This window comes from Gossypium raimondii, chromosome 11, assembly GCF_025698545.1.
Source record: "Gossypium raimondii isolate GPD5lz chromosome 11, ASM2569854v1, whole genome shotgun sequence".
NCBI classification, from domain to species: Eukaryota; Viridiplantae; Streptophyta; class Magnoliopsida; order Malvales; family Malvaceae; genus Gossypium; species Gossypium raimondii.
In genome coordinates, this window is record NC_068575.1 from 45,711,135 (window position 1) to 45,853,791 (window position 142,657).

A 142,657-nucleotide genomic window follows, 5' to 3' on the forward strand; every position below is an offset into this window, starting at 1 on the left:
ACAGCACTAATACGTTCACACATATTTGAAACTCTAACCTTCTTAGCCCCTCTAAATTATTTCTGCTATGACTTATGCATTCTGAGAACATTTTTTGCCTCATTTATAGGCTCAGCCCAAATATGCCATTGTAGCAAAAGCGCGTCCACGTGGGCGCGATTTCACAAATTCTTCTCATAAAGCATCCTGGTAGAAGCGATTTTATACTATTTGCTCAGAAACGTCAACTCGAAATTATTTCTTCCAGGACCAACCGTAGCAAAAGCGCATCACGAGGGCGCGATTTCAGAAATTCTTCTCAAATAGCATCCTGCTTGAAGCATTTTTTTATACTATTTGCTCAAAAACGTCAACTCGAAATAATTTTTTCAAGACCTACTATAGCAAAAGAGCGTCCACGTGGGCGCGATTTCACAAATTCTTCTCATTAAGCATCCTGGTAGAAGCGATTTTATACTATTTGCTCAGAAACGTCAACTCGAAATTATTTCTTCCAAGACCAACAGTAGCAAAAGCGCGTCCAGGAGGGCGCGATTTCACAAATTCTTCGCATATAGCATCCTGCTTGAAGCGTTTTTTATACTATTTGCTCAAAAACGTCAACTCGAAATTATTTTTCCAGGACCTACTGTAGCAAAAGCGCGTACACGTGGGCGTGACTGCAAAAATCCTTCTGATAAATCATCCTGCTTTGATTTTATCTTAAAAACCCATAAACACGAAACGTAATCCAATTTTGAATAAATTTTAATTAATTTAATTATGAAACCCTAAACTCTAAAATTTAATAAATTTTAATTACAAAACGTAATTTAATTTTAATTAATTAATTAATTTCTCTCCAAAACCCTAAAAATCTAAAAAACCCTAAAAATCCTAACGAGGGAAACACGGCGAAATCGTGTCCCCAAGGGCGCGCGACGTGGCAGCAAATCGCGTCCACGTCAGCGCGCTTTGATGACGTGGACACAAATCGCGCTTTCAAGGACGCGATTTGTTGCCACGTCAAGATAGCGCATCGGCGTGGACACGATTTCTTGACATATTCCCGATTTCACTCTTACGTGACGCGATTTAGGGAAAAGGGCCCATTCGGTAAATAATAAAATATCGGGCCTATTTCGATAAATTTTAAAAAATTAGCTTTTTTAGTATTTTGCCCAAAATTGTGCCCTTTAATAAAATATTCTATCAACTTAACGAATAAATTTAAAAGTTGAGAGTGTGCCACTTGGCATAAATATAAGGTATGTATATTGTTATATTATATATACTAGTTTTCCATTCCGTGCGATGTATAGGTTGTTCATGTATTTTATAAACATTGTTATTAATTAAATAAAGACATATTAATTAAAATTATAGATGAAATAATATTTATTTATTAATAAAAATATATTAAATTGTTTTGTATCTTATAGAGTTATGTAAATAATATGATAAATATATTAATAATAAAAAGTAAATATTATTATGGTATATATATTATTACTAATTTTGTCATCTTAAATCTTTTTTAACTAATAAGATTTATGAAAATTATAAATAAAAATATAGATTTATTGAAAAAATTTCTTAAATATCTTTTTCATTTATAATAATATTCATAAATAAAAGTTCCAATTCTATTGAAACTCATTAACTAATAAGATTTAAATGAATTTATTTTTGTTTTACACAGTTATAAGTAGATTCTACTCATTAAGTAATTTATCTTTAAAGTTGTTATATTTATAATCATCAACCCGAAACTCAGATAAAATTCGGGTCGTCTACCCACGAACCGGTTGAGCCCTACTAGTTGGGTGCATGCAGGTTTTGTAGTGAGGGTTCACCAGGAGGTCTCGCAAGGGAAGTCCGCTATCCCAGTTTGCATATACCAAGGAGTTCACATGTGAGGGCTATGAAGTCCAACAGGTAGACCAGAGTAGTACATGTGTTTAGCATGCATGGAGCCTACCAAGAACATCATTTCCATAAACAATAATCATGTGTATAAATATTCGATTGTCTCCTTCAACAAGACATGACGAAAAAACACTCAACAAAAGTTATAATTCTTTACTAATTTAAGTTAAATATTATTGGACAATTTTAAATATAAGTATTTCTATATTCTAAGAAGTACTAGGTTTTATTCACTTTTATTTATGATTTAATATTAGAGATATTGATATTTATCATTGAAAATTTTAATACCACAATCAATTTTCTTAAAAATATTAAAATATTTTACATAATAATTTTACAATGAATTAAAATAAAGATTTTAAATGTTAATTAAATATTATTGGATAACAACGTGAAATTATGATTTAATAATAAATCTCATGTCAATATCTTTTATAAATATTATAACAACTTTTGATTTTAATAAATTAAATTGAGAAGAAAAATTGAAAATCCTTCACTTACGCAATCATAGTCTTTCTTAAATTAATAAAAATAGTTTTGTGATTTTTTATTATATAATCTTTTAAATGATATATAAAAAAAATTAAAGATATCTTTTTATATACTACATATAAGTTTTATAGTTTATATTCGGGGTTCGTGACTGTCCTTCCAACGATATCGTATTGAAAGTTCAAATTTAAGTCCTCCTCTTAGGAATACAATATGCTTTACCGTTACACCCAACCATTTGTTGGTATATGGATTAAGATATTGAAACATATATGTAATACACGTGAGGTAATAAGTATATAGTAATTGAAAGTATCCAAATGTTAAAATAAGTGTAGAAGAATTTGTAGAGATAGCACACTATAAAACCGCAACTAAGTTCGAATAGAGCAGTGAATTAGTGGTGTAAGGCCTGCAGAAAGTAACAATATTTTCACACTTGTCTACCAATGGAACCCTTACATTTTCCTATAAATACCCATCTCTGTATTCAGGTTTTCATTACCAAAGCTAATCAAGCATCTATCATCTAACATTTACCTCTCTACTTGTGTGTGTTTTTTCTCCCATCCATAACCAAAATGAACCAATCCCAGGATTTGAGCCACCAAGCTGGCCAGAAAATGGGCCAAGCTCAGGAGAAGACCAGTCAGATGGCTGACAAGGCTAGGGAAACTGCACAATCTGCTATGGATTCAATGCAACAGGTTCTACATTTCTCTCTCTTTTTGTCCTTTTAGATGCAGGCAACATAGACAAGTTTAATGGGAGGTTTGTTTTGCAGGCTGGGCAGCAGATGCAGGCCAAAGCACAAGGCGCAACAGATGCCATAAAGGATACAATGGGGATGAACAAATGAAACTTCTGCTGCTTGATCCCAGACCGCACCTCTCCGGCACCTACAATATTCATCTTTTGAGCTTTAGTTTTATTTTTTGGCAACATTTTCTTAAATTTGCTCATATGTTCTTGAGCTACAATTTTCAGTTTCAATAATTTCTACAAGTTTTATTTTTAGCCATTTGTACAATAAAATTTGGGATGTAATAATGGTGCCAATTACTTAAGGTGTGTACTGTGAAGAGATAATGGGAAAGTTTCATTTATCTTATTCATGTTTCAAGAAGAATTAATAATACAAATGTTCATTTGTTTCTCTTAATTTCTTATTAGACAAATTCAAAGATATGGAAGGCACAAATTATTTGTATAATTATCCACAAATATGACCGAATCTAAAAGAATAGCTCATCTCTGTTGAATCATTGCTGGATGAGATTAGAGTTGAACCCAGATTATGATACTTAAAGGGACAATCTAAATCAATCGAACATTTAGAGTGTTTGAGTTTGGTTATGATATTAAGTGGGCATTTGATAGCCGGAGGTCATAAACAAACCGGGCTGGTATCATTGAAGGAATAGTGGGCCTTTCATAATGGTCCGCTTTTCTTTAAAAGAGGTGACAGTGTTGGTTAATGGTTGTTTCATGAGTTGTAGTTTATCTGATTTATTCGATGAGCTAGTTTAAATTAAATGTTAAGCTTGATAATAAGAGGAGGGCGAGTTGGCGTTTTAAGAAAAATGGTAATTAAAGGAAACTCAAGAATCTATCTTGGTTTAACTTCAATTACTTATCTCTGTTACCTTAGTTTGCCACAATTAAAGATTTCTCAAATTCACTATATTTGAACCTTTCAAGCACAAGGTTTAACCTTTACAAAACACTGTTTTTTTCACTAGACAAGATAGAGCCACTTCCCTTAAAAGTTTTCTACCCAAAAACCTTAAGCAAACCCTTACAAAGATGAAAAATAAGAATAGAGATAAAAGACTCCTCTTAAAAGAAGATATTGCAATGATAGATCCCACTCAATAACAAGACAACACTTGAAGAGAATAAAAAAAATGTTACTCAAAGTGTGTGTATGAATAACAATGAGAATATTAATGAAAAGATTGAAATTTTGTGCTATTGACTTCACAAACTTGTTTCTTATCTTCAATGTAGAGCTATTGACTTGTATTTATATATCCTAGCAATCTTAAAGTCGTTTGGAATCATTGGGAGCAGATTAGAGCCGTTGTTGTAATTAATTCAAGCATTAAATGCAGATTGCTTCATGTCGAAACCACCTTTTTTAAATTTTAAAAAATGGGGATCGACTTTGAAAATAAAATGGGAGTCGCCACCGATCTTTTATTAAGATGTGATCGGTTCACCATTAAAAATAAATTTTAGGTTTGCGAGATTTGAGAAAATAGGTCCGGGAGTCGGTTACGCACGATGAAGGGTTAGCACCCTCGTGACGCCCAAAATTGGTACTGAATTGATTGCTTAATGTCTTAATGCCAAAATTTTGAAAAGATTTTAAAATACGATCCTTTTATCTTGAATAAAATGAATTGGATGATAAGGCTCACTTATTTCAAAGAAATTAATTGTCACACTCAATAAGTTAGAGTACAACAATTTAAATCCTCAAAATTAAGTTTATCTCTTGACTTTTAAAACCTATGCATTTTAAGAAGGGTATATGGTTATTTGGGTCAAATGAAAAATCAAAACCCAGTAAGTTAGGGTTCAATTTCTCAAAATTCCTAAATACCACATATTGCCTTTATTTTTAGAAGAATCCTCGTCTCGAGAAAATAACATGTCATATCCAATGCATTAAGACATAACGTATCGAATTCTCGAGAATGAGCTTTTATTTATGTGTTTTGATTAAAGAAAATTTGATTATTTAGATTCAACGAGAAAATTTAAAACCCAATACATTAGGGCTCAATTCTCTCGAGGATTCCAAATTTCGAGTATCGCGTTATTTTGAAGGCTTTTTGAATAAAAATGCTCTCGATATTTAAACCATATTGAACGTAACTTTTTAAGCAAATAAAGCACGATGGAATTTCAATGTACAATGCGAAGTAATAACTCGTAAGCCCAAAATATATACCAATGAACACGAATAATCAATCAATACAAATAATTAATACAATGCATATAAGAGTAATAATCTCACATCATATTTTATGCTAACATTCAAAGGCTAATGAATCAAAGGTCAATCAAAGCACCAAACAAATTAACACATATGAAATTGTACAAGCTTTTTAAAATAACTTAGGAAATATGAAAGAAGGAAATCATAATTAATGAATTATTTGTACATAAAAAAATCTAAAATGAATAATACATATATAAAGTTTAAAATAAACCAAGCATATAGTAAAATAGGGTTTAAAAATATGTATAGAAAACAATTTAAATAAGTGATAAAAACAAATAAATAGTACGTGAAAACGAGTTTTAAATAGCTAATATAAATCAATTTAAAGCAAATAGTATAGGATAATTTTAAAATTAATATATAAAGCAACTAAAACAAAATAATATATAAAAAATAAATCATTTACGGAACAAGTTGAAATAACATATAATGAATTATATATAATATATAAAAGAGGAATTTTAAAATAAATCAACTTAAAGATAGTCGGATTTTGAAATAATATATATAAAAATCATGTAAACTAAATAACACATATGTATATATATATATATATATATATATATATATATTTATATTTTAGAATAAGTGCTATATACAATAGTTTAAAATATGTAAGTAAAGTTATGTAAAAATAGAAAATAAAACGATTTAAAAATATATATATATATATTAAAATAATCAAAATAAAGGCTAAGAATTAAATTGAAACTACAGCTAAACATGGGGTGCAAATAATAAATAATGGAAGGATTAATTTTTTATTCGATTAAAGAAACGAGGGACCGACACAGCAAATAAACACACAGATTCAGGTATTCAAAACCAAATAGTGAAAACGACACCGTTTTACTGCGGACTCAAATGAAACCAAAGTCAAATACACAGTACAAATTAAAAAAGAAACAGAACCGAATCGTAACAACACCCAAATACAGAGGGACTTATAGCACAAATAGACCATTGAGCCAAAAAGGCGCGGATCCTTCCCTCGGGTCGGGTCACCGCGTGGATCAGGTGTTAATACAGTACCGTTTTAAACCATTGAAACAAGGTCTAAACGACACCATTTCAATTATCAGCAATAAAAAAAACTAAACCTAAGAAACCCTAAACCATCCTTCCTGCGCCGCATCAGAAATCAAAAGCCCCCATCCATTTGCACCGTTTCAAACATGAAACCCTCCATCCAAACTCTGATTTGGACGGAGTAGATGAGGGCTCTGTCGGCGCGCTTGTAAAGGTAAGATCCCCCTCTTTTCTTTTTTTGTTTCGTGTGTATATGAAAATGAAGAACAAATCGGAGGAAAAAAGAAAATAATCAAGGGAAAAACTAAAACAAACTTTCAGATTTACCTAAAAATTTTGATTTCTTTTTTTTTTTTTTGTATTTCAATCTCTGTCTTTTTTGTATTTGAATATGCGTGTTAAAAAAAGGGAAAAAAAACCCCATTTTACAGATTCAAAACGGCTTTATATATCCGGATCCAGAAAAAAATAAATCCAAATACATCCATTTTTTCTCTCTGCCCTTTCTGCTATTTTTACTCCTTTTTGCCTACTATTTTTTGTCTGCCTTTCCTTGTTTGCTTGCGCTCTTTGTGTGTTGTTGGTTTTCTGTAGGTGTACGGAGGTCGTATGGTGACGTGGAGGGCAGTGCACGTGCCAGGGAAGGTCCTAGTGGCTGCGGTCCTGGTGGCTCGCGTGCGGGGAAATGGCGCTGGGAGCTTCTAGGGTTCTTTTCTGAAAATGTTTTAGGTTTGGCTAATTGGGCTTTTAATTTTTTTGGGTTGTTTTGATTTGGGTTTGTTGTAAATGACTAGTAATTTTGGACTGTTTTATTTATTTGTTAGTTTAATTTTGTCTGGGCCCGGGCAAATATTGGGCCTTACAGCTGCCCCTCTTTGCTCGTTGTCGTGTAGCGGGAAAAGAGCGAAGATTCCAGAAATGGCCAATTTTGCCCGGTCGAGCTTGGACCTTGGTGCTCTTTTTCTTTAAGTAGCTTCACTCCATCCTACTGCATCTTTAGAGGTATAGGAATTGGTGCCTCGATCCACTCCACCGCAACACCGGGGAGATAGGATTTGTAACTCGTAACTTTAAAAGAACAAAATTTGCTATCTCTAGTCGGCAAGACTTGATGCGATCTGCTCTACTGCAACTTCAGAGAGATAGGATCTATTACTTTAATCCGCTCCACTACAACCTCAGGGAGATAGGATTATCGACTTCAATCTGCTCCACTGCAACCTCGGGGAGATAAGATTTGCTTCCTCAGTCTGCCCCACTATGACTTCAGAAGGATAAGACTTGTTTTCTCAGTCTGCTCCACTGCAACCTCAAGGAGATAAGACCTGATGCGATCCACTCTACTGCAACTTCAGAGAGATAAGATCTATTACTTTAATCCGCTCCACTACAACTTCAGGGAGATAGGATTATCGGCTTCAATCTGCTCCACTGTAACTTCAGAGAGATACGATTTGTCATCTTCGATCTGCCCCACTACAACTTCAGGGGGATAAGACCTGCTTACTCAGTCTACTTCGTTGCAACTTCAGGGAGATAAAACCTGATGCGATCCACTCTACTGCAACTTCAAAGAGATAAGATCTATTACTTTAATCCGCTCCACTACAACTTCAGGGAGATAGGATTATCGGCTTCAATCTGCTTCCTTACACTTGAAGATAAGATTCGCCATCTTCGATCTGCTCCGCTACTGCTTAGAGAGACAAGATCTGTAATTTCCAACCTACTCCACTACTGACCAGGGACATTGGACTTGTGGCTTGAATCTGTTTCCTTACACTTGAAGATAAGATTCGCCGTCTTTGATCTGCTCCGCTACTGCTTAAGGAGACAAGATTTGTAATTTCCAACCTATTCTACTGCTAGCTAGGGACATAGGACTTGTAGCTTAAATTTACTTCCTTACACATAAAGATAAGATTCGCCGTCTTCGATCTGCTCCGCTACTGCTTAGGGAGACAAGATCTGTAATTTCCAACATATTCCACTGCTGACCAGAGACATATAACTTGTGGCTTGAATTTGCTTCCTTACACTTGAAGATAAGATTCGCCGTCTTTGATCTGCTCCGCTACTGCTTAGGGAGACAAGATTTGTAATTTCCAACCTATTCCACTACTGGCCAGGGATATAGGACTTGTGGCTTAAATCTGCTTCCTTACACTTGAAGATAAGACTCGTCGTCTTCGATCTGCTCCGCTACTGCTTAGGGAGACAAGATCTGTAATTTCCAACCTACTCCACTGCTGACCAGGGAGATAGGATTTGCAATTTTCAACCTATTCCACTGCTGGTCAGGGAGCTAGGTTTGTGATTTCACCGATCTGTTTTCTAGGGAACATGACCTGTATAATTCATTTATGAACTTAATTATGCCTAATGATTAGGATGAAATGATCAAAATGAATCAAATGCTCCGAACTAGGCATGTGTGAATGGTGTTTGCATAAATGTAAAATTTTATTTTTCCGAGAATTATCCCGCTTAGGTTGTTATTACTCGAAGCTTATTAAGGCTTTAACACTAACGTGCTACAACGCCTTCTCGCTTGACCGGCTTTCCTGAAGAAACATTTAGCTAGGTTGCCCCTCACTGTAAACCTTAAAGTTTAATCCATTGGGGCCCAAAATTTGTACCATCATTCTCTCATTGTAATCCAAGTGTAGAAATATGTGGCTTTTCCTCAATCCTTCTATCACAATTCAAGGATACATTGTCTAAATCGTTCTAGATCCTTACACCATTCCCAAGGTGTCGTACCAAAGACTTATGCGCAGATGAAGGCTCTCTTCTCCGAGGTAACCTCCTCCTCTTGCCTGGATGATCATTGCTTGCTCGTTTATGGCATCTTGTCAATCAATGCATTTGACAACAAAATCTAAAGAGAGAATCTAAATTTAGACTCTTCCTTCTCAAATTTCCAACCTTTAAATTTGGTGTGTTCTAAACAATAGTTCTGTTTCAGGCTCATATACTATTTAGAAACTTTTCAGAGTAATGTGCAAAACTTCCTTTGTGAAATTTTTATTAGTCCATTGATCATTACTCCAATGCAACATGCTTGCAAAAGGATCATGACAATGAATAAGAATAAAGTTGGTTCTAAGCATAGCTCAAAATGAATAAATAAAGAAATTGATTGGGAATGTATATCTTGGAAAGGAAAAAAAGTATTCCAAGAACAACAAATTTAATATAAATAATATGAGAATTGGGTGCCCCAGATATCGCAGCTTGAACTTCTCTCTACAAACTTTCTGAAGACCATTTTGAGTTTGACATGTGTTTAGGAGATCTACAGTGCTTTGTTGATGCCCCAAGATGTCGCCTATCCTTTCCTATTGATTCAGGCATAACAAGATTACCACATGCCTGAAGATTTGAGTTGCTCTGATCGCTTCATGCCCCATTCTGATTCATATATAAGCCGCCCTTTTCGGGTTTTCAACTCAAATCCCCTTTGGCCTAAGGTGCCCTTTGCGGGTTTTCCCCTTAGCCTCTCCATTTTTACATTTTCATTATTTTTTATTTTTCATTTTCATTTTTTATTTTTTTTACTTAAAGTCCCCCTTTACAGGTTTTCACATTGGTCCTTTCTTCTTCTTTAAACGAAGTATTTCTTGACTAGATCTGAGTTTATAGGACTAGCAATCTCACTTAGGAAAAGGTCTTCTTTACAACATAGGGACATTCTTGGTTTGGCATTCATTTCCCTCTAGAATCTTTTTGTTGAGGAAGGATCCTTTCCAACATCCAGCCCACTCGTGGAATTTTCTGAGACGACCTTGTTCATTATGGACTCGTATCATTTGTTTCTGGTACATCCGACCGTGATGAATAGCTTTTAACCCTTTTTCTAGGTCCAACTGATCACATCGCGATTGAATCCCTCCAACTAATACCCGGAGCGAAGGGATTTCAATAGGTAAAACTACATCAATCCTGTAAACTAAAGAGAGAGGTGTTGTCCCAGTACAGATGTTCGACAAGCAATGAGGGCAAATGGAAATTCCCATGCCAGTCCTTGCAAATCTCAGTCATTTTTCTTCAATTTTCTTGATGTTCATCTCTAGGAAATTCAGTGACGAATCGTGGTGTCTGCTTCTGAATTGATTTCATACCTCAACTATCGTGTTATTGTTCAAGTTCAATGCATTTTCCAATACCATCTTCTCTGGAATTCTATATAAGCATATGATGACATTGGCGTATGAAGCGGCCTCTAATGATCCCAAAAATAAGCAATGCCCATTAGAAGTCTTCGATAATGGTGATGTCCATGCCCCATTTTGCTCAAAATTTGAGTCGCCCTTTTCGGGTTTTCAACTCAAAACCACCTTTGGTCACAAAGCGCCTTTTGCGAGTTTTCGCATTGGCCTCTCCTTCTTTTTCCTTTTTTCCTTCTCTCTTTTTTTCATTTTTATTTTGACTTTGATTTTGATTTTTCTTTTTCTTCTTTTTGTTTTTTTATCTTGATTTTGCTCTTTTTTTTTGCTTGAATCTGAACCCATAGGATTAGGCAAGTCCTTGTTATCCCTCTTTCGACCAGAATCAATGTTTTTAGATAAAGTCCCCCACTTAAGATCTTTAACTTTCATCTTGTATGCGAAAAATCTTCTTTGTTATCAGATTTCTTTCACAGAGCCTTTCGGGGCGCAACTACGACAAAAAACTTTGGATCTTCCTCTTTAATTAAAGTAAAATCTAACAACATCTTGAAGGGATGGAAACTCGACTTCAAATGGGCAAAGCTATGCTGAGTCAACAAGAGAGGCATTTCCCCGGCAAAGAATTGTATAGTTCATACTGCAAATTTCTGACATCGCACTGTTGTGCAGATTTTTTTATCAGCATTTAACCCGGGCATATCCTGGTAGAACCATACAAAGACATCTTTGAACTCTAGAATAACTTAATGAGGTCTCACTTTATCTTTGCGGTCATGTCAATTCCAATCTTCACCCAGCTTACAATTTCTAATGGTTCCTCGTGAGGTAGGATCTGTCTATCATCTTGTTCTACCATCGTCAACAAGTACGGAGATAAGCTACGATCTATTTTATTTCCAAAGTCATGAGATCCCTCTAAACACATGCCTGCTCAAAAAGTGAATCTGGGTCCGTAGCAGAGTCATTCACGTAATTGATATCTGGGGACCCATAATAAGTACCGAAGAATATACAAAAGAATGCATAAATTCATGAATAATTATTTGTACCATATGGTTATGAATGAATAACAATTTAGAAGAAAATCCAAAAGAATGAAAGAATCTAAAATTGTTTGTAAAGAATGAAAATATTGGCTCAGTAATAATTGCAAAGATGTATTTCATTAAAATAACAACATTCAGACATGAGCCTATTTCACAAAGGAATTTCTATCATTTCTAGGCTAAAAATAATAAAAATATTCTGAACATTACTCTAGATAATCTTTAAAAACTACAGGGATTTCTTTCGCAGTCTAATTGCTTAGAACACTCTCAGGGTTATAAGGGCAGATATCTAACAATGTCCCTTTCATTTGTGTCTTCATATATGTCATTCATGTGAATATTTCCCAACACATTTTCATACATTGTATTCACTCAATTATCAATCATGGTTGGGTAGCGGGCTTTCTGCACTAGATGAGCGATCAAGCTTGACAATACCCATGTTGATGAGTCTTTCAACTTACTTTTTAAAGGTAGTGCAATTCTCTATTGAGTGCCCCGTAATACCCGCATGGTAGTCACATTGTACGTTCGCATCATACCATTTGAGATATGGAGGTTGTAGAGGTTTCACATGAAAAAGGGAGACAACGTGTGCATCAAACAAATTTTGATACAGCTCTTTAAATGACATCGGAATTGGTGTGAACTGGAGCTTCTCAGTACTTGGTTTCACTCCAGATTCTTGTCTCAATGAACCTTGTTGACTAGCGACCCCTTTACCTGGATGACTTACTAACCTTGAGTAACCTATGTTGTTCATTTCATTTTCTCTTTTTCTTGGGATTGACCTTTTATTACTCTTTTCACCTCAATTTTTCCGGTCCTTATAGCATTCTCAATCATTTCACCATTCATCACTATGTCAGAAAAGCTTTTTGTTGCACTTCCTAACATATACGTGATGAACGGGGCCTTCAGTGTATTGATGAAGAGCATTGTCGTCTCTTTCTTCAAGAGGGGTGGCTGAACCTAGACTGCAACCTCCCTCCACCTCTGTGCATACTGCCTAAAACTTTCATTCGATTTCTTTTCCAAATTTTGTAAAGTGATTCTATCGGGAACCATATTTGTCACATGACTGTATTATTTCATGAATGCCTGTGCTAAGTTCCTCCATGAACCAATCTCGGTACGGCTCAACTGATTGTACCATTTCGACACTGCTCCAATGAGGCTATCCTGAAAACAATGTATTAATAGTTGATCATTGTTAATATACACAGTCATTCTCCTACAGAACATGGTGATATGGGCTTCTGGGCAACTGGTCTCACTATATTTCTCAAATTCAGGCATCTTAAACTTATCAGGGAGTACTAAGTCTGGAACCAAGCTCAGATCTTTTGCATCGATTCCATGGTGACTATCGACGCTTTCCAAGGCTTTGAATTTTTCCTCCAACCATTTACACCTATCTTCCCACTGTTTTGGCAATTCCGCATTTGCCTTTCCTTCCTCAGCTGCTTCATCAAAATCCGGGACGGCAAGATTAACCGTATTATCACCAGGGTTAGGACCTGATTCGGACAGAAAGTTCATCGGTATTGAAACATCAGTTTGAAACCGCTGAGGCCCAATTGAAACAGAGGATCTGCGCGGAGGTACCTCGGTCTGAATCTGCACATACAGAGGCGTAAAGCCTAAAGGATAGATAGGTCTATCCTTGTCTTCTCTTTCATCATTTACCATAGGGCCTTTCCCCTTATTTAGATCTTTAGTTAGTAGATGGGTTAATTCAGCCATCGCATCTTTTTGAGCCTTGATCAATTTTTCCATCATGTCTTCTTGAATTTTATCTAGCCCTCTTGCATTTGTACTTGTAACTGTTCTTGCATATCCTTTTACATTTGCTCCAATTTCTCTAATCTTTGATCCATTTCCTTAGTTTTGCGACGAGTACCGTAAGGATGTTTCGTTAGTTGGTTTTCCAAATTAGCTGAAACAAATTTACTCAATTAGACTCTTTCAATGGACTTTAATGCATGTAATGCAAATGCATGAAATGAATGCCTAAAGAGACGTTGATTCTGATTCAATTACATTTAGAAAACTTTACTAGAAGGCAAATTCCTTTACATAAAGCAGATGCATGTACAGCTTTGCCCTTATATTCCAAGAGACAACATCGATCTTTTTCTTCATCCGCATGTTTGAGATAATCTCGCCAATTTCCAATAGATGCCACTGCTAGCTCTTTTTCTTGATCTTGGTCGCGATCCATCATTTGTTCATCTTCATAAGGCTCGTCAGGGAGTTGGAACGTCGAAGGCTCTTAAACAATCGCATTGAATCTTCAGGCCACGAAGCAAGGTCATGAACTCTTCCATCGCTCTTCTTGTGTTTCTCAGAATATATTCAGGCAACCGTATTGTTTTCCACTTTAGCAAGGAACCCGTATTCCATGACAAGCTTTCTAAGTTAGTAATCAAACTTGAATCAATATCTCCTTCCTAATATGCAAATGCAATGCGATTACAATCAAAACACAACAAGAGGGGTTAGTACAAAACAGAAGTAAACAAGGAAAACAAAAGTACCTAGTCAGGTAACCGCTAGGGATTTGGAGGGGCTTTACCTAGGATACGTTCCTAAGGTCTTCTACATGCGGTTTGGCTCTAAAGTTAAGGTACCCGAACCAGCAGATTCCTCGATCTTCACCCATTATAGGCTCATACAGGTCGAGTTCGGTTTAGGGGAATACATTTCCCTATGGCTGCACGGAGATGAAAATCTCACGAAGACATAGGTACGGATGTATCCTGAAAGTGATTCAATATCCTGCGGAGGTGAAAACCTCACGAAGGAGTAGCTTCTCACTCCCACTTAAAAGGACAAGAATAAGCAGGTCTTATGCAATATGATGCCAAGGTATAAAGACACAATTTACAATAATCATACAAACAAATGCAAATAGAAGATCGCAATTTTGTTTTAAAACCCAATTTTAATTTTCGACAATAAGACAAAAAAACAATTAATTTTACTGACTTGACTCTTTAAGTGTCCCTAGTGGAGTCGCCAAGTCATCGAAACCACCTTTTGAATTTTGAAAAATAGGATCGACTTTGAAAATAAAATGGGAGTAAATCACCGATCTTTTATTAAGGTGTGATCGGTTCACATTTAAAAATAAATTTTAGCTCTGCGAGATTTGAGAAAATAGGTCTGGGAGTCGGTTATGCACGATGAAGGGTTAGCACCCTCGTGACGCCCAAAATTGGTACCGAATTGATTGCTTAATGTCTTAATGTCGAAATTTTGAAAAGATTTTAAAATACGATCCTTTTATCTTGAATAAAACGAATTGGATGATAAGGCTCACTTATTTCAAAGAAATAAATTGTCACACTCAATAAGTTAGAGTACAACAGTTTAAATCCTCAAAATTAAGTTTATCTCTTGACTTTTAAAACATGTGCATTTTAAGAAGGGTATTTGGTTATTTGGGTCAAATGAAAAATCAAAACCCAGTAAGTTAGGGTTCAATTTCCCAAAATTCTATCAAATCTATGTTTTGGTTAAAACCAATGACCGTATTCTCCCACAAAAAACAACACCATTCTCGTGTGGCAAACCTCACCATCATAGTAAATAACAGCACTAATACGTTCACACATATTTGAAACTCTAACCTTCTTAGCCCCTCTAAATTATTTCTGCTATGACTTATGCATTCGAGAACATTTTTGCCTCATTTATAGGCTCATTAAATATGCCATTGTAGCAAAAGCGGCGTCCACGTGGTGCGATTTCACAAATTCTTCTCATAAAGCATCCCGGTAGAAGCGATTTTATACTATTTGCTCAGAAACGTCAACTCGAAATTATTTCTTCCGGGACCAACAGTAGCAAAAGCGCATCACGGTAGCGATTTCAGAAATTCTTCTCAAATAGCATCCTGCTTGAAGCATTTTTTTATACTATTTGCTCAAAACGTCAACTCGAAATAATTTTTCAAGACCTACTATAGCAAAAAGCGTCCACGTGGTAGCGATTTCACAAATTCTTCTCATTAAGCATCCCGGTAGAAGCGATTTTATACTATTTGCTCGAAACGTCAACTCAAATTATTTCTTCCAAGACCAACAAGATAGCAAAAGCGCGTCCGGGAGGGCGCGATTTCACAAATTCTTCGCATATAGCATCACGCTTGAGCGTTTTTATACTATTTGCTCAAAACGTCAACTCGAAATTATTTTTCCAGGACCTACTGTAGCAAAAGCGCGTACACGTGGGCGTGACTGCAAAAATCCTTCTGATAAATCATCCTGCTTTGATTTTATCTTAAAAACCCATAAACACGAAACGTAATCCAATTTTGAATAAATTTTAATTAATTTAATTATGAAACCCTAAACTCTAAAATTTAATAAATTTTAATTACAAAACGTAATTTAATTTTAATTAATTAATTAATTTCTCTCCAAAACCCTAAAAATCTAAAAAACCCTAAAAATCCTAACGAGGAAACACGGTAAATCGTGTCCCCAAGTATGTGACGTGGCGACAAATCGCGTCACGTCGGTAGCGCTTTGATGACGTGGACACAAATCGCGCTTTCAAGGACGCGATTTGTTGCCACGTCAGCATAGCGCACTGACGTGGACACGATTTGCTGACATATTCCCTGATTTCACTCTTACGTAGACGCGATTTAGGGGAAAAGGGCCCATTCTGGTAAATAATAAAATATCGGGCCTATTTCGATAAATTTTAAAAAAATTAGCTTTTTTTAGTATTTTGCCCAAAATTGTGCCCTTTAATAAAATATTCTATCAACTTAACGAATAAATTTAAAAAGTTGAGAGTGTGCCACTTGGCATAAATATAAGGTATGTATATTGTTATATTATATATACTAGTTTTCCATTCCGTGCGATGTATAGGTTGTTCATGTATTTTATAAACATTGTTATTAATTAAATAAAGACATATTAATTAAAATTATAGATGAAATAATATTTATTTATTAATAAAAATATATTAAATTGTTTTGTATCTTATAGAGTTATGTAAATAATATGATAAATATATTAATAATAAAAAGTAAATATTATTATGGTATATATATTATTACTAATTTTGTCATCTTAAATCTTTTTAACTAATAAGATTTATGAAAATTATAAATAAAAATATAGATTTATTGAAAAATTTCTTAAATATCTTTTTCATTTATAATAATATTCATAAATAAAAGTTCCAATTCTATTGAAACTCATTAACTAATAAGATTTAAATGAATTTATTTTTGTTTTACACAGTTATAAGTAGATTCTACTCATTAAGTAATTTATCTTTAAAGTTGTTATATTTATAATCATCAACCCGAAACTCAGATAAAATTCGGGTCGTCTACCCACGAACCGGTTGAGCCCTACTAGTTGGGTGCATGCGAGTTTTGTAGTGAGGGTTCACCAGGAGGTCTCGCAAGGGAAGTCCGCTATCCCAGTTTGCATATACCAAGGAGTTCACATGTGAGGGCTATGAAGTCCAACAGGTAGACCAGAGTAGTACATGTGTTTAGCATGCATGGAGCCTACCAAGAACATCATTTCCATAAACAATAATCATGTGTATAAATATTCGATTGTCTCCTTCAACAAGACATGACGAAAAAACACTCAACAAAAGTTATAATTCTTTACTAATTTAAGTTAAATATTATTGGACAATTTTAAATATAAGTATTTCTATATTCTAAGAAGTACTAGGTTTTATTCACTTTTATTTATGATTTAATATTAGAGATATTGATATTTATCATTGAAAATTTTAATACCACAATCAATTTTCTTAAAAATCATTAAAATATTTTACATAATAATTTTACAATGAATTAAAATAAAGATTTTAAATGTTAATTAAATATTATTGGATAACAACGTGAAATTATGATTTAATAATAAATCTCATGTCAATATCTTTTTATAAATATTATAACAACTTTTGATTTTAATAAATTAAATTGAGAAGAAAATTGAAAATCCTTCACTTACGCAATCATAGTCTTTCTTAAATTAATAAAATAGTTTTGTGATTTTTATTATATAATCTTTTAAATGATATATAAAAAAAATTAAAGATATCTTTTTATATACTACATATAAGTTTTATAGTTTATATTCGGGGTTCGTGACTGTCCTTCCAACGATATCGTATTGAAAGTTCAAATTTAAGTCCTCCTCTTAGGAATACAATATGCTTTACCGTTACACCCAACCATTTGTTGGTATATGGATTAAGATATTGAAACATATATGTAATACACGTGAGGTAATAAGTATATAGTAATTGAAAGTATCCAAATGTTAAAATAAGTGTAGAAGAATTTGTAGAGATAGCACACTATAAAACCGCAACTAAGTTCGAATAGAGCAGTGAATTAGTGGTGTAAGGCCTGCAGAAAGTAACAATATTTTCACACTTGTCTACCAATGGAACCCTTACATTTTCCTATAAATACCCATCTCTGTATTCAGGTTTTCATTACCAAAGCTAATCAAGCATCTATCATCTAACATTTACCTCTCTACTTGTGTGTGTTTTTTCTCCCATCCATAACCAAAATGAACCAATCCCAGGATTTGAGCCACCAAGCTGGCCAGAAAATGGGCCAAGCTCAGGAGAAGACCAGTCAGATGGCTGACAAGGCTAGGGAAACTGCACAATCTGCTATGGATTCAATGCAACAGGTTCTACATTTCTCTCTTTTGTCCTTTTAGATGCAGGCAACATAGACAAGTTTAATGGGAGGTTTGTTTTGCAGGCTGGGCAGCAGATGCAGGCCAAAGCACAAGGCGCAACAGATGCCATAAAGGATACAATGGGGATGAACAAATGAAACTTCTGCTGCTTGATCCCAGACCGCACCTCTCCGGCACCTACAATATTCATCTTTTGAGCTTTAGTTTTATTTTTTGGCAACACTTTCTTAAATTTGCTCATATGTTCTTGAGCTACAATTTTCAGTTTCAATAATTTCTACAAGTTTTATTTTTAGCCATTTGTACAATAAAATTTGGGATGTAATAATGGTGCCAATTACTTAAAGTGTGTACTGTGAAGAGATAATGGGAAAGTTTCATTTATCTTATTCATGTTTCAAGAAGAATTAATAATACAAATGTTCATTTGTTTCTCTTAATTTCTTATTAGACAAATTCAAAGATATGGAAGGCACAAATTATTTGTATAATTATCCACAAATATGACCGAATCTAAAAGAATAGCTCATCTCTGTTGAATCATTGCTGGATGAGATTAGAGTTGAACCCAGATTATGATACTTAAAGGGAAAATCTAAATCAATCGAACATTTAGAGTGTTTGAGTTTGGTTATGATATTAAGTGGGCATTTGATAGCCGGAGGTCATAAACAAACCGGGCTGGTATCATTGAAGGAATAGTGGGCCTTTCATAATGGTCTGCTTTCTTTTCTTTAAAAGAGGTGACAGTGTTGGTTAATGGTTGTTTCAGTAGTTGTAGTTTATACAGATTTATTCTGATGAGCTAGTTTAAATTAAATGTTAAGCTTGATAATAAGAGGAGGGCGAGTTGGCGTTTTAAGAAAAAATGGTAATTAAAGGAAACTCAAGAATCTATACTGGTTTAACTTCAATTACTTATCTCTGTTACCTTAGTTTGCCACAATTAAAGATTTCTCAAATTCACTATATTTGAACCTTTCAAGCACAAGGTTTAACCTTTACAAAACACTGTTTTTTTCACTAGACAAGATAGAGCCACTTCCCTTAAAAGTTTTCTACCCAAAAACCTTAAGCAAACCCTTACAAAGATGAAAAATAAGAATAGAGATAAAAAGACTCCTCTTAAAAGAAGATATTGCAATGATAGATCCCACTCAATAACAAGACAACACTTGAAGAGAATAAAAAAAATGTTACTTAAAGTGTGTGTATGAATAACAATGAGAATATTAATGAAAAGATTGAAATTTTGTGCTATTGACTTTACAAACTTGTTTCTTATCTTCAATGTAGAGCTATTGACTTGTGTTTATATATCCTAACAATCTTAAAGTCGTATGGAATCATTGGAAGCAGATTAGAGCCGTTGTTGTAATTAATTCAAGCATTAAATGCAGATTGCTACAAGTGGACTTGTGCTGGTAGAAGTCCTGAAAATGATGACTATTGGAGCCATGAGTATCGGTAGAAGTTTGAGGATTTCAAAGGTTCAGACTTGTATCAATAGTTGCACCAATAGAAGGTGTAGGGGAGGCTCACTGACTTGGTTGTATTGGTAGAAGCCTCCCTAAGTATCGGTAGGACTCAATCCAAATATTGATACAACTAGACTTGTATGGGTAGAAGAGACCGAAGTAGCGGTAAAAGTCTGGAAGAAAATCTTGGGTGCTCTCTGACTTGGTTCTACCGATACTTCTATGCACTTGTATTGCTATCGGTAAAAATCTTCCAAAGTTGTAAAATTTATTTTGAATCAAGGTTTTTCAAAGGCATGTTGTGATTTTAAATTTCTAAGCACTTTGAAAATAATGTTAAGTGCTTTAAATCAATTTATTACAAATTTGACAAAGCAAAATTTATAATTTAATTTTGTTATATAATAACATATGAAAAATTAGGGATAACACAAAGTTAAATATTGAGATTACCCCACATACTCGAATCTTGACACTTTCAGTATAAATACTGATTCGAAATATGAAAATATGAATCTACAATGTCATTCAACTTGATTTTCTTAATAATTCCAACAAATCAACCATCACAAGCAGCTAACAATCAACTCAACTAAAATAAATTTAGAAGTGAATCCACACATTTGCATAATAAATGACCTCAAATTTATTTACGTAATTAACTAGGTAATGAATATCGTATTGGTCTTCAAACTATTTTTATTTTAGTCTTATAGCAATTCGTTGTATTTTGACATACCATTTCGAATTTATTAATGTTGTTCAACTTTTTTTTCTTATTTAAATGCAACATCATAAAATTATATAAGAATTCTAATTTCACTGCTAAATATAACATCCAACAAAACAATAATTTTGGGAATATATATATATATATATATATATATATATATATTTAGAGTGTTTTATGGCACAAGTTACTACACTACACTACGTTTTAAATCAAATCCATCTCAAAATGCAATCTTAAAATATTCAAAATATAAAAGTGAGTTTTAAATTACAAATAGATAAATACACCAAACATATCATGATATATGTTGTATATGCGGAAAACCATTGTTGAGCATATTTACCAAAGGATTGAACTTACTACAGCAATTGAAAATTTATAATCACCATAATAATCGCACCATATTTTTAATTATTTAATTTGACCATAAAAAATTATTCAAGTTTAACTTTTGGAGACAATCACGAACTCTAAACATAGACATGGAAAGTAAAACAAACATTTATAATATAAAAATTTGCAGTAAAAAATGGAAGAACTGAAAAACCGCAACTAACATTGAATTGAATGGCGAATGAATTATAGGATCTCATGTACTCCCCGGTCTAACATTCCCAGTTGAACAAATTTGTTCCACAATCGACCCTCACTCAAATACTATAAATACCCATCCCAGTATTGAGGTTTTCATCATCAAAAGCTAAGCATCATCATCTACCAAAGATTTTACTTCTCTATTTCTGTATTTCTTTTGGTGTTATAAAGGAAAAATGAACCAATCCCATAGCAATAGCTTCCAAGCTGGCCAGGCTCAGGGCCAAGCTCAGGTGTGTCAACCAACCTGCATTAATTTTCATTGCATTGCAACTTGCATGCATGGATTATATATAAAAAAAGCATATTTTAGTTTGTTCTAATTGTTTTCCATTTCCTTTAATTTTGTCAGGAGAAGACCAGTCAGATGGTAGACAAGGCTAGGGAAACTGCACAATCTGCTATGGATTCAATGCAACAGGTTATACATTTCTCTTCTTTTTTCTTTCTTTTTTTTTTCTTTTAGATGTTTGGAACATCATAGATGAGCTAAACGGTGATTTATTTGCATTGCAGGCTGGGCAGCAGATGCAGGCTAAAGCACAAGGCGCAGCAGATGCCATGAAGGATACAATGGGGATGAACAAATGAAACTACTCCTGCTTGATCCCAAATTACCACACCTCTCGGGCACCTATCTATCTATATATGTATGTATGCATTTTTAGCTTTTGATTTTTGTTTTGGCAAAATTTTCTTCATTTTGCTCATATAATCTGTGAGCCAAGAAGAAAGATTTACCCTAGAATTTTCAGTTTTAATGAATTTTGGGTTGTAATAAGGGTGCCTGTTGCTTAGAAGTGTGGAAAAGTTTCCGTTTCCTCAGCTATTTTCCTCTAGAAATATAATAAAATACAAATTAACTGCTAGGAAAACTCTTTTGTTCATTTGTTTCCCTAACAAAATTTACCTCATCAATAACTTTTTTTTAATGATTTTGTTAATAAAATAAATTTAATTTTAATTGTAAATTTATTTAATTTTGTGTTCAATTTATCAAATATAGTCTGATAAAAATGATTCTATTTCGATTTTAGGGTTAATTTAATAAAAATAATTGTTAATATTATTAACTAATTATAGATTTTCGTCAAATCAATTAAAACACTAAAAAGTTGAAAGTTGACACCGTTATCTTCAAATTTCAAAATATATAACAAACCAAAAACAACACATGCACCATATTAGAAAAAAAATCTCAAACTTGGATACCAATTAATGAATTAAGTCATTATTTAAACCCTAATTAAATTGTATGATCGATCACTTCTCACTTCAATTCTGTAATAAGAATTGTTTGAATGAATTGGTGAAAACAACAAATAAGAAATGGTAAATGCATTTCCTCAAGAAGACAATAAATGACTTGAAATTTAATTTAATTTCTTTGGGGTATTATTTTATTGCATGGAATTACTTAAAATGAGAATTAAATTAATTATTTATCATATTTATATTTTAATTGAGCAATTAAATTAATTTATGCATAGATTTTATATGATAATGTCATAATGGTTTTGACAAAATTAAAATGGGGTTGTGTAAATTATTTTATTCCCCAAACTAACCAACATCAAATATGGATAGCTCTTCCCAGAGCATGAGCCAGCAGGTTGGTCAGGCCCAGGCCCAGGCTCAGATATTTCATTTCTCTTTTCTTCCATAGTTCAGTGCTTTACTCCATTGATATAAATGAAATATGAATGAAAAGTCTTTGTGACTATTAAAAAAGATTGCCGACATAGAAATTGAAGATTATCCATCTCATATTTTGGAACAAATCAGAATAACATAAGAGACTTGGAACTCATCAAGACTTTTATTAGATTCATTACATTTGGATGAAATTGAAGAAAAGAATCTCCACAACATCCAAGAAAGCTAAAAGTCAAAAAAGTCAGTCAAAAGTGAAAAGCATCATAAAACTTATGATGTGATAATACTTATAAACAAATAAACAAACAAGTTTAGTAACGTAAAAATCATCATTAAATTCATGATGTGACAAGACCAAAGAAGAAGTCCAGATGCAACCAACAAAGATTGCAACGTGGATCTATCATCAAAACAATGATGATGTAAACAGTAATGGAAGCAACCATGACTGAAACAGCCATTAACTCAAGCATGCAACGTGGAAGCAACCATTATCATGCAATTAAATAGTACAATTCCTTTATGTTATATTTCAAGAAAAGGCTAGCGGAATGATGGACAGGTCTGTCCAATCTGCCAGGGAATCAATGCAACAGGTAATCAACTCCAAATCATGGATTCAACTACCCATAACTGTACTAATTCATTGGTCAAGCGATAATAAATATGAAGTCTGTGGGCAGCAGATGATGGACAAGGCACAGGAAGCTAAAGTGGCATCAACAGATGAAGACTTCCTATATTTTCCTTTAGATCCTTATTTCTTATTTTAGTTATTAATTGTTTTGGACTATTTACTAAAATGCCGACAAAAGAAGAGATCATAAACAGCTCTCTTACAATGCAATTTGTCAAGAGTTAGCTCTTCCACTTTAATCTAATTCCTATAATTTTGTACCCTTGTATACACATGCATACTCAAAATTCTAAAATGTAATGTCACATTTCGCCCTTTATTGGTTCATATGTTTTTATGAACATATGTAAATGTCATTACTGTAGCAATCTCTTGTAGCACCGACAAGAGAAAGTGAAGGGGAAAGGGGATGGGACAACAACACTGTTGTTGATTTGATTTCTTCAGATTCTGTTCGGCATGATGCTTTCGTGTTTCAGGCTCCAGCGCAACTTTTCATCTTGTTTCGTCTTTCAACTTGGAAACAGGGTAATGCTATTACCTATTTATAGTGTGTTTTTCTTCACTTTTGCAACAAAATTAGGTCTTTTTAATTTGCAAGATTTCTCTCAACATTAACAGTGGCAGAATTTTGTAGTTATGTTAGTGGTTGGATTTTCATTTTGGCTAATGGAACCAACAAAATTCCACAATGAAATTGTGTGATGTTTTGGCTTTTTAAAAATGAACCAAATTTATTATAGGTAATTTATGGTACCAACTAAATTTTACAGATTTACATCAATTCAGTTCATTGATTTTTTTTACTAATTTAAAGTTTTTCATTAAAATAACTCTTTTATACTATATAATTTAAAACAAATTAAAATTGAATAAAAAATAAATTTCAGGAATTCAGTAGTAACCAAACTAAAACTCAACCCAACACTATTTTTCAACCTAGAGAGATGATCTTCCGAAGTACCTGTTTTTTTTTTTTTCTGAATAGAAGGTTTGGGGACCAGACAGCAAGAAATTTTTGTTTCTACCTATGCATATGCTTTGAACTTGACTTGGGTTTCACATTATTGTTGTTAAATGGCTGAAAAAAAATGCAGTCTTTTTGAAAGAAAAAAATACATTTCATATTTTGTAAAATTGCATGCCCAACAAAAGCCCTCATTCCATTACTTTTTTTTTTTCCAACCAAAGTGAACATATATAATTTCCTTTGTCCTAAAAACAAAAAGAGAGAGTTTATTTTGGATCTCTGAGTATAAAATCGGTTATAAATACTTGGAAAAATAGAAAAAAGAAAAACCGAAAGGACATGTTGCAAAGAGCTTAGTTCTGGGGGTGACCAATCAGATAAAACTGAAGAGGACTTGTGAAGCGAGCAAAACGCAGTGAGTGTGACCCAACATCACACATATATACATACATATATATAAATAAGAATGTCATTTTTCTGGGGAAGGAAATGGTGAGGACCAAAAGACAAGTAAGGTTCTTACAGACATTACGACAAAGGTTGCCATCATGTTGAGATGATTAGTACCTATTTTCTTTATTCTACAATCACTGCCACCATCAACTAGCTATTAGCTAATAGGGGACCATCCCCTCACCCATTTTCATTAGGTCTCAGTGTTCCCATTTCAGATTACCCAAAACTACTTGTTTAGATAACCTAATCTGTTATTTACTAAAGACAATTTTATTATAATATGGTCATAATGATTCAATCTTCGGATTTGAAGATGATTGTTGGAAATAGGTGAATTACATTAAATGTCAATTTCTTTTAGGATAATACAAGGGATATCGAATCAACCCCAAATGAATTTTCATGTTTAAATTTTATAAAAACTTAAGCCACTATTAGTTCAATATCACATGGAAGTATTGTATTAAACAGCAATGTTACATCCTCTTGTATCTCCTATCAACTATTTAATGTCATTTTAGTATTTTTTTATGTTATTAACACATCGTTTTGATAATTTTTTTCACCTAAACCCTGGACCCAAGCCCTTAAACCTTGACCCTGAACCTTGAACCTTAAACCCTAGACCTTGGACCCTTGATATCCACAAAACCAACTAAAATTTTGGCTGAGGCAAGTGCAACTATCGACTAATAGTATAGCTACGGTGAGCAAGGATATCATTCCCACGAAGACTAAAAGTACTAGTAATTACTGTCTTTCTATTATTTAACCGATAAATTCAAGTGATTGATTAAAAACTAAAATCAACTAAATTAATTACTAACGAACGCGACAAAGAACTAATCAAGAAAATAAACGATTAACAACCAAAAAGCGAAACAATACCTAGGAAAGAATCCACCTAGATTTCATCTGTCATTATCAATCTAAATTACGCAATTTCTTCATTTAATATCTTAATCCGTAGGAATCCCTAAATTATGCTAATATCTTTTTGGGAAGTAAGAGCAACTGACTCTAGGTTGGTAACTGAAATTTCTTTCTAATTAAAACCCCTATTATCACATTAACTCGATCTATGGATTCTCTATTAGATTTGACTCTAATCTCTTAGATTTATGTCGTCCTATTTCTAGGATTGCATGCAACTCCACTCAATTATGAAAAATCTACTCTTAAATAGGGTCTATTCCTCCTCTAATTTAAACACATCAAACATGGATCAATAATCTAGAAATATCAAACCAAGAATTAAGCACACATAATTGAGAATAAGATCTAAGTATTTATTGCGTAAAATAAAAATCAAAGGACAGAAACAGTCATAGGGTTCATCTCCCTAGGTATTTAGAAAGTTAGTTCATGCTTGAAAATAAAAACATCCCAGACACAATATAACCGAAAGAAATAAAAAAACCTCATGATAATCTCCTGAGAAATCAACCAGGTGTCTTCAATCTTGACAGAAATCTGCTTCAGAATCAGCTTCAATGGCATTTTTCGGGTTGTTTTCTTGAATATTCTATGGCGGCTCCCTCATATCTTCTTATTTTTATCATATATACCTCTTAGAATGCCCGAAAAACCTAAAAATCGCATTTTCCCGCTATTCAGAGTGCAAATTCGTGAAATCGACACGATCTGCCACATGATTGTGTGGCAGCCCGTGTGGAAGGGTCAACCCATGTAGCTCCTATAGCTTGCTCTGATTTTTCGGTTTTCTCTTATTTTGCTCCCAAATGCTCTCCTAAGTATAAAAACATGAATTTAAAAGATTAATAGGAGTATAAAATTCACCATTAACATCAAATAATCACCCAAAAACACATTAAGAATGGGGCTAAAACATGTTACTTTTAGCACCTATCAACCCTAGACCTTGGACCTTGAACCCAAGACACTGAACTAGGTCCAAGGTCTAGGATCTAAGGTTCAAGGTTTAAGGGTTAGGGTTCAAGTTCCAGGGTTTAAGCTAAGAAAATTACCAAAATGATGTGCCAAATGACATAAATAAAAATTCTGAAATGACATTAAATAATTGGTAAGAGATACATGATAATGTGATGTCTCTGTTTCATACAATCATTTCCTCCATATCACATTACCAGAATTAGAGATCTCATTACTTTAGTAAAGGATAAACTACAAAAATGTTATTAAATTATTGCTTTCGTTCTATTTTAGTCAATGAACTATTAATTTTTTTTTAATTTCATCACCAAACTTTTCAAAATTAAATATTTTAGTCACTCTCTCGTTAGTTGCTATTACATGAGTGACGAAAAGTTGATGGTGGACTTTCTTTTATTGGTCTAATAATAAATTTAGCAATCCAATGTTTACGCATTCTATCGGTTTGATCTTAAATATAAAATAATTAATAAATTTAGTCCTTAATGTTTACAAAATTTATCGTTTAGTTCTAATTCGATAAATTTTTAAATGACAACTTTTTAATTATTATAAATTTTTAAATAACATTTATTATTATTAGGATTTATATTTGATAATTTGATGATTTATAAGTATATATCATTGATTAATTGGATGATGGCAAACTATAAATTTAAAAGAAAAATTAGATGCTTTAAATTTTTATGATGGGTCATTATTTGATTAAATAAATAAAAAATAAAAAGGAAAAGATGTCATCATTATTGGTTTGTTTAGCCAACTTAGGCGTGAAAACAAAATCCTCCACTGGAAAGATAAGAATTTAATGAAATGGCTAATCTTTATCGATTAATATAATAAATTTTATAAATTAAGGGTTAAATTTATTGAATATTTAATATTTAAGATCAAATTAGTAGAATGTGTAAGTATTAGAAAATTAATTTGTTATTAGAGTAATAAAAAAATTCATATTAACTTTTCGTCACTCCTCTAATAGCAGTGAGAGTGATCAAAATAAAATGAAAGCAATAGTTTAATGACCAATTTGTACTTTACGGGTATGTTAAGTACTATAGAGAATAGAAATGAACCAAATCTAACTTCTCATAAATTCAGACTGATTCCGACATTTTTAAATAATTAATTTTTAATGAAAATTTTGCTACGCTTTTACTAGAAACAATTTGAGATGAAGATTTGAAAAAAATGTACTCAATTTAAAGTTATGCCAAAATCATCCTTTATTTTGAAAAGAAATCCTCCATTCACATCTCATGTTTGATTTTAATTTATTTTTTTGCTTTTTTGGAATTTCTTTTGAATTAATCAATATAGTCTTTAATATTTATTATAATATTGAATTTGACATTTTATTTTATTTTTACTTTTTAAAAGATATCATATTTATAAATAAAATTTTTAATTTTATTAAAATATTTGATTAAAAATTTACTTGATAAAAAATTCATCATACTTATAAACAAAAAAATTGTTTCTATTAAAAAACTTTAATTAAATGAATTTATATAATAATAAATAAATTTAGATTTTATATTGTATTTAAATTATTATGTCTCCATTAATAAAATAGGAAAACTTTTATATTACTTTATTTTTAAATAGCAAATTCTAATTATTTATTTAATCTAGTATATTATTTATAGTAATTAATGAATTTATATAATAATAAATAAACAGATGCTTTAATGATGAATAGAAATTTTTATTAGCATTATATTTTAATTATCAATATAGTTTATATACTTAAATTATATTTATTACGTATTATTTTAAATAAGATTTCTTTGCATTAGTTACATTAAGAAAAAAAACTACATTGTAAATGGTAAAATTGTTTGAATTATGATTTTTTACACTAATTACAATAATTTAAAATTTTAAATGCGTAAAATCGCATGTAACGTGTATAATATTAGGAACAAATCTATAATATATGTAAAAGTAAGAATTTAGAAAAACTTTTAAACCGACAAGAATATTCTTTATTGTTAATTATATTACTAAATTGAAATTAGAATAATAAAAATAAAATTAATACTAAGTAAATATTAATTAATATAATAGTATATTGTTATGAAATTAATTAACTTGATCATATTTTCTAAAATTTCTACTTAAAAATTACATACTATATTATTAATTAATAAAATTATAAATCTATAAAATCATTTAATATAATTGGATAAATTAAAATAATAAAAATCAAACTATAATTTTATAATAAAAAAGTTAAATTGGAAAAAAAGTCAAGAGCTCTCAGAAACAATGACTGTTGTGGCCGGGGTGAAGAAGGGTGGTGACTTTTTCGGAATGGGGAGGGACGAGATCTCTCTTTTGGAGGAGGACTTGGTGAAATTGTCAATTAAAAGTTTGTTGGTTGTTCCAACTGATAGTCTAAGGTTATTATGTTCTGCTTGGACGAGTCGCTCTTACAATTCAGATAGTTTTAAAGCACAAATGAAAAGTATTTGGAAGACGACAAAAAAGTTTGATATTCAAGTGGTAGGGAAAAAATTGTTCTTCACTACTTTCGATGATGAGAACAATTTGGAACTTATTATGAAGGGAAGGCCGTAGCTTTTTAGTAAACAAATTGTTATTTTCGTTCGATTGACTGCTCCCATTGAGCAATCCCAGATTTGGGTTATTATGTCCCCTATATGGCTTAAAAATTGGTCCATGTCCACCGGATTGTGATAAAAAAGATCTTCTGCATGCAATTGTTATGTCCCCTATTCAAAGGTGATTTCTATCGGGTTAGGGTTCAAAATGATGTGTAGAAACCCTTGAGAAGATGAGTTTTGTGGCGGTGGATTCTGAGAAGAAGGTATGGGTACCTTTCAAATATGAAAATCTCCATATCTTTTGTTTTGGGTGTGGACGCATGGGACACGGGGTTAAGGAGTGCGAGGTTTTGTCCAGCGTTGAGAAAGAGACCGGATAGGGATTTCTCATATTTTGTGGCACTAAAGGCAGAATCGAATTGGGTAGGGAAGGAAAGTCTACTCTTTGGCTTTTCACAAAAAAAATCTATGAAGCAATATCAGTACACAGGTGGGGTGGAAATGGGTATCGACGGTGAGGTGAATGATGGCAGCAGAGACGTGGTGCTGCAACATTCAAGAGATGGTAGAGTGTCGAATGGAAGGGTGGGGTCCAACAAATCCTTGTTGGAGTTGGATCCTTTTAGTTTGCAACAAAATTCTAGGGATTTTGGATCATCTTTTTCTCCACCTATTCAGGGGTTAGTTGGGGAAAGGGTAATTCTGGTAATTATAGATTGAATGAAGATTTGGGCTTTGATAGTGGGGTTTCTAATTGTGGGCCTGAGAGTTTAATGAGGGTATTAATTGAAAAGCCAAAAATACCCAATTGGAAAATATTGGCAAGGAATGTAATGCTTGATAAGAAGGATACTGGTAGTATAGGGGGTAAACATGAATGTGGAGTAGGGAGCAAAGAGAATTATGATTTTTGCATTCTTGATAAGACTAATTATAAGAGAGCAAGGAATGTGGATAGCACATTCGATTATGTTCAAATCAATGCTGGGATATTAGGAAATTTGGAATGTTACTCCACTCATTTAATTCCAAGACCAAATTATAGAGTTGGTATAAGGGTTGATGGCAAGGAGAAGTTGCGAGAAAAGGGGGATAAATGGATGAAGGATGGGAGGTGGATTTTTTTGTGATTAGAAATGGGAGGGATTCATATAATATTCAAATTTTATCGGCGACTGCCAATGGGCAAGCCTGTCTGGGGCAAGAAAACTCGTAAGTTAGAGCGTCTATTATTTGGGGAGTCTACGGGCCGTTATAAGACTTTGGTATGTGCTAAAGGTTTATAATCATCAGCTAGTCTTTTTCATTGAGACTAAAATTAGTGTTATTCAAATGGAAAATGTTAGGAGAAGTTTTGGGTTCTTGGAGGGTATCGATGTGTTAACTATGGGTTCTAAAGGTGGACTACGCATGTCATGGAGGGGAAAAGTTTTGATTAGTCTTATCACCTACTCGGGTAATCACATTGACGTTAAGGTGGAGAAGATTGATGAGGGATTAAGGTGGAGACTGATAGGGTTTTATGGTTCACCATATAGTAGAAATAGAGGAGAATTGTGAAATTTTTTACGTCAATTAGGGTAGGATCGGACTTTCTTTGGCTTTTTTTGACGATTTCAACGAGATCATGCATACTTTTAAGAAGGTTGGAGGTGCTCCGAGGGATGAACAGAGGATGGAAACTTTTAGGGTAGTTTTAGAGGATCGTCAATTAATGGATGTTGGTTATTATGGGGTTTGGTATATTTGGGTCAGGAGGAATTTATCGAAGACTAATATAAGAGAACGTTTGGATAGAGACGTGACTAATAGTAAATGGATGAAGAGGTTCCCCAATGCGACCATACATCATCTTACTCACTCTTTCTCTGATCATTGTCCCATTCTTGTTGGTTTAAAGTAGGATGTAATTAGACAGTTTGAAAAAAGGTTTCGATTTGAGGCTTAGTGGGTTTTGGATGAGTATTTTGATGATGAGGTGAATTGGTTATGGTCGTTTATGGATGGAGAATTTTTGTGTAGATTTGACCGCCTGAAGATCGGTTTGATGAAATGGGTAGATGGGACTCGTCATAAAAGGAACGGGCTCAAAAAGAATTTGACAGAAAAATTAAAAGAATTGATGCAAGCTAAAGTTGATGATGAATGTCTTGCACAAATGATTGACACTAAGATTTAGCTTAATTTAGAGGTTGACAAGGATGAATTGTGTTGGGAACAATGGGTTTGGGCTAACTGGCTTCAAGTGATGACAAGAATACTAAGTTTTTCCATAATGTTGCTACTAGACGGCATCGGAGAAATTTTATTATATACTTAGAATGTGTCTAGCAGGGAGATTTCTGAAGAGGGGGAAATGGAAGCAATTGCTCGAAGGTATATTCAAAATCTTTTAGCGTCGAGAGGTGTTAGGGATTCATCTCACATCCTTTCGGGGATAAAGATGTGTATTACAAATGAGATGAATGAAAGATTATTGGCAAGGTACACGGAAGAAGAGGTTGTTTCGGCCTTAAAGGGTATGGGGCCAACGAACGCCTTTGGTGAGGATGGATTCTCGATTTTGTTCTATCAAAAGTGTTGGCTCATCATGGGTGGTGACATTTCTGCTTTTTTCTTGGAATTCTTAATTGAAGGTATGGATATTATGCCTCTAAATGTTACTAATATTGTGTTGGTCCCTAAATGTACTCATCCAAAAAGCTTGGCCAACTTTAGACCTATTAGTTTGTGTAATGTGCTTTATAAACTAATCACTAGGATGATTGTGAATCGATTTAAAGATGTGTTAGAGTTATGTATTGATAGTGTTCAAAGCACTTTTGTCCTAGGAAGGATGATTTCAGATAATGTACTCCTTGCCAATAAGTTTTTGCACACTTTTTGTTATAAAAAGATTAGGGAAAAGAGGGGTTCATGGCCCTAAAGCTGGATATAAGTAAGGCTTATGATAGAGTCAAGTGGCAATTTCTTAGGGAGATGATGACTCGAATGGGATTCAATGGTAGATAGATTGAGACCATTATGCGGTGCATTTCTTCAGTGTCATATTTGGTTATAATCAACGGTAAATTAAGGGAAAGGTTTAGTCTTAGTAGGGGGCGAGTCGAAGGGGTTCGCAAATATCGTATTTACTTTTTGCGGACGATTGTATTCTTTTTGGCGAGGCTTTTGGTAAGGGTGCGTACACTTTAAAAGGTATCCTTAAGAAATATGAAAGAGTTTCTGGTCAATATATGAATTTTGATAAGTCGACAACTTTTTATAGCACCAATACTCTCGATGGTAATAAAAAGACGGTGGCTGAGATTTTTGGGATGAGGTCCTCAACTGATCCCGAAAGGTACCTTGGATTGTCCAGTATAGTTGGGAGGTGTAAAAAAAGTACTTTCCAAATTCTTAAAGACTGCTTTAAGCAGTGGATTGATGGATGGAGTGTTAGATTTCTATCTCATGGTGGAAAAGAAGTGTTTATTAAATCTATTTTACAAGTTATACCTACTTACTCTATGGCGTGCTTTCTTCTTCCTAAATCTTTTTGTGATGAGTTGGAAAGTGTTATGGGGAGATTTTGGTGGCAAAAAGGGGGATGGGAAAAAAGGGATCCATTGGTGTGGCTGGAAAGAACTTGTGTGATCCAAAAGAATTTGAGGGGATGGGATTTCAAAGTCTAGCAAGTTTTAATACTATTTATTGGCAAAGCAGGGTTAGCAATTCTTAATTATTCTGATTCTTTGTTAGCTCGTGTCTTGAAAGCAAAATATTTCTCAAATTCAGACTTTCTTAATGTAGGGTTAGGTAATTTACCTTTTTATACCTGAAAGAGTGTTTGAGCTGCTAAAGGGCTTTTGCAATCTGGTTTATGTTGGAGAGTGGGCTCAGGAGAGTGGATATCTATTCGGGAAGATGCTTGGTTGTCGGGTTCGGTCTATCACGGAATAAATGAGCCTGTTAGTAATGACAGTCTGATTTGGGTTGCGGACTTAATTGATAGTCAGAATAGAGAATGGAAAGTTGAGTTGATTAAAGTTACCTTTTCTGAGGCAGTTTCGGCAAAGATTCTCCAAATCCCTTTAGCCCAAGAAGTTCACGATAACGTGTTGCTTTGGCGAGATGAATCACCCGGGGAATTTACTTTCAGGAGTGCTTACAGACTTTTACATGAAGAGAGGGTTCTACCTAGTATAAACACTTTGCAAAATAGTATTACAAGTTTCTACAAAAAATTATGGAGACTACATCTCCCCTCAAAAATAAAGATACTGATGTGGGGAACAACATGGTATCATTTTCCTACTTTAGCTAACTTATTTCAGAGAAGGTTGGTGTCGGATGCTTTATGTCCTAGATGCGGAGGAGCAGTGGAAAATCTAACCCATGTCTTTAGAAAGTGTCCTACAATAATAGAGGCCTGGAAAGAATTAAATTTTGACTGGGTTTTATCTCACTCAGAATCGGAGTATTAGGATTGGATTACCTGGATTTTTCAGAGTAGTACGAATAAGCAAGCACGATTGGTTTGTTATTTTATCTGGGCTATATGGTTCTGCAGGAATTAATGGCTACATGATAGGAAACAAAACACTGGTAAAGGTATCGCTGAATAGATATGTCAGTACCTTAAAGAATTAGAGTGGGTAAGTGCACGGAAACCTACTGTTGTTATGGGCATCGATGAATGGTGTCCTCCGGTTGTCCCATTATGTTAAATTCAACTTTGATGCAGCCTTTAATCAATCTTTAAACATTTTGAGTTCGGGGATAGTAGTGAGAAATCATCGAGGTGAGATTCTATAATCCAATTTAAAATAATAGTTTTGTAAATCAAAATATACTTAATCGCATACACTTTTTACTAGAAACAATTTGTGCTGAAAATTTGGAAAAAAAAATGTGCTCAATTTAAAGTTATGCCAAAATCATCCTTTATTTTTAAAAGAAATCCTCCTTTCACATCTCATGTTTAATTTTAAAATTTTGCTCGTTTTTGGAATATTTTTTGAATTGATAAATATTGTCTTGAATATTTATTATGATACTGAATTTGACATTTTATTTTATTATTTTTATAAGGTTTATCATATTTATAATAAAAAATTTAATTTTATTAAAATATTTGATTAAAAATTTACTTTATAAGAAAATTCATCATACTTATAAACAAAAATTTGTTTCTATTAAAACTTTAATTAAATGAATTTATATAATAATAAATAAATTTAGATTTTATATTGTATTTAAATTATTATGTCTCCATTGATAAAATAGGAAAACTTTTATATTACTTTATTTTTAAATAAAAAATTATTTATTTATTTAATTTAATATATTATCTACAAGCTATTACGGTGAATTTATCAACTATTAAACTTTTTATATAGTTAAACAAATGCTTTAATGATGAATATAATTCTTTTATTAGCATTATATTTTAATTATCAATATAGTTTATATACGTTAATTAAATTTATTAGTTATTATTTTAAATAAAATCTCTTTGCATTAGTTACATCAAGAAAAAACTATATGGTAAATGGTAAAATGTTTTAATTGTGATTTTTTACACTAATTACATTAATTTTAAATTTTAAATGCGTAAAATTACAAGTAACGCGTGTAATATTAGGAACAAATCTATAATATATGTAAAAGTAAAAGTTTGGAAAAACTTTTAAACCGATAAGAATATTCTTTATTGTTAATTATATTACTAAATTAACATTAGAATAATAGTTTGTCGGTATTATTATGTGATAATAAAAAGTAATACTAATTAAATATTAATTAATATGATAGTATGTTGACATGAAATTAATTAACTTGATCATATCTTTTAAAATTTCTACTTAAAAATTACATTATATATTATGAATTAATAAAATTATAAATTTAGAAAATCATTTAATATAATTGGATAAATTAAAATGATAAAAATCAAAATATAATTTTATAATTAAGTAAAATTAAAAATGTAAGATTAACATTATATATATAAAAAAGATAATATCAATACATTGGTAATCTAATTTATAATGTATAAATTTATTATCACTTAGAATTTGAATCCATATTAAATTACACTTATTATTTTAGATTTGTTACCCGTATAAATATATATATTAGTAAGGCATTTTCATTCAAAATAACATCTAACTAATTATTGGAAAAAATCATATTTTAACATTATTTAGTAGACTTTCTTTTCATTATCAAAAAATGTATGATTTTCATTATTATTTTATTTGTTAAAAGGAAAAGAAAAGAAGAAAGGTTGAATTGCTGGATGAAATCCAAGTTTGTGGATAAATGTGGACAAAAAATTAAGGGATCAAGTTAAGAAAGATTAATCAAATTTAAGGACTAAATATTAATTTATCCTAGAATCAAATTTCAATATATTTTATAATTTTCAACTTTTAGATTTTTTTATATTTTGAAAAAAATAAGTGATGTCGTGAAGGAAATAATTGAAGTAAATCTAAAGTTGAAGTCAAATCCTATTAGGTATAATGATTTGTATGCTACCATGAATATTAAAAAGGGAAAATAATTATAAATATTAAAATTTGAGGTATATTATGAGTTTAATTAGGAAATTTTAAAAACTGAGTCGATTAATTAAACAAATCTGAATGAGTTTAAAGTAATTTTATTAGCTTAATTTGGAGTCTCAAAGCTGGAATCAATGGAACATTAAGTTGAAGAAACATGGGACCCTCAATGTTCCCGGAAACAAAGCCCATGTTGCTTGCTCTATCACTGTCTTTAATCTTACCAAACACTTCTACTTTCTTGTCTATCTCAAATCTTTGTCATTTTTTTAGGTCCCATCTCACCCTCCATTGCCACCCACCTTCATTATTTCCCTTCTTTTCTTTTTCCTTTCCTTTTATTTTATTCTATATAATTTAGAGAAACAATTTGTTCTTTAAAAAAAAAAAAGTGATCAGCTTTGATTTCTTTCATCTAATGTAGATAACATTCAATATACAATTTATCAACTAATTTTATGCATATTATTTCAAAAACTTTTTTCACTATTTTGTAAATTATAAATTAAAATATTTTCTTTTATATAATGTCTACTTCTACTCACCATTCCCTTTCAACTCTTAAAAATAGAAGAAAAATGCATTTAACCACGCTTAAATCTATGTCCTCTCAATTGATAACGATACTAACTAAGCTAAGGCTCGATCGATATTTCAAAACTTTCTAATTGAATTGAGTTTGTAATCTATGCATATATGTAATAATATTCTATACACTACCAGTAGAGTTTTAGACTCCACAAACATAGTCAATGAGTTGGCAAGTGCTCTATATAGTATATTAAAAATATATATATGAAAAATAAGAAACACGTGTCAAATTTTTAAGGTTGTTTGTGGAATTGAAAAAAAAGTATACTGCCAATATACTAAATATTAACCCTACTTATGTTTAAGCCTTTTAACACTAACTTAACGTGCATTTTATAAAATATTTTTTTATTATTTTATTTTTAAAATATGATAAATAGGGTTTGACATAATTTAATATTATTTTATAAATTTAATTAAATTTATAATATATATTAAATGTGGAGGAGTTGATAATTAAGTTATGATTCAAAACGCTTGTCTCTTTTGTAGCTTGGAGTAATTAAGGTAGTTTTAAAATCAATCACTTCTCATTGTAATTAACTAACAACAATCACAACACTGTTTTACTTTTACCGGTAAATTGTTTGGAAACAGTTGGGAAAGCACATTCAATATTGTTGTTTCCTCACTGTTCTAGTTACGATTAAGTCTTAATTTGATTAACATAGATTTTATTATTAACATAGAAGGGTGTGAATTTAAACACGTTAAAATGAATTAATCTTTTTATTTAAGGATTGGGAGGAGTTATGATTACGTAATAGGTTCCTATACTCTTTATAAATTTAAAATTTAGTCATTGTACTTTTATTTTTAGAATTTAGTCTTTCTACTTTTTAGATTTCAAAATCTAATTTTTTTTGTTAAATTTATTGGTGTGACATTTTGAAATTAAAAAAAACTCATTTAGTATGTAAGGGACTTGATTTTAAAAATAATTTTAACAATTAAACTTAAATTTTGAAATCTGAAAAGTAAAAGGACTAAATTGAAAATTTATGAAGATAGACATTATTCTTGTTTTTGAACTTTAATGGAGGGCTAGTAGCTCTCCACTTATAAAGCCCCTTCAAATGATTTTCATTGTCACTCTGGAAGAGAATTTATTTACCCATTAGTGTATATATTAATTTTAGGGTAAATTAATATTTAGTCCTAAATTTAATAATTTTATTAATTTAGTCCTTAAAGTTTTTATAATCCACTAATTTTCGAACCTGGATTTTATTAAAAAATTTAATTTATATTAACTACCAAATTCAAAGGTTATTATTAAAATTAAAACTGTAAATTAATTAAAAAATGAAGACAATTGATGATCCCTTTGTTAATGTAATAATCAACCATAGGATTCCTTGCTTCAACATGATTGCATTGCTCACTAGTGCATCAGCATGGAGTAGTAGTACTGGCTCATTTCTCAAAAAAAGAATAAAAATTAGTGTGGGCCTTTTACGTTTACTTTTACTTTTACTTTTGCTTTTTTTTATTTATCCTGCTACATTTTTACTTTTGCTTTTCAGTATCCAACCTTTCGGATTCCATTTTCTTTTTAACATTCCAATTTTGGCATTTTGTTTCATAATTTTTTTTTTTGCATTTAAAAAAATTATTGTTTTAATCCTTTATATTTGTGTTCAGATACAAACTGATTAATTATTTACCCGATTTGTGCACGAAGAATGTTTTTGAATTTTAAAACAACTTATATTTAATAGACTACACTCTCTCATTACATAAACAAATAAATAATTTTTTTAAAAGTTAAAATCAGATTTTTATTTAAAATTTAATTTTATTTTTTATTTTTAAAAAATTAGTCTTTTACTTTTCAGATTTCAAAATTCAACTCTAATCGTTACAACTGTTAAAATTATTTTGTTAAATTCAAGTTCATTGCAACATTATTTTTTAGTTAAATTGGTATAAGTAAGTATTTTTTTATTTCAAAACGTCACACCAAATTTAACCAAAAAATCAATATTAACAATCGGACTTGAATTTTAAAATCTAAGAAACAAAGGTACTAAATTTTCGAAAATAAAAGTATATAAACTAGATTTCAAATTTGTGAATAATACAAGAACATGTAGCATATTTTAACCTTTTAACAATTCTCAAAAAATATACAAATAGCTATAGCTGGTTTTATGTGGCATTAAAATAAATTAAAAAACAAAAAATTGTAAAGACATAATGATAAATTTAGTTCTTAATATTTACAACTTTTATCAATTTGGTCTTTATTTATTTTCTTAATTAAATTTGACCTTCAATCTTTTAAAAAGTCGAATTGACCATCAATCTTTCAAAAGAGTTAAATTGTTTTCTTAACGAAAATACGATAAAAACATTAAATTTTTAAACATGACAGTTCATGTGAACTTCATACTATTTGTTTTTGAATTTTATGAACTTTATACATATTTTATAATTTTTAAATGTTTTTATAATTTTTAAATTATTTGTTGACATTACATAAAAAAAAACAAATAGTATCATGTCAGCATGAAGTAAAAGCGGATTGCCATGCAGGTTGCCACACCAATCTCGTAAAAAATTAATGTTCTACTTAATATTTTCGTTAAGAAAAACGTGATTGAACTCTTTTTTGAAAGTTAATATAATTAAATTTAATTAAATATATATATATATATATATATATAAAACAATTAACAAAACGATATAAACGTCATCGTAACTTTTACCTTAAAATTAATATGTACCGATGAATACCAAAAGAGTGGTGTGTGATAAATGTTAAAAGATGGAATCAAGGTGGAAAAATGGGAGTGAAAGTATGGAAAGGAGGAAGAAGAGCAATAAATGAGATTGGGGTTGAATTATGGGGACAAATGGGGACTATGTCTTGGGGCCTTGTCTGAACAAACACACTGTCTAACTCAAGCATCATGTGGTTTTGTACTTGGAATTTTGGTTCCAAGTTAAAAAAAAAAAAAAAAAACACAATACAAGTTAAAAAATGTTTTATTCAAAACTACTATAGTTGAATTTTGAAAGTTGAAACTTGAATCACTAATTATTTGCTACTCATTTTGCCTATACTTTCTTACTGATTTTGTTCATAAATCTCCATGGTCCACCTCTCTTGTTTATATATTGTTTTCCTCTTTTTCTTTCATTTCGATTTTGTACCTTAATCATATTTTAAAATATTGGGTCGTATTCGTTAAATATAATAAATTTCTAAATTAAAATTTCAATTATAAAAATTGTACAATCTCTATACTAAAACAACTCTAGACAATATCCGCATATAGCGAGATTTAAGCTAAAAATAAATTTAGATAGAGACCACACATGCTTTATGTATTACAGAACTTGAGTTTAGACGCTAAAGTTCTTAAAATCTCAACGTTATTAACAAATCAAAATTTCATGGACTAAAATATTGAGTTCCTAGTCGGTGAAATTTTTTTAACTATAATAATAAAATTAAGGGACTGACAAATGTCTCGTATATATGTATTGAAATACCAATTAAGAACATTTGTTAATATCTTGAACCCATTGCTTGTATTATATTATATATTATATATGTAATTATTTACTATACCAATAGATGGGGTTTAGATTTTACTATATCTTCTGGCATACCAAATAATTATAAAATATAATTGCATTTAAATATGAATTATTTCATACACTCATAATAAATACTAATTTTGATTGGGGAAATACTGTGAATGAATATCAACCGTTTAAACATTTAATTAAATTTATAAGTGCACGTGTTCTGGTGAGAATCGAATTTGCATCTCGCTTTTTGAAAATTTTATTTGAAGGTTTTATTGGTGTGAATGCACAGTTGGATAATTAATTAAACTTAAAAACCAACTACTTATTAATCAATTTTTTGGTGGAAAACTTAGGTACAACTTTTGTTAATGTACATATGGGTTTCTTCCATTGTACCCTAAATCCAATATTTTCACCAACTTTTATAACGATTTTAGAAGCTATAGTCATGTCCATATCAACGCCTAACCATTACAAATACCAATATTTGATAAGAATACGATTCAATATAAAACAAAATTTTTATATAGTAAAAATATAATAAAAAATATTATTGTTAATACAGTGTATAATAAGGGAGGAAAATAAAGAGGGGTAAGTAATAATTCTGTAGAGGTCAGTTCACCTATAGAAACAGAGAGTCGAAAAGGAACAAGAGGATAAACTAATTGAGAGAGATGAGGGATTTGCTCAGAGTAACTTTTGGGTTGAAAAACTAATTCTTTCTTCATCGTTGGGAGAGTATTTATAGGAGAAGTCTTCTTGTTCACTAGTGTGACATGATAGGTTGTTATAAGAAAAGTTGTCATCATGCAAAACATGAAGGACATATACCGTGGAATTCATTCTGTTATGTATTCAATTAGTATGAGATTGTTATGCTCAAGTAGACTCCTTATTAGATTGAGGGCGTGTTCACACCTAAAAACAAGTAACTAGGAGCAATTAATCACAACTTACTAATATAGTAAATGAGATGGGTTTAATAACGAATGACAAATATAATTACTATAAAGATAACTTTCATACATAATTAATCTATAGTTTTTATTTTTATTTACGTTAACAGTAAATTTTGACCACTATAATATGTATAACTTACCCATAATAGCAATTCAAAAGCGCAATCTTCTTTTTAAAATCCTAGCCAACCAAAAAAATGCCACGTACCATGAGAAGCATAAAATCCCTTTATATGCAATAAATTTTAATATTAAAAAAAGAAAATAAAATTCCCCAATAGGGACAGGCTTGTTAGTTTATAAATCTTGGGATAGAAGAAGATGGGGGAAGAGACAAAGCAAAGAAGACACATGACGAGGCATAGCCTTCAACCCTACTACTATAATACCCCATTTGCCATCGCCACTTTCTTTTTCCTTTGTGGGGATATTGAGAGGTGAAGGAAAAGGGGCAATTTATGTAATTTGCCCCTTAATCTCTGCCCCCCACCCCCACCTATTTTTGTCATTTATTTCTTATAATGAATGATTTCTTTTAATACTGGTACTGTAGTATAGGTCAAAACGACCCGGATTACAAGTGATTTTGTCAAGATAAATCTAAATGAATGAAACGAATTATTATATCTATTTTTTTATACCATATTTAGAATTATATATAAATATATGTTTTATCGTACTTAAACTTATGTTCTCTTACATTAACAATAATATCTATATCGATCAAACTAATAATAAATCCACAAACTGATGTTAAAATTATTTGTTTGCCTCATCACGTCTTAAAAGAAGAAGTGATTTTGTCTAGTGGTTTTAGACGAAATTTAAATTAAAAACGCACCGTATTGCATGATACAAGTGAATGATTAAATATAAATGCACGCGCGATGAGTGCGTTTGAAATAGAGATGAAGAGAGTGGCATTGGCAGCTTTTGCTTTTAAAAGTTTACTTCTTTTTCGAACAGTGTCGTGAAGGAATGACTGTCTGCTGCCTGCCCGAATGTTAAATTAAATAAAAGCAAAAGGATAGAAAAGATAAAGATAAAAGTGGTGGAATCTTCAATAAAAGCAAATAATAATATATTCTTTTTTATTTTTATAAAAATGCAATATTTTACAATTTACACATCATTTACAGCTCAAAAGTGAAAAATAAAAATGGTTGGGTGACCAAATTCTCTATACTCATCAATCTCGAGCCACCCAACCTTGAGATCCTCACATTCTTAATTCCTTGTAAGAGATTTTAAAGAATAATTAAAAAAAGATTATTTTTGGGACTCTTGCTCAATGGCCAAACTCAGGGAATGTTTGATTCTCCATTCTCCCGAGCTTACCCAACTCATTTTCTTTTCTTTTTTAGGTATTTTTAAAACTTTTATTATTCAATATATATTGTAAATGATAAATAAAAGCAAACTATAATGTTGATATTTAGAGGTGTATATTAATTATTTATGGAAAATAATATGAAATAATTCAAATCAAAGTGCAATCGATTTTTGTAAATAAACCTTTTAACACAAATGGGCCTTCATTTAAAATAAAATAAAAGAATTTTATCTGAAAACTGGAATAATTCAGGTTTTATTCTCAGTAGTAGAACCTACTTCTTACGTATACACTTTTAATGCTGCTTTTAGCTTGAGAGTTTGCTATCAGCTAAACCGTGAAAAATTAATATATAAAACCTGGGAAATTACCTAATGTGTCCTTGTCTTTGGAATATAAACAATGGATTTGGTTTAGTTTTGTTGTTTTTAGATTGTGGGTATTATATATTCCTTTTTTCTTACAGCTCTCATGTCTGTCCCAGTGACAGGCAAGGCATGCCACTTCACTTTCTCGTACAACCAATAAATCTATGTCTTTTTCTTTTTCTTTTTAACTTCATTTTTTTTTCTTTTGCTTTGGGGTCTGACACAAGATTTTAGTGAATGGATTTCTGGCATGGAAAGCAGGAAATAATGGGGTTTTTCTGTGATCTAACACTTCCAATTCGAACTTAGTTTTTTTTTTCTTCTTCTGATAACACTAGCAGTTGAAACTTGAAACTCAACCTTAAAAAACTGTCTTGTTCCCTTGGTTTCTTGTTTTCTCTCTGGTGAAGTTCAAAATAATAATGGGAATGAGAAGAAGAGAAATGGGTTTTTATTTCTTGGCTTTCTTATGGTTTTGGGTTCCTATAAACGGATTGCTTTCTCCTAAAGGGGTAAACTATGAAGGTAATTAAACTAGGAAAAAATCATTGCAGTTCTCTGTGTTAATCATTTCTGGAGATATTATTCTGATTATCAATGTTTTTGTTTGTTTTTACAGTGCAAGCTTTAATGGCTATAAAGGATGCTTTGCATGATCCTCATGGTGTTCTTGATAATTGGGATGCCGATGCTGTTGATCCATGTAGTTGGGCAATGGTTACTTGTTCACCTGAAAGCCTAGTCATTGGCCTGTAATAAGATTTTCTTTCTCTTACAACCTTAAGATTTACGAGAAAATTTAAGTTGCCATTGTTTGAATGAACGAAACTGGTCTTGTTTCAGGGGAAGTCCAAGCCAGAATCTATCTGGTACTTTATCTCCAAGCATTGGGAACTTGACAAATCTCCGGATTGTGTGAGTAATAAAATCGAACAAATTGAAATGTACGGATTTTGTTCTTGGTTGTATCTAATATGAATGGTGTTATGAACCTTTTTTTCTTGGCAGGCTGTTGCAGAATAATAACATAACTGGACCAATTCCTTCAGAACTGGGGAAGCTCTCAAAGATTCAAACACTTGATCTCTCTGATAATTCCTTTACTGGGGAAATTCCTACATCTTTAGGCAACCTAAGGAGCCTTCAATACATGTATGTTATGATTCTACAAGTACGATTCTTCGTTTTTCTTGAAGTTCGATGTATATTCGGATACGAATATACAGATATGGCTCTCTGAAAGAACTTGAAAGAAAAATTGAACATACTTTGGGTTCAGATTTAACCAAGAGGGTTGCAAATTTTGATTACAGGAGGCTAAACAACAACAGTCTCTCTGGTGCATGCCCATTGGCTTTGGCTAACATGACTCAGCTTGCCTTCCTGTAAGCCTTTTTAAATCCTATTTTTTCCCTCCTTTTAGACACAAATATTCTATGTATCCATTTATATATTAAATCTTGTGTGTTTCAGGGACTTGTCATACAACAATCTGAGTGGACCAGTGCCCAGATTTGCTGCCAAAACCTTCAGGTATGTTCATCCATCTAATCTTCTCTTCACTCTCAAGTCCTATATTACTTGCAATTGGATGTGAATTGAATTTCAGATATGAATACGTGCTCGACACGGGTATAATAGGATTTTCTAAGTTTTTTCATGTATTTGATCATAATTCCATACCCATATGTCGGAGATGCGTATCTGACACCAGTACTTTCAAGAAAGATGAAGAGTTGACACAACATTAACCCGAGTCCCGAACATTATGTTGATAAACATTTCTCCTTTGTTATGTTATTGCAGCATAGTGGGGAATCCTATAATCTGTGCTACTGGAGCTGAACCAGAATGCCATGGGATGACATTGATGCCAATGTCCATGAACTTGAACAACTCACAAGGTTTTGAATTTTATTTTTTTGTAACTTAGGAAGCTGAAATTTCTATTTTTACTACTTAAGTACTCTTATTATTTATCTGACTTCAACATTCTTTTGGTTCTCAAGATGCTCAGCCTTCCAGCCAAACCCGAAGTCATAAAATAGCCATTGCTTTCGGTTCAAGCATCGGATGCGTGTCTCTGATGTTTCTTATACTTGGGATACTATTATGGTGGAGAAGAAGGCGGAACGAACAGATGTTTTTTGATGTTAAAGGTTTGAAATAGTTGAACTTACTGTGTAAGTCTTCATTGATGGCTAACTTAGTACTTATGATCATAGTCTTTCGGTTACGGATTTCAGATCGGCATCACGAAGAAGTGTCCCTCGGAAACTTAAGGAGGTTCCAATTCAGGGAACTTCAGGTTGCAACACATAACTTCAGCAGCAAGAATATACTAGGCAAAGGCGGTTTCGGGAATGTGTACAAGGGAGTTCTGCAAGACGGAACAATAGTAGCCGTTAAGAGGCTTAAAGACGGTAGTGCCGCTGGTGGAGAGATTCAATTCCAGACTGAAGTTGAGATGATCAGCCTTGCAGTGCACCGCAATCTGCTTCGGCTTTACGGATTTTGCATAACTCCTACAGAGAAACTTCTTGTTTATCCGTACATGTCCAACGGTAGTGTCGCATCTCGTCTCAAAGGTAATATAAGAAGGGTTTCCCGGATTTTGTATAAGCCATAACTTGACAATGCTGTATTTCAGTAGTTAAACTGAACATGTGTTGTTTGTGACAGGAAAACCAGTGTTGGATTGGAGCACAAGGAAGAGAATTGCTCTAGGAGCTGGCAGGGGATTGCTATACCTTCATGAGCAATGTGATCCGAAGATAATCCATCGGGATGTCAAAGCAGCGAATATATTGCTGGATGATTATTGCGAGGCAGTGGTTGGAGATTTCGGGCTAGCGAAGCTTTTGGATCACCACGATTCACATGTTACAACTGCAGTGAGAGGCACTGTGGGACATATTGCTCCAGAGTACCTCTCCACAGGCCAGTCTTCGGATAAAACGGATGTGTTCGGATTTGGAATTCTCCTCCTTGAGTTAATCACAGGTCAAAGAGCACTAGAATTTGGCAAGGCTGCTAACCAGAAAGGAGCAATGCTTGATTGGGTTAGTATAATTTCTCTCAACCTTCAATGGACATAATTCGTTATTTTCTATGCTTTTCCATACAATATATGAAAAAAAGTCGAAAAATCTAACCATACTTGTGTCAACCATCATATCCGACATTCACAAATCCGAGTAACATTGTATGACTCGAGCACTAGAATTTGACATGAATACCATTTGCAGGTAAGGAAAATTCATCATGAAAAGAAACTTGAAGTGCTAGTTGACAAGGATCTTAAGAACAACTACGACCGGATCGAGCTCGAAGAGATGGTTCAAGTAGCATTGTTATGCACACAATACCTTCCAGGCCATAGGCCGAAAATGTCGGAAGTGGTCCGAATGCTTGAAGGTGACGGCTTAGCGGAACGATGGGAAGCTTCACAAAGAGCCGAATCAACCAAATGCAAGCCTCCTCATGAATTCTCATCGTCGGACCGATATTCCGATCTCACCGACGACTCATCATTACTCGTTCAAGCCATGGAACTGTCTGGACCAAGGTGAAGCAGAACCAACCCCTTAGAAAACGTAACTATAAATCTTTTCTTCTTTTCTTTCCGGAGATCTCAGTGAGACTTAGAAAATTATAGCTAAAACTCCTATAGTTGCATAATAGTGGGATAGCATAGGATCAAAGGGCTTTGATTTTTTTGGTTTTGTTTTTTTACTGCAAGTGTACAGATTTTATGTCTAAGAAGACATTATTGAAGATCTGAGAGACTGTATTGTGGATTTTTTGTGTAAGATCAAACATTCTTCAATGGGGTCTTTGGCTGTAATTTTAAAAATTATATTGTAGAGGTTCTTATGCTTATGTAACTTTATTCCTCCCTTTAATCTAATTACCTTATTTAGTTATTTTTAGGAAGTAATTTTGAAGTTTGGTATTTTAGCATTTACACCGCTTTATATGTGTGCTACGACCCTTCAAATTTTAGCACTACTACTAAGGGGAATAATAATTTCAGAGTATTTGCAGTTTGTGTTAAAAAATTGCCCTCGGAAATTGAAATGCAAAAAGATATGTGTTTAAAATATTTATCCAAATGTCAGATTCTAACACTTTTACCTTTGATTTTGGATTTTACTGATATACAAATTACTTTAGTCGTAATTATACATTTTTGAGTGGTTAAAATAATTTTTTTATCATTTTTAAATTTATGATTTCATCAATTCATTTTTAAGGAATTAATGTTCAATTTTACCATATATTAATTTATAAATTTATCATTAAATTATAAATTTTCTATTTTTTGGAGGTAGAAAGTTGTTGTCTACACTTAGATTCCTTTATGCTTAAGGTTAGGGGTGAATGTTCGATCAAATCGAATAGAATGAAAAAATTTTGAGTCAATCGAGTTGACGGCTCCTATTTTATTATCTTAACTCGATTTGAAATTTTCTCGAATTGAGTCGAATGAGATGAAATTCAAATCGAATCGTATATAATTTTTGAGTTAAATTACAAAAAATACTTTGGATCCTTGTAACTATTGTCACCCATCGTAATCAAATTTGTTATTAACTTTCATCTCCTCATAATTTATTTATTAATATTTTATATACGGGTTAGCTTCTTTGCTTGCTTAGTTGATTAAATTATCTTGATTTTTGCCACTATATATTTTGAAATTAAAAAATATATTAAGCATAAAAATGTGATTTTTTAATAAAATTATCTTAAAGATAAAATGAGAAATTGATACCAACATAAAATTTTAACACAAATATTTTATGACATCATCAATAATTCAATTTTAACATAAATTTATAAAGATTTAATATGATTAAACAATTCAATAATATAAATAGAACAAAATGTGACATTTAATTTAATAATATAAATAGTAGATATAAATAAAATTATTATTTAAGTTTAGAGATTTTTTTGAATAGTTTTTTATTTTGGGGTAAAGGGTGAAAAGTAAAAGTTTAGGGGAGAAAATAAAAAGTTTTGAGAGTTGGGGAGTAAAATTTTAGGGAGAAATAAATGGGAGAAAATATTCAAAAAAAACAAAAGGGGGGAAATGAGTTTGGGGTAGATGGGGGGTGGGATGGGATGGGAGTAAAAGTTTTGGGAGGAGTAGGAGGGAGTAAAAGTTTTGGATGGAAAGTAAAAAGGTTTAGAGGTTTGGGGTAAAAATGTAAAATATTGTAGTTTGATATTCGATTTATTCAAATTATTCGAGTTGTTTGAATTCAAAAATTGAACTCGATTCGAACTTGAAATTCGAAAAAAAATTTTGAACTGACTCGAATAACTTGAAATTCAATTTTTTTCAATTTTTTCTAGTCGAATCGAGTTTTGCTCACCCTACTTAAGATATTGTTTTACTAGACAGTAAATTGGATTAATAAAATAAAATATAAAGCACTTAAAATTACACTAGAAATTATAGTTGAGTGATAAATTTAAGGTTTTATTATAGATTTAAAATACATATGTGTGCTTAGAAATAATAATAAAATAAAATTTTAGTTGAGTGATAACTTTAAGGTTTTATTAATTTAATTGGCGTGAGTTCAAGTCCCATCAAAAAGATATTTTTATAATTTTCTAACCGAGTTGGTACCCGGTTAACCTGTGACACCAACTCAATTAGAGGTTATAAATTATTGAGAGAAAAGATTTTCTTCCCCATTAACATCACTAAACTATTCAAGTGTTATAAGAGTTAATTGCATTAGACATTCCCAGATTATGATTCTTATTCTCAATTAGTCTCTAGATTTTAAAATATTCTAATTACATTTGTAAACTATTGATGTTATATTAGTCAAGTCATTTCATTATTGAAATCATTAATTAAACCATTAAATGATATTTAAATCTTATATGACAATTTAAAAGAAAATTTTAAAGAAAATAAATTGTTGTTGCGTAACTTTTAAATTAAAGACTAATAAAAAGTAAACCAAAAATAGAGTGCGTAATTGATAGTTTATGTAAAAGCTTCAAAAGCTCGAAATTAATATTTTATAACATTCATTTTATAATATTCATTTTTCTTTAAAAAATTTCATTTTAAATTATGTCACATAAAATCCGACGTTTCATTTAGCGGCTAAATTAAGAACTTTAATAATGGAATGATCTTGTTGATATAACATTGATAGTTTGAGGATGTAATTAGAATATTTTAAAGTTTGATGACCAATTTAAAATAAGTCATAATTTGGAAATGTTTGGTGGGGCTAAAATTGAAGAAAAGGCCGAATTAAAAAAAAAAAGAAAAGGAAATAAGTCGATTTCTGATATATTTAGGAAAATAAGTTAATTTTGGAGAAAGAAGAAAGCTGATGTGGCTGAAAGTGCACCTTGTAAGATATGCTTTCAAGCAACAGTCAAATTTCCACAGTGGTCAAAAAGTCAAACAAGCAATTTATTTCCAATGGCAAGTTATTTGCTATATAGACCCAAGTCATTTTCCCCATTTGCATTCAAATCTCATTCTCTCAATTCATTTTTAATTCTCAATTTTTCATTAAATTTCTTTCAAGTTCTTGTTGTTAATTTTCTATTTCTTAATTTATTTGTTTTAATTGATTTTATAATGACAATTCCTCTTATTCATTTCGATGACAACCACATTTTCGGCGTCCAATTGAAAATGGTAAGAAAATAATTTATTTTTAAAAATTTTAATTAAATTCATTATTAAGTTGTTAACATTATTAAATTTATAATTTTTTTATAATTATATAATTAGGTCGAAGATCAGATTTTGGAGACGAATATACACAATCTATCTGCAAGGGCACTAGGTGTAATTGAACGAGACTTGCAAGAGGCGATATTCTTGCACATGTATCGTAGGCTTGGGGGTGTAAATTGATCCCACACTTATCAGTGCATTGGTGGAAGATGGAGATCCGAGACACACAAATTTCATTCATGTTGTGATTGTACAATCACATTCGAGGACATATCTTTAGAACTCGATTTACCAATGGATAAGCCAATCGTTACAGAATCAGTGGTCATTAGCGGTTGGAGCAACATTTGCGAGTAACAATTAGGCAAGATGTCAAACAAGTTTTTTCATAGCCGGATAAAGATAAAATGGTTGGAACAAAATTTCAATTATCTCGACAACTTTGAGAGTGCCCTTGAAAGACAACAATACGCTCGAGCATTCAACCTGAGGTTAATTGGGAGTGTTCTAATGCCCGATAAGTCTCAAACTCTGGTACATTCAAGATGACTACTACAACTCGTCAAATTGAAAGAAGCGAGCCGACTTAGTTGGGGATTAGCCATGTTGGTCACATTGTACCGAGAGATGTGCCGGGCGACGCAACCACAAAAAATTAAAATTGGTGGTTGCATACTCCTGTACTCATGGTACCAACTACTATTTTTACATCCCTGAGTCGACGTCCCTTATACTTTTCCACTCGTAAAAGGTAAAATTTATTTGATAATATAATTATCATAATACTTTGTCATTATTATATTTTTGTAATAACATGTTATTTGAATAGGTGGAACAATCGCACGAGTCATGTGGAACGAGTAAAAGAGCTCAAAGATATTCGACTATTGTTATATTAACGATCAGAAGCCGGTGTTAGTTTTTGAAAATTTCAATTATATAATATTTATGTAAGGATTTGAAATTTAATATTATATAGATAATAATATTTATAATTTCATACTATAGTTTGAATAGACACTATACGTCGATCTGAAAATTGAAGAATGCATCCTAATCGAATTTTTGACCAATCTCAATATCTGGCACGTCAAGGTACCATTGATAGTTTACGCGACGATGGAGATGCATGAAACTAATCGAGTGATGCGACAATTCAGGTTTAGGCAAACTATTTTTCCGTCACGCCAATATATCGAAGAACTGCATAATGTCAATTTGCAGGGGATAACCGACAAAGATTAGCATAAATTCCACGAGCAATATATCAACATTTGAGAGTATAGGTATGATTTCATACCTATGCATAAATCAATTCTCAAACCGGAATTGGCGACCTATTCGAACTACATGCCATGGTTTAGACATCACGACAAGCCATATCTACTGCTAGAAGAGACAAGGACTAGGCAACGCCATACTAGGAGGCCAAGACGATCCCGCATCAATCCTAAGTCAGGAGTGCATGCCTCAACAGAGTTATCATCAACTCTAACCCAATACGAGGCACTAGTGGCTACACCACCTCCCCTTCAATGTGGTTCATATTATTCTGGTGCTTTTACTAACCCCATTACCTTTACACAAGCATCACACTATGCACCACTGTACCCTACATCAACACTTTTTGTAGGTATTTTTTGCACTACCTCCGTCTCCAGCACCTATAGGGCGCACTTTTAGTGAACATTTCTACCACCTCAGCTGAAAACGCATTCTGTAGGGCATGTTTCCCCCTCTCATTTTCAACCCTGACCCCGAACCGTGAAAATTTTCTATAACCGGGGAATTCCGGGATAATTTTCTGATTCAGCTGGTACATTGTTTGTTTGTTTTTTCAATTCTTTCCTACCAAGTTGCCTATATAAACAGGGATTTTGCTCCCTTACTCCATCATCTCTCTCGACCACCATCCCTCAATCCTAAAAAACTCTCTCCTAATTTTTTTGTTGAGTGTTGAAATTTTTGGACGAAAAGATTTATTTGTGTTTGAGGGAGATAATGTGATAGTTTTAAATTATGTTTGAGTTGACGATGATGCGGTGGCATTTAGAGACCTACACATTTCATCTGTCGTGTCAGGATGGAACCATTACCTTTAAAGCCTGAAGTATAACTCGAGAGCTAGTTGACGGTGGTTATGCAATCACGAGTTCAAGTTTCATGATACCGGAAGAAGATGCTTTATAAACTCGATACATAAGTTCCAGACCATAATCATAGGGAAAAACTAGGGGCTTTCTAGTATAATCAACTTATTCTTTTTCCATCTTCACCAAAGTAGCATTCTTAACCTACATCTTGCCCGAAACCTATGACGAAGTTGGATTGAAGAAGACTCTCAAAGGAGGAGTGGTTGTGACAGTTGAGAAAAGGTGAAGGTCCTTTCAGAGTGACAACAATTGTTGTGCTTAAAAAACTCACTAAAAACTACAACTGATGTCGCCCCGACTTGAGTTTTACCTTCTCTCTATTGCCACAGTCACTCCCCCCTGAGGGTTCTCTTGCATCCAACTCTGTCACTAGTTTCAGACAAGACTGAGGTTAATGATACTTCTTTTGGTCGAGATGGAAAAAAAATTGATTATATTGGAAAGCCCCTTAGTTTTTCCCTGTGATCATGGTCTGAAAATTATGTATCTAGTTTATAAAGCATCCTCTTTTGATATCATAAAACTTGAACCCATGACCACATAACCACTGTCAACTGGGTTATTATGTAATAATAAGTATTATTAGAGAACAATATACTGGACTGACTCGCCATAAGAATGCATATTGGATTATTATGTAATAATAACGACATTCTCATAGTGATAATCATATGTATGATCTTTAGACTTGAGATCATCATTATTCTAACATCGTGAGTCGTATGTTTTGACATAGTCAAAAGTCTTCTATAAATGGTTATACTATAAATATTGATGTTAGGTAAGCCACAATATGTGTAGCGGAATGTGAGTAATCAAGATATGATTTGTCTCTCTTACATTATGAGCAATATCTCAAGCCTCTTGATTGAGCGAGACTATAAATACGTGACCATACTCAAATAAGCTGATATGAGATAACGCACTTATTTATTTATTTATTTTAGTCTACTCAAGAATCAAGAAACAACAAATTGAACTATACAAGTGTGAATGTTTCATGACTTGTGTTCAATCTAGTATTAAGAATAAAATGGATATGCTACATAATAATATTATTACAAAAGGTTATGTCAAACCACAACTTCCTGCAACTTGTGTAACAGTGATGCATTGCTAGATGTCACTTACTGTTTGTAACATTGGAATTGTTTTAATGTTATTGCCAACGTTGGAGGATCCTATAGGCACACTCTTTGGTTGGGACGATTAGAATGTAATTAAAGTTGGGATTCTCTTTAACATGTCATAAAAATTAAATTGATTATAAAAATGTTCTAGTAATTAATTTAATTTGACAATGTTAAATTCAAACATGATATGTGTGCGTACTTGATGTGCATAGATAGATGGTTCAATTAAAATAATATGAAAATATGTTTATTTAATTTTGAAATAAATTGATATCTCCTCATGGAGAGAAGCATATCACCTTTTAGCAAAAATCCTAATATTCCTCTTAATATTTAATTACCACTCAAAAGATTTTTGAATAAAAGCAAGATTGAATCTCAATTTTAGGTTATTTGAAATCTTACTTTGACTGGCAGTAAAGTTTTATTTTCTCTCTGAAAAGGTTTGGAGATTTTTTGGTCGTTCTTTTCCGGGTGGATTACATAGAGGTCAAGACTTGTTTGTTGCAGCTAACGTTTGCGACATTGGTAGTGGGATCAAACCCCATAATAGTGTTGTTTCTCAGATCCCATAAGGTATATGTTCGACCTTTCAAAACCCGATTTCGTATCTTGTACATGCATCTATGAGTTGTGATCAGCGAAATAATTTTCCTATTAAGCCATAGGGCGTACCAGTGTTCCAACACGAAGAACATGTTTTCTTACTTTTTAGGAGTCAAAAGTATTTGATGTTTGTATTTAATTTTTCTTTGTTGCTTATTTACTTATTCATCTTTCTCATTGCTTAAGTTAGATGTATATTCTTTCTTTCTATTTTGGCTCAAGAAAACTATTGAGATTTGTTATTATTATATATTTTTTTACATATTAATTAAATATATATTATGTTTGCTTCATGTTTTTTTTTCTGTTATTTTCATTTTTGCTTAATTTGATTGCTAAATTTTTATTCATGGATTGGTTTTCTCTTACCTTGTGATGATTATTTTGTTGAAATGGGTAATTCTTTAAACTGTTCAAGCTTTGAATCCACTTGGTTGGATATAATAACCCATTCATTCCAACCTTATTCAATGGACTCACCACAAACCATTATTTGGTTTGTTGTAATGATAGATTATAGGAAAGCTAGAATGTGACTTTATTTTAGTACGGACTATAATATTCATTGAAAAACATCCCCACTAAGGCTATTCAACCTTAGTTGTAATATAATTTTAACTTGATATCCCTATTTTTCCCCTCACATTTCTCCCATCATTACTACCCTCACTCTCTTTCTTTTCTCATGTCTGTAGCTACTAAATAGCCAATTTGTCAACTACTCAATCTTCTCTTTTTCTCGCCATTCATCTTTTTAGGTTTCCTCTGGTATTTCATTTATCCTTCTTAATTTATTTGCTCTTAGCTAAAAATTGTCTTTTGCTTTTAAACCCTAACTTTTCCTCTTATCAGTTTTGTCACTTTTAATGATTGATCTCTCAAGTTCAATATCAAAGACTTCATTTACTACATCACAATAAGTTCAATTCTTTTTTTTTTCCTCCTGAATCCTTGTTTGTGTAACTCATTTTGAGATGTTGAATCTATGTTTTAGTTGGAGTGAGAATTGTTTGTTGTTCCTTTGATATTTTTGTTAGTTTGATTCAAAATTTGAGATTTTTATGTAATTTCTAATTTTTAGGATTTATATTTGGTTGATTTATCTGTTTGGATCTTTCTAATTTGACCATATTTCAGTTATTGGTATATCATTTGGTGCAATAACAATGAACTTAGAACAACCATGCATTTGTTATCCTTTTGCTTTCCACTACAAATATACATTAACTATTTTAGTATAAATAGAATATTATATTTAATGTCAATAGACATCTTGAAAATTAAGAAAAATTATCATTACGTGAAATATTTAAATATGAAAGTGGAGAGAATGGCTTTGGTGAAACACACTCAAATTAACCAATACCATTTCAAATAGATTCAACAATTACATAAAAAATTGCATCCGGTGCTAATCGCTTAAAATGATTCTTGAAATGTAAAATTTATACTTAAAACAATAATGTTTCTTATTTATATGCATATTTAATGGGAAAAAGGTCTTTAGCATTGTTCATTTAGAGGTTAGATTTCTAGTGTGAAATAAATATATCTCTTGGTAATGCATTGGCTCTAAGAGTTAGATATTGGAATGACCTTTTAAATGCCATAAATTTATTAATCATGATGTACCAAGTTTTACAAACTCAAAATATCAAGGAATAACATGGAATCAATACCTACTAATTTCAAAACTAAAATATCACATTAAAGCATATAAGTAGAGTTTAGTTTATATTTTAGCATCTATAACTTATTTTTGAAAGCTAGAATCTATAATTAAATAACTCATTCAAGGAAAATTTGATTCCTGTCAAATTACAAACTATTTGAGTTGGGGTTTTAATATGTTTATCTTATATAGTTGATTATTTAAGTTTATTATGAGCAGAGGTTTATGCTTTTAGCAAAAGTCAGATTTTTATTTGTTGTCAAAGTTATGATGAGAAATGGGTGTATCTATTTAGGCATACACAAAATATTATATTAATTAAATAGTTTAATTTTTGTCACACCCTGGTTTGACAAGCTGGATCGATTCAGGAGACTACGCTGGCGAAGGTCGCCTAAGTTACGAGACTTAGATTGGTTAAGATGGGCAACTTCGTGACGGAGTACTTCATAGAACTTCACTAATACTGCAGAGTACCATTTCAAGCGATGGCAAGATTGTGGTTAGGGTGAGGACCTTATTAGGCGAACTTTCCTGCTAATAAACCCGCCACCCGTGTTTTTATGTCACTACTAAAGTGAGTATAATAGCATGTAAGACACCTAACATCCTAGTGGAGGCAACGTGTCAGTAGTTAGAACACTTGGAGAGCCTCGGAGGATGTGATTAATTAGTGAAAGCGTGCGAGAATAAGTATTGATTAGAGATAATCCTAATTGGGATTTGGACGTGAGGTATCTATAAATAAGATAGTGTGATAGTGGAGAGAAGATTTCTGATTCATCTTCTCTCTTAGACTTTGTTATCATCGAAGAAACCTAAAGAGTTCTTCTTTGCTAACAAATGTGTTGACTGTCAAACTTAGAAGAGCTTATATACTAGTTGTATGTTGGTAAATTGTTAACCTTCCTTTAAGCTTTACTAATTAGATAGAAGCTAGTATGAAAGAGGTTTAGTAGGATTTCTTTGAATACTAGGTTAGAAGGAAACTTCTACCCAGAAACCATTTGCATGTCTACTAATTCTTGCTATAGTGTAAAATTTTGGTCATTTTTTATGTTTAAAGAAGTTTTATTGTTTTATCTAAAGAAACGAAAGAATGTCCCAGTATTAAAGGGAAGGAACCAGTAAAGTAGGCAAAGCTTTGAGTAAAGTATTATGGTGAGTTCCTCTATACCTTGTGTCTAGTATTTGCGATAATTCATTTACTTTTAATCATTCTACAACCAGGTAAGTGACTCTGTCATTTGTTTCTGGTATTCATGTCTATGGAAACATATTCAAAGAGTCAATGTATGCAGGGTTATATACGCTTAAACAAATCCAGAAAACTTGGTATATACATGGTATGAGTACTTTTTCCTTAGTGCACAAGCTCCGTATCCATATTGGGGTTAGGATATAACAAAGGGATGTTATGTATAATGATAAAGAAGACACATGATAAATGTTTTGCCTCTAGTATGACACTTTGTTACAAACCGTGATTTGTGAAAACTCGACCTTGCGAAGGAACACATATGTGTTCAAACAAGAAGGGAAGTTAGAAGGATACGAATGTGATGTTTGTTAATTAGTTTTGATGAACGGATATGAAGATACAGGAAAATTAGTTTTTGGGAACCAGGATCAAAAGCTAGCATAAGGAAGGGAGTATGTGGAAAAAGGGGTGTATGAGTGCACGTTGCATGATCATAAACAATAAGCAAGAATAGTCCATGTGAGTGACGCATACATGAATCAGCCAAGTCGTGTCCGTCATGTTAAAAACGATTATTGTTTGCCAGTAGGCTGAGGTTGATCATGGTAGTATCCGTTAGCTGATACTTCAGATCAAAAATAGGGGTATCCGCCATATGTGGTGTACTAGTCTATCAGATGAGTTAAATCTCTTACTATTGATAATATTCGTTGTGGGTTATATCCCCATGAACTCACTACCCCATTATTTCTTCTTATTTCTGGTTCTTAGGTTGAATGTAGGGATCGAAGGGAATCAGTTAGATCAACGACTATTTGTGAGTCTTCTTATTTTCGTGGGTAACATGTATTTTGTTGGGGTGTTAGGATGATCGTTAGATGCCACCACTTTGAAACCATTAACTTGTACTTGATATGTTATTTTGAAATCTACGAATGTTGATCGGTAGCTTCAACGACTTTAATTATTTGTGTTTTATGATTGTTACTTTAGCTGCCGTCAAAGGCATTTTTATTGTATCCTTAAATTTTTAAATGTGGCGAGGTACCATTTTATAATTTTGCTTCCAAATAAATGTGGTCTTAAAATCACGGAATGTCGTGCTAGAAAAAATATCTGCCAAATTAGATCGTTATTTTATAAAGAAGAAATGGTGCGTTTCCAATAGGTTGACCTGTAGCGCTCCATACCCAGATCCGACGATCGAGTCAGGCATGGGGTGTCACAATTTCCTTTGAGAAATATAACATATGTTCAGTTCGTTCGTATTTTGCTTGAAAGCTTTTGGACGACTTGGTCATATATTTTCCCATTGTTAGGGGTGAATATTAAAGAAGTTGGCCTTCAATTAAGTAAGCATTGACTTTGAAATCCTCGTTAAAGAAAAGGTCTAAAAGTTATATGTGGCTTTAGGTGAAACCAAAAGCATAATAGAAGATGCGCGTGACTTTACATTAAGCAAAATTCTCGATCATCCAACGCAAATGCTCATTTCCGTTAGTCTTCTACCTTCTATGCGATCATTGGTGAGATAATGGCATGCATGTATGCTATAAAAGGAGGTAACTTTTTGTATGTAATTATGACATAGAAGCATGTCATACCATGTTGTAATTTTTTGAATTTGCACCTATAAGTTTAGATGATGGCTGGTTTTAATTCAATAATTGTAAATCATTGTATGAAATTAAAATGTTATATTGATTATTAATATCAAGTATCAGGTTTTATTCTATTTTTGATTTCGAATGTGTGTTAAATTGTGAATTGTTGATGCAATAATTTTATGAGGTTGGTAGCGTGGAATCAATTGCAAGTGTTGCTTTGTGATTACTAGTATAATCTCATTTTAAAAATTACGTTAGTCCCATGACTCAAACGTGAATATTTGAATAGTTTAGTGATTTAAGTTGTAATTTTTTTAAATTCAGCAGCAAAGTGTAAATTAATTAACGAGAACTTTTTCTTTTTTATGAAATAAGGGTATTGGGTAATTTGAGGCAGCTAAGCTATAGCCCAAACCCTAGGACGAAGATACAGAGCAAAAAGGTCAGTGATGGCGTGCAATTCGTCAACCTGCAATTCTTCCGGTTGCTATAAAGGGTACGTGGAGGAAGAACAACCTAAACCAAATACAAAAGCAGCGGTAAATGGGGGCAACAGTTGCCAAAACCTCTGCGTGAAGTGCAAGGTCAACGAACCCGTTTGCTGCGGTATCGGTGGGGAAAATTCCAGATTTTGTAAGGATTGCTTTAAAAACAATCTCTATGGAAAGTTCAAGCAAGCTGTTACTTATAACGCCATGATTACTCCTCCTGATAAAGTTCTCGTTGCTTTCTCCGGTGGACCTTCCTCCAGGTTTCTCTCTCACTCTCTCTCTCTCTCTCTCTCTCTTTTTTGAGGAAACTCTCTCTCTCTCTTAATTTGAAGGATTTGGGTAATTTTGCTCAGAATGTTTATTTATGTTTGTGGTTTTAGGGTAGTTTTACAATTTGTGCATGAGATGCAATATAAAGCGCAGAAGAATTATGATGCTAATAAAGACAAGTCTTTACCGGTTTTTGGTGTTGGAGTCGCATTTATTGATGAAAGTTCCACTCATTCATTTACTTCTCAACACATTGAGAAGGCAATTGAGGATATAAGATTAATTGTGTCAAATCTAGCCCCACCGTCGAAAGAGTTGTTTGTTGTTCCAATTGAGAGTATTTTCTCTTCAGATGGCATTGATGGTAAGGAGAGATTGAAGGAGTTATTAGATGCTGTTAGTGATGTTACTGGGAAAGAAGATCTTCTCAGTCATTTACGGATCTTGTTGTTGCAAAAGGTTTAATACTAAATTTTACCTTTAGCTGTGAATGTGTGGAAAAAGACATGGAAAATTGACTATTGTTTTGTTGTAGATTGCTTCTGAAAATGGGTACACTAGAATCGTGCTGGGATCCTGTACCTCAAGGATTGCTTGCCACGTCATTTCTGCCACAGTAAAGGTGTGTGTGTCTTTGTTTGGAAAAAGCTATTTCTATTTTCTATGATGAATGCATCAAACTTATTTTATCAGTATAGTAAAGCTTAAATGGTCTTTAGCTCAAGTTGTGAAGGGGTTATCTGAAGGAGCTTTGAGGTTGATTTGAGGTCCTATGTTACTCGGGCTTAGTTGTGAGCGTTGGATACGGGTATATGATCAAATTCGTCTAAGTTCATGTCCCCATATCCATGTGTTAGACACAAGGATTGAATATGAGGCGGAGCAGTATAGTTGTGGTCAATATCTTAGAAGGGTAACATGCTATCTAGAATTTGGAGTGGCAAATTGCTAGGCAGACTGGTAGATTAGAGGAGTTGCTGTAAATTGGTTCAAAGACTAACATGATAAGTGCGGTTGTAAAAAATTTTGACCACATTCTGGGAATTGAGGCTTTTGTGATTTTCTACCTTAGTCATTGGTTCTCATTGCTATTTTTTTGAAGTTAATGCAAAAAACATACATGAAATAAAGGTGGTTGTGCTCAGTACTGCAAACAAAAATATAAGTTGGAGAGGTGTAAATGATTATTTTTGACTTCTTATTAAACTAATTTTATATTATCTGGTTAGTAACAAAAATATATCACAAGTTCAGCTCTAGTTGGGTGAAATAGGCATGCCAGGGATCACTAGTCCCATGATCCCCCACCCTCCTGCACTGCTCTTTGAGTTCTCATTATGATTCACCACCTATCTAATTTGATCACTTCGCTCTTTTCAGGGTCAGGGTTATTCTTTATCAGCTGACATACAGTATGTTGATTCGAGATGGGAGATTCCTGTTGTGCTTCCACTTCGTGATTGTCCTGCACAAGAGCTCAACACCCTTTGCAGCCTTGATGGGTTTGAACCTTACCTTGTTCTTCATATTTGAATTTATTTTATGCATTAAGAAAACTTTTATATACTTTTAGTTGAATGTTCTGTTTTAATCAGGTTTACCTCCATTTTTCTCCATTATGTGACAATCATATAATTTCATGGAAGTATATCTGTGGTATATCTGACTAATCATCTGATTTATAACTAAATGATTGGTCTAAACTCATTTTGGCAGCAGTTTGAAGATAGTGGAGTTGCTTAATGGTCCATGCTCTGGCATCAATGGCCTGGTATCATCATTTGTTAAAGTGCTGCAGGTAGAACTTGTTGGAGTTTTCACATTTTATTATTCTGTATTGCTATAGTGCCTTTTTGGGGCATATTCTTTGCATAGTCTTTCAGTTATGGTTTATCTGCTCATGGATAGGCAGAGTGCTGTGTCTAATTGAGCAGCTAAATTTCACCTTTGCCCTCCGAACCCCAAAGGAGAGTTTCTTTAACCTCATTAATATACATGCCATCCAGGAGCTTATTTTACATAGAAAAGGAAATTCCATTAGTAGCTGTTGGACGTTTAAAAGTGTGACCATTATCAGTTTGTCTTTCTGTAAGTTCCTTTTAAGTGAACTAGACTCGTAGGTTCCTAATTGAAATGCTGTTTCTTTCAGGAAGAAAATCCTTCTCGAGAGTGCACAATAGTAAGAACAGCTGGGAAGCTCACTCCATTTCACTTCAACAGGGTTCCAGAAATCCATGACTCTAATGTTCCTTCGGCAACTCGTAGACATCAAAAGAGATATACTCTCAAGCCGAATGGATCTCTCTCATCCGACTCATTTTGTCCTATTTGCAACAGTCCACTCAAAAAATCAAACTTTCCATCAAGTTTGAGAAGTCATGGAAGTCAACAAAATCCAGATCTTTTTGCTTCTGCTTGTTCAAGTTGCCAGTTTCAGATACTTCCTAAAGACCCCTCATTGATGGAGGAATTTCTCTCTCTCCTACCGCAACAAATGATTACCAAAGCAAAGCATGGTGATCAAGGGAATTTCAGTTTGCTAAGGTGAGAAATTAAATTTTCATTAATACAAACTTTTTAAAAAAGTTAAGAGTTTATGATTCACGTCAGCTTCAAATTCATGACTTTGCTGCTCTAGGTGCATCTAAAAATAGTTTACATGCTGCATAAATTGTGATCTTACAAAGAAAAAGTATCATATTGCCTCTTCAAATGATTGTAGGGAGCAAATACAAGAATTTTTGTTTTCAGATGGCGAAAATGAAATTTAAATGAAGCCTGCTGTTCGCTGAGTTGTAACCATATTTTTTTCAATGGTTCTGCATAACTGGTTTTTGGGTTACTCCTGCAATATGCATGGGGTCCCAAGGGGATTTAGCGATTGTTGGCAAAAACCATCCTTTTTTCAGTGGTTCTTCAGTACCGGGTTTTGGGTTACTGCTGCAATGTGTATGGATAAGTAGTCCCAAGGGGATTTAGCGATTGTTGGCAAAAACCACCGAGGAAGATTACTAGCTAGTTGCTGCCATAAGGTTATTGGCTAACATGTTTCAAGGACTGCTGGGTCTGCATAATTGTTTGATGAGGTAAGAAGCATAATTGGCATTGTTATTCGTTGTTTCTTGTTGGTAGATGGGGAAGTTATTCGGGCTTTTTCATGTTGCTGATCTAACCATAACCTACATCAAAGTTTGTTTGAATTAATTACAACTAGTTCTTGCAACATGTTACACTTGAGTTTTTAAAATTAGAAGCGTCGGTCTTGGTTTTGCTTTAAGTCTGTAATTTTTTTAATAAAAAAAAATGAGGTGTTTTGAGCATAAGAGAACGTATTACATGGACAACCTTTTTCTTCCAGAAGACAGCAACAAACACGGCTCTGGAATCCCAAAAACAACAGGAAATCGAGTGGTAGACAATTGGCGCTGAATAGCGCATTCCATGACCATCAGTCCAAATAAAGTTAAATTCTGCTATCGGTCCCGATATTTTGTAAAAATTGTGGATTTAATCAATTTACTTTAATTTGATCATTTTAAGTCCTTGTGTTTTCTAAATTTAAAGTTTAGTCTTTCCTAAACAATAATTGTTACTCATTAATTTAAGTTTTGCTATTTTTGAAATATAATGTGTCAAATATATTATTATGTGTATTGTTTTGTCAATTTATTAGTTTATATATTACTCACTAAAAATTTAATTCATTAATGAATTAATGATCATTAGTTGCGTCAAGATTGAAGTATAAAAATTAAGAATGATTGAGCAGGAGAAAATGGACTAAAATTATTCTTGTACAAAAATTAAAATCGATCTGGTAAAAGTAACGCGACTAAATCCATAACTGTTTAAGCCTAATAAAGAACTTAACCTTCTAACAATATAGAGGATTGGACACGTGAAGCCAATCTTCCTCGTGAGCAAATGAAGCGGCGCGAAATGAAAAAAAATATGTGGCGCTTGTGGTTGTGTAAGACGTCGAGCATCAAACAACTCCATTACGGTCAAAAAGGTGTCGGTGGCGGCGATTCAGGTCTGGTCCCCTTTTTTGTTGATGCTTTGTTCCAAGGTGTGGAGCCATCAATACTAAAACCAAATGGAAGTCGAATGAACTGGGAACTAACTCCCAAATCAAATCTTAAACCCTAGAGCAAAATGAAGATGAAGATGAAGGGAGCAAAAACGCTCTCAAGCAAAGGAAAATGGAAAGAAGAAAAATAGCAAAAGACGAAAACAAGGGAATAAACAAACTAATCTCAGTTGAAATGGATAAGGAAAAACAGTTAAGCTGAGCGAAATGAAGGTCAAGGAGAAAAGAGAGTCATTCATGACAATGGGAGAAGGAGAGTAAAAAAGCAAGCCTATTCAATTTTTAAACTTGTTGAATATGGTTGTATGAATCTGTAAAATTAATCAACTAATTACAGTGGGGAAGTTGTTGTTTATATTATGTTTCCTGATCTATGCCCCATTTGCACATTAAAATCGCAGAATTGCTGTAAATAAAAAGGGAAAAAAAGAAGAAGCTAAATCCATTCATTGATATTGCTATCATTCCCCATTAGCCACCAAGAATTGAAGATCAAACCCAACTCCCGAGTAAACCAAAAGGCTTAAGCTTAAGAGTCAAGCACCCCTTAACTTGTTGAATCCTATCCAACCATGAACCATTGAAGCAATAAAAACTAGTAAAGCAGATGGCGAAGGTTCTGCTGAACATCTTTAAGGACTACTTGCAGCATATTATTGAGCTGAAAGCGTGGAACAACACAAATCAAATAATGAGATATTAAATACTTTCAATGTGATCTATTTTCCTTATTAAAGATATTTTTTCTCTAGAAGACTACAAGATAATCTCGACAATTTCAATCCTTATCGAAGGCTATTTTTGAGGAGATAAGAGATTCATATTAATTCTAACAAAGCAAATCACTTTATGCTTATTTAAACAAAGGCTTGTTTTTGTTCTACTGCAATTTCATTTTTGTTAATCAGCTTACAACTAAGCTTTTAAGAGAAAGACTCTGTCTTCGCAACGTGTTTCCTTGGCAAAATCATCGCCCAGATCATACTTCATTCTGGTCCTACCAAATGACTACTTATTCTTCTGCTCTGCCTAGGCATTAGATTTGGAGGTGAACTGTTTATCGTTTCACCCCTCACTGCAATTATATAGCATATGCAGCAAAAAACCAATAACAAAGCAATAATTGTAAACTAATTTGTCCTGTTAATATTAAAAAAAAAGTGTTGAGCTAAACTATTCCATAAATTGAATGAGAAATAGCACCCAAACTATTCAATTTTGTTGCTTTGACATCCCTGCATTGATGTAATGAATTCATCAAAAAGAAAAGGAAATATTCACTGTTGATTGCTAACCTTTTCCTCAGCATGTGATGCCCTTCAAAAGCATTATCTGGCATCTCACCATTTTCATAATCCAAAAAATCTCCAGAAGTACCATCTATTTTGTGTGGCCAGTATTTCCAAGAAATGTCATCTTCCCTTTCATGGGGAAAGCCATCATCCAGGTAGCTAACTTTAGCTTGTCAAGCATAGCTGTCAAATATCTTGTAGATATATACTTTCCTCAGAACAGGTTGCTGTACCAGTGCTATATAATTGAAAGTTTAACTCAATGAAAAGGGATAGAATTCTCTTGTTTTGTTACTACCTTTATCAAATGGCTGGATATTAAGATAAAGAACGGGCTGTTCTATGTTCCTTGAACTCTTCTTCAAGTTAATAGGAGTGCTAATGCTTATAGTTTCCCTGATAGTCCCATAATCTGCAAGGTTTACAACAGCAGATCCTAAAAGTTGACCCTTTGCCACCTTGTCCTTTCGAGGCTCATACAAGTAGAACTCTAAACAATTCTTCTGGCTACCATCACGGTTGGTGCTCTTAGAGATAAAGTTACTTGAAGCCTGAAAGACTAGAAACAAAGGACCCAGAACTCTTATCACTATTTTCCCATTGAAGCAATAAAGATTGAGCCGCTGTCAAAGACTGCAATGGTGTCCAAGGATTAATTTCCTTTACACATACAATGTAATAAACCTGATATGAGTCGCCTTTTCTGTTCTTAGTTCTTAGGCCAAGAACCATTGTTTGGTCTCTGAAGAAATAATGGCCTTCACTCTTAATCAATATGATCAATCAAAATGGCTTCATGTTTTTGAAAACCAGACATTAAATATCTGTATTTAGGGGAAAAGCATAATCAGAAACAGTATACATTGAAAGAGATTGAACAGGAATTACAGTGTTTAAAGCAAATGAAAAATGGAAGAAAAGAAAAAGACTTTGGCAGGAAAACCGACTCGCTAACAACCAAAGCAGAGAAGAGAAGGAACCAAATTGAACACAAAACGTGGGTCCAAATCATTCTTACCAATATACTCTCCATTCATCAAGTTCATGTATTCCAAATGTTTAATTTATTAAAGCAAAAATACAAAAAAAAGAAAATCAAATGTTTAATAATAACATTCTTTAGGCCACCCCGTATGGTCCAAACAAAGCAAACTTTGATCAGTAGAATATTGGTATGTGTTACCAAGTTTTTCCATGTATTTAGAGGGTCATATCCTCATATTGATATACGGATATTGGGTTAAGAATTGCCCTTCATTTCCGGATGCTTTGTGAACAGCGCAGTTCGAGCGAATTCTGTTTCTTTGGAATACTGCTTTTTTTTTTAAATCTTTTTCATTTGCTAACTGTTTATTTCAAAAGTTAATGAAATATGAACTTTATTATCTGTTACCTGATTCAAAATTTGGCTAAAACATCCATGCTACAAGTAGAAAATTATCCTTAAACATTTAAGGGCTGCCTTTCGATGATGAGCTGGAGCTACCTTTATCAAATGGCTGGATATTAAGATAAAGAACGGGCTGTAATAAATAATAACCACCAAACATGCTTGGCCGTAATAAAAGAATACTATAGAAGTTAAAACCCTAATGCTGTATGATTGAAAGTTATAGTTTGAGGAGTGCAAAGCACAGCAAACAGAGATTTTATGTTAGTCATATGCATCTCCTTCATCAAGTCTGTTTGACTTAATCATAATAATGGGAATATATCTTGCAGCAGACTATAATAATGGGAATATATCTTGCAGCAGACTATCATTCTTGTTCTCTGTGTCAGTAAGTACTATTTTGAACTAGTTCTTTTTTACACACCTTTTCTCATATTTAGACAGCATTATAGTGTGGAAGGCTTCTCTGGTGCAACATGTCAATTTTTTTTTTTTTTTGCTTATATGTTTCATCGAAGGGCAGCTTGCCAAAAGAAGTATCACTTGACAAGGATGGGAGTGAATCTGTTTCTGGATCGATAAATGAAGGGAATGATGAGGAAACTGAGATTGCCTCTTTTACTGATGAAGATGATCTTTCCTCACATTCATCTCCGACTGTTTCTTCATCTGTTTTTTATTCTTCTAGGGAGTCACATAGCCAACATGAGAAGGTATTTAAATTCATTATTCTCCTTTCGTTGTTTATTTCCAGTTACGTTGAATTGTCTCTATAATGTCTTTGAACAGAGGTTTGAAATTGGGTTGGATTTAAGATTTCTGAAATTGATTTGGCAGACTTTGGTTCTTGAAGCATTACCATAATTTACATTTTCATGCAACTAAGAAATGCTTTAACAATTCTAGATTCTGCTCTTGGTGGTGTTATTATTTGATGCACATGCATCTTTCTGAAAAGCTAAAAAATTATCAGGATTTTTATGCTTTAGTTTAGTTTTTATTGTATAATTAATATAGGGAAGGGGAAGCAAACTTGGGACCATTTTTGGGGTAAGATATGGCTGGCAATTAGGCCATACCTCAGCTTGAAAATTGCTAGGAGCAATAAGTTGAGCAACATTGCAGTGATAAATTTGTAGGGGAGCAATATGATCCCTTTTTAACCACTACATAAGCCAATGTCTGTTTTGGGCAGTCACTCAGATTGCATTTCCTTAGGTACGATCATGCTTCTATTCTAGGAGGACTGTAATAGTTCTGGTTAATTTGGTGGCTCATAGCTGTCATCCTAGCAAAGCTAGTATTTCTGAATGTTTAATAGCAAGTCACTGTTGACTACAGATTGGATTGGAATCAGCAAATGGTGGTATAAGAAGGCTTGGGCTCAGTCTTCCTTCTGATGGAACATCTGTTGGTGTAAATTTTGTTGCAGAGAGGAAGAGAAGAACAGAGAAGAAAATAAAAAAATTTTGTGAATAATGGAGAAGGCTTTTTTTTTTTTTTACCTTCACACACACATCCTTTTTAATTAAAAAAAAAAAACTTTACAGTTGCCAAACACAAGAGTAGCATAAAACATAAAGTAAAAAAAAAATTATAGCAGAGAAAACTAACAGCAGCCGATTACTAAAGGCCTAAAGCAACTGACAAAATATATATTTGATTTCCAATATCAAACTCAAAATACATCAACATCTGCAAACTCAAGGGTAAGTCCAGTTGTTGAAGCATTCAAGCAAGTAAATGGGAATACATCTCATTTATCTTCAATGTACTTGTCCTCCAATCCTAAGAATCCTGTAAGTCATCCCATGGGTAATGTTTCTTCCTCCTCGGAGGCATGTGTCGCTGTTCCAGTAGATGTGAACTTGAACTCCCATAGCAAAAGAGAGGGAGCTATTAGCTATTAATACTACATTTTACTCGTGCTTTTTCAATACAGTTTAAATAATGCATTTAAGCGCATTCGGATCGACAGCTTTTAAGTTGTAATAGTCGCAACGATGCCAACTAAGTTAAGGACCAATCATCATGATGATTTATACTTTTTTTTTAGTGAATAATGATTTATATGTTTTAATGTTTAAAGAAGTAGACTTTACATTTTTTTGATAAATGTGTTTAGATTTAAAACGTATTATTTTATTTTATTTTTAATATCAATAGAAGATAGTTTTTCAAAAAATCGTACTAATAACCTATTATAAAAGGAAAAATATCAAAAGATAAAATAGAAAATTTTAAGGAAAATATTATATTTTATAGATGCTTAATTAATGCCCATATTACAAGTATTTCATGCACAAAATAAAGACATTCATTTATCAAAGTAATGAACAATGAATTGTTACTTATACTTTATTATGAGAGTTATGAACATCATAACACCTGAAATATAACATCTCTTAATTTTATCTTTCAACATTGAATTTATCATTTTAAATATTTTTATTTATAATATTTGTCATATTTATAAATAAAAATTTTAATTTTACTAAAATATTTAGTTAAATAATTTACTTGATAATAAAATTTATTATAAGTATAATAAGAATTTTGATTCTATTAAGAAAAACTTTAAGTAAATAATTTACATAATAAATAAATAAAATTTAATTTTATATTAAATTACTTTATATTTAAATTATTATGACTGATGGAGTCTTAGCTCGATTGACATCAACATCGTTCTCCATAAATTTGAATTTAACTTCTTCTTTTTTGTTTAACTTCAAAATTAATTATTTATACTTGAATTTCAATTCCAGTTAGAATTAAGGTTTTTTTAGTTGTAATTAGATTTATTTAAAAAAAAAAAAACTTGATTTTACTTTGAGTTGCTCAAGAACTCGAGTAAACTTCATAATAATAGAATAAATTTTTTTTTTTTAAAAGTCAAATCTGATTGAAATGAGAAATAGTTGATTTACGGTCCCTGATCTAGATCTTTTAAACCAAACTCAACAAATCGAAGTTTGAAGCAAAAGCAAAAGCAAAAGCAAAAGAACGTAAAGCAACTTAAATTACAACTCAGTTTGAACAAATCAAAGTTGCATCACAAGCAAAAGCAGTCCATTGGCAACCCACATTTCTATTTCACCCATGATCTTACTTACTGATATCTAAGTGCTACTGATTAAAGACAATAACATTGCTTCAAAAACCAGACACTATGGTTAGAATTGATTTTATCAATTTATTTGCTCAGTACTACCACTTTCTCTAAGGCATGCGGTAATGTATTGGGACTTGGGAGAAGGAAAAGGCAAAAAAAGAAAAATCTAATTAAAAAGAAATATTATAGAATCTATGCTATTCCCCTTTTTATCTGTTTTAGGAGCCAACCAACTTGGCAAACATGGATGCAAAGAACCCAAAAATAAAAGGCAAGGAAAGGCATTGAGATTGGATTATGTAAACCCCCCTTTTGTTCTTTATTGGGGTTAGCTACAAATAAAAGCATGCAAGGATTTGAAGAGAAAATTCTTTTGAAAGATGAAATACCAACAACTTAATATGATGCATTCAAACAAAAGTAAACAATCTTAGCTCTATCCTTTATGATCAAACATTTTTCATGTTCAACAACGAATCTTCATTTCAATGAAGCAAATCTTGCGCTGAATCATCCATTCAAGCCAAATGGTATAGACAGTTATTCACATTCACACAATCAAGTCAAAATTACAGGGAAACGCCAAGAATGTTGCTATGAATATGGGCAATGTAAGAGGAATATATCAAAGGAAAAATGAAAAATGCAACTGTTTCTTATAGATGATGAACCTAAGAATAAACACGCAACGACAACTCTATCTATGCGAGCAATGAAAATAGACAAAAGAAATAAAAGATTGCTGATTGTTTTTCCCAGTCCTTTTACTGAAAGACGGTGGAGCACCTGTAAGAACTGAGGAAGCCTGCTGGGAAGAGATCCATAATATGCATTGCAGGTTTAATGAGTCTCTTTCTCTGAGTTGGAGCGACAGAGATCCTCGATTTGGTTCATCACCTCGGCCATTGAAGGACGCTTGTCAGGGTATTGAGCGGTGCAATTAATGGCAAGCTGTAAGAGCTGGACCATATCATCCTCAACATTCTGGTATCTCAGAAGTTCGACGTCGAACACCTCAGAGGTCCAGTCCTCTCGAACTATGGATTGGACCCATCTTGGGAGGTCTATGCCTTCCTCGTTCAATAAGGCATGTGTTGGTGCCTTTCCAGTAAGCAGTTCCAGAAGCAATATACCAAAGCTGTAGACGTCAGCCTTTTGGGAAACCTTATTTGTATCTGTCACTTCTGGAGCACGATAGCCATCAACACGGTTGGGAGTCGATGTGGGGCCAGCAAGCTGAGCAAGACCAAAATCAGATACTCGAGCTTCGTAGGATGTAGTAAGTAGGACATTTGATGATTTGATGTTTCCATGGGAGATTCCAGGGCCCTTGGAATGGAGGTATTCAATGCCTCTGGCAGCTCCGAGGGCAATGCCGGACCTTGTGTCCCAATTCAATGGAGTCCTTCCAGATCCTCTGTTACCTGAATAGCAATAATGATGATGCAGAATAACAGTTTCAAATAAATTATAAAAGAAAAACTTAAAGAGGTAGAAATTTTGGGGTTTTTTTCCTAGCAGCTAAATGCGTGGCAAATGATGATAAACAGAACGGTACATTTGGGATTCAGAAACTTTTATCAGATTCTCGTTAAAGCCAAATGCCAATTCATTTATATAAGATACAACAAGTAAATTGAGCAACTATGAACTTTATTTTCACAAGCTACTTTGTTTATCAAAAAGATGTAGCTCAAGGAAATTTGAAAAGGGAATGTTGGCCGCCTACATGAATTGATTTTTACAATAAGCATGATTGCTACATAGATGCATAGTAAGATTCTATTTCTGGCAATCAAAACAAAGAACAGCAATGATAACACCATCAACAAAGCAAGAAAGATAGTGCAAAAGAAATACTCACCATGTAAAAGTGAAGACAAGCTGCCCATAGGCATGTAATCATAAACTAGAAGTTTCTCATCTGCACTAAAGTAGTAGGCCCTTAATGGGACCAAGTTCTGGTGATCCATGGAGCCGACTACCTCAATCTTCTCCTTGAATTCCTTTTCCGACACCGTCACATCCTTCAACCTCTTCACTGCAACAACCACTCCCATTTCTAAAGTGGCCTTATACGCGGTCCCGAATGTTCCCTTCCCCAATACCTCAGCAGATGCCCTTAACAAATCCTCCAGATCAAATACCCTCGACGCCTTCCCGAAAAACACCAGATTCTTAATCCCACTACTCTTAGCTTCTTTATTGACTACCCCAGATAACCCACTGCTTCTATTACCACTCTCCCCTGCAGGCTTATCTCTTGGAATTTCAACCACAGCCTGTTTTGGAGGGGCAACATCCCTTTCCTCCATTTTTTTACCACTCTTTCTTCTACATAAGCAGATCAATAGAATCAGAATCAATAAAATACCAAGAACACAACCAATGACAATACCAGCAATTGCTCCACCAGACAATTTACTGCCACTACTTTCAGTCCTATTACAAGGAACCAAAGGCTTCCCACATAAAGAATTCCCTAGAAAAGCACTTTGAGGCTTATTTGATAACCCTTTTGGGATTGAACCATTTAACTGATTAAAAGAAACATTGAATTGCACAAGTGAAGGCACTTTAATATCAGGGATCGACCCAGATAGATGATTGTTCTCCAGATATAACGTACCCAACCTAGTCAAATTGTTAACACTCTCAGGGATCGAACCAGTGAAATTATTGCTTGCGAGATTAAGCCTTATAAGGTTTTGCAAAGAGAACAAGAACAGAGGAATCTCACCAGAATATCGATTCCCTTGTAAGTAAAGGTTTCGAAGAGAAGTAAGCTTGGCAAAATCAGCAGGGATAGACCCAGAAAGAGCATTGAAACGAAGAGAAAGAGTTTGAAGCTGCGTTAAGTTGCCAATACCACTAGGAAGCTGACCTGAAAGTCCCATTCCAGGGAGTCTTAACTCGACGACTCTGTTCTGAGAACAGTTTACACCAGTCCAAGTACATGGACTGCTCGAAAGATTCCATAAAAGCGTGCGTCCACCAACAGCTCTTCGAAGTGCCACCATGGCTGCCCTATCAGCAGCTAGATCTGAACCCACAGTCACCAACCAAGTTGCCCATAACAACAAGGAGAAACTGATTATACAACGAATTGGCTTCATTCTCTTCCTTTTCTTCCTCTAGAACAAAAAAGGGTCAACAAAAACAACAGAATTTTGCTTTGATTCCCAATGCTGCAAAGGGTTTTTCAAAGGTTAAAAGATTGAAATGAAGATGGGATTTTCATGGCTGATAGTTATTTGAAGCTCTGGAGATTGCTGTACATGAATTGTTAAAGCTTTTCAAAAAAAAAAAAAACCCTTCAATTCTTTTCTCTTTTTTTACTGAGAATTGAAACTTTTAAGAAAGTTTATGAAATTCAGATTCAAAAAAAGAGAATTAAAGTTGTTGAAGAGCATTCACAGATAAAAACCCTGTGGAAGAAAAAGAAGGCGCTTGGCTGGCTACCTTCCCTTTTTTTTTTTTTTACTTATTAATTAAAAATATTTGACCTTTTTTTGTAAGGTAATAAATCCAGTGATTTACGTATGATGTAATTTCAGAAAGCGTTATGTCCGCTTCGATAATTTCAATTTTATCAGCTTCGGGTCGGATCCCTTTTCTTGCATTAATGGGTCATATGATTTTATTAGTTATGTTATGGTTGGTTTATTTAGTAGAGCTGCTGCTATTTTTAATAATCTCGCAAAGGGACTTTAAAAAGTTGGATGGAGAATTAAAGGGAAAATAAAAACAATAAATTTTTGTGTTTTGTCGGTTGGAACATCGAATAAAACTTTAGGTAGGGTGAGCTTTCAACTGTTTTATTAGTCATTAATTATTATTTTATTAGAATATTTATATTAATGAATAAAAATTAAATAAAGAAAAAGGAAATAAATCTTGACTGGATCTCTGACTCTAAATCATTACTTTCTAATCCTGACCCAAACCCTTTATCACGTTATGCATTAAACTTTAATAAACAATATAATAATTATTTTTAATATGTACATTTAATTTTGAAATTATACTCTCAAATCTTAGTCAGCCCTTAAAAATTCCAGCAAAGATATTACCAACTGTATTGTTCCAGCTCATACCTTATATCCTTTTTTTATTCGAGTATTTATGTTAAGACATTTGTATAGAATACATATGAGTTTAAGACTATGATTTTAAATATAAAAAAGAAAAACTTATCAAAATGTTTGGTATAGTAGTTATTCACCGCATTTTTTTATTATGAGGTCACAGTTCAATCTCTACCCATGAGAATAGAGCACGTTTCATAATCAAGTGTTTATCTCTTACAAAAACACTTATATATAAAAAAGGCTCTTAAAAAATTAAAATACTAGCCTCAAATATCTACCTGTATTTGATATTGCCTACCCTAATCAAAGTATGATATAAATGCATCACCTCCTTGCATATAAATTGCTACTTTTGACCAACCAAAACCCTTTACTAAAACTTATAACAATACAATATTGAACACATAAATTATTATATTTTTTAGATTTTTTCATGTTCATTTACGGTTCATGTTCAAAATTTATGGTTGTTTCTTCCAATAATGTTGTTTTTAATGTTCGAATTTATTATCCCCACAATAGTGTAATGTGTTTTACTATTAAAATCTTTTTAATACGAATTATTAATATTAAAATTTATAAAAATATGCCGATTGAGTCTTAACTCAATTGGCATGAGCATGGTTATCAATGCAAGATAACATGAGTTCGAATACGCTAAAACGTATTATTCTCCTATTTATGTGATGGGAGGGCAGAACCTATAACAAGGTTATTTAAAAAATATTATAAAAAAATAAAATGGTAGTATATAATTAAAATATAACAAAATGTATAAACATGAGTGTGAAATTACCACAAATGGATAGCAAGACTAGCTTAAAAGAGAGCTAAAACGTGATGGAGTGTATGTAGCAAAAAAAACGTGAAGGTGTGTGCGCCTCTAGAGCCGAATCCCGAAAACGACGTGGTTTGGTTATGTTCAAAATTCAAAAACAGAACACTCTGAAAATTCCCCCTCTCCTTGTTCATGTTGTCTTACACTCCAACCAATTTCCACTAAGCTCTTAAGAAAAATCGCTGACAGTGATCTTTTCAACCATCGTACTAATTAGATTTAAAAACGTTTGGTTACCTCACGTAATAATATAACTGAAATTAAGTGTTGGTTGAATTGAAAATTGGTAGTGTTATTAATTTGGTGAGAGATAAAAAAATTTAGTTAATTTATAAATTAGTACCAATAAGTTTAACTAATTTTTATGATTTTTTTGTTTTTACATTTTAAAATTTTAATAATTTATTTGCTTTAAATCGAATGGACGGATCAAATTGAAAACCTTATTTATTACATAGTATTAAAATAGTTTATTATACTATTAAAAATAGACTTAGCTCACAATTTGATCTAAACATTTTTGTCTCACTTTGACACTTAAATTTTAATTTTCGTCTCAGTTTACTTTAAAAAATAAAAGTTGCCAATTAGAATGTAATACATGCCACATTCTTATTGGATGCCAGCAATTTTTTAGTACTAAAGTCGGACCAAAATGATAATTTAAGTACCAAAGCGAAACAAAAAAAAAATTAAGTAACAAAGTGGGAAAAAAAGTATAACTTAAAGGTCAAATTGTGAATTAAACCTAAAAAATAATTAGTACAAGTTCAAGTGGCAGCTTAAAAGTGGGTGGTTGTGTGCATATGTATGAAGGTGTTCCCACTTTGTTGAGCTCGTTCCCCTCCAGTGGTATGTAGTTGTTCATAAGGTGCAAATGTTGAGAATTCTTTGATAGGTGATTAGGGATTGCAAAAACTAAACCATCCAATGGATTATGAATTGATCTACTTCGAAATAAATGTTTCTTTTTTAAAAGTGGATTTGAGGCAAGGCGGTAGTGAATTTTTTTTTTTTTTGGATAGTGAGTATGGAGCAGTTATAGCAATTGCTTGCCCACCTCGACTTGCACCCCTATATGAAATTACTATTATATCATTGTATATATAATCTATTAAAAAGGTAAAAATGTAATAACGTAATATAGAAAAAAAATTTATATATTTTATGTTTACTCTTTTTTACATAATTATGTTTAAACATTTACTTGAATTTAAAAATATTAAAGATAAGTAGCAAAAGTTAAATTGAAGCAAAGTGGGGTGAGATGAGGATGGATGCATCCAACATCGAGAGAGGTGGTTATAACAGCCCATTTTTTAGTGATGTCGAAAATGGTAGTTTCGAAGCCCCATTTTTTATGTTTGAGTTCATAAATAGTATTATTTAATATTTACAAGAGTGGTATTAAAGTTTGGTCTCTTAATTTTGTCAATTTGGTAGTTAATTAAAGTATAAGAACTAAATTGTAAAAGTTGTAAAAGTTTATCACTATAAATTTTTAAATTGACAAAGGACCAATTGAGCAATTAGACAATTATTATATAGTAAATCGACTGTGGATGGCAATATAATCCACCAACTTTGCTAAATAAGTTTAAGTTTAATTAATTAATGTTCAATTAACTAATTAGGATTAATTAGAAATTAATTAAGTATAAAAGACAAAAATCAAAAGAAAAGAAAGACAATTTTTTTTCATCTTCACGAAGCAAGCAAAAGTATAAAATAGGGTTTGGAAGCTTCAAACTTTCGGAAATAATTAGGTGAGTTTAATTTAGTTTTTTGTTGTAATTTTTATATTTTTAAGATCGTGAGAACTTGATTTAGTTAGTCAATGCACCAATTTGTAAAACTATTAAAGTTTCAAAAATTCTATTGATGATTTTTAAAAGAAATTGGTGTTAAATTGATAGATTTTAAGCTTAGATGTGAAAATGACTAGATTGTAAAGTTTAATTGTTAGTTTTTTAACATAAAGACTAAAGTGAATAGATTTTGAATTTCATGTGAATTTTTTGTAATTATTGATAGTAGAGGGTCCTAAAAGATGTAATTGAGATCTGTTTTGAAATCGAAACTCAAATTTGAAAGTTATTGCAATTTCGGTTTTAGGGACTAAATCGAATAAAATGCAAAACTTTAAGGGCATTCAAAAATTAAATTGAACTGATTCATGCATATAATAGGATATTATAAATTGTTTGGAATTGATAAATTAATCTGAATTATTGTTTAGATTGAGAATTAAACCAAACCGAAAATAATTGAGGAAATGGCAAAATTTTCAATTAGTCCTTACAAATTCAGCTTTTTTTTTACTTGACCAGTTAAGATTATACGGTATGATTGTATTTAAATTGTTATGTATTTGAATTATGAATAAGTGTTTGTTTGGCTGAAATTTGGATTGTTGCGATTTGGTATAATAGGAGAGAACTGGACTAAATTGTGAAGATATGTTTTTATATGTGTTGAAAATGTCGGATGCACTTAGTAAATATATTTTGCACACTGATATAGATTGGTTACTGATAATTATAGAGATCCAACATTTGTTGCAAACTTAAAGATACATGTGACACAAGTTTGCTCGGACGAGTAACTTGATGTCGTTTTAAATGTTTAGTCCGAACAAGTAACCTTACATGTATGTTTTCAGCTTGGCCAAGCAATCGAATTTGCCATTAATGGTTTATCCCAAAGCAGTAATCTGACACAAATATATGTTTAGCTCAGACGAACTTTTAGTGTGTTGAAGATACACGCCTGGACTAGTAACTTGATCTCATTCTAAAGGTTTAGCCTAGACTGGTAACCTAATACGAATATATGTTTAGCTCAAACGAGCAATTGATATATCAAAGATATTTGTGACACAGGTTTAGCCTAGACTGTTAATCTGATGTTGTTTAAAAGGTTTAGCTCAAATAGGTAACTTGACATGTGTATATATACTTAGCTCAAACGAGTAACTAGGTATCAAGATTCCTGTGCATGATATGAGTTTGATGTATAAATTTAAAAATATTGAATTGAACTTGAATATTGATTTGGAGTAATGGCATGAATATATATATGATTTCAATATCCATTGATTGAAAATGTGATTGAAAATGTGATATTCAAAATGACATGAATTCGTTTGATATATGATTGGGATTTCTATATGGTTTGAATTCATGATAAGCTCACATTATTGTCGTTGTAATTTTCTATGTTTAGATAATCTATGTCAAGCTAGTAGCTTATTGTGTTTGAATTGAAATTTTAAGGTAAGTTGTTGTTTAAATACCTATGAACTTACTAAGCATTCGATATACTTAACCTATTGTTTTTCCCTTTACCTATAGATTACCAACTTCTGGAATGTGTATAGTGAACCGACAAAAAGCTCACACAATCCCGTTTTCAAATTGTTAGCTTTTTAATTGTTTTGAGTTCAATTTTGTGACATGTATATAGGTGTTTATAGATGTTAACTTGAGAATGATAGCTATAGTTTGAACCCTAACTAATGTTTGATTTTGGGAAGGCTAATGTTCATATATATATATGTATGTGTGTGTGTGTGTGTGTGTGTTTTGGTGACGTGTTAAGCTATATGTATGGCATATTTGGGGTATGAATTAACATGATTATTTGATGGTATTGGATAGATAAATGCATGATTGAATAGGTTGGAATTGAATAAGTTGTAATGATATGTTTACATGCCAAATTGAAGTATATTGGATTGTTTGGTTTGGAATGGATAATTGGATTGTTTTAGCATGTGTTTGGGATGTTTGGTGCAGGTAAAGTTGTGCATTGTGCACAAAATGAATGAATTAAGGTGTAAGCTTGAAATAGGTATCAAATGACCTAAATTTTATCGAAAACAAAGTACACATCTGGATGAGCAATTTTCTTTGCCACAATGTCAACCGACAGTATGTCACGTCACGATGTCTAGTGGCCTAAGGTCACAAAGTAAAGGAAGTGACATCGGGACGTCACAATGTCGGTTTTGAATTTTCAAAACTTAGCAATTTGGTCCTATTTCATGCTCGGGTCAACAAAAGGACTTTTGTAAGCTCAATTAAGACTTAGATTTAATTGTGGATCATAATATGATTGTGTTTACAGTATGATTGAATGTTTGAATGATTCCTTTACTGTGTACTTGACGATAGTTGCTATGGCAACAAATGTGACATCTTTTAGCTCGGATCCGATGATCAGGTCAGGCAAGGAGTGTTACAATGGTAGTAATTTTCAAGATTATACATTCATAATAGAGCGGGCGGGTAATAGTGCAGAGCTTGTTAGCTGTGGAGTGGTGGTGGATTTAGCAATATTCGCCCCGCCTCACTCCATTGCCATTCCTATAAGTGACTGTATGTGTACATACGATTTGCCTTTTCATACACCCAATAAAAAGCTCCCACTTTTTTAAACTCACGGCCCTTTTAAACACTCAAACTTTCAATAGAGTAGAGAGACAAAACCTTCCAATATAAACTATTGGACATGTCAAAAATACAAATACAAATACAATTATGGATATGACTATGATTAGCAAGAATCTTAAAAATAAAAAAGTAATCATGAAGAAAATAAGGAAATATAATTTAAAAAAAACTATTCAAAAAAAGTATTAATGCATGAATTTTTTTTCTCCAAGTTGTTTGCTTCTTCTTTTTTGTTTTTCTCAACAACAATGCTAACCTCCGGGCTGGCTATTGCCCGCTTTTTTCTTCCTCCCACCAACTTTCTCTTTCTTTCTTCTTCTCATTCATTCCATGTGCCTTCTCTCTTTTCAATGTACAGACCTATTTTATGGTTACCTTTGTTGTTTTCACAAGTTGTGATAGACAAGTAACGGTGCCTATCATTGCTAACACTCCACCGGCCACCAGTGATTTCTCTTGAAAAATTAGTGACTTTTCGTCGACTTCTTTATCTGTTTATGCTTTGATAGTATTTCAAAATTATAAATGATTTCACAAGTCAATTTGGACCCGTGTTGTTTCAAGTTTTATATTTTTTATTTGTTTTCTATTGTTTAATAAGTTTTCACTTTTAGAAGCTTCTGTTTGCTCTTGTAGCACATTTTTTAGTTTTGATTTTGCAAGTGATTTTAGGGATGGTTTTGTCGTTATACTCTCCAGTTTGATGGATGCTCGGTTCTTTTATTGATTTTTGCCTGACATTTTAGACCATTCGAGGTTGATTTTCTTATCATATTAAGTACTTGCAATCACTTTAGATATGTCGTGCTTGAATTATGACTAAAAGCTAATTGTTAATGTGTTATAATGTTCTATTGATGCTGAAAATGAAGTCTTTATTACTTTGATAGAGCTTATTCTTTAATGTTTACTACTACTTTTATTATTTTTCCTCAAATTACATAATTTCCAAGAATTAATTAATTTTCCATTTAGTAATATAATAAAGTTAGGACGAAGTTAGCTATCAAAATGAATGGTAAGGGTCAAAATATATATTAATTTCTATATAAAAATCAAAGTTTTCCCTTTGTCGTTTCCAAAAGTCGGACAACGAACTCAATTAATTCCTTGTACTCAAATATATAAATATATACTGTATACACATACACATACACATACACATATACTATCTTTCCCCAATCCCAATCCCAATCCCAATCCCAATCCGTTTGATAAATAATCGAATCCCTCTAATTCCCAGCTTCTGAACCCAAGCTTGCTGTGCAAATTTCCTAAGGTAATTTTCTGTTTGATGAATTCCCATGTCAATTTATGGCTTCTTGATGCATATTTGAATAATGGGTATTTTACAATTTTCTTTAGTATTTAGGATTTCACCCAATTCTAGTATAGTTTTTGTTAACGTTAAGTGCGAGTTGATTTGTTCTAAAAAGATGCTTCGAAATGGAGAGGGTTTTGAAATCGGGTTGGTGCAAAGCTCTATTTGTGATAGATTTCTGGGATTTCTTTTACGTGTTATAAATGAATCAAGGAATAGTTCCTTGACAATGTTTTCTAGTTCATGTGAAAGTCGATTGGAATTAGGCCATCACTGATCCGATTAGTTTCTGCAGTATTTGATTCTAATACCTATTTGTTTCTGAACTGTTCAAAGTCTCGTTGGGGACAACGATATTGATTTGAATCATCCACCAACATTTTTGAATCCTTCTTATGCCTAAAATGCATGGGGCCAGTTAGGAGGGAGATGATATACTACAACTTCAATCCTATCCTGGTAGGCATGACATACAGTACGATCACCGTTACCTGAATTCTGAATTGGATCGTATCATCCCAAGTGGATTGTTTGTGATCCAATTCATGAAGCCTTATGTTCTAGTTTTTGGCTTCTCATCTCCCAGATAGTATAGGATTCATGAAATGTTTTAGGTTCCAATTAGTCGTATTGTGTTTGTACTAAGTGAATTGTGGAATACTGCCTTTTAAATTACGTTCCAGACAAGTAGTGATTTGCATTCTATTTCCTGTTGCTTGTATTGGATCGATCTGCATTCCAAGTAATACTAGGCATGATACAATGCATTTTTGTATATTACTTGGACTGATAAAACATTAACAAGTTGTTGCCTATATGCATATTACTCGGACTTCTTGAGTTACGGTCGTGGATGTCGAATATGGATATATGACTGAAACGGGTATGTTGAAATTTATATTTTTAATTTTTTTTTCATATATTTGGAGGAACATATCCCTACTCCCATTTTTGAACACCCACCTGACATAAGTGTCAAACACTGATTTTTTTTCAAAAAAAAAAAGTCGGAGCAATATAATCTTATATCATTTATGATTCTAGCTTATATATGCTTTTATCAGTGAAGACCCATAAACTTTTCTCTTGTGGTGTTTCCAGCCTTGAGAAATGCAGGATCATCCAAGGATGCCACCGTCGGAGCAAGGTTTGAATCCGAAGTCACGGAAGAAGAAAAGCTCGACAAACAAATCAGCATTGCTTCCGATAGAACGGAATGATTTCAAAGAATCTGTACCATCAAAAACAGGGAAAAAGACATCCAAAAGGAACTCGAAGAAAGAAATGTCTCCAGTATTTCAACAACCAGAGAGATCGAATTCGGATTCATTACCGGAGTCTTCGACATCGGGAAACGAATACCGGGCACTGAGGAGAAAGTATTTGCTGCTAGAGGAAGAAAGCTTTGCAATGGGTAAAGAAATGAAAGAAGTGGAAGATGAAGTGAAGGCACTTGAAGATGAGAAGCTTGCCCTGCTGGATCAGCTTGTTGTATTAGAGGGTCTGATTGATCCATCAGAGATGCAATCTCAGGGAGTTTAACTGTAATAACGAACTTTTCTGTTCTTTTTTTTTTTTTGGGGGGGGGGGGGTAATTGTTGTTCCAAATTACATGCTTTGTATATTGCTTTGGGATACAATCCTTTAAGATGGAGTGTTGATGTTTGATCTGCTGCCCTGGTCCTACTTTCAAGTGCATTTAATTGATGTAAAAAATAGATGTTAAGAAAACCAATAATATATATACACTAGCTTATATTATAGTATAATTATGAGTGAAAAATTTTATATGACAAATATAATGAAATCAAATGATATTATCTTTTTTATGTTGTAGTCGATTGAGTGTTAACTTGATTAGTATGGGTATTATTACCAATGCAGGAGAATGTGCACAGAAATATATTATCTTTTTATTTATGGGTTGGGGAACGGTTATACATTTTGTCAAAAAAAATAATTAAAGCTTATAATGAAAATATTCAAAATAATAATTATGTTAAAAGGTTAAATATCATCGTAACTAAGTTTCTAAAAGGTTACTTTAAATATTTGAATGAAAACTTTCAAATAATTGTATATTTAATTAGTATCAAGACAAGTTAAAAATTAAAACACCCCATTGAATTTTTTCTCAAAATCAATTTGAATCAAACCATTATCATTCTTAAATAGAATTTTTATATTTTGTTGCGAAAAGATAAAACCAAACCTATCAGTCAAACTATATACACACACATTTGTATGATTCTCTAAAAACCCTTTCAAATACATAAAAAAATGTAAAAAGAATACAACAGAATCATTTAAAAAAAAAATGAACATTAGTTCGTACAAGAAACATGTGTCCATGGAGGGTCGGATCCGGTTCAAAGTGACAACATTTCCTAGAGTCACAACCTTGTCGTTCAGAATGAAGAAATAACCGTCCTTCTCCTCTTGAAGGATAAGGAACTTTTTGTGGACTCCTAAAATAATGTATTTAAGTGGTTGTAGCAGAGTCTTCATGTTCATTCCTGAGGTGTCTGCATAACTGCTTGGATAAACCCTCGAAGTTGCATTCAACAACTGGGCATGAACATGGGTTTTCATGTCTCGACACCCGTACTTAGTGTTTCGGCACGGGACTTTGATAGATTCCAGAACTTTCTCGATGGCCAATTGGAGTGGCACAGGTCGGACATTTATTCCTAATTTTGTTGCAACAGGTTGAGCAATAGTACACTGAATTGCCAATCAAAAAGAAAAGAAAAGAAGTTATGAGAATTCGTTTAAGGATACGACTGCTTGGCCCTCTTCCCCATTTCGGTTTTTGTTTAGGGTTTTAGACAGATAGATGTCTAAAAATTCAATGAGTTTGTATCTTTTTAAAGAAGTAAAGCTATAACGATTTTAAACCTTAACCTTTATTTATATATTTTTAAAAAAACTTAGTTATTAAGATTAAGATACCAACAAAATAATTTAACCAATTTTATATTCTCTAATTCGATTTGAATTTGACTTGAAACAAGTCAATTTTTATTTTATTTTGTTTGTAACTTTTTTATAACAAATCTTATATTTGTAAATCAATCAAACTAATTTAAAAATATGCTACAAAAGATTTTTATAATAGAAAAATAATTATTTAATTTCCAAAATTAGCCATAAATAACTTTGAAATCTGCAATAAAAAGTTTTTCTATATGAAGTACTCTAATTCGATTTTTATTTTTGTTTTGTTTGTAATTTTATAATAAAATATTTTATTTCTAAATTAACCAAAAAAAACTTAAATATATGCTAAATTTTCTTTTAAAAAATTAAGTAGAGAATGAATTTGATTTACTTTGATAGACATTGAGTAGAGACAAGATCAATTTTGTTCACCCAACCCTCTAATTTGATTTTATTTAAAATTTTCATCTTCACCCCAAAATAGCTTTTCTAATCCCACCCTAAATTTTAAATATTCTTTATAACATGTTATCTTTGACAAAATTAGATCAAATAATATATTATAAATCTTATAAAATTAAAAATTACAACCAATATATAAAATATATGTGATAAATTCTTATAAAATTGTAACTAAAATCATTAAAAATAATAATAAAATTAAAAAGGACTACTTTATAAATACGTCCGGACGGGCTGAACATTTTTTTCCTAAAACTCTAAACCCAAAATATAATAAATAAATAAAAACTCACACTCCAACCTAAAACTTGATTTTATAAATAAATAAAAAAGTTCGTATCGGATTGGGTTGAATCGGAACTCATTGGGTGCAAAAGTTCTTTTTATCACCCCTAACATTGGGTTTGGTAACAAGTTTCGAGAAATGAATCATTTGGACTAAACCCAGAACTTGATTATTGCAATGCTAAATAGTAGTAAATAATGTTCACATATTTGAACCCCAGTTTACCAACCAGTCATTCGATAGCAATGCCAAACTGGGTCCATCATGATGTTCCGACTTTTCATTTTCCCTGAGTTAACCTTGTATGGCACCTGTATATGACAAATATGAGGTGTGATTCACCAAACATAAGAAGGAACTTTAAAAAAATTTTGAGTATACCCATATAAGAAAACATACCTGTTTTTGATACTCACCCCCAATTCGAGTAGCATAGTGTAAAACAATTACTAGGTTTAACCACTTAAACAGAGATGACGGAATCCCCATCATTATTGCTTTCACTATCACTACTGCTCTCACTCCCACTCCCGCTCCCGCTTCCACTCCCGCTACCACTACCACTACTCTCGCTCCCGCTGCTACTGCTCGAGCTCGAAGTATGTTCTTCGTTCTCTTCTGCATTGACCTGAGCTCGAAGAGCTTCAGCTGCATTCCCTCCTGCTTTTTCTTCGTCATCACTTAGATCTACATCAGCGATCTCATCATCCATGTCCTTTTGATGTGGTAACTCAAAATTGAAACCAGTTGAAACCTTCTCGGAAGCACCATCTTCTTTAGCTGCCCCCAAACCATCATTATCATCGTCGTCATTGACAATATCCACCTGTTCTTCTGATTCATAATTTTTAGGATCTGGTGATGCAGTTGGTTGATTTGGAATTGACGCGGGGAACTCGGAGTTCTCCTTTCTGGATTCTGCAATATGAGCAATGAAAGTAATTTGCCTGGTTTAAATAATAAATTGACTAAAAACAACAAATTCTTCAAATACAAAGTTGCTAATGTATCTGCGAAAATTTAGGTGCCCAGATGATTTTTTCAATGAGCAAAAATAATTGTCTTTTATTCAATTCTTAGTAAATCTAGCAGAGGGGATTCCAAAAAGGGCTTTCAACAATGTACGGTAAATGCTACCCTCCCTTAGATGTCTCGAGAGTGCGTATTCTTTTGAGAAAGACACAAAAACACGAGAAACTTCCTAACCTAGCCGGGCACCTTATTTCCGATAGAAGGTTTAATACAAATCAGGCTTTCAGTAGGAAGGCTTAATTGACAATGACAGACAGTAAACGCTACCTTTCCTTAGATGTCCTGAAAGTGCATTCTTTGTTCAAAAAAGACTATAAAGTTCATCAAGCTAGAATATATGATAAAAGAAAGAGCAAACTATTCTTTCACTCAAGACCTTAATGCACAAGAAACTTCCTACCCTAGCCGGGTACCTTCTTTCTGATAGAAGAAACTATCTCCTTCAATTAGGCTTTCATTAGGATGGTTTAAGTTTGAACTGACAATTCAAATAGACCAGTAAAATCATGACAATGAAGGCCTATCTTAACTATATTAGCATCTCATAAACAAAAAAGAACCTCACCTCTGCTCGTGAAGTCAGATGTATCGATGCGTTCCACCTGAAGCTGTAAATCACATCGAGAATACAACAAATAGAAAATATAATTGTAGATCTTGCTAAAAACAGCAATGCCTCAAAAGATGCATAAGATTGCAGGGTAAAGTAAACTCACTGGCAACGATGGAACTGGGACTTTGTTCGACGATTCTGGCTTCACTCCTTTAGGAGGTGGAGGTGAATAAGACTCCATAGCAGGGCCGGCTGACATAGCCATGGATGCAGACTCGCCAGGCTGCCGAACATGCCTCAACCGCTTCACAGCTCGGTGTAAACGCTCCAACCGGAATGTCTCACCGTCGAAGAACAAAACCGCATCATTATCCTTGTAATCTTCACTGGCACCCTCAAATGTCACCTTGGGTTTCCCATGCTGATTGTTTTCAAATTCTACTTTAACTCGATTATCCTTTGCCTTGTGGAGTAATCCTGGTTGACTTTTATCAATTGATGCTGGTTTAAATTCATCTGGAACAAAATCAAACAAAAGATGTGATGCCTCAGATTTGAAATATCGGTATGGAATATAACATTCCAAATACATGGAAAATAGAAAAAGTTCACCATATCCATGCCAGATACACCCCCATATTGAATATAGGTATGGGATATAACAGTAGAAAGGCATAGAAACTTGAAAATTTAACGGTATCAGTGAAAGATACATACTCGCATCCGGCACACACCTTAGACCAAGTAACATAGCCTAGAAGTATAATTCCTAGCTAATGGAGAAAGTACTAGTCTCACAAACACCAAACCTGAAATCTCAAAGTTGGAGATTCACTGCTGGAGATGACAATCAACGATATTCCAATTCAATGGACTGAATGACTACTTTTCCTTTTAATTATATATTAAAGGATTGCGAAACACAAAACGAAAATTGAAGCTTAAATCTCAATGATTTGCAATTCTGGATATAGAAGAACATGAATATACAACATTATTCAAATTCCTCTTTTAGAGTGTTAATCAAACACCAAACTAGAAAAAGAAAATAATATCGAATATTCATCAATAGTCTTATCTTTTTCTTCGTTTTCTAGGAAACCAAACAGAACCCTGAGAAAAAAAATTAAGAGCAATAACGAGAACTTACATCGTAAAGTGCAGAATTTGGAGGAAGGTTGTTGTTGATCCTTGAAAGAAGACCCCAAACTTATATTGTACCAATGATTAGGCTTTGGAGCAGTGTTTGGTTCTTCTTTATTGCTGTTATTTGCCATTATTAAAAACCCTAGAGGAATTTTTCGAGAAAGAAACGAAGACACAAAGGAGCGAGAGAATTTGCCAATTGGGTCAAAGAGGGTAATTTGGTCTTTTTGTCTTGCGCGGGCAATGGTTTCGCTTTTTATAAAGTCTCCATAGTTTTCCCCCTCAAAACCCTCTCGCTTTCTGTTTTTCTTTTTCTCTCTAATGGCTGCATTTCATCTCAGGTACGTACTTTTTTTTTCTTCAATTTTTCTGGGTTTTTTTTTTTTTTGGATCTTTGTTCCGTAATCTCATGTGTGATATTTTTGCATTAATTTTCCTCTCTTATTTTTTTTTTTCAAAAAATGAGATCATTTCTTTGAGTTGAGTTTTTTTTTTTTTTTTTGAGCTGTTACATTTTAATTTTCATTGAGCTAAGGTGGATTTGTAAGCAGTTTGAATTTCAAAATTAATTGGTATAGTGAGCATAGTGTCCTGTATATAATATTTATAAGGAGAGATACATGTAAAATTATATTAATTTTATACATCTTTTGAACTTTGTATACTGTTAATATTAGCAATCTAATTGTTGAATTAGACAAAATAAGCTCAATGTGCATGTTAAATTTTGAATTGATCCAATATTTCTGTCATTTTAATAGAGAATATGATCTTTTATTAATATATATTTTTAGATGGTTATATGTTTTCAATGTACTCAAAATATAATATATATATATAAATAGATTATTATATATAATAGTTGAATTGTTAAAATATAATTATATATGAAATTATGAAAGTGTGTGAAACTAATCTAAGCATTGATAGGCAAATGAATGAATGAGAGATTGAGGAACTGAGAAAGTTTGAGACTGAAAAAGACAATGGAAAGGGAGAGGGGCTTAGGGGTCTAAGTCTAACCAGACCGAGCTTGACCCGAAACTCGAAGCTCGAGGTTCGGCTCAAGTTCAACTTGAGAAAAAATACTGAATTGCTTGGTTAGGTTTGTTTACTTAGTAAAAACGAACTTGAATTTTATGCTCAACTTCAAGCTCAATTTTTTGTGTTTGAGCTCAAGTTTCACGAGCTACTCAGTTAGTATTTTTTTTTTTCCCTTTTAAATGAAGCTTCAAACTATTAGATTCCATTGCTTAATTCTTCAATTTGTTTGTAATTTTGTTGATTGCAGGCATGACACATGCCTGCACTTTTAGAGTTTCCAAGTCTGTAAGTATTTTTTTTTTTTACATTTTCTTTTCTATTTCTTGCACTCCATATTTGTCTGCACAAGGTGAAAGTTCAATTTTTTCAAAAAAAATAAAATAAAATAAACATTGTGAAACTCGATCCTTGAAAAAATTGTTATTTCTTCACTTTTCCGCAAATGGAACAGTAAATAAAGACGACTCTTAAATTGTAATAAAAACTCACTTGTATTTGAGATTTTAATCTTATTACTAGTTGGGTTCCAGGAATTTTGGAGTTTTGGCCGTGAGGAGGTCATTGAATTTGGGATTGAATATTTCGTGCAAGCGTTCAGTTAGGTCAATTAGAATGGAGAATGGTAATAATTGTAACCTGATGGGTGCAAGCAATGAATCTAGAGGTGCCTTGGTAGTTTTTGAAGGATTGGATCGTAGTGGTAAAACTTCACAATGTGGGAAGCTGCTTTCGTATTTAGAGGGTCTGGGGCATTCAGTCGAGTTATGGCGATTCCCCGACAGAACTACAAGCGTTGGGCAGATGATATCGGCATATCTGACTAATAAATCCCAGTTGGATGACCACACGATCCATCTACTTTTCAGTGCAAATCGGTGGGAGAAGAGGTTTGTTTTCACATTTATGCTTTGCATTGATTTCTTCCCTAGAAAACGTTTGCCAGTAGGAAATACTTGTATCACATGCTGTAGTGAATCTTTTGTAGTTCTTGATAGATATGTCGTCCTTACCATGTTCCTCCGACTCATTACATTTCTTGTGGTTCCCATTTCTGACACATTTTTTATAAGTTTATGGTGATATGATCTTGTAAGGAGGTACCTGTGTCAAACATGTACATGTATTCAGTGGTTATACCGAGTCTGAGTAACATAGCTTATGACATTCTCAACAAAGTTCATAATCTATGAAGTTCTTCAGTTTGTGGTTTAATTCTTTTCATTTGAACTTTTGTTAGCCATATTGGTGGGAGGAAAAATCCTTTAAGCTGCACTGACCCATCTCCCTTCTCCTTGTGCTCATATCTTGGTCTTCTTGGATTTGCAATACTGCATTTGTCAACAAGTTTTGCAATCTTTGAGGTTTTAGCTTCTGTTTTAGTTATTTATGTTGGAGCTTGTTTCTTTGCTATCATTGCGAAAGGATGATCCTTTTACCTACCGCTGCTCCGATTTTGCGTTTTTCTTCTTGGATTTGGCATTTGTGTTCTTTTCACAGCCAAGTACACCGCGAAGTATCATCTTGGATCAAAATGGTGTTACTTCTCTATATTGGACCTTCATTTAATGGTAAAGTTGTATGTCATATGCAGTCCCAATATTGAATGACGTGACAGTGCATTTATTGTCAAGGCAATGCGTAAGCGCCTAGGAAAGGCACAAACAAGCAAAAGCATCTTTAAGAAGGGGTACACTTTATGAAGGTATTGTACCCTTTTAGAGACTGGAGGAATATAGAAGATTATGAATCTAGTCAAGATGGAAGTTAAGGAAACTAAAAATGCTAATTTTATACCACCGTTTAGCTTTATACATTAGACTGGAAATGAATTTAACTTTCTGATGTTTATTATCCAAAAAGATATATTGCAAAGGCCATTTGGTATAATGTGGATGTTATATGCTTGTTTTCGTTTGCAAGTCCATTGCATTATTGAGGTGAGTGCTTTATAATTGCCTTGCACCTTGTATGATACAATTGTCTTAGCACCTTTTGTGTTTATCAGCCGTCATGCCTTTGAGTAAATTGATTGTTGCAGGGGCTTACAAGCATCTTTGTTTGCTTGATGTTGCACTTATAAGCTAATGCTACATGGACTTAGGTGTAAGTGCTGGGCATTGGTATGTATCTGACATGGTTATGTTCAATTTTTTCCTAGACTTTCTTGTGTTTGAAGATTCCTCAAAGGATAATATTCCCATAGTCCAATTATGTATTGGACATTTGTGTTAGGCACGGGTATATAGAAACAAATAAAGAGTTGGAGCAACATAGCATAGAATTATACACTTTTTAAGTTAGTGAATGTGAGCAACTTCACCAAAACATGGATTTAGACAATCCATTGACTATGTTCATGTGTTCTTGATTGGTCACACTGCAAGGAGGACAAGTGGGCCAATATTTGCATTAGTTGGCAAAGTAGCACTTCTGGAATAGAGTAGCCTGAATAAACGATCTTATTTGAATATTTATCAGATGAAATTACAAAAACTTTCTAGCCTTTTAAGCAAGTCTGACAATCTAATTCTGATGACATATTTTAGTGATAGATCCAAGGAATATGATGCACGGCATTAGTTCTTCTACCAGCATATTTCTATGTCTGTCTTTAATTCTTGGTATGTGAAAAAAGTAGAAAGAAAAAAAATTTATTTCCATCCATTGCTGATATGGACCTTCGAACAACCACACTACAAAAGCTAGCAGTTGAGGTTGGAGAATCTAGGTCTATGTAAATCCCAAAAGGAAATCTCATACTTTCCTATGTGGGATCTAAGTCCAATTCCTAGCAATAGGCTCATGATAGTCCACCATGTTCTGCAGTTTCGGTTGGCACACGGGTTGGCATTCTGCTAACTTAATTTAGCCCCGGCAGAACACTGCAATATCAATGTCACCATTAGAGCTGCACAACTGCAATTGAGAGACATGATAGCTTTTTTTGGTACCAATTGATGGACCTTTGGAGAACCACGCTCCAAAAATTAGTTGTTGATCCAAGTCTCATAACATAACATGCAATTTGGCACATATCAATTGTTTGACAGAAATGAAAACTGATAGAAAAGAAAATAAAATTTTTAAAAATGCAAATATTGTAAATATTCATATTTAATTTGTATCTATTCCATTCTCTCTCCTCTCATTATTACAAATTGGAATATTTTTTGTTTCTGTGCATTATGATGGAAGATAGTCGTCTTTCGTTTCTAATTTCCTCTCACTTCTTTTTCCTACCAAGCACACTTGAAATTTATTATCTTTCAACTTTTCCAATCTACCATTGCTTTCTTGATACTTTTCCACTTCACCAAGAATACCCTAAATGAATCCAGTATCTGCATGTGCATATGTTCGATAATTATTTGCAGTATAAGATGAAGTCCTAAATCTACTATTTGTTTGCAGATCAATGATGGAAGCGAAACTGAAAGCTGGAACCACCCTTATAGTAGACCGTTACTCTTATTCTGGAGTCGCTTTCTCATCTGCTAAAGGACTTGATTTCGAATGGTGTAAGGTGAAGGCAAACTGCCAAAAGAACTAGCTGCTTCTCACATATTAAGTTATTGCTTACCTTGGTCGTTGACGACAAATAAGGTCTTTTCTTACAGGCACCAGAGAATGGGCTAATAGCTCCAGATCTGGTAGTGTACCTCGATATACCGCCCGAGGTTAGTTATGTTAAAGCTGGTGAAAACTTCAATAAATATTATATGTAAACTGAAAATATTGTTTCATATTTATTAGAAAGCTGCAGAAAGAGGAGGCTACGGAGGTGAGAGATACGAGCAGCTCGAGTTTCAAAAGAAAGTTGCACAACACTATAAGCTTCTTGAAGATTCTTCATGGAAGGTAATACTTTGTTTCATCTCATGCCATATAGCAATAGCAACAAGATGCCATGGTTAGTTGAAGTAATCAAAAGACAGGACTGGACCAACCTATTGAAGAGAGAACTGGTTGGTCTGGCAGTTCAATCATATAGGTTGAACCGAAAAACTAATGAAATGGCTAGAAACCAGAAAAACCAGTTTTGCTTTGATGGTTCTATTGGGGTTTGAACAATGGCTGGCAACAAGATGCTTGTTTTAAAATTTCATGCGATGATTGCAGATGATAGATGCTTCCCAATGCATAGAAGATGTGGAGAAACAAGTGGAGGAGATCGTATTGGAACATGTCGTGACTTGTCAGAAAGGGAAGCCTCTTTCATCCCTCTGGTCTTGCTAGTTTATCTATTATCATTCTCTCTTCCCTTCTTTTCCAACTGAAGAGATGCAAAACTTGCATGTGGCAAGCTTGGCAAAGAACTTAATACTGTATAACCTTAAATTGCTGCTTGTGTCTTAAGTGTTGTAGATTTCAGTTCAGTATCTTACTATGTCTTCAAAAAATATACCTCTCAACTCTTGTTTTAGAGTAGTGTGTTCTTATTTATGCTTTGGTTATTGTTTCGTGTTGTGTGACCAAAACAATTATATTGCTAATTTATGAATGTTGATTTGTTAAATTATGTAGACCATGTACAAATCTTAGTTTTACACATGTTTTAACTTCTAGGGTATGCTTGGTTCAAGCAAATTAATATTCTTGGGGTGATGTCAAACATCACCATTTGATTCTCATAATTAGATTTCAAATTAATTTTATATTCTCAGCCTGTCAAGATTTAGGAATATAGAAAGTAATTTCAATACTAATTCTTTAAATTTCCTTAAATTTTCTTGCATGCATTTTTTTATAATTCTACTTTTTATTTTCAGTCACTTCAATTTATTTTAGTAAACTAAAACGAAAGAATAATTATCTAATATATTTTCAAACGCTCCAAATAATATTTCAAATATAACATTTAGTCTATCATATTGCATTTTGTTTATTAAATCATAATTGGAAAAATACTTTCATAACAATTGTACCATACTTTCTTTTAATTATCATTTTGATTAAATTTGCTTTTAAACCGTAACAAATAATATCTTTCAATAAAAATACTTTTTTCTTCTTTCGTTCCCTTATCATTTTGGTTAAAGGAAAATTTTAATTCTCCAAGTCTAGTTTATTTACCTAAGAAATGAGAGATGATATTATTTTACTAGCTAAATGCGTAAAATAAAATTCTAAAAGTTTCAACTTTGTGTAATAATCAATAAAATAAATAAATTTTATAAAAACAATTTAGTGAAATGCATTAAATAATTTTACATTTTATCAACTAAAATTTAAAATTTTATATTCTTTTCAAATAAATCAAATAGGATAATGTAATATAACATATCAAAAATATGTCAAGTAATTTTAACTTTCGGTAATAGTTAATATATTACATTCCATCAATCCACCATCCCCACCAACCATTCAAATGAATAGGTGATTTAAACTTTGTCAAACCCTAGTATTAATACCCCACCAAACTAACAACCCTTAAACGGATCTCTCTTATAGCTCTCCATATAAGAGATCTAAATAAAAAAAATCTATTTTACTTCAAAATTAATTGAAGTAATTTTATGCAACATGTGCATATAATGTGAGTTTTATCTTCCTTTTTATTTGATCATGCTATTTAATCGTTGTCCTCTGTACCAGTTTTATCTACAGACAAAGCAGTTCAATCCTTTGCTATCCAAATGGGATTTCCTCCCCCTCAAACGCTTGTGGACGTTCAAAATTCAAAATTGAAGATTAAAGATTCGAATCAGACAAGATACAAGGAAAACAAATTAATGAAACACCTAAATTTTGCAATATATATTGGATTGTCTCAAATTTCCTGTTACCACTTTACCGGTCAAGAAACTAAACAAGCAACAGAAGCACATGGAATCAAAACTCAAAAGGCATGATTGGTAATCAATTGCATAACCCTTACACCCCGTATGGAACACAATTGCCTAGGATAATCTCACCACAAGCTACACCAGTATCTTTCATGGAAATAAACATAATCAAGAATCCGATAAATTAAAGCTTCAAATGTCTATCTATCCAGTCCCAATCAGTATGCATGATCCTTAACCATTTTCAACCACGACAATCCAAAAAACCTAAACTTTGACTAAAGACCTAAACTTTGAATTTAGTTCCTTAGAAACGCAACAGTGGCAACGCGTGATCCCACAGATCCACCAAACATGAATGTAGGATAAGTCCGAACATGATTCAGATATCGAAACGGGGGATGATCTCTGTGTGTCTCTTGGTCCTTCGTTGCACTTGGCTCTTGGGATATTGCAATGTTCCTTTGATTGAAATTTTCCACCTCTTGGACCAATTCATCTTTTGTATGGTTGCAAGATGTAATCACCTACAAACATCATTAAAAATAAAATTGCTCAATCTACAAAGAGTAATACATGTTGCTCCAACTCTTCATTTTTCTTTAAGTACTCATATCTAACACATTTTTGGATAAGAGTACGAAATGACCCGACCCTCCAAACTCATAGAAAAACCTAGAAAAAGAATTGAAGATACCCTGATCAGACACTTACTTGCATATGACATATCTAAGGCCTAGTAACATAGGTGGTACTGTAAATTTCATTTAAATTCAATTCTCACACTTAGATACTAGCCTTGTCAAAGCTATACTAAGGATTGAATTTAAGTATATCTGAACTTATCTTCAAGTAGTCAAGAAAGCTGGGGATGAAACCTTGGCTTGAGCAAAACTAGTGAGCGCAATTGGAATTCTGACTTATATTTGTATATGTACACAATTGGAATGTGAGTGGGCATGTGTATATGTGCGTGTATATATATAAAGAGGTAGCACTCAAGCTCGAGCTTTGATTGCAATGGATCTCATTTCACCACAGAAGTTCAAAAGATGAAATAAAATAAAACCATAAACAAGCCTGTAAGGTGCTCACTAATATTCCACCGGGGGCCAACAACTTTGAAACTGAATCCCAATACATAATCCTGAAACGAAAAAGTTCAAGAAAATCTTAAAAGGTGATCAAGTAGAAAGTGATAACTGTAGAAGCTAGAGCTACTTAAAAAAGATGCAAACTAATGCATATCATATACATAAGTGCAAATTGTACGATTCAATTCATGAGATTCTACTTGCATGGACGTGAACTTCCCGATAATCAGTTATTTGTTATATATATTGCTGTACTGAGGAAGCAGCATACGAAGGGAGATATTTTAGTAGAGATGAAATCACTATTACCTTTTGATAGGCCCATCAGGATGCAAGCCAATGGCATCGAGAGTCCCCTTATCCATGACAAGTTGAAACTGTCTATCCAACTTTGTCTCAAGAATATCATCAACCTAAGGACCAAATGAAATAGCAAAGTCAAGGTGCTTTGAGAACAGTTGAGTATTAAGAGAGTTATCAATTATGTAGGAATTCAATTTCAACCCAGAATGTTTTGAATGCTCCACTTTCTTCATAAGAAACCTACATCTCCATCCTAATCTCTCAGACAGGTGCTCAAAGTCTCAATATCCGGTTTTCTTCACAATATGGATCTCAAGTTTGTATTTTGGACTGCATAGTAGGCCCTAACTTCCCCAAGCCATTATATTTTGGTTTATAGCACCCCTCAAGAGGTTGAGAAAGTTTTAAAAGATCAAACAAATATCTAAAAATAAGAATGGTTGATAAGTGCAAGGTAAGCAATTTGCCTATGGGTTCAATGGTTTCTCAGTAAGAGATGCAATAAAAGCAAACTATGTCATCTTAACTAAGACAACTGGATGAGGAAGTTCTAAAGATTAAACAAGAATCAAAAGTAAGAACCAAGACAATGCTGATGTATAAGCAAGTGTAAATAAATACACAAAGAATGGGAATAAAAAAATGCACACATAAAGAAACCATATGGCAATTCATTTCAAATCAGACATAAGCACTTCAATTCATAGAACATGATAATACTAAATTCTTTTAAAGGGTGAACAAAAACAGCCTGTACTTAGATTCAGTTAGATTTCATAGAATTCCATCCATACCAGAAACTTGATGTTTGAAAATCCATCTCGATCAGCTAGGCTTTGAGCAAGGTCAATTGCTCCTTCACTATAATCAGTTCCAGTTAAATCTGTGAACCTGAATTAAAAAGTGCAGCAAATTCACCTGACCATTACCATCAAAGCAATAATAAAAATAAAATTTTGTTTATTCACCTATAAAATTTTCAGAAAGTTTACCAATGCCTAAATGTATTATTTAAATCTATTTAGTTCAACTACAACTATATAGATTAACCAACACTGAAGTGATACACAATGGAATAACAGAAATAGTCAAAGAATATTTATTAACCCATACATGTTCCAAAAAAAATAAAAGAACCATGGCAGATCCAATTTCACATTTAATACCAATGCTGATAACTTTGAAGGACCTGATTGAAACAATACTTTAGTTTGAGGATTCAATGTGAATATTTTGAAGTTTAGGGATCAATTTAGAATTTGGCCCATTGTCTGGGGACACCTGTTGCAATTAAACCTCAAATATATACAAGCAATTATAAATGGGAAAAGTGTTCTCTAGTTATTTAAATGGTACATTTATCAAGTTATACAGGCAGGATGGCAACATTGCCCTATTCAAATATTAGTTACACTACCAGGGTTTCTTTATATATCTATCTTGTTTCACAATCATAATAAAACTTTGTCCATCTTTAGGTAAAATTGAGTCCTTTTCTTCAGGAGATATTCATTCATATCCATTATAACCTATAATATTTTGGCCAATGCCAACCTAAATTGAAGATCATAAGACAAAGAGCACCTCTTATCTGCTCATGTCATGAATCTAGCAAAAATATGTCTTATAAAATACCAGTAAAGCAATAGCAAGAACAATATGCAAGCAAACTGATTATTTCACTTAAAGACCACAAATTATTTTTACTTGAACTGATATTAGTAGCACAAAATACTGGAGCTACAGGCAAAGTCTTGGATTATACCCCTGCTTAGAAAGCTCCTGAAGGAGCAGACCATTTCCCGTGCCAATGTCAAGTACACTCCAGCAAGACAAATACTTTTCATCCTGTTCAACAGACTGTGGCTTGGGCTCTCCACCATGATTCGGGATGTGACCTTGAGAAACATCAGTACACAAGCTTTTGGTCCAAGAAATAACAGTATCCATGACATCAGTTCCAAACCTATGGAAAGAGAGGTAAAACAGTGAAGAGATTAACTACAAGTTTTGAAATGAAATTAGCACAAATAAAATTTTTACAATCCTTTTGCTATAAGAAAATTTATTAAGCTTGGCACAGATACCAACTCAAAGAAGTTATCAAGTCAAAGGGTCATTGGGGCAACCATGAAAATGCATGTCAAATTAAATTCCATTTAATATATTTATACACACAGATTACATGCTTATGTGATAAGTGATAAAAACATTTTGCCTATTAGTACAAATATAATGCCCAGCTTGAAGGCAAATTAACATAGTTAATGTAATGCTAACCAAATTTCACCAGCGTGACCATGTTCACGAAAATTGGCAAGCTCATCAAGATATGCAGCATCCCAGTAACTCTGAAGACCAAGCATTGAAGTCTCTGCATCTGGCTCGTCCTTGTCGGAACTGTACGTAAAATACAAATCATACAGGCAATGATTAATATAAACTATTCAACTTCCTTAGCAATGGGTTAAAATAATATTGTCCTATAATTCCACCTATTAAAACCAAATCCCGAAAATTTAACTAATAAGCCCCCATTTCATTGTCAACTTTCCTACTTGCCATAAAAAGTATAACGTGTTTTTGGATATAAAAGGAAATAATATTCTTGAAAGATTAAAATGAAATTACATAGAGAACAAAATCCATAAGTTCTTTTACGAACAAATATGTCTGAATTGGTATTACATTATACTCATCAGCACATTTCCATCATATATGATTTTTCGTTGTAGTATTTCCTATTGCTTTATAGCTGGGGAAAGAAAAGGCAAAAGAACCAAACTAGAAGAAAAGAACTTGTTTCTCGATTGCATTTATCTATAACGATAAATAATTATATATTGAAATGTAGAACTCTAAACCTTTTGGCTGTATAGAACTAAAATTTCTATAGATTGATCATCTCAATAACTTTTTTTCATTTCTATAGCACTGATCCACGTACAATTTTTTGAAATAATATAAAAATCACACTAATACAAGCATAATTAAGGTCAAATAAACTATGAAATTTTCCCATCCAAAAGTCAAACCAAGAAAGTTACATATTCATTTCATCTTCTTGCAAAGAAATTTTAAATTGTCAATAGATCAAATCTCAAGCTTAAAATTCACTCCTAAAAAAAACATACACGTGCATATATAAATAAATAAATAAAAGTAAGAAAGTAAGCACCGAATTCACTTTCTACAGCTCGAAAGCCCTTGTTTATGGACTCTCAAACTCAAAAACTAGCCAAAGATTAATATTTAAAATAAAACGCAAAACCGGAAGACAAATAGAATAAATAAAAGCGAAACCTGTAATCAGAGGCGGGACGGAAGTTGGCAGCGGAGGAGAGGGCTTCGGCGGCATCAGCGTGGCGCTGCTCATCATCAAGTGTGCTTCCGTAATCGCTCTTTATAGACCATGAATCTGCAGCCACCGACCTGTCATCATCGGAAGCCACTTCTCGACCGGTCTGCAGCTGTTGCTGCGGAAGCTGAAGATGTTGGTTAGCTTCCGGCGACTCTTCCGGCGAAAATCTCATTCCTGCCATTTCAAGCTATTTAACTCCCAAAAAACTGGTTAAATTTGTGAGTGAAGAAAGGAAGATGGAGACTCGATTCGTTTACGACTTCGGTATCTGTTCAACGGAAGTAGAAAAAGTGTAGATATTAGGGAGATTTTTTTCTTCAGGGTTCTTTTTGTAATTTCGTAGTTTTTATTAGTTTTATAAATAATTCTGTACAATTAGAGATATATGTGGAGGCGTGCATCCTCACGTCAGGCCAAAACTTTTGTGCAATGCCTCGATCTAGCTAATCTCTCACTTTAAAAGAAAAGAAAAAAATTAAAATATGTCATTGACACCTTGAATTCTCCTTTTTTTTTTCTTCAAGTTAACACCTTGATTAAAATTAAATGCCGAGTGGTTAAGAATTTTGTGAAGGATAAGTTCAAGGGCTTTTTTTCATCTAAATAATAAAACTAAATTATTTACTTAAATAATATATGTTTAAATTTTTAATTAATTAATTTAATTTACTCATTTAAATCCTGATTTCAATTAAGTTGATTTAATTTTGAAATAATGATTTTGGTCGAAGTCGTAACGACTAAAGTGACAATTGATGGGAAAAATAATAACATTATGATTCACGTTATGTTTCATGTGAAAAAATTATATTAAGGTTTAATTATTATTTTAGTTATTTAAGATTGTTTAATTGATTTTTAATTATTTTATACAGATTTAATTATTTTAAAATATTTAGATAAAATATTAAAATTTTGTAACAATAAAAATATAAATATTAAAATATTAGAAAATTTAAAAATATTCTAGAATATTATAAATATATTATGAAAAATATGAATGTATTGTAGAAAATTTAGAAATTACGGAGAATTATAAAAATATTAAATATAAAAAATACTATGAATTTATTCTAAAAATATTATAAATGAATTATGAAAATATGAAAGTGTTATAAATAAAAAAAATTAAGTAAAGAATATCAAAACAAATATATTCTCGGCAATTTTGGTTTTTCAAGTTGTTAATAATTTATTATATCTTCTTTTAGGTAAAACATCATGTTGTATAAGACTTCTAACTTTCAATGTACACTAGATATGGGTGTTCACAATTCGGTTAAAATCGAATTGATTGATTGAATCGATCTAATTTGGTTAATTGGTTAGTGGTCGAATTTAGTTTGATCGGAGGTCGGTTAATGAATTTTTGAAATTTCGATTATCGGTTAATTTGATTCGAAACCGAATAATTAACTAAATTTACCGATTAACCGAAATATTTGTTGTTTGCAAGACTTATGTAGTGTTTGGTTGTTAACTTTCAAGACTTATATAGTATTTCTAATGTCTTATTTATTGTTTTCACCTCCATTTAAAGTTTCTTGAACTATTAAATAAAAGAAAATGAACATTAGTAATGTATTTTTTATTTTTTATATTTTTATACTTATTTTAACCAAAAGATAAAAACATATAAATTTTGGTTAATCGATGAATTAACCGATATATTTCGACTCGGTTAATGTATTTGAAAAAACTTGATTCGATTAACGATTAAAGATTTTATATTTCAAATAATTCGATTAAGGTATTAACCAAATCAACCTTTTAAACACCCCTAATAGATAGATACATCGAATAAATCAATGCAATGTTATGTATAATGAATTTGCATAATTCATGTAAAATTAATATACATGAATCTCATAAATGTCCAAGTATATGATCATCCATTTCATGCAAATAATGTGTGTATAAGAACATGCAAACAATGTCTAAGTGTATAATATTATACATTTGAATTGGATAACTATTCACTATGAATATGCCTCATTAAAATTTTGCTAAAAAAAATCAGAATGATAAAAAAATTAGTGAAGAAAAAAAAGGATAATATTCATAGAAGGTTTCCCCTTCAAAGTAAATAATTATTCAATGTCTTTAAGATGACGCATTCCTATCCCTACGTTATGTACGTGTTAGAAAATTGAAGTTGGCAATGCTTTTGTAAACAAATTTGTTGGGTTATCACCTGAGCGAATTTCACAAATATCAGTGTCACCTTTTTTTCAAACATTTATAAGTGTAAAAAAACTTTGGATATCAATCCTAGTTCGGTTAGGATAGAAGTGGCTAGTTCCATAGTGGGAGACAAAATGATTAAGGATGAATGGATGTGATGATCGATGAAGATCGTGCCATAGAAATATATATAGGTGTGTGGAGACGAAATTTCTCAATTCTGTTTACAGATTTTTCTCTCCATAACATCATCTTCTTCAATCACTCTAAAGAAGAAGTGGATGTAGCTGAAGGAAGCTCAGCATGCTACAATAGTCGGGTGCATTAAAGTCCGATAGTATAGAAATTAAGGAACTGGTAAGCTTTTTTACCTCTCTGTACTCGTGGATTGAAGGAAGAAGTAGAGTAAGAGCTTTTAAAAGCTTTTGTATAATGATGGATTTTGAGGTTTAAGGGTTAAACACCTTTAGTTTAACCGACAAATGGTTATCATGCTTAGCTATTAGGATAAATGAGGCTCTGGCATTCAGACAAGCTAAGTTGACAAGAATAAGAAAACAATGTTTCTGTACTTTGCCTTTGGATGATAAATGATGTGTGAACTTTTGTCTATTAACTGCTGATTGTTTTATGATAGATATTGATAGATATTTTGGCGTGATATTTGTCTAATGATAAATTGTATGATATGTTTGAGTAATGTATGCATAGTGTGGTGGAAAATGTTGACGAGATAGATGAAGTTAGGACTTAGAAATGAGAATTTTTGTTAGATACAGCCATACAGTGTTGCTAAGTGCAAGTCGTGATGGGCGAAGCTCCGAGCCTTACGATGGGGGACATTTCGGTGTTCGAGTATCTAGGTGAAATGTGAAATAAGTCATTCGGGACAACAAAGTGACGACGATTATTAGGTTCCATAGAGCAACACTGCGATGGCGGTCAACAGGCTCTATGGGGTGACACCGCGTTGGCGATAATGTACTACGAGGTGACACTTCAAAAGAGGTCTAATGTGTAAGATCACAGCTCGACTATGGCAACCAATATGGTCCGCTGGGACAATAAACACGGGGTAGTCCATTGGGACAGTAAACACAAGGTTGTCCACTAGGACAGTAAACACGAGATAGCCCGTCAGGATAATAAACACATAATAGTCTGTCTTGATAGTAAATAAGAGATAGTCTGTTGGGACAGTAAATACGGGGTATTCTATCGAGATAGTAAACATGGAGTAGTCTGCGATACAGTAAATACGGGATAGCCTGTTGATAGGGGTGTGCATAATTCGGGTAAAACCGAAAAATTGTTAACCGATCGAATTGATTAATCGGTCGTTAACCGAATTTTTTCGATCGGGTCGATTAATTTTTTATGATTTTTCGTTAACGGTTAATTCGGTTCAAACCGGTCGGTTAACCAAAAATTTTGTTAACGAAAAAATTAATAAATAAAATTATCCAACCCAACCCAAACTCAATTACCCAACCCAATAAAACTAAAACTAAAGTTTACCCAATTACCCAATCCAATAAAACTAAAACTAAAAGACAACCCAATTTACTAAAGTCTAAAACCCAATTTACTTTAATAATTTATAAATTTTTAAATTTTAAAATAAAAATAAAAAAATTAGGTAATTCGGGTATTTTTGTAATTCGGTTAATTCGGGTAATTCGGTTAATTCTGTAATTCGGGTAATTCGTAATTCGGTAATTCGGGTAATTTTAACCAAAAATAAAAATACATAATTTTCGTTAATTGGTTAATCGACCTTATTAACCAAAAAATTTCGGTTCGGTTAAATTTTTTAAAAAAATCGGTTCGGTTAACGGTTAAAATTTTTGGAAGGTCGGTTAATTCGGTTATAGTAATTTCGGGTCGGTTAACCGGTCGGTTAACCGAATGAACACCCCTACCTGTTGAGACAATAAACACAGGGTAGTTAGCCGGGATAGTAACATGAGGTAATCCACCGGAACAGTAAACTCGGGGAATTTTGCTAAGTTGTAAAATATGAGGGTCATAATTGGAAATTCTGTAGCCTAGGAGGGATGCCAAATGATTTAAGTAGAGCTACGGTGTGATTGGGACGAAAAGTCACAAGAATGAATGAGCTTGGTAGGTTTGAGGGACATTGACCACTGGGATAGTGAGAAAATTTGCCAAAGGCGATGATGAATGGGGCCAGGGAAACATCTTAACCCCAAGTTAGGATGAAAATATGAAAAAGCTCCTTAGATAATGAGATATACATAGTCCACCAAGGAAGCTATAAATCGCACATGGTTTAATAAAACACGGAATAAGCTCTACTGGGATCCATGAGTCATAAGCCGACAAAAAGATATACATAAATTGGTTTTGAATAGACTGAGATCATGTTTGAGTTAAATTTAGTTAAAATTGGTTGGGTGGCTTGTTGTCATGAAATGAAATGATTTTAGCTTGGTTTTAACGGTATAAAATGTTGAGAGTCAATCTAGGTAGCTTTGCATGCCTTGAATTGGAATCAAATGGTATTTTTTGGCCAAAACAAGGTTTACGTTACGACTACAATTGTCCAATTTTGCAATGTAGTGTTGACAGTGAATTATGTCTTGACGTCAGTATGCTCGAAGTCACAAAGTGACTTACTGTGTTGGCAACGTCACGACGTGGAGGATGTAAGGTTGCGACGTCAGCTCTGAATTTTTAAAACTTTACAATTTGATCCTAATTCAAACTTGGGTTAACAAAAGAGCTTTCTTAAGTTTGTGTAGGACTTAAAAATGATTGTGTAATACATTATGTACTTAAATGTTAATTATTTATGTATTTAAATGATGGTATATTCCATGATGTTTTGAATTTATTAAATCAATGATCATAACATCTCGTAGCTCAGGTCCAACAACCGAGTTGAGTATGGAGTGTTACAAATAGTCCATTGAACCTCAAGCTTAGGAACCTTCCCAATATTAGTATCAATAGTAGGAGTTTGCTAACTAGTGAGAATAGATCTCTATGCGTTTTCATTGTCAAACTTAATGTAGGCTTTCATTTTAGCCTTTAAGTAGGGATAATTGTCATTCTCAAGCATAGGGGAATGAGTAATCGACGAACTTTCCATTTTTAGCAAAAAATAGCATAAAAATTCACCACTAGATATGTTAAGTATCTGCTCTGATACAATTGTTGCTACATTAAGTTGCTTATTTGCTTAACACAACAAGTGCAATGGAAATGCTAGATTGTAATGACCATTACGACGAAACCGTGTAAATAAAAAACCAAATAACACTAATAATTTAGTTACGCAATTCGGTTTCTCTACGTTTGCAGAGCCTAGCTTAATGAGAAATTCCACTATCTTTAGTCAATAATACAATAAGTGACTTGCACTCTATCACTCTGCAAATATAAATACCTCATCTTTATACTTAAAGACTAGAACTCTTACCTCCAAATCCTTTGTTTAAGAACTTAGGCAATAAACACTCTCAACAATGTTTACAATACAAACTTTGCACTCTCTTACAAAAATAGTTCCTCAATGAGCAAATTCAAGTGCTCTCAGTAAGCTTTCTTACAAAACGTAGACAAGCCTTACAACATATATTCAATTTGGCTTGCTAACATAAAATCTAAATGAATACAATGTAACTCCTTGAAAATAGCTACTACAATCACAATAATCAAAGTACAATCAATTGAAGATCTTATTTACAAAATAACTACACAATCTTTATCAGTCTTCCATGTTTCAAAAGATAATTTGATTCACTTGAATCCAATCTAATTTTCAAATGCCAAGGATTAGTTTTCCATAGATGGACCATAATATCTTTAATAAAATAACACATAACCCGGTTCAAAGATTTTTTTCGTTAAATTGCCAAATCTAATAAGGCAAACATTTAAGCTACCTTAATGATAGTTTGCAGTTTGCATTACTAATGCCACTCACCAATTATCAGCTCATTTTGCCTCAAAAGATAAAACCTCTTATTTATATACACAAGGCTTTTCGAGAACAACTCGATCACTTCATATCCATTAATAAAAGAAACCAAGTAACTAATAGTTTAGGATAAATTTTTAAAAGTCAAATTTTGTCACCTTGTAAATGATGATGTCTAAATTTATTAATTTTTTAAGAATTTGAACTAAAATAATAAATTTTGTAAACAATGATAGTTAAATTTGTTAAATTATTTATATTTAGATTAAATCGATAGAATAGATAAACAATAAAGAGTTAATATTTTTATTAGATCAATAAAAAGGCTCACATCAACTTTTCATCACTCACCTAACAATAACTTTCTATCACTCTAATAACAATTAACATGAGAATAACTAAAATATTTAATTCCGAAAATCCTAATGACTAAATAAAAAATTTATATTTGAGTAATTAAAATGGAAACAACTAAATAGTTTAATGACTATTTTTCTACTTTACCTTCTATTTTAATTCGAAACCAAGGGGCTAGAATGACGAAATTGTTTACGGACGGGTCTGTCGGGCTGAACAGAATGGACAAGCCTACGGCGTGCAGGCGGGAAAAAACTCACCCATCCGGAACCGCTACACTCTCGAAAACCCCCCAAATCAACCTCTCGTGAAAACTCTCCCTTCTCCTCCGCGCCAAACGCTGCCAATGTCATCTCAAGGGACGGCCACCGCCACCAAAACACTTGCGCTAGACTCCACCCAACTATACCTCACTGCCATAGACTCTTCCGATTCCACCCTTTCTTTTCCCCCTATCCCCTCCTCTTTCCCTCCCTCTAAACTCATACCCAATACCCGATTCCTTGTCGACTCCTTCCGCCACTCCACCACCACCACCTTCTCCGCCGCCTACTTCCTCTCCCACTTCCACTCCGACCACTACTCCGGCCTCTCCCCTTCCTGGTCCAAAGGCATCATCTTTTGTTCCCACCTCACTTCCCTCCTCCTCATCCAAACCCTTAAAATCCCGCCTCATTTCGTCTTCCCTTTACCTCTAAACGACCCCGTTGTGGTAGATGGCTGCGAGGTCATTCTCATTGACGCCAATCATTGCCCCGGTGCTGTCCAGTTCTTATTCAAAGTTCCCACAAAAAATGGGAGCTTTGAAAGGTATGTTCACACGGGTGATTGTCGTTATTGTAATTCGATGAAGTTGAATAGTTATTTGAATGACTTTGTTGGTTGTGATACGATTTTTTTAGATACTACTTATTGTAATCCAAAATTCGTGTTTCCTTCTCAAGAAGAATCGGTTGATTATGTAGTTAGTGTGGTAGATAGGATAGGAAAGGAATTTAAGGAAAAAAAGGTTTTGTTTCTTGTTGCCACTTATGTTGTTGGAAAAGAGAAGATTTTGGTTGAGGTCGCGAGGCGATGTAAGAGGAAAATATTTGTTGATGGGAGGAAAATGGAGATTTTAAATGTTTTGGGGTATGGGGGTGATAAAGTTTTCACCGTAGATGAGAGCGAGAGTAACGTTCATGTTGTTGGTTGGAATGTATTAGGCGAGACTCGGCCGTATTTTCGGCCGAATTTTGTGAGAATGAAAGAGATTATGGAGGAAAAAGGGTATGAGAAGATTGTTGGTTTTGTGCCGACTGGGTGGACTTATGAAATTAAACGGAATAAATTTGCAGTGAGGTCAAAAGGTTCAATCGAGATACATCTAGTCCCTTACAGTGAGCATTCTAATTATGATGAGCTTAGAGAATATGTGAAGTTTTTGAAACCAAAGAGAGTTATTCCTACTGTTGGTATGGACATTGAGAAGCTTGACAGTAAGCATGCTGATAAATTGAGAAGGCACTTTGCTGGTCTGGTTGATGAAATGGCAAATAAAAAGGACTTCCTGATGGGTTTTCATCGTGGCAATTATGGGAGTGTAGAAAAAGTTGAAATGGATGCTAGTCCCAACTTGAATGAGAACAAGGACATGGAGAGAAAGAAAAATATATTGGAAATGAAATCTGTTGAGAGTAAAAATGCAGATATTACTTTGAATGATTCATCTCCTGTGCAGAAACCTGATTCACAAGATTCAGCTATACCGAGTGAGGAGGAAAGAGAGAGAAAGATTGAGGAATTAGGTGACTTTTTGCCCAGATGGGTGACCAGGGACCAGAAATTAAATTTGATCAGCAGCTCAAGATGGAATGTTGTTGAAGCAGTTTCTAATTTTTATGAACATGAAAATGAGTTATACGAGCAAATCTCTGCTTTTAGAACTTCTGATTCTGCCTCTGCTGCTCAGGCAGGTTCATCTAACAACTCTGTCTCACCTTTGAATTCAGGGCCCTTTAGAAGTAGCAGTCATGAAAGTTTAATCAGTCATTTAAGTCAAGCCAGCAAGCCTTCTAGTTTTAAACTTTCAGTTCGGAGTAACATATCTCCTGGTAAAAGGAAGAAAAATACTGAGAACAAGTCAAATAAGAAAGTAAAAAGCAACTCAAAACTGGAATCTAGCGGGTCAAAGCAACCTATGATAACTAGCTTCTTCGGTAAAGTTTTGGTTGATGACTCTAAAGGTGGTGGGACTGGCTTGAAAATTGAGGAATGCCCTAAAGAAGAAATCACTTTGCCTGGTGACTTGACTAAATCATTTACAGAGAAAATAGATCAGTTTATTCAGATAATAAATGGCAATGAATCGTCAAGAAACTATGTGGTCAACTTACTTGAGAAGACCCAAGGAGATATCAACAGGGCACTGGATATATATTATAGTAATCCTGAAGTGAACCATGATGAGAATATGGAAAATATTGTAGTTTCCAGCAAATCAGCTCCGGTCTGGAGCTGTAGTAATGATTGCCCTGTTAGCAAGAATGAACATGTGCTGGAGGAGTCAAGATCTATTCCGGATTCATCTTTGCAAGGACAACCAGTGGAAAATGTTGACGTAACTCTTGTATCATTGCCTCCTGATAAATATAAACCCATTGAGCATGGTTGGTGTCAAGAAGTTTTCATTTGCCATTTTCTTAATACTATATCTTGAAATTCTTCTAATTCTGTAGTATGGTAGCATCTATTTAGAAGTTATTTTATTGTTTTTAAATGCTAGGCATTTTTCTTTGAGTTATATTCCTGTTGCATCTTCGGTGTCTCTTTCTTTTTGTGGCAAGTTCATAGAACTTCTCAGAATCTCAGCTTATTCACAAAATTTTAAAACTCCTACTGAGACGTCTGTGCAGCATGCTGGAGGTCTGACCAGCCTGCTCCATATGTCCATCTTGCACGGACTTTTGACCTTGTTGGCAGTCAAAGGGGCAAGATCAAAGCTACTTCTATGCTTTGCAATATGTTTAGGAGGTTGGTAAGATTGTATCTTATTATTTTGTGTATATCTCTTGGTTGTGAAATCAAAGCTTGCATTGCTTTACTTATAACTGAATGCCAGCCCTTTTTCCTTGACATCTTCTTTCAACCAGTTTGCTGGCCTTGTCCCCCGAGGATGTGCTTCCTGCTGTGTATCTGTGCACCAACAAAATTGCCGCTGATCATGAAAATATTGTTAGTCCACTTCGCCAGTTCTCCTGTCTGTATCTTCCTTTTGTTGTTTCACGCAGTAGTTGATTCTTACTCTCTATTCCTTAAAAGATAATTTCCCCTTTAGATTGTATATTGTAGGTTGCTTAACAAATAAGAAACAGAATATTAATAGAGATTAGCTGAAAAAGAAAAGATGCATTCATGCTGTAGTAATGATGCAGGAATTGAATATTGGCGGTAGTTTGGTTACATCTGCACTGGAAGAAGCTTGTGGGACTAACCGTTCAAAAATAAGGGATATGTACAATGACATGGGTGATCTTGGTAGAAGCAGATAATTCCATTCAAAAATTTCCATTTTCTGTTAGACTTTTTCATCCATAATTTTTGGCATCTTCTTACCACCTTTTTTTGGTCTAAGGTGATGTTGCACAAGCATGCCGACAAACCCAAACTTTACTTGCTCCTCCACGACCACTATTAATTAGGGATGTATATTCTGTGCTTCGGAAGATAAGGTATGATCAGCCCAGTATTGATCCTGCAGCAACACATGATTATAAAATTATTGAAATATTGAATCCGTTACTAGATACTGATCTGTTTCCAGAGATGTAGGGAAGTATGAGTGTCATAATAATTTGCAGTTCTTAGAACTCGAAGTAATTGGTTAATGCCTAGGTTTTGCTGGTAAGAAAATAACTGAGAACTTGTACAATATTTCTTTCTTCATAAGATTAAGAACTGATTTCTCATTTTCTTGATAGATTAGAAGCAGAATGTTATTAACACTTCGTTGATGATAAGACAAAACATTGCGTCACCAGTGATCTCATGTTCTATATTTTGCTATAAAATATCTAATGGTTTGAATAGTTATTCATGGTCACTTGAGTGCCAGATGCATTCGATTGTGCCTATAGATTCTTGCACTAAAACAAGCCTTTGATATAAGTTCTCTTTATTTCTTATTTCTGAATAAGAGAAACTCAGTTCATTTTTTCCATGTATTAGTATCCATTTGGTATGATTTTAAAATTTGAGAAATATGCGTATCATTTTGTTTTGTATTATTTTAATCTTTGTCATGTATATTCTCTTTTTCCCATTTTCCTCATATAGCATTTATCAGTGTACAAACAGGCAGCGGCAGCACCATGCGGAAGAAAAACCTTATCGTGAATCTTATACGTTCATGTAGAGAGAAAGAGATGAAGTTTCTAGTGAGAACTTTGGTAAGATTTGAAAATGATATTTCTTGTATGTATCTTATGTAGGTGATTCTTGATTTTATTTATGTAAGTATCTGGTATGCAACAGTATGAAAAGAGCAGAAGGTTAATATTTTATTTTTGATAGGTGATATCTTTTCTGAAGATGGATAGTGAGTTTCTTTATTATCATATTAGAGTTTAGCACATTTGACAAGATCTTATCATATTAATATTCCCCAAATTGATGCTTCTTTCGTAGTAGATGTGATCAAGGCAAACACTATCTTGTGCTGTTATTTTTTACTGCGCATTGTCTTGATTGCTATCAACCTTCACGTGCTTTATAACAAAATTTTTTAGCAATTTTCGTGGAGGCATGTTAAGATTTTTGAATTTGTGCATTTGTTGTAGACTTCATGAATGTGAATGAAGGATTCCTTGTGGCACGGTTCTTAATTTGGTGTACAAGCATTGACTTGTTCTGCAATGTCTTCTGTTTTGAAATTATGGCACACAGGTCAGGAATTTGCGAATAGGAGCAATGATGAAAACTGTTCTTCCTGCATTGGCTCAAGCAGTTGTCATGAATTCCTCTCGTGATCTTTGTCATGAAGGGACAGCAGATTGTCTAAAAGAAAAGCTCCAGGTTTGATACAAATCATAAGCTATAATTTTTTTTTTCTTTTTTGAAGAGTATGAAATCGTAGATCTGTTTATGAAGACTTGATGTTTACATCATGCCACTATGGGTAAGAAGTATTAAAGCAATGAGTGGATTAACTTTTAACCTTCCCCAAAAAAAAAAAAAAAAAAAAAAGGGGGGGGGTGTTAAGTGGTGAATATGTTGATGTTTGTGTTAGTTTCATCTAATTTCTGTCTAGGTCGTACTACCAAAGGTATCTATTAGATTTATCTACATGCATAATGCTATTTTCAACATTGCTTGTTTTCTGTGCAAGTGATTATTTGTTTCTGTTTGTGATTTGATCTTGTGGTTACTTGTCAGGAACTTTCTACAGCAGTAACCGAAGCATATAATGTACTTCCAAATTTGGTAAGTGGTTATACATTTTATATCAAAGTTCTTCAACTTTATGTTCTTCTTCTATTTCTTTTAAGTTCCTGATTTTCCTTACCCACTTTATGAGATTTTTTTATATAATATGTGTGATAGCTTTTCTTTGATGTAATTATATATGCGTTAGTTTGCTCTTGATATCTTTCTTTCTTATAAATTATAAATTTGAGTCTGTTTCATTTGCTTTGTAACATATTGCACATGCCAGTTTGTTTCCTTTCCTTCTCTCCATTCTTCTGGAAGCAGCATAAGATAAAATATGTTTGTTTTGGTACATTTACGCTGATGATGCTTTGTGGATAGGATTTGCTTGTTCCTTCACTAATGAAGGAAGGTATTGCATTTTCATCATCAACCTTGTCAATGGTTCCGGGAATACCTATTAAACCCATGCTTGCAAAGTATGTATACATGTCACTCTTTTGAATCTTTCTTGTATATCAAATTGTTCTAATGCTGTTGCCTATGGGTGGTATTATTCTCCATGATCGTAGAATTACCAATGGGGTTCCAGAAGTACTGGAGCTTTTTCAAAACAAAGCTTTTACATGTGAATATAAGTAAGCTCTTTTCTCTCCCTCTCCGTGTGGATCATGCACATTTCCTCTAGTTTAAAATTGCATTCTTTGCTATTTTGGGATATTGCAAGAAACAACTGTGAAGCTTTCATGCCTCCCTAGTATAACACCATATTCTTTTGTTTCACTCAATGTGGTTGAGTTTTTTCTTGAATCGCGTTAGTTGGATAACTGATGCAAAGGCAGGTCTTGGAATTTTCTCACTTTCCTTCCGCATCTCTTAGTTTTATTATATGTTGGGTATGATTGAGTGTTTCTCTTTGCATGTAATTTTCAGATATGATGGTCAGCGTGTCCAGGTTCACAAATTGGCTAATGGAGCAGTGCGTGTCTTTTCACGAAATGGGGATGAAACAACATTAAGATTTCCAGATTTAATTAATACAATTAAAGAATCTGCTAAGCCTGCTGCCCAGACTTTCATATTGGATGCTGAGGTGAGATTGTCTAATGGCAACTTGCCTTTTACTTCTTTGAGATTGGCTTCTTTGTTATTGTTGTTGTTGTTGTTGTTGTTGTTGTTGTTGTTTTTGGTTATTCTTGCAACATTAACTGAGCTGTAGAATATCTTAGATGGAACATACCCTTATGTGTTGCCAATTCTGTTTATCGCTGTGGCTTCAGGTAGTTGCAATCGATAGGAAGAATGGTCACAAGCTGATGTCCTTCCAAGAATTATCTTCAAGAGAAAGAGGGAGCAAAGATTCTTTGATCACAGTGGACAAAATAAAGGTTCACTTTATTTTCACTTTGTAATATTACATGATTAGATTTACTATTTTTGTGGAAGTTTGATGATGCAAGCATTAAGCATTGAAGCGAATTGAAAGTAATCTTATGACATGAAGGATCTGCATAGCTGTTTCACTTATTGTTGTTTAAGAAACCTATTTCCCTTGTGCTTTCCTAACTGATGTTAGGGGCCCTTTGAATATAGAGTTTTCACGTTCACTCATCTTCTCTTATAAGTTCAACTTTTATTTCCTGTATCCTAAATTTAAATTTGGAGGTTTCTTTCTAATATCGTTGTAACTTGCAGGTTAATATTTGCGTATTTGTGTTTGACATCATGTTTGCTAATGGAGAGCAGTAAATATCTTGAACCCTCTCTTGGAATTGTTCTGAGTTTCCTTTATTGACATATATCTATATAGATATATAGACTAAAAAATTGAGGACAAGTTATAGCAGGAGTGTTTTCTGATACTATGAATGAACCAAAAAACAGGAGCTTTCCCATGAGCAATAGTATATTCATTCTCAGTTTTATATCTTTCCTCGCTGCCTCTTGCATTCACAACATGCATTTGCAGAAGTGCATGCTAGAAATTCATCTCTGTTACTTGAACTTGGGTGTGGATGTTGGATATGGGTATTTGTCCTACATTGGTATTTTCAATTTTATCCAAGTTTTTTATGTATCTGGAGGATCCTTAAAAGGTCATATTCCTATACCTATGTCTAGATATGCATCAGATAAGGGTGTTGGACATGGGTACTTCAACAACGATGAAGAATTGGAGTAACATAGAAATTCATTAAATGACGGAAATTTGGCTAGTGATTTTTTGCCTTCAAAGTGTGCATTCGTTTGACACATTATATTTCTGTCATCATGATGAATTCACTTGACCACAACCAAGTTTCCTTGTTGATAAAGAACTTTTGAATGAACTTCTAATTACCCCAATAGGTTGCCATGTTTCCGATGTGGTATAGATTTTGTGCTTTCAACTGCTTTTCAATCTACTTCATTTAAATTAAATGACTTGAGTGCCATATCTCTCTCTGCATAATTGAAAATGGACTTTATGCTGCTCTGGCTTATTCCTTCACTAGAGGACCTTGCAAATGCTATTGAGTGTCCCTGTGACATATAGGGATTTATGAGCAATTAGTATAAGAGTTTTATCACTGCTTGTAGATTCCTTTCTGATGTGATAGAGATTGGTTAGTGCAATTGAAATATTATCCCCGCATTTACTTCTGCGTTTAAAGTGAGAAAACTGAAGAGTTAGTTGACAGTATTACCATTAATTTTATTAAAGGGGAAAGATTATGAGCAACTGAAGCATAAGTTCTGGAAACCTATGTTACTACTACTCTTCATTTTTCTTAAGTATCCGTGTTCAACACTCATGCCCAATGTTTATTTGGACTGGGTATTGGGATATAACCCTCTAAGGACCCTCCAAATAAATAGAATAACTTAAATAGATTGAACGTCCCCGTGTGTGATGCATACTCGTATCCAACACTCACATTTTGGTCCGAGTAACATAGCTAGTAACTTAAGTATTCACTCACTTCTGTTACATACAGAAAGTCATACGATTTTATCAACATATACTGTTGTATGTCAATCACCTAAAATCTGGCTATTGTTATAGTTAAGCATTTTTTTTTCTAGAACAAAAGACTAGAGTGTAGATCTTCTTGTAGCTGTAAATCTGTGTCTGAAAATAAATCTTATATTACAAATAGGTGTCCCTCTTATTTTTGCTGCTATTTTCTTATTTTTCATTAAAATTAAAAAAAAAAGATATAATTTCCATTACAGGCTGCTAGGTGTTCCTCTACGCCAAAGAAGGAAATGTATGCCTTTCCCCTCCCACAATTTTTTCTTTTTCAGGTTAATTTATTTCATAGTCCCACTTATCAAACTCTTGTGAGTTGTAAGTTTAATCTTTTCTCTCATGCTAAAAAACTTTAGGTTTGAAGGATTTGTTTCATGACGAGAAGTTGGGTCATTTTGAATATGCAAAAGAAATCACAGTAAGTCCCCTCTGCTTTCCTTGTTTACAGTACAATTTTTTAGTTATTAGCTTGGACGTCAATGTCAGATATTTTCCTGTGTCTGACACAGGTATATTTATTTACTTATTTCAAATTTCTTTTATGTATTTGGAGGATACTTGAAAGGTTATATCTCCACACATATCCAAATATATGTCATACATGGATACTTCAAGAAAAATGAGTCAGAGCAACATAGGACTGATTGGTATTGTTTATGATTTCTTGCTAAATAGGTGGAAGCAGATGATGCTTGTTTGACCAGTGAGGCCACGTTTACTCAGATAAACTCTTTTCTCGAAGATGCATTGCAGTTCTCATGTGAAGGAATTATGGTTAAAGCCTTAGATACTGATGCTGGATACCTTCCGTCAAAACGTAGTGATACATGGTTAAAGGTTTTGTGATTACCGGAACATTTTAATCATTTAACTGCTCAGAAGTAGGAAGAGAGCTAAATATTGAATCCGATTGCTTGGTGTTCTCTCTTAGGTGAAGCGAGACTATGTGGAAGGATTAAGCGATTCCCTTGATTTAGTCCCAATTGGTGCTTGGCATGGCAATGGAAGAAAAGCGGGATGGTAATGAATGACCCTATGTATATGTATATGTATATGTATATGCATATGTAACATGCCCAACAGATATTTGATGTTGTGCACATCTGCGATAAGTGTTGTCAAGGTGTGCACCTAGGCACAGCTATGCCTTGTGCCTTATCACTAGACAACAAAAGCACCTCGTATCCTTTTGGGCGAGGTGCATTTGATCGGATGCATGCCTAAGTTTGTGCCTTAGCACTAGACAACAACAGCACCTCATACCTTTTGGGCGAGTTGCATTTGATCAGACATGCCTATGCCTTGTGCCTAGGCACTAGTCGACAAAAGCCCCTTGGACCCTTTGTTGCATTTGATCGGGCCTATGTCTTTGTCTTGCATCCTTGACAATGCTATTTGGCATGATTGCCTACGTGGCTTTGAGGGGCTTAGTGTTGACTCTTAGAAGTTACTAGGAGAAGAAGAAACTGCAAAAAGAGATATAGTTCCATTGATCAAATACCATCCCCTCCTAAACCCACTAGGATGGAATTGCATATGCAAAACAAATTAGTAAGTAGGTAAATGACTGATAGGCATCAAGAAAATAAATATAAGCTCCTAGAGACGCTTGGAATCATCTGAACATTGACCTAATAACTTACAAAACCCTAGGTGTGCTGAAATGATCCTGGTGACACTGGAAAACGTAAATTTTGATATCACCCGATAAATAGCCTGTGATCTAAGAGACCTGATGTTTTAACAGCTGCGATGTTTAGCAAGCATGTAGAATTGAATTGAAGTGAAAAAGGAGTGATTTGCATTTTATGAAGTATGTTCATACATTATCTACGAAAATGTTATAGATGATTGAAATCAAATCAAGTGATATTTATTTATTACACTGAATTTCGTTGCCACAGGCTCCCAATGTGAATCCTTTCTGTTCTATTTCATGCTTTTATGTATGTTACATGTTCTTGCAGGTACAGCCCCTTCCTCATGGCATGCTACAACCCAGACACTGAAGATTTTCAAAGTGTATGTCGTGTTATGTCTGGATTCTCTGATTCATTTTACAAAGAGGTAAAGTGGGATGTTGATGATGTTTGTAATTTATAAAGTGCACTTTTTCTTCATGTTACCAAGGATATGGCGTTAAATCTTTCAAGCACTGAACTTAAACTTACATGGTTATGTTTTATATGAAAATAATTTTTATTCTGAACTTAAGATCTTTTCGATGTAGGCTTAGTTAAGATTGCGACAATGAGCTCATCTGTTTTGCAACTTATTGGAGTACATTTGATTCAGTTCTCTAACAGTAGAGTAGTGAGAATGGCTCTGAGATTTGATGTAATGGGCATAATACTGTTAAATAGTGTACTTGTTTCTTGTTTAAATCACTGTTTTTGATAGTTCCTTCAAGAAACCAGACATGACTTTTCCTGTTTCTTTCCACGGATCCTACCATTATTAACTTATCTTATGTTACTTAGACTAGGAAGCAAGTGTTGAGTACTAATCTGCATCTGACATGGGTACATTTAAAATTTTTTTATGCAAGTTTTTCCATATATTTGGAGGATCATATTCCTATACCCATGTTGGATATGCGTTGGACAGGTGTACTTAGAGAAAATTGAAGAGTCGGAGCAATATATCTAGTAAAATATTGCCCTGCGTATACAAGTTTCAAGTTTTCATCTTGTTCGTGTTACCCTAAACTTCGTAAGTTATGCTAAAAGAGTTATTTGGTTTTCTTTATTGAACTCAGATGAAAGAGTTTTTTTCGGGGGATAGGATCTTAGCCAAAAAGCCAGCTTACTATCAAACAGCTGAGGTGCCTGATATGTGGTTCTTTCCAGAACTTATTTGGGAAATAAGAGGTGCAGACTTCACTGTATCACCGGTTCATCAGGCTGCGATAGGGTTAGTTCATCCATCGCGTGGCATCTCAATAAGATTTCCTAGGTTCATTCGCCCGGTCACAGATCGAAATCCTGAGGAATGTAGCACGGCAGCAGACGTAGCTGAAATGTTTCATTCGCAGACTCGAAAGATGGATGTGACAGCCCAACAATGACAACTGTTTTCGGGTTTGTGTATATATGTTTTCCTTCCTAGTTCTAGTATTTGCTCGTGTTTATGTAAAAATTATAATCCTTAAGTATAGTTTATAGTGTAAGATTTATACTCAATTAATTAGTATAAAAGAAATATAATTTTCATATTCGTCTTCAAGTTTGATGGTTTATAAGATTATTTATAAGGCCGAGCTTGAGTTTGATTTGACATTAACACTAATTAAATTAAATGATTACACTTGCAAGCTAGTTAAGTCCAGTATATATTAAGGCTTACATTTGACTATTTTAGGCAGTCATATAACTCTATAGACAAGATAAATTATTCTATAAGAAAAACGCTAATAATTATTTTAAACGCCTCTAAATCTTAAAACACATTGTATTAATCTTGTTTGAGAACGTCATTCAAGCATCAAAAGACAAATCAAACATTGTAAACGAGCAAGAAGCAAAAAGAGCATAAATTCAAAGCACACTGCCCCATGATAGATAGAGCTTTATGCATGAGTATCTTGGATTAAGAAGTTAGACACCATATTTAAAGCCATCATATAATCAACCTTACTTTGTTAGTGATATGACTTGTTCTTGCAATGAACTGAAACCCAAAGCCAAACAAAGAAATAGAGCTGAAAAAAACAACATAAAGCTTCCAAAAGCAAAGGAAAAATCTTTTGCTTTATCGAAAGCATTATATTTACATTAAAATGATTCGAGCTTAAAATTTATGTCCATTGTATTCATAATCAGTTCTTGAAAACTTTTTTTCTTCATTATTGAGAATAAAATAAAATAAGTATACAAAAATAAATTCACAAATAAGAAAAATTCCAAAACAATTTCAAAAATTAAAAAATAAGCGCACAAAGTTAAAACCTTATTCTTTTGAAAAAGACTCTCGATAGAAAAGAAAAGAAAAACAATAAACACTTAAATATATTAATAATTATGTTATATAAATTTCAATGTATTTATATATTTAGCATTATATTTTAATTATTATTTTCATAGATGGCATCCTCCATCTTGTTTTTAATCTTTCATACGTTCCAAACTCCCGCCAAATTTGACAACCCGCTATTCACTATACACCTTTGGACAGCTTTCCCACTTGCCCTAAATAAATAAATAAATAATTAATTACTTTTTTTATACAAAAAATAAACTTATTTTATTTTGCCCCCAAATCACCATTTCCATCATTTTCCCTCCTTTAATTTCTTCTTCCAAACTCCATCCATCCATCAATTCCAATTGTATTTTATGTTCATTTCAAGCTCCAAATCCCCAAAATCTCAAAACCCCCCACTGAATTTTTTTTTGTTGAAATTTTCCTAAAACCAGTTCTTCTCGCCGTTGATTCTTTTTTTTTTCTTTTAATATTCTGAACTTTCTGGCTTTTATTTGTTTATTTTACATTAGGTTTTTATTTTAAGTTCGATGAATTTTCGAGAAGCTAGGGTTTGGATTAATCGGCTAGAAAATACTCTAATTTTTTTTTGAATCGAGACAATGAGTGCCGTCAACATTACTAATGTTACCGTTTTGGATAACCCAGCTTCCTTCTTGTCTGCTTTTCAGTTCGAGATTTCCTACGAGTGTTTGACTCCTCTTAAAGATGGTACCTTTCTTTCTCAACACATTTTTTTTTGTGGTTTGAATACTTTTAAGATTTCATTTGTTGTTTTTAAGTTCTCTCTTTTTTAGGTTTAGGGTTTGCTTGAGGTCAAGGCTATGATATTTTGTTTTGTTTTTTTCCCTCTTTGATTAATGAGAAAATGTTAGGACAAGAAGAAACAAGATTTAGTATGCTTGAATAAGGTTATTTAGTTAATTGGTGGTATAATTGTGGGTTTAGGGTTTGGGTCAGGCATTGCAGGTTTTGATTGCATATATTGGTTTTACGAGTTTATATCGTATGTTTAATTTTTTCAAGAATGAAACAAAGAAGTGGGAATTTGTTGTATTTTCTTTTCTGCAGAAAGTTAAGCTTTTTGTTAGATGGAAAATATATTTAGCTTTCCTTGTTTTGAAGAAGAAAAGAAAGAAGAATCTTTGTTTTTCATTGTAAAGCAAATTTCCTTTTAGTCAATGAAGCTTCGTTTTATGTTTGCTTAATTTGATTGTCTAGTTAGTTGGCTTTGGCATTTTTCCCTTTGATTTCAAGTGGAAGGCCATTGAATGGCCCTATAAGAACACCCTAAAGGGAAGAGGTGCAGAATTTTAGCATTCTAGGGATACATTTATGTGTATTTTGATACAATTTATGCTAGAACCTAAGGTATTGGCTAACGGATTTACATGGAAAAGGTTGCTAATAGCCAACTTGCACAAAAGCATTCTAAAGTTTCTAGAACTAAGAAATATGTGGAATGCCAATTCTGTGTAGAAGAGCAGCTTTTCAGCTCGGACACCTTTTTTTGTATGTTTTAGTTGTGAATGTTGCTTGGACTTGGAAATTGAGTTTAAGACATGGATATATTTCTATCATGGTTGGCTTCTATTTTACGTTTGTCTGACATTGAAGACAATAACTCTAAATTTATTTTATCATTCATGAATGGATTATGGATGTGTTTGTATTAATCTAATATAAGACTTTACCACCCATACGTGATTACTGAGTTATACTATGTTTTTCTTGACATCATGTTTTTTTCAAGATTAAAATATATTCATGTTTTATTGGGTTGCAGATTTAGAATGGAAACTTATCTACGTCGGATCTGCAGAAGATGAGACTTACGATCAACTACTGGAGAGTGTACTTGTTGGACCTGTCAATGTTGGAAATTACCGTTTTGTACTACAGGCAATCTCAACCAACTCAGTTTTAGTTGCAGATTTGATGTATTTGTTTTAACTTCTTACCTTTGTCCTTGAATGTGTCACAGGCAGACCCACCAGACCCATCAAGGATCCGTGAAGAAGATATTATAGGTGTCACAGTGCTTCTCCTGACTTGTTCATATCTTGGCCAAGAGTTTATCCGAGTTGGCTACTATGTTAACAATGATTATGATGACGAGCAGCTTAGAGAGGAGCCTCCTCCAAAGGTCTTGATTGAGAAAGTCCAAAGAAATATTCTATCTGATAAGCCCAGGGTGACAAAGTTCCCCATAAATTTCCACCCTGAGAATGGTGGAAACGAAGAACCCCCTCCATCCGATCAACCTGTTGAAAATGTCGGAAATGAGGAAGTTCCTGCTTCACCAAATCAAAAAGAGGAGCAGGATCCTTAAAGTTACTCATTTACAGACATGGCTGTTATTCAAGATAGATAACCTGGTAACTATTTCGTGGATTGAACTTGAAATGTGAACCACAGTTTGACAAGGGACAAAGATGCATAATGAAGTAATGATTCAGAAATGCTGGGTTTGATTTGGTTGTTTTTGTTTGTTAGAATTTACTGTTTCACTATGATGATTTGCTTAGGCACTTGAAAAAGTTACAATTGAATTTCCAAGTTTGTAATATGTTTCTAAAAGGAATTTTAGTTTCATTTTTCTTTAGCTTTACCATTTGCCTTTTCTGCCTTGCCCTTACAGGCATTGCGGTTTTGTTGTTACGGACTGTCGTCATAAGAACTTAAGATTGGGTTTAAAAGTGAGCTTCATGAGATTATATTTTGCTACATATTATTATTTTACTACTCAAACTCGAGTGAATAGCGAAGGAAAAGTACTGCTGTATATGTGGGATTCTATCAACGTTGTTATTGTATTGCACATTGTTTGTAAATGATTGACACCTGCATTGGAATTATGGTCATCTTCTATGGAGTTTTAGGTGAATTTGTTGATCACAGCAAAGCAAGAGGAGCTGAAGTGTGTTATCTGAATGCGAAGCTCTGGTTACTGAGTAATGAGAACCGGTTTGACTTTGACCATGGTCATGCATGTGGGTCACCTGGAGTTTTAGCAGGTAAAGCACAAAACTCAACCTAGTTGAAGAGGCCTTGCTCAATGGATGAATATGATGACGAGGTAGTGAGAGACAATAACCAGGTCCATATCCTGCTCAACATTGGTTACCCCTGCAGAATTTGATGTTAGATTACTTCTGGGTCTGGATTTGCTGGTCAGATATCTATGAGGTTGTGTGGATTCAATTAAAGACTATTTTGAGAATTGATATTTATTTTTTAAATGATTATTCTAATATTCGAATACAAATATTATTGGCACCCAAATATCCAAATAAAGACAATTAAATATTGGTTTTGCTATCAGCTCATTATTGACCGCTGCAAAAGCTTCGTCCGGGGAAAACTTTATGTATATAGCCACCAACACACCGGCAATGGCAGGACCATTGATTTTTTTTTATGGCAGACTTAGGGTAGTGTGCCAATATTTATCTATGAATATTATCTACGTTTTGAATAAATATTTGGGTTACCTCTATTTTATAAGTGATTCAATTTGATTAGTGTCCTTATAATGATTTATCGATTTGATCACTTATCTATTTTCTCATTAATTGAGGTTGATGTGACATGACATGTACGGTCCATGTAATCGCTCTTAGTTGAATGATAATTTTATGTAATTATATAAAATTTTTAAATCCACTTATCTCCTAAATTTTACTGTGTTAAAACTCTAATCTCAAAATTGGTTTTTTTCATAAGTTTATTTATCTGCCTTTAGGGAAAGAGAGTAGGGGAAAAAATTGAAACTTAAACGGCTAGAAATGGAGTTACACAATGCAATCCTAGTGTGCTATTGGAGATTCTAGGTGATTTTAAACAACTAGCATTTTAATAGTATTAAAATCCTTTTAATGTTGCGGAATCAAAGGAAGAAGTGATCACTACAAGCAGATCAATGAAAATTCAGATTATAAATCCATGGTTATTCTTCCCATTCACCTCCAAAATCCATCCCAACAGCTCTTCCAACCATTCCCAATCTTTCATCCCAAGCTTTGATTACAGATGTAGCACTTGATTTCAAACTCGGTTCACTCCTCTTCCCATTCATTGTGATCCAATGATTGTCACAAACAAACCTTGAACACCAATAGACTAATCGACAACAACAAAACTACCAAACTAACCCTCCAAACCCTCGATTTGATTACTTTCGATTCAAACCCTAATCGATTCCTTTGATTTTGAGGTTTTAAACCTAAATTTACTTTTTTGGAGGTTTTTTTCGATTAAAATTGTAGATGCCTTAGGTTTTTATTTTTAGCCTTCAACCATTTTTTACCCTGTCAGTTGAGTGTTTATGTGGAAAAAAATTGGATTAAAAGAATTAGGTAATGTCATATCAGAGTTATTTACTCAAAAAACGGATGAACGGCTAGAATGATAAATTATTGTAACAGTAGTGACTAAATTGAATTTTTTTTCATTTGAGTAAAAAAATAATCTAAAAAGTTGAAATTAGAAATTTTACCCTAAATATTTTGTCAAGTTTAAGCTGCTTTTTTCCAAATAAAAATTAAATAACTTTTTAAAAATTACTCTTAAAAATAATTTTGAAAGAATCCATAAATAGGTTTAGTAGTGCTTGGTCAAACCAAAGAGCAAATTTGCTATATCAGAGCAGACGCCCAAATTTGAAAAGTTAAAGAAGTAACAGATGCGACCTCCCTCATTTAACATCCGATTATACAAATTAGGTTAAAATTTAACATTTGCAATAATTTGATTAATCCCAAATTTGCTGTACTAAATCGATTAGGTCCAAATTTTAACAGCTTCCATCTTTCCTTTAAAATGTCTTCATTTAATTAATCCGAGTAGTAAAATTCTTTGATTCTGGTTTGATTTTTATTTTTTAAACAAAACCCACCAATCTAATCACTTAGATTTGACAGCATTTGCATCATTTATTCATTCAAAAAGCAGATTAAGGATCTCACACAAGCATCAACAGGCAACACAAGGAAAAGAAGCATAAAACCAAAAGTGGAGCCAAACAAGATCAAAAGCCCAAACTCACACCCAAATTTCATTTACTTTTTTATGACAAATATTGATATAAGTACTTTTTAGAGCTCAGAATAGAATCTCTGAGAGTTAGAGTTGAGTGCATAAGAATCTTGGATTGAAAAGCCGAAAACCATACTCAAAAGGACTGATTTGAATAAGCTTTATCCACTAGAAATTCACCCACTGTATTAACCCTGTACAAAAAGCATCAGATCAATTTGGAAGGTGGGTCGAGTCTAAAGCTCATACCCGTCCCATTTAAGATCGACACACAAAGAAAAAGTAGAAAACAAATTCAATAAAAGAGCAAGAAGTGAGTCACAAAATATTAAGAGATACAGCTCCTCCACTCTATCCCTTTGAAAATTAGATACATACAGCTCTCTTGTCTCTACCACCACGCTACCTCTTTAAATCCAACCAAAATCCCATTTTAACACTCTAGCTCTAATGGTCAAACTTTCTTCCTTGACTACATTGTTATTTTCTTTTTTTGGAAGTTACTTCGCTGTAATTTTATAATTTCTTTATAAACCATTCTCACTTCCAAAAGTTTCATCCACAACAAAAGTTCATCAAAAATAAAACAAAATATGGCGGACTGTTTAGACGGCAATGTTTTAGCAGCCAAGTCCTTTGCCCGTTTCGGCGTCACCCACATGTTTGGCGTCGTGGGTATCCCCGTTACTGGCCTCGCCAACCGTGCAGTCCAATTGGGTATTCGTTTTATTGCTTTTCACAACGAACAATCCGCTGGTTATGCGGCTTCTGCTTATGGCTACCTCACGGGCCGACCCGGTCTTCTCTTGACTGTTTCCGGGCCCGGTTGCGTCCACGGTCTGGCTGGTTTGTCCAATGCTATGATCAACACCTGGCCCATGGTCATGATCTCTGGCTCCTCCGATCAGAAGGATTCCGGTCGTGGAGATTTCCAGGAGCTTGATCAGATCGAAGCAGTGAAACCCTTTTCGAAATTCTCTGTTAAAGCCAAAGATATCAAGGAAATTCCCGATTGTGTTGCTAGGGTTTTGGATCATGCAGTTTCGGGTCGACCCGGTGGGTGTTATTTGGATTTACCGACTGATGTATTACATCAGATGATAACTGAATCCGAAGCAGAGAAATTGTTAACCGAGGTCGAGAAAGAAAGGGTTTTTGAAGCAACAAAAGCACCGCCGAGTTCTGAAATCGCAAAGGCGGTTAGTGTGTTGAGGAAGGCGGAAAGGCCATTGATTGTTTTCGGCAAAGGGGCGGCTTATGCCCGAGCTGAAGGGGAACTAAAAAAGTTGGTTGAAAGAACGGGGATTCCCTTTTTGCCAACTCCAATGGGTAAAGGGCTGGTGAACGACGATCATGAGTTGGCCGCTAGTGCTGCAAGGTCACTCGCCATTGGCAAATGTGATGTTGCATTGGTTGTTGGGGCAAGGCTCAATTGGTTATTGCACTTTGGGGAGAGTCCTAAATGGGATAAAGATGTGAAGTTCATTTTAGTGGATGTTTCTGAAGAAGAGATTAAGTTGAGAAAACCCCATTTAGGTTTAGTTGGGGATGCTAAGAAGGTTTTGGAGATGATTAATAAGGAGATTAAAGATGACCCTTTCTGTTTGGGAAAGTCTCATCCTTGGGTGGAGGCTATTTCGAAGAAGGTGAAGGATAATGTGTCGAAAATGGAAGCTCAGTTGGCGAAAGATGTTGTGCCGTTTAACTTTTTGACTCCTATGAGGATTATAAGAGATGCTATTTTGGGGGTTGGGAGTCCAGCTCCGGTGGTGGTTTCAGAAGGGGCGAATACTATGGATGTTGGAAGGTCTGTGCTGGTTCAGACCGAGCCTAGGACTAGGTTGGATGCAGGGACTTGGGGGACAATGGGAGTTGGTTTAGGTTATTGCATTGCCGCTGCTGTGGCTAGTCCAGAACGGCTTGTGGTTGCAGTCGAAGGGGACTCGGGATTCGGGTTCAGTGCTATGGAGGTTGAGGTATAGTTTCTAATATTTACAGTTAAAGCCTCACTTGCATAATTAAATTTGTTATCTTAATTCTGAAGTCTGTTATGTTTAATGGTCTTACTCATGAAGAAATAGAATGTGAATGCTATGTTGATGATTTAGGATGATATGATTTATTTGTAGTTACTTCTATTAGTTTCAACAGGAGGTTTGATATTACACTTCCTGTTGTTTATCAATCTAAATTGGCTTCAACTGAAAACTGGAATATTGAACTAATTTTCTTGTTTCTATTGATGAAACTAAATCTAATGCTGCCTAAGGTAGAGATGATGGTGTTTCTTTGGGGCTATAATATCTTATCTTTGTTTCATTTTGTTGGCAAACGACAATTCCTTGTTGATCAAGTTAGCCGAATTGTGAAAGAAAATTTTGATTAGCATCTTTAATATAATGTTGAACGGAATATGGGAACTTTTCTCAGGATTCCGAAATCATTAGTTGATTGTATCACAGTTTCATGTATATGAGTCCCGTATTTCTCTCTTTGTCTCTCACACATACCCACCCACACCCAGAATCACTTAAGTATGTACTTATGTGTCTTAAGTATGTGTATGCATGCATATATATGTTTATGTACCGGTGAGTATCACGATGGATTAGTAGAAAAGTAGTCTGCTGAAAGCTGGGTGTTCAATAATAACTTAATGAAGAGCATTTCTTTTTTGTATTTTGTTCGATGTGTCATGTTTTCTATGTTCTTATTTTAAATTTTATAGGTGCGTTAAAAATCGTCCAAATTTATAAACGCTCTTTATGTTGTTTGACTTACAAATGCCTTTTGCTTATTGAAGTGCTTTATGTATTTGTTAATCTTTTAAATATGCTGTTCTTGTAATGCAGACATTGGTTCGATACAAGTTGCCTGTTGTTGTGATAGTCTTTAACAACGGTGGTGTTTACGGTGGTGACCGAAGGAGCCCTGAAGAAGTAAGTGGCCCTTTCAAAGATGACCCTGCGCCCACTTCCTTTGTTCCTGGTGCTGCTTACCATACTTTAATCGAAGCTTTCGGGGGAAAGGGTTACCTTGTCGGGACACCTGATGAATTAAAATCTGCCCTTTCTGAATCCTTCTCTGCAAGGAAGCCGGCTGTGATAAATGTGCTAATCGATCCCTTTGCCGGTGCAGAAAGTGGGAGAATGCAGCACAAGAATTGAGGTAGTTTCAGTTTTGTTTCGTTAAATTTCTTTTTCCACCACTTACCGAGCTGGTCTTTCTATGTCAATGAATAATCGGATTTGTGCTCACTTGTGATAGAACAGATGGAGATCATGTGTTTTGACTTTTGTAGTCAAATGCAGTGTGCACTGTGTTGTATATGACATTGATAAAATATTTCTTAGTAGTAAATGTTCTCACAGTTGATATTTATATATATAGACCTGATTTGAACCCAACTTAATGATTATGAGCATCTCTACTTTGACCTTTTGGTTGAAATTCACTCTTCTTTTTTTCATTTTAGACCCTATCCTAACCTATTATGAGCATCTCAACCCATTGTGGATGTCATAGACCTGATATGAACTCGATTTGGTTCGACTATGAACTCTTGGTTGAAATGCTCAATTTTCTTTAATTTTAGGCCTGATCTGAACCCAGTGTTGATGTCATCGTATATATTCCTACTAATAAAACCTCTATTTTTGATCTTTTGGTTGAAATCACAATATTTGAAAATGGAATAGTAAAGGAAATGAATATTTAAATTTTGGTGAATATTGGATGTTTTGTAAATTTGAATATTGGATTTATGATGAATTTGGAGTCAATGCGGAGATAAATTCACTGATGTCATGTCATATTGTAAATATAATAATAAAATAAATTAATTTCATGGAATGGTTAAATATTCAATGTATTGATATTGTATATTTTGATAATTGGGAAACATATTTGAAATAATAATAATTTTACAAAGCAGTAAACTGCTACTTTTTTTTTAATTTAAAAAAATATGCTTTTGTAATGTTATAAACGTTTGTAAGTAAACTTCTTTCTGATCATATAAAAAAGTTGGATGCAAAAAAGAGCATAATAAAAATCATATTTTGTAGTAATGTTGGAGAAAGAAATTGAAGGTATCTTCTTTAATGTTGTCACTGCATCTTTAATTTGTGTAAATCATAGTTCAAATTACCAATATCAACCTTTAATTTAAATTAGATAACCTTTTATGGACTACATGATTCGCCAGAATGAGAATCATTACACTCTTTTTCAAAATTCTGTTTGTTTTGTACACCATCGAAACGCGGGAATTCAATACAAACATCAATCATATTCCAGGGACTTTCATTCTTTATCTTGCCAAATTTTGCAAAAAAATCTCAACAACCAAAAATTAAAAAAAAAAAAGAAAAAGAAAAAGGAAAGGATGGAATTCAGTACTAGAAAATTTTAGTATCTCTTATTTTTTAACAACTTAAACACAAATTTATCTGTGTGTTCCAAAATGATCCCTTTGATACAAGCAATGTGATCCTCTCTTTATGGTGGCAGGCAAGTTCATTCAAGCAGGGGCTAGTCAAATAAGGGGAAAGTAATGTGTTTCGAAATAGGAATAAAAGATGGTCACCACCGCCCATTGGTTTCTTTAAATTGAATACAAATGGTGCTCGAAACTCAAATTCGAGTCTTGCAACAATAGCAAGTGATGAGCATGGTGGATGGAGGTGGGGAATAAGAAAGAAATCGGGAGATGTACTGTGTTATAAGCTGAGCTCTGGGCTATTTATGATAGACTCCGAGTAGCTTAGAAAACCAATTCGGTGAATTTTATTATCAAGGCTGATTGTGATCTAGCTATTAAAGGTATTAATGGAGATTATAAAAGATATTTAAATAGGGATTCGATTATGCAAATTCAAGAACTGTGCAAATGTAAGTGGAGAATGCTGTTTAAACAAATACCTAAAAAGGCAAACTCTGTTGCGGACTTTGATATAATGAAAGGTTTTTCCATTTACGTAAAAATCTTTCATTTTACCTCTCATTTGGTTGATGATAAAATTCGGATGGATAAACGGTTTTTACCTTCCAACTCTGCTCGTACTATTAACTCTTAATTAAATATGTTTTTCTCACGTTACAAAAAAAAAAAGCAACGTCAATACAAATTTATCTCAATTAAATTCTATTTATTTTCTTAAAAAAAAAAGTCAGGCACAAATATCACGTAAATTTCCGATTACTCCTTAATCATGTCCTGAGTCAACTCAGTCAGCAGTCAGCACCGTGTGGGACATACGCATAACTAGACTTCCAATTCCATTTTTTCCTCAATCATTTCTTCTCTGCATTTCTCTCCTAATTCTCTGCAGCTTTTACTTCTTTACTTCGTTTCTAAGCTCCATTGCTTCCCTCAAATCGTTCTTCTTTTATTCTCTCGTAAGTTTCCTTTGAATCTTTTGAATTCTGGGGGTTGTCCATGGCAGATGTTTTTGTTTCTTCCCTTGTGAGTACCATCTTAGGGAACCTCAATTCTCTAGCTCTTCGTGAATTTGAAATCGCAAGTAATTTGGAAACCGACCTTCAAGATCTCGAGAGCACTTTAAGTACGATTCAAGCCGTGCTTCAAGACGCAGAGCAGAAACAATGGAGGAGCGAGGCCGTCAGGAATTGGCTCAGAAAACTCAAGGATATCGCTTACGATGCTGATGATTTACTCGACGAGTTTGCTGCAAAAGCTTTCCTATGGAAAGCTCGAGAAAACATGAGCAGCAAAGTAAGTGATTTCTTTTCCTCTAAAAATTCCACTGTGTTTACTTTCAAGAAGGCTCATGAACTTAAGCAAATTAGGCAGAGGTTAGATGCTGTAGCAGAGGAGAAAAACAAATTCCATTTGACTGAAAAAGTTGGGGATTTAGAAATTGATGATAGGGAATGGCGATTGACTAGCTCGCTGGTCAATGAATCTGAAATATTGGGAAGAAATGAGGATAAAGAGAACGTAATCAACGGGTTGTTTGGTAGTTCGTTGGATAAAAATGATTTGTCCATTTATGCCATTTGTGGTATGGGTGGACTTGGAAAGACTACTCTTGCTCAACTGGTGTTCAATGATGAAAGGGTTGAAAGGGGTTTTGCTTTGAGGATTTGGGTATGTGTATCCGATGCTTTTGAAGTCAGAAGGTTGATAAAAGCAGTTATTGAGTCCATTGATGGTAGTCCTTGTGATATCGTTGAGCTCGACCCTCTGCAACGATACTTGCAAGAAAAGCTGAGGGGGAAGCGATTTCTTCTCGTATTAGATGATGTTTGGAATGAAAACTTTGAAAAATGGGATGGTTTTAGGAATTCATTGAACGTTGGAGCAAAAGGCAGCATGGTCATAGTTACAACCCGGATCGAGAAAGTTGCTCTTATCATGGCTACTCTTCCCATATACCATTTGGACTATTTATCGGATGAGAATTCTTGGTTATTATTCAAGCACCGTTCTGTTCTGATGGAAAGCGAGGAGGGATACAAGAGATTGGAAAGCATTGGAAAGCAAATTGTTCAGAAGTGTGGAGGGGTTCCTTTGGCTGTAAAAGCTCTTGGAAGCATGTTGCGGTTAAAGCGTAGAGAAAGTGACTGGTTATGTGTTAAAGAAAGTGAGATCTGGGAGTTACCGGATGACGGGAGTGGCATTTTACCTGCCTTGAGATTAAGTTATGACAATCTACCATCATATTTAAGGCAGTGCTTTGCGTATTGTTCGATATTCCCAAAAGATTGTGAAATGGATAAATCTCAGTTGATAGAGTTATGGATGGCAAATGGATTTGTTCCTTCTAGAGGACGTAGGGAGTTGCGTGAAATTGGAGATGAGATATTCCTCGAGTTAACTTGGAGGTCCTTCTTTCAAGATGTTACTGAAGATGATGATGGCACTGTGACCTGTAAAATGCATGATCTCGTTCATGACCTTGCAATTTCGATAATGAGGTTCGAATGTTATATGTATGACAAAAACCAGTCGTTTGGGTCTCCAAAACAGATTAGGCACTTACATATTCCCATTCAACCAATGCCTCCTTTCGGTTACGGAAGGATTCTCTTGGACAAACAATATAATCTCCTCAAAAGCTGTTCGTCAGTGCGGTCCCTCATTCTTGGTGGCATTGGCCTGACTAAAGCCGATTGTCCTCTGAAACATGTGAGAGCACTGGACTGCAATATGTATCAAATACCGAAGTCGCTAGGAAAGATGGTACACCTGAGATATTTAAACATACGTTATCAGGGAAGCGCATGCATCGATAGAATTCCGAAATCTTTTTGTAACTTGGTGCACTTGACGTATCTAAACTTGTCTTACACTCGCATCAAAAGATTGCCCCAGTCTGCCAATTGCCTCCTAAACTTGCAGATTATGAAACTCTCCTGCTGTCGCTATCTTTGTGAGCTACCCCAAGGAATGCAACATATGAGAAGCCTAAAGTGTGTTGATATCTCACATTGTGATTCTCTTGAGCAAACTCCACCTGGAATTGGGCACCTGACTCAATTGGTAGAACTGAGTATATTTATAGTAAGGAAGGACCATGGTTGTGGAGTTTGGGAGCTTAAAGAGTTAGACCTTGGAAAGGAGTTGTCTCTAAAGGAACTCGATAATGTGACAGGTTCAACTGAAGCCAAGAGTGCCAACTTGATAAGGAAGCAAAATCTCCGATCATTGAGTTTAATCTGGGGAAAACAAGCAGGGGAATTTCCAGATAATGAAGAAGAGGTTCTTAGCAGTCTCCAACCTCATTATAATCTGGAGTATTTTCGGATAAGCTGTTATCAAGGTTTAAGGCTTCCCAGTTGGTTGATTGATTTACCGAATCTGGTCTCAGTTGAGCTTGACCTGTGTAAAAGATGTTCACATCTTCCACCTCTAGGGGAACTGCCGTTGCTCAAGGTTCTTAAAATAAAGGGAATGGATGCTGTGAAGTGCATTAGCAGTGAATTCTATGGAAATGGGATCAATCCGTTCTCATCATTGGAGGAACTCTATTTTGACTCAATGCCTGTTTTGGAGACGTGGAAAACAGTTGAGGAAAGGGGAAATTTTCCTCGTCTGCAAATCTTGGTTTTCAGGAAATGCCCTGAGTTGATTGAATTGCCAAAGTTTCCAACCCTCAAAAAGCTTCGAATTTGGAAAAGGGGGAGCGGCTTATCTAGTCCTTGTCTTGGTTCACTTGAGATCGATGACCTTTCTGGCTTGACAGTTTTTCCCAGTGGTTTGTTGCAAAATCAAACACACCTTGAGGAGTTGAGGATAGAATCGTTACCTGACCTCAAGTCTCTGTCGAATCATCTGGATAATCTATCTGTGCTGAAACACTTGCAAATCTACGGCTGCCACAAGCTTGAAGACATTCTTGAAGCACTACAAAACCTCAATGCTTTAGAGAGTTTGGGTTTGGGTAGTTGTCACAGTCTTGTTTCGTTTCCTGGTAATGTAAATGGCTTAACTTCACTTCGTGTCCTGAAGATTTTAGGGTGCGATAGATTTACCTCTTTGTCTGATAGGGTCATGCATTTGACACATCTTGAGGAATTGTGCATTTGGGATTGTCCGATGTTGAATTCTTTACCGGCAGAAATCCAGCATCTAAATGCTCTTCAAAAATTGACAATTAGTTGGTGTGACGGATTTACTTCTGTTCCAAACCAGATAGAACATCTCACCTCCCTTTGTGAGTTGAATTTCGAATATTGTATTCATTTGATGTCATTGCCTCAAGGGATAAAGAGCCTCACAACACTCAAGAACCTATACATTCGGGGATGCCCCCATTTGGAAAAGTGGTGCAACGAAGGGGGAGGAGAGGGTTGGCCTTACATAGCACATGTTCCCCATATTCAAATCTTTGCTTATGATAAAGCATTGTACTCTATGGGACGAAGATCCCATGGCAGTCTCTTTACAAGGTAAACTTTACCTTGTAGTTATTTATGTAGTTTTTTACTTTAATTCTATCTTTGCCTTTATATGTGCCTTGATTATCATCCTGAAATGGTTGACCAAGCCGTTCTCTTAATAATGTTTCTTGTTATGCCGTTCTATGTTATTTAGACTCGGGGACAAGTATGGGGCGCAATAAATGGCCAAGATGAGTATTAGGTGCAATATAGCCTTTGCATTTTGACAATTTGTGTATATATCCCTTTTAATAGTTGACCTACATTTACAATCTATGTTACTTGGACTTGATATGAGTCTCGGAAATATGTATGCATCCAACATGGGTATGTTAATTGTTTTTCCATGATTTTGAATCATTTGGAGACTTTGGAATGATTATAGCGTGATAATCATGTCCGAATATGGACTGGATATGGGTGTCGGACATGGGTAGTTTAAGAAAATTATAGAGCAATATAATTTGCAATGAAAAGCCCAGACCATATCGGTTCTGAACTGGTAAAAAAGAGAGGCAAATTCAAGGTTTTAATTCGATGCATTGGGCTTATTTTGCAGGTTTGGTGATTGGACATGTGGCATAGCAAGTAAGTTGTTGAAATGTAAGCTAGAGTCATGAATTCCAAGGTAATGGACGAGTGAAAATGCTGATATCTGGGTTCAACATAATCTGCGCCATCTGTGATTTATGTTATTTGGATTCATTCAATTGTAGGTTTTGAGTAGAGTATGTATGATGTGTTTAGTGTAGGTCTATTCAATATTTTTGAGATTTTTATATACAAAATTCTTAAAAGATCCATGTTTAAATGTTAATAATACTATATGCTCTTTGCTCAAAAAAAAAAAAATTCAGTTTATATCGTAATAATAAAGTCATGAGGATAGGGGAAGCAGTTGCCTTTTGACTCTCCTAACTGGTAAATTTGTTATAAAAAAACCTTTTAAATTTTGTCATATCATAAATTAATATAATAATAATATTATAAATTAATTATTCATTTTTAACCTTTAATGCTGAATTCCTAGCTGTATTGGTATATAGCCCAAATTGCAGCCTGGATATTTTTGAAACATCTAGCCCATGCTTGGTCCACGTGACTTAATTTATTATTCCAAAAAAAAAAAGTAATTTTAATTTTATATTTACATACTACTTTTAATTTGAATCCAAATTTAACTGAAAAAAAGGTTAGTGTTTCCCTAAAAAAAGAGGATCAATTAACTGGTATGTTTCTGGAAGTGCATGCTATTCCTCTTCTTAGAAAAAATAGGTGTATTCCTCTTCTTAAAAAAAAATATTAGAAATAAAAATATATTATTCCTCCAATTGTAATTCCAGCATAGGATGTATGATGACAACGCCAATAGATGAAGATAATTACGATATTTTTAAAAACATTTTTTTTGAACTACTAAAACATACACATATTTCATTCCTAGAATGAATGTTTATCTTATTATTGTTGTTGATTGTGCTGTAAGTATTGTTTCCAGTAATGGGCAACATCAGTTGCAGACATCCTTCTTAATCTGTTTATGTTCTTCATCAGTGGTGAAGTCAGAAAAGGATCGAAATTAAATTGTAATTTTTGTATTTTTAACTTTTAAAGAATTAAATCAACACTTGTTAGAGTTGTGTGACCCAAATTTTAAGAGATTACTTACAAGTCAAGTTAAACAAAAATATATTTTCTTTCTAGAAGATTTAGTATTTATTAATATAATATATTTATCATTTATTAGTATAGTTTATTTGACTTACTAATTTAGCCTATAAATAGGCTCTTTTACAATCTTAGAAAAATATACCCATTAGATTAGGACTCAAAACACATTCAGAGAATTTTGTGTTTACCTTTTGAGGGTTCTTTGTTTTCGGGTTTTCGGGGTTTAGTTTTTATCTCCATCTTTTGTACTCTTCGTTCTTTTGTCATTATAGTAAAATTATCTTTGCCCGTGGTTTTTTATTCTCTTTGGAGGGGTTTTTCCACGTTAAATTTGTGTGTTCATCTTCTTAATTTCTTCTACTATTTTTACTTGTTTGTTGCTTAATCGGGACGATCCTAACAAAACTTTATTATTTTTAGGGGGGGGCCAAAATGAAATTTTAACTCTACTAATTTAAGATTTTAAAATTTCTAAATGGCCTAAATGAATAATTTTCCATTTTAGGAGGGGTCAGGCCCCTGCTAGCCTCTCCTAGATACGCCACTGTTCTTGGTAGAAAGAGAAAAGATATTTCTAATGATTCGGTTTCTTTATCCCCTCTTAAAAAGTAAATCTATGTTCTAACAAAAAAGGATGGTATGCCGTCTTCTATTCTTGAGAACTGATTTCATCTAATAATTAATAAAGGGGAAAAAAATCATCTTTTAGAGCACATGCTTAAAAATGAAATTTCTATTTATCCAATTCCTTCTGATAGTTATACTTGGTTAGCATAGATTTGAAAGATCATTCAAGTAATAGATTTGAAATATGGGCTACTTCTATTTTGAGTATGAAAAATTCTGAGGTGATTAAGTTCAATTTACATCCTCAACAACTCGAAAGTTAAGAAAATTGGGTGTGAAATATATTTTGAGAAAATCTAAGTATGAAAAATCTTTTCTTCCTACATGAGTATATAGTGTTGTACGAGAGACTTTTAAACTTCTCATTCATAAAAAATCAAGAGTAAAAGTGTGGTGAGCTACTCTTATCAGGTGGAATATACCATTTGGTATGGATTTTTGTCTCTTTGGTGGAAGATGATGTAGCATGGACATCGTTGCATTCTCCATTTTCGGCTAAGCATTTCTAAACTCATGTAAAATTTGCTCAGTTAATTTTTATATTTGAAATGGTCGTTTGTTGAATTGGCTGATTGGAATTGAAATACATGTTGATAATTAAATTGATTGTTTGATTCTACTATGCATCTTGAAATACATGCACCCCATAAAACGGAAAAAGCATTTTAGTTTTCATTTATTTTTGTTTTTTAGTTTTTCAATTTGTATTTTAGTTAACATTTGTTAACTTTGCTGACATGGCATATTTGTGGATTGTTATATGGATTATAAGTCAGCATTTAATTAATTTTAAAATTTTAAAACTATTAAAAACATAATTTTTATATTTTTAAAAATAATTTTAAAATTTAAAATAAAATATAATTTAAAATTTAAAATTTAAAATGTTTATATCAAAGCACATGAATTGCATACGCATGGTTAGTGATTAACTTAGGATTTAGGTAAATTACACCATGAACGTCATAAGTGAATTAATTCACAAACAAATTCAAAATTAATTCATTTTGAATCTAGTCAAATGTATCATTCTACCAATGAATACGTCTATATCTCTACCCGTGGAGTCAATTGCTCTGATAGCCAAGACTAGTCATCTTCCCATTTAATTTTTTAATATTTTTTTTAACTTTCCTTTTTTTTTTCTCTTTACTTTCTATTCTCTTCTGTTTTCCTAAAAATTAAATTGCACAAAATGAAAAAAAAATATAGGGACCAATTGTAGAATTTAACCTAAAATTTTCGTTTGAAATGATGATTTAATGTGCCACGTCAGTTTACCGTTACACCGTTAACGACAATTAATGACTCAATGACTAAAATGTTACAACGCTATAACATAATTGACTAAAACGTAACATTTTAAACATAAATGACTAAAATATAACGTGAGAAAAACAAAAGTGACTATTTGATGATTTACCCTAAAAATATTAGCATTTAAGGGTCTGTTTGATTGACGGAATTGATTTTCCGGAAAATCATTTCCAACTATTCCAGCGTTTGATTGGCGGAAAATATTTTCCATTTGGAAAATGAACTCCAAAACAAGGGAAAATGGGTTACATTTTAGGGAAAATGTCTTACCCTTTCAATTTCCGTAAGACATTTTCCGTGCTCTCCTCTTTATCGCCTCCTTCATTCCTTCCTTCATTTCCGGTGAAAAGCGCTTACATTTATCGATTTTCCAAGAACTTATTTTTTAATTATTCAATACTTGTTTTTTAACACAATTACAAATGATTTATTTGATATTAGTTTTTTCAATTTATAACGATTAATATTGTAGCTTAATAATTGAGTATTATTATAAATAAATCATTGCAATATATGTAAAAATAATTTAAAATATAAAAATTTATTAATATATATTAATATATGTAAAACAACTTTTCCGAAAAATATTTTCAAAAAATCAAGCAAAGAGAAAATATTTTACATGATTCAATCAAACACCGGAAAATATTTTCCAGTAAAACATTTTCCAGAAATCATTTTACGGAAAATATTTTACTCTCAATCAAACAGACCTTAAGTTCAATTATTTTTTAAAACTATTAACTATTTGTATACTTTTGTTTACATTAAAACTAGTGTTTAAAGCATTTAAACATTGAAGATAAAATAAAATAAAACTAATTCGACGGATTGAAAATTAGAGAGTGGATGGATCGGATCTTTAGATTGACAGTTTAGCACTTAATTTCCAGATGATCCGATGATTCAGTAGTATCAGTTGATTTCTATATTTCTATATAATATAAGTAAATTTAAATAAAAATATTAATAATTGGCTATAAGGTTGAGGGATGTTGAATTAGTTTAGGTTGAAACATGTGTGAATAATTCGTAAGTAAATTTATTGGTTGAGGTAATTGCTTACTTTTGTGTAATGATTGGTTGATATATATACATATATGTTTTTGGTACATAAGAGCTGATTATACAATCTAATTACTCCTTTGCCAAGCAATGGCCTCAGACTTGCAGGAGGCTCTACAGTTGTGGAGTTGTCCTTGAAGCTGCTCCTTTGCTAGCTAACGGACTTGAAAAAAAATGAACTGAACTGAATCAAATTTACAAAATCATCTTCTAAGATTCATCCCTATCCGTCCAAGTTCCTTTATCCATATAGCTCATGAGTAGCACTTAAATTCTTGTAAATCTCATAAACCAACCTTTGATCAAATTCATAGCACGAATAACCCAAAGCAACCTTTCGAGCTTTGGGAATCCGTTTCCCTCCGAATTGATTCTCAGTCCCAGCTAACCTTAACATCATATTCATGTAACCGTTTTTGAGCTTCGTCAAAAGCTTCATCGGCCTCCATCGCAGCTTCGGTATCGCTTTGATCTTCCAAAACCTTCGCGACCTCGCTCCGATCCTCGTGAGTTTTACGTTCTTTTTCTTGATCACTTCGCCGCCGTGGAGTCTTTGGTATCGCCGCCTTCTCCAGTATCCCCTCAAGGTACCGGGAATTGATTTCTGAAGAAACTCCATTAAATTGCTTTTTTTAGGAGTAAATGGAAAGATAGATTTTGAGATTGGGCAATCCGTTGGTAATAGTGAATATATATAGAAAATTGATCATGAAATGAAAGTCAAATAGTTGTCAGTCAGCAAAGTCGGTCTTTGACAAATGAAATGAATTTTAGAATATGGATAGCTAATTAAACTCAATTTTGTTTGTGTTAATGGAAAATTATTTATTGTTGAATTTGGATTAAAATAAAAAAAAAACCTAAACTATGTTGGTATGAACTATGAAAGTTCCATCGTCTATGACTACTGATTTCTTGTGAATGTATCATTGGTTTCTGAAGCTAAAATATTAGTAGTTCTACGCAAATATTTTATTCACTTCACCCAAACTACCAAGTACGAAGAAATTTCATGAATTTGAGCCTCATTGATTTTATATTTAATAATTTAAATGTATATTTAAATTTTATTATCAAAATATATAAATAGTAATATATATTTTTAATCTTTTAGTCTTATTCAAATGAACAGTAAACAATAAAACTCAAATTTTGTTCGATGATTGTGATAATTCTAAAATATAGAGTTATTTTCAATACTTTTGTTACTTCGTTCTTCCGTTGAAAACATGATTGCTTATTGTTTTTGTGTTCTCTCTTTAATTACTATGACTTAATCTTGTTGATGCTAGAATGGTTATGCAACTTTAGTTTATATTCAATAAAGTTTTGGTAGAGATGTTCCGTGCATTTGGTAGTTGTACTAAGTCACGTACTATCACAATCATACTTCCTGATGCATACATGATGTTGGTAAGTAATTAAATTAGTAAATCGATCTGAGAAGATGGTTATTAATTGACACAATACCTGATTGGTGCTTGTTTAATCATGTGTTAATTAAATGTAATGGTATCAATGAATATTTATTACCTTGCATAACCCTAGGATTAATGTGATTAAATTTGTTTTTATATAGACATATCACTGTTATCTCACTTAATTCTTAAGAACGATGCTTGAAAATGTAATCTTGAAGTTAGACTCGACATAAACATATGCGAAAAGACTAAGAGGTTAAGCTTAGGACTTCAAAGAATCCAAGCACTAGTAAAATCGGGGTTAGTAAATCACCAATTATGCCACGGTCAACCGATATCAATCTTTATCATTGTTTTAATGAATATGGGTTAAAGGGGATTAACTATTCTAGTCCTTCATGCCATTGTGTTTAGTGCTTGTTATTTGCTTATTATTTTGTGTTGTTACATTGTGCATTCATCTAGGTTAAATTAAGTTTAGTTTATTAGCACATTCCTTAACCATATTTTTAATGTTTGCTAAATTGATAATTAAATTTCACAATTTTTGGTTGCACACAATGTCCCTTTGGAGATGATACTCTACTCACTACTTTATTACTTGTTATGATTGTGTACACTTGCACATTATTCGCATAGATTATTATTAATATGCACACTCCGCGACAAGTTTTTAGCGCCATTGTTGAGGATTGTGTTTTAGTAATTATTTGTGAAATTGAAATTTTGCAATTTGGTTTAAATTCATTTCATTTTTATTTTTAGTAATTTTCATTATTATTCAGGTGATAATGGATCCTCTACAACAAAATCAAAATTGAGGAGCTATTCACATCGCTCGAAATTCAGTCATTGTTGCTGATGACAGAAACCCAAAATTGAGGCACTGTAGTTTGAATTGAAGTCAGTTATGTTCCAAATGTTGCAAATGGTGGGCCAATTTAGTGGAATGTCTTCCAAAGATCCACATTTGCACCTCTAACTATTCATAGAGGTTAACAACTCATTTGAATTGGATGGAGTCACTGCAGACGCTTTGAGATTGAAGTTATTCTCATACTCGTTGAGAGATAGAGCATGAGCATGGTTGATTTCCTTACTGCCCGATTCTGTAACTACATGGCAATGATTGGCTAAACGATTCTTGATAAAATATTTTCCTCCTAGTAAGAATGTTAAGCTTTAAAAAGAAATAATCACATTTCAGTAACTTGACAAAGAATCATTATATGAAACTTGAGAGCGGTTAAAAGAATTATTAAGAAAGTTCCTTCACTATGGTATTCCATACTACATCCAATTGGGGACTTTTTACAATGGTCTTAACGCACATACTAGAATGGTTGTAGATGTGTTTGCAAATGGACCCTTTCTTTAAAAATCTTACAATGAGGCTTATGAAATTCTTGAAAGAGTTTCTAACAATAATTATCAGTGGCCAACCAACCGAATAACCATACGAAGAAGAGTGACAAGAATACATGAAGTGGATGCACTTTCATCATTGGTAGCTCAGGTATCTTCTATGACTTCTATGCTTAAGAACATAACTATTAATGGTTTCAATGCTAACATAACAGGTCAACAGTCAAGCCAGTTTGAGAATATTTCCTATGTTTATTGTAGAGATGAACATATGTTTGAAAACTGCCCATCAAACCCAAAATCCGTCTATTACATGGGTAACCAAAATCAGAATAGCAGTCAAATTTTTACAACCCTTTATAGCAAAATCATTTGAATTTCTCATAAAATAACCAAGAGTCTGATCCTAGCAACCCTTATATGCAATCCCAGCCAAATCATCCGCTAGGGTTTTCTTAGCAAGTTTAGAAACCTCCGTCAGTTGATTCTTTAAGTAATATTGAGAATTTGATGAAAGCGTACACAACAAAGAATGGTGCCTTGATTCAAAGCCAAATGACAACATTAAAGAACTTGGAGAATCAGATAGACAACTAGTTAATGAACTTTAAAGCAAACCCTAAGGTATTTTGTTGAGTGACATTGCAAATTCAAGAAGAGCGGGAAAAGAACATTGCTAAGCTGCCATCTTAATGAGCGGAAGGGCATTGGAACCCGAAGTTGTTGAGGCTAAAAATAAGCCTGCTGCTGCTTAGAATCAAGAGGAAGTTCAACCAAATGTTGAAATTCCCGTAGTGCAGAAGCTTGGCCCTATGACAAGCACAACATAATAGCCCTAAAGGTTCAACACCAACAACAAACACGGAGACACCATCACCTCATAAAAACTGTCCGACTAAGGTTAAAGTTCCACCACCTCCTTATCCATAGAGATTCCAGAAGTAGAAGCAAGAGGCAGAATTTAAGAAATTATTATATATGCTTAAACAACTACATATCAACATCCCTCTTTTGGAAGCTCTAGAGCAAATGTTGAATTATGCTAAATTCATAAAGAACATCCTCTCTAAGAATATAAGGTTGAGGGAATTTGAGACAGTATCTTTGACAAAGGAATGCAGCGCATTCTTACAAGACAAACTGCCACCGAAAATGAAGGATCCGAAAAGTTTTACCATATACCATGCTACATTTGAGATTCTTATTGTGGATTGGATTTATGCGATTTGGGAGTGAGTATAAACTTGATGCCCATGTCTGTGTTTAAGTGATTGGGTATTGGTGAGGTTAGATCGACAACGGTTGTACTGCAATTGGCAGATAGATCGATAACACATCCTGAAGGGAAAATTGAAGATGTTATGGTACGTGCTAAAAAATTTATTTTTCCTATTAATTTTCTTATTTTGGATTTTGAAGCAAATAAATACATCCCTATCATCTTGGGAAAACCTTTCTTGACAACTGGGATATCGTTGATAGATGTCCAAAAAGAGGAACTCACCATGCGAGTTCAAAACGATCAGGTAACCTTTAATGTATTCAAATCCATGAGGTATCCTAATAAAGGTAAGGAACATTTTGCTATGTCCGAGATAGAGTCATTAGTCGTTATAGAATGGGACTTCAATTCGATAGATGATCCATTAAAGCGTATTTTAGCATCAGTAGACGATGAAGCTTCACATGGATATCATGAACTTTCGACAATTAGAAGGGGAATCACTTTATGATGTATGAGAGCGCTTTAAACTCATGCTCCATAAGTGTCCACACCGCGGCCTGCAAGATTGGCTACAACTCTAAGTTTTTTATAATGAGCTATATGGAGACTTGCACTCTAATATTACCAGTGCGTCGGCATGGGCGTTCATGTTAAAGACATATGTCCAAGCTTGCCAACTTATTGAAGATATGTGGTTGATTAAGTGGTTCATATATAAAGTCTAGAAATTGATCGCAAATGCGGTCGATAGCAAGGACAAGTACCAACAAGTCCTCGAAAGGCTCAATCAACTTGAGATGAGTTTGGCAAAGGCGCAAGTTCCAAATCAGCCACTTTTCACTCATTCTAATGTTGAAACTGATGGTGAGGGCACAATATGGGGAAATAACAATGAGAGTAGCCAAATGGAGGTTAATTATGTGGGGAATAGAGGATACAAGCCTTATTCAAACACCTATAACATGGGGTGGCGTGACCATCCCAACCTTAAGTGGGGAGGGAACCAAAGGGGTCCCTCTAATCAAGGATCGTAAAAACTTAATCCTTCAAGACCCAATGCATTATACCAACCTCCATTATCATTTACGGCCACCCAATATTTGGAGAGAAAATCGACCTTTAATAGTGACTCATTGCTATTGATTAGGGTTAGCAAAGTAGAAGAAGGTTTACATGTGGTGCAAGCCGGTGTGCGTCAAATAGATCAAAATTTTCAATTATTGCAAAATAATTTAGCTTTTAGTATACCTAAAAATATCGAACCAAATCCAAGTCGAGAAGGGATAGAACATGGGAAATCTATCACCCTTAGGTCATGGGTTGTGGTAAAAGAGCAATTCCATGAGTGAGAAGCAAGAGAGTTTCAGGAATAGCTTGAGAAAGCATTGCTAAGAGTGAAGTAAAGGGAGAAACGAGGAGAAAAATCGTGAACCACCGCGGAGAACCACCGAAAATCACCTTACATTCTTCTTTCTTTTATTTGTTACTTCATTCTTAAATTGAAAACATGATTGCTTATTGTTTTTTTTATTTTCTGTTTAATTACTATGACTTAATCTTGTTGATGCTATAATGTTTATGCAACTTTAGTATATATTCAATGAAGTTTTGGTAGAGATGTCCTGTGCATTTGGTAGTTTTACTTAGTCAAGTACTATCATGATCATACTTCCTAACACATGCTCGATGTTGGTAAGTAATTGAATTAGTAAATCGATTTGAAAATATAGTTATTAATTGACACAATACTTGATTGGTGCTTGTTTAATCATGTGTAATAGTATCGAAGGATATTTATTACCTTGCATAACCCTAGGATTAATGTGGTTAAACTTGTTTCGGTATAGACATATCACTATTACCTCACTTAATTAGTAGGAATGATGCCTGGAAAGGTAATCTTAAAGTTAGACTCGACATAGACATATGCGAAGAGACTAAGAGGTTAAGCTTAGGACTTCGAGAGAAGTCGAGCACTCATAAAATCGGGGTTAGTAAATCACCAATTATGCCATAGTCAACCCATAACATTCTTTATCATTGTTTTAATAAATATAGGTTAAAGGGGATTAACTATTCTAGTCCTTCATGTCATTGTATTTAACGCTTGCTATTTGCTTATTATTTTGTGTTGTTAAGTTGTGCATTCATCTAGGTTAAATTCTATTTAGTTAATTAGCACATTCCTTAACCATATTTTTATTGTTTGCCAAATTGATAATTAAATTTTACAATTTTTGGTTGCACACACAATCCTTGTGAAGACGGTACTCTACTAACTATTTTATTACTTGTTACGATTGTGTACAGTTGCACATTATTCACATAGATTATTATTAATATACACACTCTACGACAGATTGTCAAGTTAAGTTCAAAATGTTTAAGCTATTTAGCAAATTGCAATTGAGTTTTTTTTCCCTTTTTAATCAGTATTGAAAATTTCTATTCAAACATGAGCAAAAATATAAATAATCAAAACTTGGACTATGATAATCGAGTTTTTTTTATCAAATAATAATAATGAGTTTTAGCTCAGTTAACATCGGTATTGTTGTCAGTGCAGAAGGATGTGAGTTCAAGTGCGCTAAAACGTAATATCCTCCTATTTAATGATGGGGGAAGGACTATAAATAATTCTAAGCATTATATCAAAAAACAAAAAACTTGTATAAAAGAAAGTAAATTAAAAAAAAAATTCAAACTTTAAAAATAAAACTCTATTTAACTCATATCTAGTTTTAAACTTTAAATTTAAGCCAACTCAAACTCATTTAAAACCCAATCTTACCATTCCACTTTGAAAGTTAAAAACTTTTAAATGAAGTTTCAACAGTTTTTGAAGGAACTTAATATGACAGAAGGTCAAATTTTGCTATTAACCCCTATACTATGCTTAAGTTATGAATTTAGTCTCTGTACTCTAATTTAATCGATCAATTTTACCCCTATACTTTTAGAATTTTTTAAACTTCATTCTTGACCCAAACAGAAGTAGTATCCTTTTGAAAATTTGTATTCTTTGTATTTTTAAAATTTTAAAATTTAATTTTGACTCAAATGATAACCAACTCCATTAGCGGGGTGAAGCCGGAAAATATTTTTGGGAGATTGGAATTAAATTGTATATTTATACGATAGTAAAAATACAATTTCACCATTTTAATAGCCTCTATCTTTATAATTTTTAAAGGATTAATTCAAAATTTTATTATTTAGGGGCAAAGTGCAATTTTACCATTACAAATTGAAAATTTTATAATTTATTAAAGGGCCTAAATGAAAAATATTTCATTTTAGGGCTTCGCCACTATCCATTAGTTAAAACGACATGGGTTTTATGAGTATTATATGAAAATAACAAGTTAACATAATATTACATATATAATAATGCATTTGTCACATAAAAATTTTGAAAATAGTAGAACTTTACTTAATAAATTTAACAGTTATAATTTAGGTCAATACTGAAATTTCAAAATTTGAAAAATATAAGGACGAAAAATGATCAAATTACAATATAAATACTAAATCCATAACTTACATGTAATATAAGGGCTAATACCAGAATTTTACCAAAATAGAATGGCGTAAAACATTGGTTGTTGAATTTTATATGGGTCGTGAATCATCTAGAAGTTTTTGACCACAGCATATATTATTGGATTTTGTCAAATAATCTCTTTTGAGAGAAAACGATTTACCTGTTTTTTTCTAAATAGTATAGGATGAACGAAAATTAAGAAAAGAAATGTTAAAAGGGTTATCTTTTATATGCAACGTAATGACCCTCAAATTAATTAAAAAAGAAATATTTACAATATTGTTTCATGATAGTATCAAATAATTTCATATCTTAATCGTTGACTTTTTTCTCGTTCAAAGAATTCGTTATGTTGAATTTAATGGTATGATAATCTCAAAGTTTCAAAACCAATC

General features: G+C 33.2%; 14 protein-coding genes and 1 long non-coding RNA gene across 23 annotated transcripts; 10 read left to right on the forward strand and 5 right to left on the reverse strand.

Moving 5' to 3' along the window:
• Positions 1-2,925: 2,925 nt before the first annotated feature.
• On the forward strand, positions 2,926-3,462 carry LOC105803628 (late embryogenesis abundant protein 2). Its single transcript, XM_012635917.2, has 2 exons — positions 2,926-3,113; positions 3,191-3,462. The coding sequence occupies exons 1-2, from the start codon at positions 2,988-2,990 to the stop codon at positions 3,263-3,265; spliced, it is 201 nt and encodes a 66-aa protein (XP_012491371.1). The 5' UTR covers positions 2,926-2,987; the 3' UTR covers positions 3,266-3,462.
• A 17,750-nt stretch (positions 3,463-21,212) lies between these two features.
• Positions 21,213-22,051, forward strand: LOC105803627 (stress-induced protein KIN2). Its single transcript, XM_012635916.2, has 3 exons — positions 21,213-21,417; positions 21,537-21,605; positions 21,701-22,051. The coding sequence occupies exons 1-3, from the start codon at positions 21,361-21,363 to the stop codon at positions 21,773-21,775; spliced, it is 201 nt and encodes a 66-aa protein (XP_012491370.1). The 5' UTR covers positions 21,213-21,360; the 3' UTR covers positions 21,776-22,051.
• A 20,760-nt stretch (positions 22,052-42,811) lies between these two features.
• Positions 42,812-46,661, forward strand: LOC105803626 (protein NSP-INTERACTING KINASE 1). The gene is made up of 11 exons (XM_012635915.2): positions 42,812-43,260; positions 43,355-43,487; positions 43,579-43,650; positions 43,744-43,887; positions 44,049-44,120; positions 44,209-44,268; positions 44,542-44,639; positions 44,745-44,894; positions 44,982-45,323; positions 45,418-45,797; positions 45,984-46,661. Exons 1-11 carry the CDS (start codon positions 43,158-43,160, stop codon positions 46,305-46,307), a joined length of 1,878 nt encoding a protein of 625 aa, XP_012491369.1. The 5' UTR covers positions 42,812-43,157; the 3' UTR covers positions 46,308-46,661.
• Positions 46,662-58,170: 11,509 nt separating this feature from the next.
• LOC105803625 (cytoplasmic tRNA 2-thiolation protein 2) lies at positions 58,171-62,152 on the forward strand. Of its 3 annotated transcripts, XR_001136510.2 has the most exons (8): positions 58,171-58,585; positions 58,706-59,054; positions 59,131-59,217; positions 59,976-60,097; positions 60,312-60,393; positions 60,745-61,139; positions 61,318-61,681; positions 61,954-62,152. XR_001136510.2 is itself a non-coding variant. In XM_012635913.2 (7 exons), exons 1-7 carry the CDS (start codon positions 58,284-58,286, stop codon positions 61,364-61,366), a joined length of 1,386 nt encoding a protein of 461 aa, XP_012491367.1. In that variant the 5' UTR covers positions 58,171-58,283; the 3' UTR covers positions 61,367-62,152. The 3 variants fall into 3 exon arrangements, 2 of the variants coding, with proteins under 2 accessions (XP_012491367.1, XP_012491368.1); XM_012635913.2 differs by having other exon boundaries at positions 61,318-62,152; XM_012635914.2 differs by having other exon boundaries at positions 60,315-60,393; positions 61,318-62,152.
• Positions 62,153-63,808: 1,656 nt separating this feature from the next.
• On the reverse strand, positions 63,809-65,057 carry LOC128034943 (uncharacterized). The gene is made up of 2 exons (XR_008191294.1): positions 64,276-65,057; positions 63,809-64,171 (listed from the first exon to the last, which is right to left on the reverse strand). It is a non-coding gene; the product is annotated as an uncharacterized LOC128034943 (long non-coding RNA).
• Positions 65,058-68,968: 3,911 nt separating this feature from the next.
• On the reverse strand, positions 68,969-71,937 carry LOC105803624 (probable inactive receptor kinase At1g48480). The gene is made up of 2 exons (XM_012635910.2): positions 70,350-71,937; positions 68,969-69,909 (listed from the first exon to the last, which is right to left on the reverse strand). The coding sequence occupies exons 1-2, from the start codon at positions 71,599-71,601 to the stop codon at positions 69,326-69,328; spliced, it is 1,836 nt and encodes a 611-aa protein (XP_012491364.1). The 5' UTR covers positions 71,602-71,937; the 3' UTR covers positions 68,969-69,325.
• Positions 71,938-78,959: 7,022 nt separating this feature from the next.
• Positions 78,960-81,016, forward strand: LOC105803623 (uncharacterized). Of its 3 annotated transcripts, none has more exons than XM_012635904.2 (2): positions 78,960-79,147; positions 80,291-81,016. In XM_012635904.2, exon 2 carries the CDS (start codon positions 80,300-80,302, stop codon positions 80,729-80,731), a length of 432 nt encoding a protein of 143 aa, XP_012491358.1. In that variant the 5' UTR covers positions 78,960-79,147; positions 80,291-80,299; the 3' UTR covers positions 80,732-81,016. The 3 variants fall into 3 exon arrangements, with proteins under 3 accessions (XP_012491358.1, XP_012491362.1, XP_012491359.1); XM_012635908.2 differs by having other exon boundaries at positions 78,966-79,147; positions 80,306-81,016; XM_012635905.2 differs by lacking the exon at positions 78,960-79,147 and adding an exon at positions 79,154-80,072.
• A 1,755-nt stretch (positions 81,017-82,771) lies between these two features.
• Positions 82,772-85,755, reverse strand: LOC105803621 (uncharacterized). Its single transcript, XM_012635900.2, has 5 exons — positions 85,613-85,755; positions 84,626-84,978; positions 84,475-84,517; positions 83,277-83,795; positions 82,772-83,188 (listed from the first exon to the last, which is right to left on the reverse strand). The coding sequence occupies exons 1-4, from the start codon at positions 85,737-85,739 to the stop codon at positions 83,341-83,343; spliced, it is 978 nt and encodes a 325-aa protein (XP_012491354.1). The 5' UTR covers positions 85,740-85,755; the 3' UTR covers positions 82,772-83,188; positions 83,277-83,340.
• An 87-nt stretch (positions 85,756-85,842) lies between these two features.
• Positions 85,843-91,168, forward strand: LOC105803622 (thymidylate kinase). Of its 2 annotated transcripts, XM_012635901.2 has the most exons (7): positions 85,843-85,949; positions 86,900-86,937; positions 87,183-87,539; positions 90,064-90,175; positions 90,270-90,329; positions 90,406-90,510; positions 90,772-91,168. In XM_012635901.2, exons 2-7 carry the CDS (start codon positions 86,909-86,911, stop codon positions 90,886-90,888), a joined length of 780 nt encoding a protein of 259 aa, XP_012491355.1. In that variant the 5' UTR covers positions 85,843-85,949; positions 86,900-86,908; the 3' UTR covers positions 90,889-91,168. The 2 variants fall into 2 exon arrangements, with proteins under 2 accessions (XP_012491355.1, XP_012491356.1); XM_012635902.2 differs by lacking the exon at positions 86,900-86,937 and having other exon boundaries at positions 85,847-85,949.
• A 1,213-nt stretch (positions 91,169-92,381) lies between these two features.
• Positions 92,382-97,492, reverse strand: LOC105803620 (uncharacterized). The gene is made up of 7 exons (XM_012635899.2): positions 97,139-97,492; positions 96,116-96,235; positions 95,601-95,801; positions 94,630-94,726; positions 93,842-93,945; positions 93,534-93,585; positions 92,382-92,965 (listed from the first exon to the last, which is right to left on the reverse strand). The coding sequence occupies exons 1-7, from the start codon at positions 97,375-97,377 to the stop codon at positions 92,738-92,740; spliced, it is 1,041 nt and encodes a 346-aa protein (XP_012491353.1). The 5' UTR covers positions 97,378-97,492; the 3' UTR covers positions 92,382-92,737.
• A 6,354-nt stretch (positions 97,493-103,846) lies between these two features.
• LOC105803618 (DNA ligase 6) lies at positions 103,847-115,314 on the forward strand. Of its 4 annotated transcripts, XM_012635893.2 has the most exons (19): positions 103,851-106,331; positions 106,578-106,695; positions 106,815-106,896; positions 107,097-107,199; positions 107,297-107,393; positions 108,008-108,110; positions 108,607-108,735; positions 109,096-109,143; positions 109,471-109,568; positions 109,662-109,727; positions 110,023-110,182; positions 110,370-110,477; positions 110,785-110,834; positions 112,306-112,340; positions 112,459-112,520; positions 112,778-112,939; positions 113,034-113,122; positions 114,070-114,169; positions 114,861-115,314. In XM_012635893.2, the coding sequence occupies exons 1-19, from the start codon at positions 104,030-104,032 to the stop codon at positions 115,167-115,169; spliced, it is 4,221 nt and encodes a 1,406-aa protein (XP_012491347.1). In that variant the 5' UTR covers positions 103,851-104,029; the 3' UTR covers positions 115,170-115,314. The 4 variants fall into 4 exon arrangements, 3 of the variants coding, with proteins under 3 accessions (XP_012491348.1, XP_012491350.1, XP_012491347.1); XM_012635894.2 differs by lacking the exons at positions 113,034-113,122; positions 114,070-114,169; positions 114,861-115,314 and having other exon boundaries at positions 103,847-106,331; positions 112,306-112,377; positions 112,778-112,855; XR_008190794.1 differs by lacking the exons at positions 110,785-110,834; positions 113,034-113,122; positions 114,070-114,169; positions 114,861-115,314 and having other exon boundaries at positions 103,847-106,331; positions 112,306-112,377; positions 112,778-112,855.
• A 1,013-nt stretch (positions 115,315-116,327) lies between these two features.
• LOC105803617 (histone chaperone ASF1B) lies at positions 116,328-118,812 on the forward strand. Its single transcript, XM_012635892.2, has 3 exons — positions 116,328-116,794; positions 117,870-117,985; positions 118,068-118,812. Exons 1-3 carry the CDS (start codon positions 116,686-116,688, stop codon positions 118,413-118,415), a joined length of 573 nt encoding a protein of 190 aa, XP_012491346.1. The 5' UTR covers positions 116,328-116,685; the 3' UTR covers positions 118,416-118,812.
• A 2,653-nt stretch (positions 118,813-121,465) lies between these two features.
• LOC105803616 (2-hydroxyacyl-CoA lyase) lies at positions 121,466-124,527 on the forward strand. The gene is made up of 2 exons (XM_012635891.2): positions 121,466-123,096; positions 123,973-124,527. The coding sequence occupies exons 1-2, from the start codon at positions 121,714-121,716 to the stop codon at positions 124,285-124,287; spliced, it is 1,698 nt and encodes a 565-aa protein (XP_012491345.1). The 5' UTR covers positions 121,466-121,713; the 3' UTR covers positions 124,288-124,527.
• Positions 124,528-126,411: 1,884 nt separating this feature from the next.
• LOC105803615 (putative disease resistance protein RGA4) lies at positions 126,412-130,852 on the forward strand. The gene is made up of 2 exons (XM_012635887.2): positions 126,412-130,036; positions 130,587-130,852. The coding sequence occupies exons 1-2, from the start codon at positions 126,561-126,563 to the stop codon at positions 130,645-130,647; spliced, it is 3,537 nt and encodes a 1,178-aa protein (XP_012491341.1). The 5' UTR covers positions 126,412-126,560; the 3' UTR covers positions 130,648-130,852.
• A 4,096-nt stretch (positions 130,853-134,948) lies between these two features.
• LOC105801019 (uncharacterized) lies at positions 134,949-135,326 on the reverse strand. The gene has a single exon (XM_012632367.1). The coding sequence runs from the start codon at positions 135,324-135,326 to the stop codon at positions 134,949-134,951; it is 378 nt and encodes a 125-aa protein (XP_012487821.1).
• Between the last annotated feature and the right edge of the window lie 7,331 nt (positions 135,327-142,657).

Bases quoted from the DNA above. Each gene is read 5' to 3' on its own strand.
- LOC105803628 (XM_012635917.2), top strand. From the start codon at position 2,988: ATGAACCAATCCCAGGATTTGAGCCACCAAGCTGGCCAGAAAATGGGC. The intron at 3,114-3,190 runs GTTCTACATTTC...TTTGTTTTGCAG, and splicing joins CTATGGATTCAATGCAACAG to GCTGGGCAGCAGATGCAGGC.
- LOC105803627 (XM_012635916.2), top strand. From the start codon at position 21,361: ATGAACCAATCCCATAGCAATAGCTTCCAAGCTGGCCAGGCTCAGGGC. The intron at 21,418-21,536 runs GTGTGTCAACCA...TAATTTTGTCAG, and splicing joins AGGCTCAGGGCCAAGCTCAG to GAGAAGACCAGTCAGATGGT. The intron at 21,606-21,700 runs GTTATACATTTC...TTTGCATTGCAG, and splicing joins CTATGGATTCAATGCAACAG to GCTGGGCAGCAGATGCAGGC.
- LOC105803626 (XM_012635915.2), top strand. From the start codon at position 43,158: ATGGGAATGAGAAGAAGAGAAATGGGTTTTTATTTCTTGGCTTTCTTA. The intron at 44,269-44,541 runs GTATGTTCATCC...ATGTTATTGCAG, and splicing joins TTTGCTGCCAAAACCTTCAG to CATAGTGGGGAATCCTATAA. The intron at 44,895-44,981 runs GTTTGAAATAGT...TACGGATTTCAG, and splicing joins GATGTTTTTTGATGTTAAAG to ATCGGCATCACGAAGAAGTG.
- LOC105803625 (XM_012635913.2), top strand. From the start codon at position 58,284: ATGGCGTGCAATTCGTCAACCTGCAATTCTTCCGGTTGCTATAAAGGG. The intron at 58,586-58,705 runs GTTTCTCTCTCA...TTGTGGTTTTAG, and splicing joins TCCGGTGGACCTTCCTCCAG to GGTAGTTTTACAATTTGTGC. The intron at 61,140-61,317 runs GTGAGAAATTAA...AAATGATTGTAG, and splicing joins GGGAATTTCAGTTTGCTAAG to GGAGCAAATACAAGAATTTT.
- LOC105803624 (XM_012635910.2), bottom strand. From the start codon at position 71,601: ATGAAGCCAATTCGTTGTATAATCAGTTTCTCCTTGTTGTTATGGGCA. The intron at 69,910-70,349 runs GTGAGTATTTCT...ATTGCTATTCAG, and splicing joins CTTGTCTTCACTTTTACATG to GTAACAGAGGATCTGGAAGG.
- LOC105803623 (XM_012635904.2), top strand. From the start codon at position 80,300: ATGCAGGATCATCCAAGGATGCCACCGTCGGAGCAAGGTTTGAATCCG.
- LOC105803621 (XM_012635900.2), bottom strand. From the start codon at position 85,739: ATGGCAAATAACAGCAATAAAGAAGAACCAAACACTGCTCCAAAGCCT. The intron at 84,979-85,612 runs GTAAGTTCTCGT...ATTTTGTTCCAG, and splicing joins CAAATTCTGCACTTTACGAT to ATGAATTTAAACCAGCATCA. The intron at 83,796-84,474 runs GTGAGGTTCTTT...CTCATATTGCAG, and splicing joins ATCTGACTTCACGAGCAGAG to AATCCAGAAAGGAGAACTCC.
- LOC105803622 (XM_012635901.2), top strand. From the start codon at position 86,909: ATGCCTGCACTTTTAGAGTTTCCAAGTCT. The intron at 86,938-87,182 runs GTAAGTATTTTT...GTTGGGTTCCAG, and splicing joins CTTTTAGAGTTTCCAAGTCT to GAATTTTGGAGTTTTGGCCG. The intron at 90,176-90,269 runs GTGAAGGCAAAC...CTTTTCTTACAG, and splicing joins TTGATTTCGAATGGTGTAAG to GCACCAGAGAATGGGCTAAT.
- LOC105803620 (XM_012635899.2), bottom strand. From the start codon at position 97,377: ATGGCAGGAATGAGATTTTCGCCGGAAGAGTCGCCGGAAGCTAACCAA. The intron at 96,236-97,138 runs GTTTCGCTTTTA...TTTTACGTACAG, and splicing joins CGTCCCGCCTCTGATTACAG to TTCCGACAAGGACGAGCCAG. The intron at 95,802-96,115 runs GTTAGCATTACA...CTCTTTCCATAG, and splicing joins GGTCACGCTGGTGAAATTTG to GTTTGGAACTGATGTCATGG.
- LOC105803618 (XM_012635893.2), top strand. From the start codon at position 104,030: ATGTCATCTCAAGGGACGGCCACCGCCACCAAAACACTTGCGCTAGAC. The intron at 107,394-108,007 runs GTATGATCAGCC...AGCATTTATCAG, and splicing joins TCTGTGCTTCGGAAGATAAG to TGTACAAACAGGCAGCGGCA. The intron at 112,521-112,777 runs GTAAGTCCCCTC...CTTGCTAAATAG, and splicing joins AATATGCAAAAGAAATCACA to GTGGAAGCAGATGATGCTTG.
- LOC105803617 (XM_012635892.2), top strand. From the start codon at position 116,686: ATGAGTGCCGTCAACATTACTAATGTTACCGTTTTGGATAACCCAGCT. The intron at 116,795-117,869 runs GTACCTTTCTTT...ATTGGGTTGCAG, and splicing joins TTTGACTCCTCTTAAAGATG to ATTTAGAATGGAAACTTATC. The intron at 117,986-118,067 runs GCAATCTCAACC...AATGTGTCACAG, and splicing joins ATTACCGTTTTGTACTACAG to GCAGACCCACCAGACCCATC.
- LOC105803616 (XM_012635891.2), top strand. From the start codon at position 121,714: ATGGCGGACTGTTTAGACGGCAATGTTTTAGCAGCCAAGTCCTTTGCC. The intron at 123,097-123,972 runs GTATAGTTTCTA...CTTGTAATGCAG, and splicing joins TCAGTGCTATGGAGGTTGAG to ACATTGGTTCGATACAAGTT.
- LOC105803615 (XM_012635887.2), top strand. From the start codon at position 126,561: ATGGCAGATGTTTTTGTTTCTTCCCTTGTGAGTACCATCTTAGGGAAC. The intron at 130,037-130,586 runs GTAAACTTTACC...CTTATTTTGCAG, and splicing joins CATGGCAGTCTCTTTACAAG to GTTTGGTGATTGGACATGTG.
- LOC105801019 (XM_012632367.1), bottom strand. From the start codon at position 135,326: ATGGAGTTTCTTCAGAAATCAATTCCCGGTACCTTGAGGGGATACTGG.